The sequence below is a fragment of the Phascolarctos cinereus genome, unplaced genomic scaffold (assembly GCF_003287225.1).
Source record: "Phascolarctos cinereus isolate Bilbo 61053 unplaced genomic scaffold, phaCin_HiC Scaffold_2;HRSCAF=192, whole genome shotgun sequence".
NCBI lineage: Eukaryota > Metazoa > Chordata > Mammalia > Diprotodontia > Phascolarctidae > Phascolarctos > Phascolarctos cinereus.
The window spans coordinates 145,520,981-145,636,586 of NW_027555625.1; the positions used below are offsets into that span (position 1 = coordinate 145,520,981).

The following is a 115,606-nucleotide window of genomic DNA, read 5'->3' on the forward strand; positions in this document are numbered from 1 at the left end:
AAGGATTTTCTTTTCCCTCCTTCCTTCCTCTCCAGCAATTGGGGAGGGAGGTAGACAAGAGAGAAATTAAATGTCCATTGACTGAAAATAAAATAAAAGTTAGAAAAAAAAAGAAAGAACACAGAATTTGAAGAGAAAGGACATGGGCTCATAACTTACTTCTATCGCTTCCACCTACCTGTGGGTCCTTGACCAAGTCACTTAATCTCTTTCAACCTCCTTTTCCTCATCTGTAAAATGAGATGGTTGGATCAGATAGCCTCTAAGTCTCCTTCCAACTCTAAGCTATGATTCTATTACCAAAGGGTCAGTTGCTTCTGACTCCCACTCAGAGTTAAATCTTTCACCTTTCATTATTGAATGATAGCATAACAAAGCCCATGGGGGACCCATTGGTTTTCACTGGGGAAAGCAATTTTGTTTCACATGCATTGCCAGGGTTATTCTTTTTAGGTAATCTTTGTTTGCCCTGGTGTTCTATGGGAGACCCAGCTCCATCTTTGGGTCATGGGTTACATTTGGGCCCTGTGCAATATGGGGGACACCTGAAGAGGAAATAAGCTCTCTGGGTGACTGAGGACAGATTTATTATTCTCCTGGAGGGAACAGCAAGCTTTTTATTGTAACAGTCTGAGAAAGTACCTTGGGGGTGGAGGAAAGAAATAAGCAATTATATAGCACCTATGCTAAGTGCTTTTTAAAAGCATTATCTCATTTGATCCTCAAATAACACTTAGCATTTGATCCTCACAATTAACTCTGCAAGGTAGGTTGCTATTGTTATCCCCATGTCACAGTTGAGGAAACTGAGGCAAACAGTGGTTAGGTGACTTGCCCAGTTTCTCATAGGTAGTAAGTGCCTGAGGCTGGATTCGGACTCAGGCTTCCTGATTCCAGGCCCAGTTCTGTATCTATCCACTGGGCCACCAGGTGCTTCTGGAGAATGTAAGCTTAAAAAATATTGGTAAGCTAGGGCTTTGTCTCTGAATTTAATGGAAAAGCATTTAAGTGTTTACTGTGTGCCAAGGTTATGTTCAAGCACTGGGGTGAAAGAGAAAACTCAGTCAATCCCTGAGGTCACAAATATAATCAGAGGTGCAATGCATAAAGGGGGGTTTATGCTTATGTTTAGTTCAGGGCAGATCGGAAGGCCAAGTACAACTTAGGCAGGCAAAGTTGCAATGCAGATGGGGAGTAATGGCAGGGTAGATGATTGGTTCCCTATCAAGAGGACAGTGTACCAAGGGCTGGAATGGAAGAATGAGAGGAGCCCAGAAAGGACAATGGGCCTTTTATTGTCATTGCACAGGTCTAGTTTTTCCAGGGCAATTTTGGTCCAGAGACTATTGATTTTCTCATGCCTGCGTTTTGTGGTAATCTGCCATCAAGCAAACAGAAGTGCTTTGGTTTTAGCCTTGATCTGAACAACAAGGCTTAGCCCAGGTATGGAAACCTGGGTCAGAGAAGAATATGATTTTTCACTCCGTTATGCTTTTTATTAAAACTATGACTTTAAAAAATTAAAACAGATAAGCATAAACATGAAATAATGTTACATTTAGCATAGCTGGTATATTTAAACAGGATATATCATTTACAGCAAAACTTAAGGAAAAACAAACATTTACAGGTACAATTAAGTACCTAATTCATTAATTTCTAACCATGTCCTCAATTTTAACCTGTTTTTCTTCAGAATTAAGTAGAATTTACTCTGAAACACTCTAACTTAGAGCTATATCCTTCTGAGCTAAATCTTTGCTTTAGCCTCTGTCAGCTTTGAATTGAAAGTCCTTGTAGGAATCTGAACCTGCAGCTCTGTTGCTTTGACCAGGTAGGGGGTGGTATGATTAGCTCGCCAATGTCATAAAAGGACGTTGTCTCTCAGGCTAATTCTCTGTCGGCTAAATCAATGGTTGCCTCTGCTTTAGTTTCTCTCTCTGTGGTATTCCCTTGACCTTGCGAAAGTGTGAAAACTCCCCCCACCCAATTTTGATCTTCAAGCTCTTGTAACATATTCTGCCTAATCCCCTGGGTCCGTCACTTGTGTGATTTTTCAACCTTGAAACAACTTGGCCCATTACTACTCTGTTGATCTCCAGAGCTGGATATTGTGCTGGTATCAGGCTCCGCCATTAACACCACCATGGTGTAATTGACCCCTACCCACCCACTCTGTAGACCGACTAGGGACGTGATAACAGGCTGTTTACAACTCACAAATTATTCATTATCAACAGCTTTTCTTCATCACAGCCACAAATGGTCTATACGCTGCTTGGGCTATTAGCAAATGAGAGGGATGGGCAGCCCAGTAAAGTATAGTGCAGCATCAGGAGACCTGGGCTCAGATTATACCTCTGGTGCCTATTAGCTGTGTGACCATGGGCAAATCACCTAACCTTTCTAATGTCTCACTAATATCCTCAAATGTAAAATGAAGATAGTAATATCACATAGGCTGGGTGACTATGGGCAATGTCACTTAAATCTTAGTAACCTAGGCAACTCTTGAAGACTATAAGCTGCTGAAGAAAAACTGAACAATCTGAATTGATAGAGGAAATTTCCTCACTGGAAGGTCCATCTATTGATGAAATCACAGTTCTGAACAAACAAATAAAAAACTCCCAAAAAACCTTACCTGGTGAGAATCAAATGAGATAATATTATAAAGCTCTTTGTTACATTAAAAGCACTATAAAAATAGTAATTAGGATGTTCTTATTTGCCTTCCTAGCATTCCTGACCAGGTAGGAGTTCTCTTCCATGTTTCTTTGGATTCCCTTCCTCCTGGAGAAAGAGGGGAAAAAAAGTTTCAGTATTTATTTACCCTTCCTTCTGATCCCATATCCCCCAATTTGTCCATGTTGTTGTTCAGTCCTTTCTGACTCTTCTTGGGGTTTTCTTGGCAGAGATACTGGAGTGGTTTGCCATTTCCTTCTCCAGCTCATTTTACAGATGAGGAAACTGAGGGAAGCAGGGTTAAGTGACTTGACTAGGGTCACATAGCTAGTAATTGTCTGATTTGAATTCAGGAAGTTAAGTCTTCCTGTCTCCAGGCCCTGTACTCTATCCACTGCCCCACTTAAGTTGCCCTGTCCATGTTACTATATTCCTGAAGCCCTTATATGCTCTTACCTGCAGGTCTTGAGATTGGCTCTTGCCCTTCCCCTCTCCCTCTCCCCCCTCCCCTCCCCTCCCCGGAAGATTTCCCAAAGGATTTCTGCCCTGGCTCATCAATGGTCTCTCAGTTCCAGGTGCTCCATGCTGCTGGTGTCTTGTGTCTGGTATCAGGAAGACTTTGGCTCTGACCCCACTTCAGACTCTTACTAGCTTTGTGATCCTAGGCAAGTCACTGGACTTTTCTGCACCTTGATTTTTTTATCTGTCAAATTAAGTGATCAAATTTCGTAGTTTCAAAGAACTCTTCCAGCTCTGAATCAATGATTCTATGATTTAAAAGAGGAACTCAACCTTGGGAATGGGCTGCTGGGAAGTGGGGTATAAGCTGATATAGACTGCAGGAGTATGTTGCTACAAGACAAGGCCAGGTCAGGAACAAGGTAGGACAAGATAGTAGATAGAGGGTTGGTCACAGCCAAACTAGTAATTCAGAGTATCTACATCATCTGTCCCTAAACGGACATATAAAAAGGGGGATTGTGGATCATCCACTAAAATCCTACTCTGGTGTCTCCTAATGATGTGGGGCTGTGACCCTGGTTCTCTAAGACCATGCAGATATCATGCAAGCTCTGGTGTATCCAACAAGCTAGAAAGGATTTTGGAATGGGCCTGGGGACAGATTCTATGTCTCTTGCCTGAGGACCAACCTAGCTAAAGTTAGAGAAGATCATTCGTCCCTGGGTTATATTCTGTGTGATGGAATCTCTCTGACTTCTGATACTTTAATTCATCTGGTTATCCTAAAATATTTTCCCCACACATTCTTCTTTGCATTACTTAAAGTTTTGGTTGGCTTTTATATCCTTGTGGTGGTTTAATAATAATAGCTTGCATTTATATAGCACTTTATAAGGTTTGCAAAGCACTGTACAAAATAACTCATTTGATCCTCGCAACAGCCCTATGAAATAGGTGCTATTATTATCCCCATTTTACAGATGAGGAAATTGAGGTTCACGGAAGTTAAGTGACTTGCCCAAGGTCACACAGCTAGTAAGTGTCTAAGGCATGATTTGAACTTAAGGCTTCCTGACTCCAAGTCCAGCACTCTATTCACAGCACCAACCAGGTGGCACAGTAGGCAAATCACATACAGGGTTGTTGTGAGCATCAAAAGAGTTAACATTTATAAGTTACTTTGTAAACTTCATGCTTATGTGTTATAAAAATGCTTGCTATTATTATTATTGTCATTACTGGTAGCATATAGAAGGGGAGTAGAAGGGGCAACTAGGTGGCATAGTGGATAAAGCACCAGCCCTGGAGTCAGGAGGACCTGAATTCAAATCCAGCTTCAGACAGTTACTAGCTATCTAACCCTATTTGCCTGTTTCTTTATCTGTAAAATGGGCTGGAAAAAGGAAATGGAAAACCACTCCAATATCTTGGCCAAGAAAATCCCCAAAATGGGGAAACAGATTTAGACACAGCTGAAAGAGCTCAACAACAACAAATTATTATTGGCTATTTTTCTTTGTTGTTTTTTAAGGGGGTTGGGGGTGGGGTGCCTACCTATTTTCAATTCTCCCATTCTAACACCTTGGTTCAGTCTCCTCACTCTGTGGGATGATGAATTTTTTTGTCCTTTGCAACTATTGGGGATTATTTACTGAGTCTAGAAGGGTTGTGATCTCAGTCTTTGGAGTGAGTAACCACACTAATAAAACCATATATCCTTGAGGGATTGAAATATGGATCCTTGCTGTGTTGGAGATGGGGAGAGTGAGAAGGAGGGGGAATAGCTTCCAGGTGGCCCGATGATGCGGGGAGTGTGAATGTGAATAGCTGAGATGGATTTTTAGAGTGCTGTGTATCTGACATACAATCTTGTCAGAAGGCCTGATTCTACACTTAATGGGAGGACCCCTCCTAAGATAAAGAGCCCAGTATATTTCAGTAGGCCTCTCACAAATCGTTTTCATTTCTAACCAGGGAAATGGGGAAATTCAGTTAGCCAGTCAGCCAACAAGCATTTATTAAATGCTTATGTGCCTGGCATAAAGAAATATAGTCCCTGCCTTCACGGCACTCACAATCCAATGGGGAAGAAAACATGCAAACAATGATGTACATACATTATTTATATTCTCTTGATACATAAGTGAATATATATACATGTATGCATACACAGACACACACATGTATTACCCATATACACATATATACATTCTTATACATGCATGCATGCATGCATACATATAACAGCTAGGTGGAACAATGGATAGAGTGCCAGGTGGGAAGTCAAGAAGACTCATCTTTGTGAGTTGAAAATCTGGCCTCAGACATTTATTAGCTGTGTGACCCTGGGCAAGTCACTTGAAAGAGAGAGAGAGAGAGAGAGAGAGAGAGAGAGAGAGAGAGGGAATCAAGAGGATTTTGTGTATATGTAAATGTACATGTATGTGTATATGGGGTCTATATCTATATTTATCTAGAGAAAGATATTTTATATATTTGTATATCTACATATCAAGAAAGAATGGCCTCCAGAAAAGGATTCAGTGTTTAGCTTGACTGTCTCCCACTCAGGCTGCATTGCCCCAGCATGAGTGCCCTCAGCTTCTCCAGCAAGCACTCTAGGTACTTATATATAAAATATAGAATAGGTTTTATTTAACACCACAGTACAGAAAGGACTCATACTCAAGCCCATACAGAATGAAAAGATGCCCCTCTCCTTTCTGATGGGCATTTGCCACCTCCTCTTCCTCCCTCCACCCCATGGACTTAAATATGCTGAGAGGGTAGTTGTAAGTAGCTAAGATGAATTTTTGTAAAACTGTTTATCTGCTCTTGGTGTTAGAAGGGAAAAAGAACTTGAGGTTTGCTAGAGAGTCAACTGACACTCTTCCCTCAGTTCCAACGGATCTCTGCCTTTCTTCAGGGTCTTATTCAGTCATTCCTGACTTGCGTTGCTCCCCTGGGTTAAAACCTTCTCACATGAGGAAAGAGCAACCTGCCAGATTTACACAACAATCCACACCAGATACTGTATGAGAGAAGGGCAAGGCTGGCTTTGGTATGTCACAATGGCCAGGCCTTTCTATTCGTCCCAAGTTCCCTGCTGAACTAATCTCTTTTCCTCTTGGTGCTCCATTACTTGGCCACCAATCTGGGCTGTATCAGCCTCTCACTCCCTTCAGGGCTCCATCTTTCTGCTGCTGCCTCCATCTGCTTCCCATTGTGTCTCTGTCATCCTTAGGGCAATATTGCCGCTGTCTTACAATCAGATAGCTGGGGCCAACATGTTTCTGAGCTGTTGGGGACATCTGTAGCTCTTTTAAGCAGGACCAGAGTCACTCTGTCTCTAAGCCAGATGAATAGTTTCTGCTTTTTTTTTTTGCTCAAGACTCCTAGCCTTCCTCATATCACAAAAAAGCCCTGTGAGGCATCTTTGTCTTACCTTTCTCAACCAAACATCCCAGGTCCTAACTCTGGTTAGCATGAATTGATTCCATTCATCTTTTCTAAGAGTCTTGGGACTCAGGGAGTGTGGCCCTCATGTGCTCAGCACTTTTTACTGTGTCTTTTGGGGGCTGAGACAAAAATGCTCAGTCCCCTTTGCATTTGCCTTTCTAGAGCCCATCATTCTCCCTAGTGATAGGAGTTAGACCTTGCTAATTACCCTGATGCTTGGAGAAGAAGCCTTGTGGGAAAAGATAGCCCGGTGGGGCAACCCTGCCACATTGACAAAGGTGGATCCCCTTAGACAGAAGAGAAGATCAGGATAGAGAAAATCCAGAATGAACTGATTTGACTGAGAGTAGAAGTATCAGGATGGCCAGAGACTTTAGAAATCATGATATCTGTGCTGCCCAAAATGGACTCTAGGATAAGTGGTTTGTTGGTCCAGGCTTCCTTGAGAGGTTCTAGACTATGGCTGTCTTGGATCTCAGTAGAGAGATGGAGCACTTGCCAACAGAAAGACTGGAACTGGACTGGTGTGGAACACTGGGCCCTGGTATTTAAATAATGAGTGTCACGTCACAGCAGAGTCAGCAGTGGGCTGTGGATGAAGGCCAAGAAGCCCGGTCTAAGCAAGCAGAATGCTTAACAGCAGAGGCTAAGTCTGATAGAGCTGCTTTTTAAAGACTAAGTGCTGATTTGTTTAGCTTTAGGCTCATAGTAGTCAAATAATTATAGGGAGGGACAATTGGGGAATCACAATAAAAACCGTGTCTCTCCCCGAGGTTCTCAAGGGTAGAGCCTCGTACCACAAAGCACTCCTATTATCCTGCAGTGCTTTAAGACACTGGGTTTTATCCATAAACAGTGGGGAACTGAATAATTGGACAGAGCCAGGACCATGGTCAGTGGCATGTAGGGAAAGGGTGGAGATCCAGGAGAGGGAGAGCCAGGAACCTGCTGAAGTCAGGGCTTGGTCTAGGCTAAGTGGTGGGTCAGCTTCCAGGTAGGGAGTCGGGCAGAGTCCAGGAACACCCATAAAGGGCAAATCAGTGAGTCAGGTGCTGGTCAATTTGTTTACACAAAGAGATGAAGTCAGCTGCTGAGGAAGGGTAGGTGAGCTCATCTTTAATCACTGAATTCAGCCTCGGATGTGGGTAAAGCTATGATGCTGCCTCATTCCACTGGGAATTGGCTAGTAGCAAAGCAGGGCAGGACATCAGGATTCGATTTGATTCAATTCAATAAGCATTTTTAAGTACCTACTATGTGTTAGGCAATGTGTAGCTAGGTGGTCCACTGGACAGAATGCGGGCAGGAAGACCTCAGTTCACATCCCACCTCAGACACTTATTAGCTGTGTGATCTTTGCAAGTCACTTAATCTCTGTTTGCCTTAGTTTCTTCAACTGTAAAATGGGGGTAATAATAATAGCATTTACCTCCCAAGGTTGTTATGTGATCAGAGGGAATTTGTTTAGCGCAGAGCCTGGAACATAGTATTGTTCAGTTGTTCTTTAGTTGTGACCAACTCTGTGTGACCCCTTTTGGAGTTTTTTTTTTTTGGCAAAGATACTGGAATGGTTTGCCATTTCCTTCTCCAGCTCATTTTGCAGATGAAGAAACTAAGGCAAACAGGGTTAAGTGACTTGTTCAGGGTCACACAGCTAGTAAGTATCTGAAGCTGGATTTGAACTCATAAAGATGAGTCTTCCAGATTCCAAGCCCAGTGCACTATCCACTGCCCCTAGCTGCCCCTGGAACATAGTAAGCACTTAATAAATGCTTGTTCCCTTCCGTTCCTCCTCCTAAATGCTGAGGATACAACAACAGAAATAAAACAATCCCTGCCCTCAGAGAGTATGCCTTCTTTGGGGAGAAAACGTACACAGGAATATAAATACAAGGTAACATACAAAGTGATTTTCATGGGGATGGCATTAATGCCCAGGTGGGATCAACATGGGCTTCCCATAGGCACTTGAAATGAGTTTTGAAGGAAGTCTGGCATTCTCTGAGACAGAGGTGGGGAGGGAGTTGTTTGTCCATGATTGACTGACCATACACTCTACATTCTAGCCAAACTGGCCTGCCTTCTGTTCACCATTTACAATGCTCCATCTGCTGGGCCTTCGCCCAGGTTTGCATTTGAAGCACATGCAATGTCCCTCCTATCTGCAAAGCTCTGTGCTTTATGCTTAGGACTGTTCTAGGCATTTATTATGAGAATACTGACCTGTGAGATATCACTTCTATCTTCAAACTGCTTACAGTTCAGTTAAGAATACCACATTCTGTCAAAGAAGGTCAGGAAAACAGATGTGAGGAATCAGTGTCAAAGAAACCTGGATTCTGAGACAAGCCATCCAGACACTTTGAACACATTTCTTTTTGAGGCAGAGACCAGAGCAACATTCAAGGAACACATAGGCAAGTGGTTAAACTTGGCTGGAGAGTGTCTGGGTGGAATAGAGAGGCCCAGCCTGGCTTTTTCCTCCATACTGATTGGCAAAAGCCCAAAAAGGGAGGTGGGGGAAAGAGCGGGGCAGGGATGGAGAGGAAAGGAGAAGGGACGAGAAGAGAAAGGAGGGGAGGGATAAGAGGGAAAGAGAGAGAGAAAAAGCAGAGTCATGTGTACATCTTTGTATGGTCATTCTTCTATGATGGTTCATTTCCAATGAGAAGGAAGCAGTTTTGCTCTCACAAAGGAAAAGGACATACCTCCTTCCACCAGGTATTTGTCAGCTGGGTATTTGGTGATCACATACTCTCATCTATATAAACTAGTCTTCTTGGTAGCTTCTCCATCATGCTCTCAGCATCCAGACTTGCATCTAATTTTTAAAGGGGTTGACCTTTCTCTCTAGGATCACAGCATGGTAAAGCTGGAAGCAACCTTTGAGATTATCTTTTATGACTCCTTAATTTTGCAAATGAGGAAAATGAGGCCTAGAGAGGTTGTGACTAGTCACACAGGCAACAAGTAGCAAAACTGGGATTTGAACCTGGGTCCTTTAATGTTCAAGGGCAGGTGAGTGGAGCAGCGGTTAGAGCACTGGGCCTGGAGTCAGGAAGAACTAAATTCAAATCCAGCCAGTCTCAGACACTTACTAGCAATGTGACCCTGGGCAAGTCACTTGACCCTGTTTGCTTCAGTTTCCTCGTCTGTAAGATGAACTGGAGAAGGACATGGCAAACCATTATAGTATCTTTGCCAAAAAAACAAAACCAAACCCAAATGGGGTCATGAAGAGTCAGACATGCTTGAAATGACTGAACAACAACACAGTGATTTATCCATTGATATACATGGCTTAATAAGTGCAGAAGCTACATTCAAACCCGGGTTTCCTAACTTCCAGTATAGCACTAAACCACATTGCTTCCTCTGTAAAGTGATTTCTAATGAAATACCAAGGTAGTGAGGATAAGCTGAAGGAAGATCCATCAGGTCTATCAGTGGACAGAAAAGTGATATCTACGTTTCAAGATGGGCAACTGTAAGGATTTAGGGGAAAATAGCCAAAGCTATACTCTTAAGATGATGGGCCCTAAAGTCTCTGTCATGACGCAGGAAAGGGAAACAGGAGGGAATGTTGACTATTCCCTGAAGTAAAAAACTCAGCATGTTGTTACAGAAAACAAAAAAGGTCACCATCATGAGGGGTAGATATTCATTGATTCATAATACAGGAACTTAAGAGCTTTGAGGGACCCTAAGGATCATTTGGTCCGACTTGCTCACTTTTCAAATAGGCAGCTAGTAGTGCGAACATAACAGAAATGTTGTTCTCTCTTTTGCAACTCAATAGTGTGACTGCACCTGGAATACTGAGTTCTGGTCACTGAACTTAGAGAACCAAACAAACAAATATTTGGGGACGTCCTGTGAAACTTAACATAACATGAGCAATGCCAAGATGGGTCAGAATAATCCATACAGTCCAGCCTTTTGTCTCTGATGATGGCACCAAGAAGATGTTTTGTAGAAGCATTCTCTAGCCGAGTTTGGAATCTCAAGAATGAGAATAAGCCTCACACTCAATTAATTTAACTATAGGGCTTAGAGCATAATAGAGAAACCATGTGGATACACTCTTACAAGATGTTTACAGGAAGACAGGTATATATCAACTTCACTGCCACCTGTTAGATCCCCATCTTTTCCTGGCTCAAGGAGATAAAAGGCTCCTAGGAAGGGGGCTGGCCCTTTGCAGGCAAGTCTGATGCCCAGCTGCCCCACAGATCTTACAGACTTTATACTGAGTTAAGCAAAGGAAAGTGGATTCTCCAACCTAGCAGAAATGCAGTGAAGCCCTCTTTTCCCCATGCAGCATGGTTAGTCATCTTAGTTGCTAATATCCTCACTGTGGACATTATTTTGTATATATCTTGTATTTACTTTGCTATGTACATGGAATGTAAGCTCCCTATGGGCAGGATAGCTTTATTTTTGTCTTTGTATCCTCAGAATTCCAAGAGATCACGTAGAAGCTTTAGGGAGACTGCTTCTGGCTAAGTATGACTCAAGACTTAAAGAGTGGTACTTTGAGATGATGAAGTGTCCTCTAATTGGCTGAGCTAGAAGAGCTGATGATTCAGCTCTACTTCTCTCTTTTTGGCGGCTCTCTTAGCTCTATGGCACTCTCCAGGTGTCATAGTGTGACTGCAGTGAAGGAATGTGAAAGGATGAGTCCTTTCATAGCATGGCATCATGATGACTCCAACAGTGTTTTCCACGTGGAGTGTCTATTGCACCAGGATCTCTGGCTACTTTTGCCTTTTTTATGTTTGTTCTTTTCTGATATTAGGCAAATGACTACCCTGAAACGGACCTGTTCAACCTTGGAAGTGACCTTGTGGGTTGGAAAATTCTGAAGGACTTGGGTCCCAGTGAAGACCTAGCTGGCAATAGGGGAAATTACTGCATTGAGAAGGGGCAGCCACCAGAAAACTGATTGGGTCGTGTGGCCAGTTTTATCAGCAAATAGGTAATGAAGTTATTTGGACAGTGTCCAGCCTAGGTGAAATATAAAATGACTATGCTTTATGTTCTGATGAGGTTTAAATATTAGCTTCTCAGCAGATTTTAAGAGTCACTAGTTGTTTCTGAAGTCTATTTTAATATGGGGGACTTGACCTAATGAGATTGAGAAAAGGGAACCCCTTTTCATTAGAGGCCAGACTCCCCAGGACTGAATGAAGTTCAAACCATGGCTAGGTCCAGGACAGGGAAAGGTCAATACTCCAGCCTCTCTGGCAACCTAGCAGTAGTTCCTCAATGTTAGATAAGCAAATCTCATCCAAAATTTGTCAACTGATTGGATATGGGGCATGAGGGAAAGTAAAGAGTCAGACATGACTCTGAGATTGTAAACCTAGGTGACTAGAAAGAAGGTGGTATCCTTAACAGAATTAGGTAGATTAGGAGGAGGGTTGAGTTTGGAGTAGGGGTCAGTAAACTACAGCTCATGCAGCTGATTCATTTCTGTATGGTCTCTGAGCTATGGATGGTTTTTACATTTTAAAATGAAGTTTTGCTGTGTTGTAAAATGTAAAACAAAATGAAACAAAACAAAACATTCTTAGGTCCCTGGACTAAAAAAAAAATTAGTCTGTGAACCAGTTTTGGCCTTCTGGCCATAATGTGAGGACCCCTGGTTTAGAGGAAAAGGTAAGGTATTTGATTTTGGTTATATTGGGCTTGAGGTGCCTGTAAGGTGTTGAAGTAGAGCTGTCCATTATGCAGTTTGTGATGCAAGACAGGTCCACAAGGGACATGAGGACTTTATTCTTATGTTTGATAATTATCTTCATAGAGATGATAATTGAATTCATAGGGTCTGATGAACTCACTGAGAAAGAGTGTATAGAGAAAGGAGAAGAAGGCCCAGGACAGATCCCTGGGGAAGACCAATGTGTATGTAGTAGGTGGGACATGGCTGATGACCCAGCAAAGGAGTCTGGGAAGGAACAGTCATAAAGAGAAGAGGAAAATCAAAAGAGAGCAGTATCATAAAATCCAAGGAAGAGAAAGTTTCCAGAAATTGGGAAGGAGGGAATTCAACTTCAGGGAGGTCAAAAAAGGATTAGAACGGAGATCCAGTCACTGGATTTAGCAATTAAAGGGTCATGAGTAACCTTCTTTCAAACATTACGCTCTGAAGCAAGGTTTCAGCATTGAAAATCAGGTATCAAGGGATTGAGAAGTGAGTGGAAAGCAAGGAAATGGAGGCAGTAAACGTAAGCGATTCTTCCCAGGATTTTGATAGTGAAAGAAAGCAGAGATATAGGATGATAGTTTCAGAGGATAGCAGTGTCAAGTGAAGGTTCTTCAAGGTTAGGGAAAACCTGAGCATATTTATAGGGAGAAGAAAAGAAATCAGTGACCAGGGAGAGATTAAAGATGAGGTGGCAGAATGATCAATGAGGCAAGTTCCCTGGGGAAACAGAAAGGAATGGATGGGCTTAAGGACACAAGTATTGGGTTAGTATTGGCAAAAATAAGAGACATCTTTTCTTCAGAGATTGGCACAAAGGGAGTGTGTGAAAGAATATTTAAAGGAGTGGACTAAGGAAGATAACGGAAGTAACAACGAATGCCCTTTATATTCTCAGTAAAGCAGGAGGCAAGGTTATCTGTTGTGGAGAGAATGGGTAAGTGGATGGCACTGAAGGCTTGAGGAAAAAGGAGAAATTTTGGACCAACTACTTTGAGGATCCTGATAGTCAATTAGGGAAACATAAAAGGATCACCATGCAGCAGAGGAATGAATTGAGATTAGATAACATGAATTTTTATTGGACCTAGTTGACACAATCGTGGGACTTCCTCCAATGCTTTTCAGCAGCTCAGGACTAGGAGCAGAAGAGGCAGATGGGATGGGAAACCCAGACATGATGGTTGGCAGGATGTGAATGACAGAAGTACAAGGAGACAAGATATTCAAGGTTGGCAGGAAGTGCTTTACAGAATTGGTTAATTATAGGGTCAAAATTGAAGGGAAGAAAATGAGGCCAGAGCAGGAGTGGTAGACAGGGATAACAGGGAGAGAATGAAAGGACTAAAATCATGGTAAAGACAAAGAATAGTTTCATGAGGAATGAAGCAGAAGGAAAGCTGGAAGCACAAAAAATTATGATCACGGAGTTCAAGATCCTAGAATTGATTAATATCATCTTATGGCCACAAGGTCAATCCCTTTCTCTCTGGAGAAGTTTAATACTTGGCTGTCAGGCTTCTTCCCCATCCCAAACCTTGCTTTTATCTGTGAGGACTTGAATGTTCAGCTTTCAGGCAAATAAAATGTTTAATATTTTTCAAACGAAAACTGCTGTCTAGTCGTATCTTTCTTATGCTGTATTTGGCACTGTTGTTGTCTGAGGGATTCAGAGACCCCTCAAGGACCCAAGTACAGGACAGAGTCATCTGGAATAAATCCACAGACTCAAGCATTCTTTAAGTCAAGTTAGCAAAGATGTATTGTTACACTTTTCAGCGGGTAAAAGTTCTTAAGGAACCTGCGACTTTAGAGGGGTTCAGTTAAAGTTTATATAGTAGGGGCAGCTGGGTGGCACAGTGGATAGAGCACTGGTCTTGGAGTCAGGAGGACCTGAGTTTAAATCCAACCTTAGACACTTGACACTTACTAGCTGTGTGACCCTGGGCAAGTAACTTAACCCCATTGTCTAGCCCCCCCCCAAAAAAAAAAGTTTATATAGGGTAAACTATAATAAAAACATGTGCCAAATATGCTAACTAGGTGATTCAAGGTGGGATTAGGGAGTGTCTAAGGAATGGTCAGTTCTTAAAGGAACATATACTTTTTGTATCTATTGCACAGGTGTTTTACTCAGAGTTCACCAGGAAAAGCCCAAGGCGGGGCTATAGAGAGGTGTGATTTTTAGGTCTGATATGTCACTAAGTTAACTAGCGGTCAGGGCCAGCTGAGGGTTGTCCAGTCTGCCACCAATCAAAGTCTTGTTTGACAAGATAGATATAGAAAGTGTACTTGTGTCCTAAGTCTAGGATACACATTCAGATAATGTGGTAGGAGTTGGTATAGATAGTCCAGTGGGTACGAATATCTTTATGAGCCAGTACAAAGCCAGCTCAAACTAATAACTCCTACAGGTGCGATTTGTAACTAAACCAGAGAGAGACATAAGTGCGTTGCTGAGACCCACTCATGAGTAACTGCTAGGCATAGTGTCCTTGGGCTGGGGAGAAGCTGCCAGGGATAGTGTTTCTGAAGCTAGGGAGAAATATGGTCTTGGAATTAGGGTCCCAGTAGAAGCACCCAAGCACCCCCTCAGCACCAGAGCCTCTATCTAGATTAATATCAATTAATTAAGCAACAGTTGTTCAGTCAATCACAAATTCTCCTAATTGTACTATCATTCAGTTAAGTTCAAATCAACAAACATTAAATGCCTACTATGTGCAAGGCATTGTGCCAGACACTGGGAATACAAAGACAAAAGTGAAAGTTTTGAGGGCAACCTCAAGGAGCTTACATTCTATGAATCCCATGATTTTCCATCTTGTTTGTAAGGACAGCATGCCAGCTACAGATCCAGTTCTTATTTTTCTCCTGAGCTCAAGTCTCCAACTGCCTGCTGGACACCTTCAACTCAACATGTCCAAAACAAAACTCATTATCTTTCCCCCTAACAACCTTCCTCTGAACTTCCCTATTTCTGTGGAGGGTACCACTGCTCTTCCAATCAGCCACATTTGAAACCCAGGAGTCATTCTTGACTCTTCATTTTCCCTTTCTTATCTGAGTAGTTGCCAAGTCTTATCAATTCTACCTCCTCAATATCCTTTCTAACTATACCAGGGGCAGGGACCTGCTACCTTGAGGCCACATGTGGCCTTCTAGGTCCTTGAGTGTGGCGGTTTGACTCAGTCTAAGTTTTACAGACCAAATCCTTTCATTAAGGGGATTTGTTCTGTGAAGTTTGGATTCAGTCGAAGGGCCACACCCAAGGACCTAGAGGGCCACATGTGGCCTTGGTTAACCACCCCTGCACTATCTCCTCTCTCTACTTATACTACAACCACTCTATTTCAGCCCTCATCAATTCTCCCTTGGACTATTAGAATAGGACTCCCTGCCTCTGGTATTGCCCTTCTTTAATCCATCTTCCTCATAGTAACCAAATTTGTATTCCCAGAACATAGGTATGACCATGCTAATCCCTTGCTCGAGTAGTTTCATTGGTTCCCCATTGACTTTAGGATAAAATAAAAACTCTTCGGCAATCTGATTCCAATCTATTTTTCCAGTCTATTTACATATTGCCCCACTTCACACCCTCTCTGTTCCTGCCAAATGGGTCCGTTTTCTGTTTCTGGCACATGACATTCCATTTCACTCCTTTTTCCCTTTGCAAAGATTGTTCCCCATGTCTAGAAAGTCCTGTTGCCTCATTCTGCCTCTTAGAACCTTTGGTTTCTTTCAAAGCTCATCTCAAGCATCACTTCTTTCAAGATTCTCTTGGTTGTTAGTGAATCCTGCCCCTCCCCCCATCACTATGCATTTATTTTGTATGTGTCCTATATTTACTTATCTGTGAACATATTATATCTCCTTTCTTTCTTCTTCCTCCCCCAAGGGCTGAGTAGAATGCTTAATACAGTGATAGGCACTCAACAAATGCTTATTAAATTGAATTGAATTTGAGGTAACAACAGGTCCAAGTGGAAATCTCTAGTAATGATCATAAATTTATGAGCACTATTTACATAATGCTTTAAGGTTTACAAAGTACTTTTCCCACCAGAACTTCTGTGAAGTGGTAAATATTATTATCCCCATTTTACAGCTGGGGAAAATGAGGCTGAGTTCACAGATTTGTCCAGGGTCATGGAATGAGTAAACCATACTGGTGGAATTTGAACTCAAATCCTCGAACTCCTGATTCAATATTCTTTCTGTTCCACTGTTCTGGTGCTAAAAGGAGAGGGCAGGACTAGAGATAAAGATCTAGAAGCCAGCAGCCAGAATAGTTAGCTGAAGTTTTGAAGAGGAATCAATTCACCAAGGCAGAGGCCATAGAAAAAAATGGAGCAGAGGGACAATGCTTTGCAGAATAGCTCTCAGCTAAATAGACTGTGGGAGGAAGTAGAGAAGCTCTTCTTGTCTACAAAATACAGTAATGTTTGCATTCATATGGATGCTGTCTATGAGTGTTCATTAATCATAACTTAGGATGCCTACTGTTTCAAACAGCAAAGCAACCAATTGACCTTATACAAAGTATCTAACTTCAGTCACAAAGATCTATTACCAAGTCCTAAGGCATTCTGAGATAAATAAGGGTGATCTGCTCCCTTTTCTTAACCATAAATCAATTCAGCCAAGAGATAGACCATGAGCGATTTATAGGTGGGCATCGTATAGGGAGGGGGTGGTGAGAATATGTGGCATGCTCTCCTTTTTACCTGAGTCCCTTTATAGTGGAGAAATGGCTCAATTGCTCTTTCCTTATTCTCAGCTATAGGCAAAGCATACTCCAATAATAGGGTGTAATAGAAACTGTACTATATTTGAAGTCAGAGGACTTGAGTTCAAATCTCAGCACTGTCACTTTTCTGTATGTCTTTAGGAAAATAATTCAACCTCTCTGTGTCTCAGTTCCCTTATCTATAAAATGAGATGATTGAACTGGATGATATTTAAGTCCCTTCCAGATCTAAATATATGATCGTAAATGCAGGCCTCATTCGAGCCTTTATCTCCCAAACTGAATTCCTGAAGTTGCTTAACAAGGATTATTTCAAGTGCTTGGCATACCTTAATTGGGCAGAATTATTTTTACCAATATGTGACAGAGGTAAAACTTGAACCCAGGTCTTATGATCTCTAAAGCAGCCTCAGACACTTATTAGTTGTGTGACCCTGGGCAAGTCACTTCACTGCTGTCTGCCTCAGTTTCCTCAGCTGTAAAATGTAGATCATAATACTGAAGAGCAAATGAGATAATATCTGAAAGGTGCTTAGCACAGTGCCTGACATACAGTCAGTGCTTAATAAATGCTTGTACCCTTCTCTTATGTGCTTAGCAAATGTTTCCTGAATTGAATTGAATAAGTGACAAAAAGAAAAGTAATATCTATCACCACCACCGTGACCACTATTATCAAATTTTTTTGTTGAGTCATTTTCAGTTGTATCTGACTCTTCATGATTCCACTTGCAGTTTTCTTGGCAGATACTGGAGTGCTTTGCCATGTCCTTCTCCAGCTCATTTTACAGATGAGTAAACTGAGGCAAACAGGGTTAAGTGACTTGCTCAGGGTTACACAGCTAGTTAAGTATCTGAGGCTGGATTTGAATTCAGGTCTTCCTGATTCCAGGTCCAGAGCTCTATGCATCGTCCAATTATTATCATCGAATAGCTTTCATCAAGCATCCATATGAGCTGGTTGCAGTAGACTGGATTGTGACCTATGTTCCCCCCAAAGCACACAGAAACAAGTTTTGTAAAATATCAGACTGTTAATATCATTGTCTACTAAGACAATGAAATTGTCTCTTCCAAGGAAAAGAAATGACATTAATCTTTTGGATTGTTTATAGCAGGAGTGAATAGAGAACTTTTTCTTACAGACTGGCCGGAACTTAATAAAATTTTCCTCTCGCTTTCTTCTGCAGATTTACCCACAAATGCTTAAAAGGAGCTCAGACCTAGCCCCAGGAGTTCAAGCTGGAGTATTCTAATAGGAGATAAGAGTAAATGAGAATGATGCTCCCTCCTGAGTTGGCACATCTGTATTCTAGGCTGCCACTCAGCCACCACTGGGGCTACATTCATGACTTAATGTTTTATTGAACCATTAATACTGAATTTTCTGCCTGAGTTCCTTGCTGCTTGGAGACAAAAGGCACCATAGGGCTCTGAGTCATGGCCCAGGGTTGATGTGGGAATATTCTTATTTGCATTCGATGGTTCCTTGGGCACATGGATTTTCATACACATACTAGAATATTGACACAAATCATGCTGTAATATAAGGAATGCTGGATTTGGAGCTGGGGGTCCTGGGTCCAGATGTGGGCTCTGCTACTTGCTACTTGTGTGACCTTGGACAAGACAACTTTACCTTCCCATTGAATCTTTGGCTTTCTCCTCTGTAAAATGGGGAACTTGATTTGAAGCAGCTCTTTTCATGGTGGCAAAATATTGGAAATTGAGAGGATGACCATCGATTGGGGAATGGCTGAACAAACTGTGGTATATGAATGTAATGGAATACTGCTTATACCCACTATACAGTTCTCCATTGCCCTCTCTGTGTTACTTATGTTTAATTCTTTGGATGCAAGTATTCCATGCTTTGCTACTACTATATAATGATACTGGTAGTATAAAAAAGATGGGCTTTTGATTTTACAAGAATATTGGGGTCAGAAAAGGAGCTTTGCAATTTCCCTAAGGTAATCAAGCCCACTCTGCTTCCCTTGTCAGCTCTGGGTCTCACTTATTGCCCATCTATTCTGTTTATGCCAGTTATTACTACTAGATAAGTTCTACGGTGTGTGCATCGAAATGTATGTTGACATCTTGGTAATATACATTCTTCGTCTACTTGATCTTTCCATTGTGGATGAACAGGTCAGACTCCTTTGAGTGATTATAAATTTCTTCCAGGAGCCTCTGCAATAATCTGGGCTTTGATGCCCACGATGCTGTCAAATAAGAATATTCGGAAGACCTTTTCATAGGGAATCCCTTTTTGACTTGGATGCTGTTCCGGATTTTCTCCATCACAGCGGTAAATGCCTTTGGCAAATATACTTTTCCCTGTTCTATGTCTCACTTGATGTTTGTTATTAGAGGGCTATGAACAGGGTTATTATTTCTGCTATCATGTTTTCCAAGGAACTTCAAATGGTTCTGATATACGATTGGAGACTCTTTGTGGTAAAAGGGTCTGTGAAGTGATTTTTGTTCTTCTGAAACAAATGCTTTTCCGTAATCAGCAATCGATAAACACAGTGGGATCTTATCTTTTCTGAATCTTTCAGTTAATTATGAAATCACAAAAAGAAATGTTCTACTGTTAAATATAGCTTGCAAAAGTCTGCTACCTCCTTTCCAATACCTCATTAAGAATACCCTCAGTTGGTGTATAGATGACTTTCATAAAAAGATTTTGTATTAATGGGAGATTAAGAACATAGGTCAATAGTTATTGATGTTTTTCCTTTTTCATTATGAATAATGTCAGAGATTTTTTTAGATGCGTTTGGTCTCTTCTTCAAATATCTTGTATAATGAGTCTCTCAGTGCCCTCACACTGATATCCTTCCTCTCTAGATGCCTGGTCCAAACATGCTGGTTTTTGCATTTCTGTTTTCTTTAGTGCCATTTCTACCTCCTGCATAAGCACAACTGTGACTGTGATGTTAAGGTCCAAGTGTGGTGGTGCCACTATCCTTGATGGAGAAATGTTTGTTATATTGATTTTTTCAAATCTTTTCCATTTTTTCTATTTCTGGTCCCCTTTTCATTTTCATCCTTGAATGCCCTTGGGATGACTTTGCTGAGTTTATAAAAATCATGCCAAGCTTTCTCTAAATTAGTTTTACCCTCCACTGCTTCTCTCTGCTTTATAATACCACTCATAACTATCCAAATCCTGTAAGATTTTTTGAGTCTTTCCCAGAATTGTCTTTGGTTTTTGCAGCCATTTCTCTCCATCTCTTTGTTTCTTTATCTTTTTCTTTGTCTGTCTGTCTTTCTCTCTCCAGCAAGTAAGTCATATGTTTGCCAACTGAAGTGTTTTCTGGGTACTTTTCTATTGTTGTGGCAATTAATTTACATTGGCTAGATTTCTAGAAAAATTATCATAATTGATATTGATGTCCTTTCTGTTGTCCATTTCCCATTTTTGAGTTTCAATTACTTGTTCAAATAGTTCAAAGTTGAATTGTTTCAATTGTATGCCATATATTTTTTCATTTTTTTTCTTTCTTAAAAAAACCAAACCAATTCCTATATTGGCTCTGACGAATCAATGGTCTGAAGGTACATAGACAGGGCTACTTTTGTTGTTCTTCAGTTATTTGTCATGTCCAACTCTTCATGACCCCGTTTGGGGTTTTCTTGGCAAAGATACTGGAGTGATTTGCCATTTCCTTTTCCAGCTCATTTTATAGATTGAGAAAACTGAGGCAAACAGGATTAAGTGATTTGCCCAGGGTCACACAGCTAGTAAGTGTCTGAGGCCAGATTTGATCTCAGGGATATGAGTCTTCCTGACTACAGGCTCAGCACTCTATCCACTGTGCCACTGAGCTGCCTAATCAGGGCTAATTTAGATCAGTAATAAATATCTGTTTCATTGTTTATGGTTTCATACTCATCCAGGTCAAATACTACCTTTTCTATAAAGTCTTCCCTAAATCTCCCCTCCTTCCAAGACAGAAATGATCTTTCCATTCTTAAACTTCTCGTAGTATTTATTAGCACCTTTCATGAACTTATGTTTTATTGGTTTAGTTTAGTATTTATTAAGGGTATTTATTATACCCTTGTATACATCTATACCAAGGGTATGTTAACTTGCTGTGAACAGCCTCTCCAGGTTGGCACAATCATAATGATGTGACAATTCAGACTAAGAGTGATATCCTGGTTATATAACCCAAGGATATACGGTACACTTAAGATATGAAGAACAGACAATCAAACATCAATACAAATTTGCACATAAGACCAAATACAAACAAAAAGAACAAATAAATTAACTAATTGTGCTTGAATTGATACTTCTGTTCCCAGAGTCCCAGAAAAATTGCTTTGCTTTGTTTATTGACCTTTGTAGATGAAAGAGCCTTATTCTCTTTTTTGAAATTGAGAATTTTTGGAGTGATTACATACTTGTGAAAAGTAAACACATTTAAATGAACTAATTAGCTGTGATCATTATGCTGTATGGATCTGTGCAAGACCAACACTCTCATTGGTTTAGAAATAATTGCTGAATTGACCACTTCATTGTTTAGAGACTATTTACAAAGCAGCCAATGATGACTACAAATTTCCTAGTCCAGTGTATTAGGCAGAACAGGTAGTTAATACATGTTTGTTGAATGAATGAATGAATGAATGAATGAATGAATAGACGGATGAATGAATGCATCCAACCTTGGATGAAGAGAGAAGCCAGCGCCAGTGCTAGAAATGAAGACTTGGAGTTGTGGGGGAAGAGTCCCTAAACTTAAGGAAAATAAGCTAAAATACAGTGAAATAGGCTACCTGAGACTACATCCCTTTGCATAAATTGCTCCAAGAATCTGTCTTACAGCTACCCATAGTTGTGGCACATTTCCCATCTCCCCAACAGAAGTGACCTAGGAGGCTTTATCCTAGACCTTCTATGCTCTTTCCTATATTTATACCCTTTCTCTTGGGCATTTCATCAGCTCCTGTGGATTTGAATTCAAGACTATGCAGATACAGATGATTCCCAAATCTATAAATCCAGCCTTAATCTTCTACCTGAACTCTTGAACTTTCACACACTACTAACTGCTTTTTGAATACCGATAGGGTGCCCAAACTCAGCATTTCCAAAATGGAGCCCATTATCTTTCTCCATTTTTCCCTTCCTCCAAACTTCCTTATTTTGGTTAATGGAACTATCATCCTTTTAATCACACAGGTTTGTCACCCTGAAATCATCAGTTCAATTCAATTCAACTAGCATTTAATAGGCACTTTTGATGAGCCATGCGCTGCAGGATACAGAGACAAGAATGAAAACATTTCCTGTCCTTGAGGACCTTACATTTTTCACTATTTCTTCTTCTTTATCCTTTATTCCAGTCTCATTTTCAAACCTTTGCCTCACCCCCTATGCAAATTGCGAAAAACCTAGCCTAGTGTGTTGGGTGGAACCTTAGAAAAAGCTGACCCAGTGTATGTGGCAGGTTCTTAGGAAATATTGCTCCTGCCACACGTAGGGAAGATTATGAATTTTGTTTTGTGTATGTTGAGTTTGGGTGTTCCTGGAGCATCCACTCTGAAATATCCAATAGGCAGCTGGTGATGGAAGACTAAAGAAGCTCATGGAAGAGACTGATGCTGAATATATGGATCTGTGAGTCATCTACATAGAGATAATTAAGAGCTGATGAAGTCACCGAGAAAGTATAGAGAGGAAAGAAGATAGCCCAGCACACAGCCTTAGGGAACAACCAGATTTAGGGGATGTGTTATGAATGATTAGGCAGCAAAGGAGACTGAGAAGAAGTGGTCAGACAGGAGGAGAACCAGGAAAGAGTTGTCATGAACACCCAGAGATGTGAGGGTGGGCAACAGGGTCAATTACAATAGAAATTCAACAAAGATGAGGAAAAGAAAGGGCATCAGATTTGGCAATTAAGAGAACTCTGGTAACTTTGGAGAAAGCAGTTTCATTTGAGTTAATGGGGACAACAGGGAACCATTGAAGAATTTTGAGCATCACATGGTGAAAGTGAATTACACTATAATTTTGGAAGTCCATTCTTATGGGAAAGGAATTAGGCTCCAATATGTAATAAAAAATCACAGTCAAGAATATTGGCATTCGCTTCAAGGAACATTCTGAATTCATCAGCATGCATGTCTACATGCATTCAATTTTCTCACACAAATAGATAATCAGTGCTTATAATCTTTTGCACAGTTGACTAAAATCACACACACGTATTAAATATACCATGTAGTTTATCTTCATTCCATTTAACATTGTCACTGACTTGGCAGGACTTAAAAATTAAAGGAGTCACATTGGTATGCATTTTTGGTGGGTGGAATGGTCTATACCCAAGAGGTGTTACAATTTAGGAAGGCACACTAGTATATCTTTAGAAAGGAATGCTGTAGGAGGACAGATTAAAAAGAACAAAGATATTTTAGTCTGGAAAGATGAAAGGAAAAACAGAGAGAACATGACTGAATTCTATAAAATCATGAGTGATGTGGGTAAGGTGGACACAGATTTATTCATCAAACCCCAGAATGCTGATATAGTCTGAAAATATGAATAGTTTCAAGGCCTCAATCAATCAACAAGCATTTTTATGTGCTTATCTACTATGAGCCAGGCACTGTGCTAAGTGCTAAGTTAGATCCTGCTCTGGAGAGATTTAACATTCTGAGTAGACAACATGTAAATGTATGTGTGTGTGTGTGTGTGTGTGTGTGTGTGTGTGTATACATATATGTATGTACTGAATAAATACATGCAAAATATACAAAATTAATATTATTAAAGTGCTGAAGGACACTAGCAACTGAAGGGAGGGATCAGTTTCTTAACAACATCTAGAAAGTATTGCTCGAGGTGCATCTTGAAGGAAGTTAGGGAGTTTAGGAGATCAAGGTAAATGAAAGGATGAGAGAGCTGTGAGTAATAAGAAAAACCAGCTGTTTGAGAAATCACCACTAACCTTTGGAGCTTGAGGTCAGGCTTTTTTGTTGCTATTCTCAGAAGCATGGCAATACAGAACAAGAGTCCCAAGCTCTAGGTGTAATTCTTTCATTTCCTAGTGAAATTCATGGCCCAGAACACCAGCTCTGGGTTTACAAAGACTGAAGACTTTTTACAATCCACTTTTTTTGGCTTGCGTCCCCAACCAGGGTCTCTCCAAGAACATCAGAACACAGCTCAGATTTAGAGTTTTCCGGAAAAGATAAAAGAGCCCTCTGCTCCCATGCAAGAACTCAAACTAACACTTCTTTGGATAGAGGACAAATTTTATTATACCCAACAGAAAATGCAAAACACAAAGGATATGCATTAAACCCATAATCCATCAAGACAATTCTTTCCTTCTAAGATTAATTTCTCCTAACACTCTATACCCTGGGAGGCTTCCACACTTAGGTCCCCTAAAAGGGGAAAGCCCTTAAGGTGAGAGTCAACACACCTCTCTCAGACTGCATAGTTCACATAACTCAAAGTAACAGTTGAGGGCAAAGTTCACATTGCTCCTCCACACTTGGTGTCTGGTTACTTGGCTTAATAACTCTTTCTTTCATCTCAGAACTTTTCTCTCCAGGAGGTCGGGGTTACAAATTCTTCTTACTCCATTGATGCCACTGACAGCTGCCATCTCTGGGATCATGCAGATCTTTCCTCTTGGGGTCAAGTGAGTGGTTCCTTCTTTCCTGGGGCCACATGGTTCCTTAGAGAATTCATGTAGGTTTTCCCTAGCCATTTCAGCTCAGTTTCTTTCTGTCCTCTCCCAGCTCTGTGTTTTGTTCTCCTTATTAAAAACCTCACTCCAGAGGTATGACTCAAGTATCTATGCCAGCCATGGCTTACTCAATTATTCCCCAATGCCACTGACTCAGTAGATTGTTCTCAATGTGGTGTCAGTGGGCCAATAGTACCCAGATTAAGGGTTCTTCTTCATACTACTTCAAGACACTACCAAAGCCAGGACAAGTCTCAAATGTGGTAACAATAGGCATGTTTATACTTTTCATAAAGAGATATCTTTTTTTTCCATAATCAGTCAATAAACATTTATTAAAGGCCTACTGTGTATCAGGTGCTCTAGGTGCTAGAAACACAAATGCAAAAATGAAGCAGTCCCTTCATTCTGCCCTTTATACCAGATACTTCTCTGACCAAGAGTATTTCTCATGTACAGATAAAGTGTAATAGGTTCTAAATACTCTAACTTCCTTATTGAAATGGGTAGTACTTAGAAGCCAGGAATTCTGGTCAATGTCTAGCTGTTTATCCACTATCCTCTAAAAGCACTTTTAGGATCACAGAATCTCAGTATAGAAGGGACGTTAGAGCTCATAGGATCCAGAGCTGGAAAGGACTGCAGACATAATTTAGTCAAGACCCTGCTTTTACAGATAAGGAAACGGTGCCTGGCGCATAGTAGGAGCTTCACAAATGTTGGTTGACTTGACTGAAGCCTAGAGAAATTGGGAAATGCCCATTTTTTAAAATATAAATTTATTTATTTTTAGTTTTCAACACTTACTTCCACAAGATTTTGAATTCCAAATTTTCACCTCATCTTCCCCTCCCCTCACCCCAAGACGGCATGCATTCTGAATACTCCTTCCCCTAGTCTTCTCTCCCTTCTATCTCTCCCTGCCTTTCTCTTATCCTTCCCCTTCTATTTTCCTGTAGGGCAGGATAGATTTCTGTACCTCATTTCTTGTATTTCTTATTTCCCAGTTGCACGTGGAAACATTTTTTTAAACATGTGTTTTTAAAACTTTGGGTTCCAAATTTTCTCCCTTCCTCCCACCCCACCCACCCTCATTGAAAAAGCAAGCAAGTCAATACAGGCCATACATGTGCAGTTATGCAAAACACTTCCATAGTAGCCCTGTTGTGAAAAACTATTTTCCCTTAATCCTATCCTGCCCCCCCATTTATTCTATTTTCTCTTTTGACCCTGTCCCTTTTCAAAAGTACTTCCTTCTGATTACTTCTTTCCCAATCTGCCCTTCTCTCTATCATCCCCCTGCTCTCTTGTCCCCTTCCTCCCCTATTTTCCTGTAGGGTAAGACAGATTTCCATACCCAATTGAGTGTGTATGTTATTCCCTCCTTAAGCCAAATCCTATGAGAATAAGATTCCCTCATTTCCTCTCACCTTCCCCTGTTTCCCCTCCACTGTAAGAACCTTTTCTTGTTTGTTTTGTGAGATAATGTACCCCATTCTACCTCTCCCTTTCTCCTTCTCCTAGTATAATCCTCTCTCACCCCTTAATTTTATTCCTCAGATATCACCCCTTCATCTTCAACTCACCTTGTGCCCTCTATCTATCTATCTATCTATCTATCTATCTATCTATCTATCTATTCATACATATATTTTTTCCCCTCCCACTACCCAATACTGACAAAGGGCTCATGAGTTATAAATATCATCTTTCCATGCAGGAATGTAAACAGTTCAGTCTTAATAAGTCTCTTATGATTTCTCTTTCCTGTTTACCTCTTCATGTTCCACTTGAGTCTTGTATTTGAAAGTCAAATTTTCTATTCAGCTCTGGTCTTTTCATCAAGAATGCTTGAAAGTCCTCTATTTCACTGAATGACCATTTTTTCCCCTGAAGGATTATACTCAGTTTTGCTGGGTAGGTGATTCTTGGTTGTAATCCTATCTCCTTTGCCCTCCAGAATATTATATATCCTGTGGTCCCTTAATGTAGAAGCTGCTAAATCTTGTGTTATCCTGATTGTGTTTCCACAATACTTGAATTGTTTCTTTCTGGCTGCTTGTAATATTTTCTCCTTGACCTGGGAACTCTGGAATTTGGCTACAATATTCCTAGGAGTTTTCCTTTGGGGATCTCTTTCAGGGGAGATCGGTGGATTCTTTCAATTTCTATTTTGCCCTCTGGTTCTAAAATATCAGGGCAGTTTTCCTTGATAATTTCTTGAAAGATGATGTCTAGGTCTTTTTTTGATCATGGCTTTCAGATAGTCCAATAATTTTTAAATTCTCTCTCCTGGATCTATTTTCCAGGTCAGTTGTTTTTCCAATGAGATATTTCACATTGTTTTCTAATTTTTCATTCTTTTGGATTTGTTCTACTGTGTCATGATTTCTCATAAAGTCACTATCTTCCAATTGCTCTATTCTAATTTTTAAGGAAGTATTTTCTTCAGTAAGCTTTTGGACTTCCTTTTCCATTTGGCCAATTTTGCTTTTTAGGGCATTCTTCTTCTCATTGGCTTTTTGGACCTCTTTTGCCATTTGGGTTAGGCTATTTTTTAAGGTGTTATTTTTCTTCAGTTTTTTTGGGTCTCCTTTAGCAAGCTGTTGACTTGTTTTTCATGATTTTCTTGCATCACTTTCATTTCTCTTCTCAATTTTTCCTCTACTTCTCTTACTTGCTTCTCAAAATCCCTTTTGAGCTCTTCCAAGGCCTGGAACGGATTCATATTTTTCTTGGAGGCTTCGGATTTGAGAGCTTTGACTTTGTTGTCTTCTTCTGTTTGTATGTTTTGATCTTCTTGGTCACCAAAGTAAGATAATATAGTCTGACTCTTTTTGTGAGGTTTGCTCATGATCCCAGCCAATTACTTGAGTTTTAAACTCTTTGTTAAGGTAAAAGTCTGCTTCCAATGTGGAGCATGTACTGTCCCAAGCTTTAGGGGTTTATATAACTGTTTTCAGAGATACTTCTAGGGACTTATACATTTTCACTTCTTCCAAGGTGGTATGATAAGGGGCGAGGTGTTTACTCTTTTCCTGGCCTGTGCTCTGGTCTTCGAGTGACTGGCCACAAGCAGTCTTTTCTGTCTTGGAATTGTGAGGAGGGTTTTCTCTGCACCGCCACTACAAGCTCTACCGAGTCAGTGCTCCTCCTCACCCCAGGACCGCTACCCAGAACTGTGACCCAGATCCAAGCACTGGCAAAGCAAGAGATTCCTGCCTCAGCACTGGCAAAGAGATCCCTGCAGTCCTCCTCTGATCAGCCACTGGATTCCCCCTCAGTCAGTGGGCCGGAAGCTCAGGATGCAGCCACCACCCAGGCAACCATGCTCTGTGCTCTGTGCTCAGGAACTGGCTCTGACCTAGCTCTTCTCTCACTGAAAAAACAGACTTTTCCCACTGACCTTCTAAGTTGTTTTTGGCGTTTGTGGATTGAGGAGTCTGGAAACCGCCACAGCTGCCTGTGATTCGTTCCTTTAAGGCCTGCTCCAGGTTCACTGCGGCCTGTGCGCCCACGCCTAACTGAACTTATCTCCCCGCCCGGCAAGATATGCCTTTCCAATCAACCATCCAGGCTGTCTTGGGCTGGAAATTATTTTTCCTCTGTCTTTTTGTGGGTTCTGCTGCTTTAGAATTTGTTTAGAGGGGTACTTGGAGGGGTTTGGGGGAGAGCTCAAGCAAGTCACTGCTTTCACTCCACCACCTTGGCTTCACCCCTCCATAAAGAGATATCTTTAGAGCAGAACAAAGTCCTCCTCTTTGTACCTTGTTAATCAAGTTTTTCCTGGTCAAGCCCTCTGTAATGCCCATGTGACCTTAATTAAGTCACTTGATTTCAGTTAAGCTATTTCCTTATCTGTAAAGTATTGGTAATAATATTTATTCTATCTATCTATCTCATGGGATTGTTCTGAGGATAAAATGAGATAATGTGTGTGAAAGTGCTTTATCTCTTGTAAAGTACTTGGCAAATATACATTACTTTCTTCTCCATAGTGTACAGGCTTAGAGCTGTGGTGTCAAAATTAAATAGAAACTAAATCATACAAGTATAGGGCTCCTAAATCATACAAAAAGGATTGTCCAGGTCACTTATTGACTTAGAAAATATTAACATTATTTATGTTCCATTATGTTTTTATTTATTTTGTTAAATATCTCCCAATCGCATTTTAATCTGGTTCAGGCTACATTTCTGGACAGAAGGTTTGACGCTTTTAGTATTAGAACAATGCAAGAGGCTTTGAGAAGTACAGTGATTTGCCATAGTCACACAACTAATACCATATGGGATTTGAATCCAGGACTTTTCTGACCCCAAGTCCAATACTCTTTCCACCATATTTTGCTACCTCTTATTAAGAATGAATAGTATTAGTTATAATAATACATTTTAATATTATACTTTATAGTATTATATTACCTAATATAAGATATTTACTGTTATTATACATTTTCATACTAGAGCTATGATTCCATTGGCATAGGGAACTCCCAGTGAGGAAATCCCTTCTATCAATGCATATTGACAGCTATTCTGCAACTTTATAGTCTTAGAGAGTTACCTGAGGGTAATGAGAATTTATGGGGGCAGCTAGGTAGTACAGTGGATAGAGTGTAGAGTCTAGAGTCAAGAGAACCTGAGTTCAAATCCAGGATCAGACATTTACTACCTGTGTGACTCTGGGAAAATCACTTAACTTCTACTTGCTTCAGTCTCCTCAACTGTAAAATGGGGACCCTAGAGAGGGAAATGGCAAATCATTCCAGTATCTTTGCCAAAAAACCCATAAAAATGGAATCAAGAAGAGCTGGACAGTTGACCCATTGTGACCAATTTTATGTTTTCATGGAGGTTTTCTACCTGTGGGAAAAAAAGTCAAATATTGCTTTCTGGTCATATCCTTGCGATCCTTTTGAGAAAGTGCAACTGCTTTGCTTCTCTAGCACTTAGTGTAGTAGACACTTGTTGCTCCTTCTTTGTGTGTGTGTGTGTGTGTGGCAATTGGGGTTATGTGACTTGCCCAAGGTTGCACAGCTAGTGAGTGTTATGTGTCTGAGGCCAGATTTGAACTCAGATCCTCCTGACTCCAGAGCCAGTGCTCTATCTACTGCACCACCTAGCTGCCCCTCCTCCTTTGTTTTTGAAGAAGACCACTGACATCATGGGGTGATGTCTTGACTTTGAATTGGTGAATTGGATTTAAGTGAGGTAGAGCTGAGAAGTCTCCAGCCTCACTCTCTCCTCCTGAAACTCAGGAGAACTTCAATGAAGTTCAAGTGGCAAGACAAAAGTCAGGACAACTGGGATGCAATGGATGACCTTGATGTCTTCAATGTCTGACCAAGCTCTAAGCTCTCCACAGTGCCTGCTTTAGCAGCTCTCAAGGCTGTGTTCATCTGTCCATTCTGCCAGGGGAAGTCTTCACATGCTTGGGGTAGACATCCCCTTACCTCACTGACAGGTTTGAGGCCCGTCAGTTATCCTCAACCTAGTTTAGCTCATCTGACAAATGGGTTTACTGGGGTATGGCCTTCCATGATACAGCTTGAGTTGAATTGGGTGAAAGTGGGCACCAAAGGTGTATGAGCAGCCCTAAAAAGGGTTCAGTAAGCTCTCATATCAGAAGTGCTAGTCCTTCCTGAACACAGTGGATATTGCGTGGATAGTGGATAGTAGCCACTTAATAAATGTTTGTTAGCTGATTTCTGGTGATTATTAAAAATAATGACTAGCATTCTAAGCTAGCTTAAAATTAATAGCTAGCACTTTAAAGTTTGCAAAACATTTTACCAATATGATTTCATTTCATCCTCAAAACAATCCTAAGAAGTAGGTGCTATTATTATACCATTTTCAGATAAGTAAACTGAGGCAGATAGCAGTTAAATGACTTGTTTAAAGTCCTATAGCTAATAAACTTATTTTTTTAATTCGTGGAATAAAACAAGCATTTCAATGATACAGTATAACAAAAATGATGATTGTAGCTAATCACAAGGCCACATTTGAACTCAGATCTTCTTGGCTTCAGGTCCAGTGCGCTGTCTACTATTCTACCTAGATGCCTCTGAACTGGAGAGGACCTTGGAGACTGGTATTACTACTACATTTTATGAATAAGGACACCGGCCCAGAGAATTTAAGGAACTTGCCTAAGATCACCCAGGGAGTGGTGGGGCTGGGACTAGATCCCAGATCATTTTGTTCCTAGCATAATGTTCTTTTCACTATACCACCATTCATCAGAAGATGAGTGCTTTCATCAGTGTGGATACTTCTTTTACTGGCTCAGATCACAGTGTCCGACATGCTTCTATGGATCATCTTAATTAGTTTTCATCAGGTCAATATAATTTGGGCTTTAGTGACCAACACTAGGGCAATTAGCCTCTTGGAACACTGTGAAGCTAGTTTGCTGTAATAGGACCTAGGTTCAGATCCAGTCTCTGCCTCTTCCTAACTTGTATGACCCTTCACCTCTCAGCACCTCGGTCTGCTCAGTTAAAACAAGGAGTTGTACTAAATGACTTCCAGGGTCTCTTCAAGCTTTATTCAAATTAATAATCCGGTAACAGTTGGTGTGATCCTAGTCTGTACATGATGTCTTTCCATTAGGGCAGGACTCGTAATAGCTTGTGCTCCCAGGACACAGCCTATAAAAACCAAGAGTCACCTCTATACTGTATTGACATAGGATATGGTGTAGCAGAAGGAGAGCTTGACATCCCCCCAGGTGAAAAAGGCAGGCTTTCCCCTCATTTTTGGGTTGCTATACTCCCACCCCACAGTAAAGCTCCAGAGAAAATATCTTAGCCAGTTAGTCAATAAGCAGGCAGTCAATAAACATTTATTATTAACTATTTATTAACCAAAGCTCAAGTATGGCATATATCTAAATCAAAGCTTAAATATGTTTTTCTCTAAAATCAATTAACAGGGTCACTTCTATAAAAGATACTCAACATATAGAGTAGATATTAGGTACAGGACAGCTATTTATTTCCTACCCTACAAAAGAAACATTTACACCCAAAAGATTTAACAAATAATTAAAACATAAAACAACAATCCAGGTAAAGAGAGGTAAAGGCAACTTTGTAGGATTGATGAACATATATTTTAGCATTCACTTAGGATCTATACCTTCCAAGCAACTCACAAGATCCAGGTCTTCTAGCCAGTCAGGGTATGCCTTGGGCTTTCTTTGTCAACTTTCTTGTAGTAGTCATTACCTCTTCTGAGCATTCCTGCTGGGCAGCTGGCACAAATTTAGTGCCTCATGAACTCATGAGGGGAATTGTCCATTTCTAGGGTTGCAGTTTGGTGACCTGGACTCAGAGAGAGAAAAAGACACAAAATAGACGAAGCAACCAGGGGATTGAGGTCCAGTCTCAGGCTCACCTAGCCAGATATATGTTCTTGTGGCCATGTCCTTGAGTTATGGCCACCATTGCTGGCGAAGAGGTGGAAGAGGAGAGAAATCTCCTGTCCATTCTTGTTGGATGTCCAAAGGAGAGGCCACCTAGGTCCCAAGAGACAGGATTAAAAGAAGGGGAAATAGAGAGGCAGAACCTTTCTCTTCTCATAGCCTATTGAGTGAGCAGCATTTCCAAGTTTAGTTGCAAAATATCTTTGATAAACAATCAATAAGCATTTATTTACATTTTGGTAGGCAATCAGGGTTAAGTGACTTGGCCCAGGGTCACACAGCTAGTAAGTGTTGCGTGTTTTGTGTCTGAGATCAAATTTGAACTTGGGTCCTCTTGACTAAGGTTGGAGCTCTATCCACTGCGCCACCTAGCTGCCTCTTCAACAAGCATTTATTAAGGGCTTATTATATGCCAGGTACCATCCTAAAAGCTGAGGATAAAAAGAAAAAGTGAAAACAGTTCCTATACTCATTCTACAGAACTCCTCATTTAGGGACTCTGTGAAGGATTGCTTGGTCACCCCAGAGTTTAAGTCTTTCAGTAATGAGTCAGAGCACACACCTGTCCCTGGGAACTAGCGTGCATGTCCAGACCCTTGGGAGATGCTCCAGTTGAGTAAGTCAAGGGAGCTTTCCTGATTGCTTCTGCTACACTCAGATTTGTGATTTCTCACAGGGCAGTAATATTCCATTGCATTAACTTACCGCAATTGCTTAGCCATTCCCCAAATGGAGGATTCCCCAAATGGCCTTCTACTTTATTTCTAGTTCTTTGCTACCACAAAAGCACTGCTATATGAATATTTTGGTGCATTTTCAATGTCTTCCCCCACAGATTCTTATTGAATAATCCCAGCTGTGCTACCTACTATTTCTGTGACATTAGGCAAGTCATTTAACTTCTGTGGCCCTCAATTTCCTCATCTGTAAAATGAAGGGATTGGACAAGATGTTTTCAATGATTCCTTCCATCTCTGCAGCTATGATCCTATGAATACCTCATCAAAGACACCAAAAACTCCAAAACGTTCCAATCCATGGCATTTTCAAATGAAGAATTTAATTTAAAAAAAAAACCCAACCCACAACAGCCAATCTTTGCCCTCAAGGGGCTTTTGTTCTTGTGGAAGTGGGGAACAAAATATAAGCAGATGAAGTATGAGGAGTACCAATGCAGAGAACAGAAAAAAAAAAGAGGTGGAAGCCTACAAGCTAAGATTTTAAGACAACTGTCTGCAAGTACTTAAAAGGGTTGTTTACAAGGAAGAGGGATCAGGCTTGTTACAGAGAGGCAGATTTTTGGCTTCATGTAACGAAAAACTTCCTAATATTGAAGCTATCCGAAAGTGGAATGCTTTGTCTTGTGAAACAACGGGCTCTCCTCTATTTGATGCCTTCAAGTCCTTTTGGGCTGGTATGTTATACGAGGGAATCTTTTCAAGGACTGACTGGACTAGATGGCTTTTGAGGTTCTTTCTAATCCTGTGATTCTCTGATAATATTGCGGAGAAGTCAGCACAGCTGTAGCAGGCTTGCTGCATCCCGGGGATGGAACACCCACGCAGCAACCTCAGGGCCCAGGTGAACAAGCTGGTACCCAAGCTCCACCCCTTTCAAAACTCTGTGGCTCGGGGGCTTCTACAGGAGATGCATCAGGCCGAGAAGGCCAACGGAGAGGCGTCGATTGGTGGACGAGGGCCAGGGGAAGGGTGCGGATTGGTTAGTAGGAGCCAATGGAGAGGGGCAGATTTGGCGGGTGAAGGCCAATAGCAAAGGCTACCGAGGCTTTAGGCCACGTGGTACCGGAGGCGGAGAGCGGAGAAGAGGCACTCATTTACCCCACCGGAAGTAGAGGCATTGTGGGGCGGAGGGCAGCCAGGTGCGTGGCAAGGGGTGAGCCCGGCTGGCGAAGACCTGACTCAGGATGGCCAAGGCCCAGGGCAGGAAGGGGCGAGTGGACCGGAGGGTGGGAGGGCAAAGCCGGGGGCGACGGGGCTGGTTTTAGGGAAAGTGTAGGAACCGGGCCAGGGACCCGGAAGGCCTTCTGAGGGCATGGGCTGCAGGGTTGGGAAGGGAGGAGAGAAAGGGAAGATGTGGAAAGAGATCCCTCTCTCATATTTCACAAATTCAAGCGATTTAGAACTAGAAGGGATCCTAGAGTTTATCCAGTCCAACTGCCTCATTTTACATCTAAGCAAACCGAGGCTCAGACAGTGTAAATGACTTGTCCAAGGTCACACAAGTAGTAGCAGAACTGGGATTCCAGTGGAAGTTCTCAGACCACAAATCCAGTGCTCTTTCTAGCACACCAAAAGTCATATATTTAAGCTGGAAAAGTTATGGTTGTTCTATCATGTATTTTATTGAATCTGTTTTTGTGAAATCTATTTTATACATCCTATCTAATTATACAATGTGTTGGTATTGGTAAGAGTGTTGGAGTTAGAGTCAGGAAGACCCGACCTTAAATCTCACCTTGAGATTTCGTGGTCCAGTGACTTGGCCTCTAGGTGCCTTATGAATTTCCAGGGACTTACTCACTAAGTCATAGATGACCCAATTGAAGTTGGAGAGAATCCCCATACTAGAAATTCCCTTCCAGTGAAATCATACTTTTTTCCCCAATGCAGTCTCAAATATCTATCTGTCTATCAACTACCTACCCTCCCCTATGCTCCATGTCTGTCTGTCTATCTATCTAATCACCTATCTACCTGTCTCCCTTTTTGAGGTTATAAAGTGATTCCCTGAAAACAACCCTATGAAGTACATGGTGATTCAGGTGAAGAAAACCGAGGCTTAGCGATTGTGATTCACCCAGTGTCACGCAGCTAGTGTCAGAGTTGGGGCTCAAAGCCAGCTCTGCTGACTCAAAGACCAGTGTGCTCTTTACCTTATAGTGTTCTTTCTAAGTGCTGTGCTGTAAAAATGTGGGTGGTTGAACTGCTGGAGAGATGATCTCTAATGTCTTTTCCAGCTCTGATAATCGAATCATACTTTCTATTTCACCAGTTCTCAGTGTGGTTGGAGGACCTCTGGGGCTTCAGGGAGTCTATGAGGTCGAAACTATAATACTAAGATGTTTTAACTCTGAATAAAGTAAATATTGATAAATGTAACCCCATAAACAAAAGCTTTTGGGGGGGAGGGGCTCAATAATTTTTAAGGGGATAAAAGGATCTGTCTTTGAGACCAAAAATTTTGAGAACTGCTGTTCTACGTTGACAGTGAGGATTTGGTTTAATAAGGTTTTAAACCCAAGTTAATAAGCTTCTGTTTTTAAGCAATTATTGCTTCTTTCATCAGTTGGAATAGTTGTAGTACGTTGGCTTTAAGTTAGGGACACCAGCCTTAGGCTATTGAAAACAAATGAGAATTCTCCTTGGAGAACAATGTTATAAATGGGACTACCAAGCATTCATTGGGTTATAAAGCTTTTTCCAAGTGTAGCAAGTGGGATCATAGAAAAGAAAAACCTGGAATTGCTGCTGATAATGAAGTGGTACTGCATTTGGCGTTTCTGTAGAATTTAATTGCATCCTACCTGCTACCTTAATGCTTAATCCCCTTCTCAAAACTCTTTGTGGTTTATCTTTGGCATTAGATTGACATTATATATTTGGTGGGGGAGGTAGCTGAAAATAATAAATGAATAAATTTTGCAGATGATCTGTTGGTTTTCATTCTCACTCTGTATTTTAATAGGTGAATAAGAAATAGCCATATAGTAAAATACTTTAAGAATCTGTGATTTCATTGCTGTGAGTACTCCCTCCATTATCTTCAAAACCTCTCTATGATTATCTGCTTTTTGAGAATTTCTGTGGACAAAATATTTGTTATCCTTAGGCCATATTTGGGCAACTAGGTGGCAAAGTGGATAGATTGCTTGGGCCTCAGGTCAGGAAGACTCATCTTTGTGAGTTAAATCTGGCCTCTTGACACTTACTTGCTGTGTGACCCCGGGCAAGTCATTTAACCATTTTCTTTAGTTCTTCATCAGTAAAATGAGCTACAGAAGGCAATGGCCAACCACTCCAGTATCTCTGCCAAGGATACCCTAAATGGGGTCATGGAGAGTCAGACACAATTGGAAAAATGGCTTAACAACAGACCATATCTAGTGAATCTGCTTAGATTAAGATTTTGAGAAATGGTTATACTAGTGAATAATTTTAGGGCTTTTGTCCAATTTTATCTAAACTATTCCTCCTTTTCTCTTGTATTGTTGAATATCCTCTTTAGTCAAAGAAACGTTTGAGCACATATTGTTACCATTAAATTACAGAGTATGGAAGAAAACTAAGGTCTTTCAATGACCAGTAGATGGACATAACTAATTCCTTAGCGCCATTGCTGGGTCTGGAGTTATCCTTACTACCTGATCCCTTGGGCTCCCCCACTGAGCTGCAGGTGAATAGCATCATAAGTACTTGGGTTTAGAGCTGGAAGGGACTTTAGAGGTCATCTAGGGCAGGCCAAACTGCTCATTCTTTAGATAAAAAAGCTGAGGCTCAGAATTTAAGAAACTGATCTAGGATCATGCTGCGAGTGTCAGAACCAGGACTAGAATCGCATCTTCATGCTCCGAGTGTAGTACTGTGTGGGTAATGAAAATCCAGAATGCAGTATACAGAATGTGTGATGGAAGGAAGAGCGCAGGGTATCAAGAAGCAAGGCTCCTGCCAGGCTCGAGGGGAGTGGGGTAGGACCGGGAACCCAGGCTTTGGGGGGAGGGCTTGCTTTTGTTGTTGTAGCTCCTAGACTGAGAGAAGAAACGGGAATGAGTTGTTAGGATGACCCTTATAGGAAAGATGTGGGTATTTAAAAGGCACAGCAATAGGAGGAGTGAGAAGTTCAAATGAGAGAGGAAAAGGACGCTTAGTAACAGAATAGATTGGGGTCCAGAAAACTAGTGGGAGGGGTTAGTTTTCTATAAGACATTAATTCTTAAACTTCTGAGGTAGACAGGCAGAAATAGTATATGTTAATAATAATACTTTATACTTATCTAGTGCTTTGTTTTTCCTTTTTTTTTTTTTTTTGGTTGAGGCAATTGGGGTTAAATGACTTGCCCAAGGCCACACAGCTAGTAAGTGTCAAGGGTCTGAAACCAGATTTGAACTCGGGTTCTCCTGACTCCAAAGCTGAAACTTTCTCCACTGTGCCTCCTAGCTGCCCACATTTATATAGTACTTTTAAGGTTTACACTGCTGTTTCCTCACAATGGCCCTGTGAGGTAGGTGATTCCAATATCATCACCCCCATTTTACAGATAAGGAAACTGAAGTTCAGAGATTTAAGTGATTTGCCTCAGGTGACTTAGCTGAATTCATACCCAGGTCTCCTGACTCTAGGCCCAATGCTACTTATGCTGTAATGAGGGTAGTGGTGGTGCTGATGCTGGGGGGACAATAGCACTCCTGACAGAAGTTTTCAATCTTACTAAAGGCTTCAGTTGTGAGAGTTTATAAGATTAGGTATAAAGAGACCAAATTTAGTTCTGGCTTTGATTCTTAATGAACTTTGTGACTTCGGACAAATCATTTCCAACTCTCATTCTTGAAAACTCCTTTTGACTCTAACAACATTCTGTAATTCCTTTGAATTCAGAAAGCTCTGAATCTTGGGTGCCATGGGATTTTCCCCATTTCTCTCCACATCTTCTATGATTGTGGTTGGGAACTTCTGGGATAAAATAGCACTGTGAAGATGAGTAATAAATTGTTATTTTGTAAATAGTGATCAGCATTTTTTGGGGGTAGACTTTAGGGAGAACCCTTTTCTAACTACTTTTCCTTGATTAGTGGTTAATAAGGGAATTATAATAGCACTTATCTCACAGGGTTCCTATAAGAATCGAATGAGATAACATGTAAAGTGCTATATAAATACTAGCTATTCTTACTGCCTTTTTTTTTAATATGGCAGCATTCAGTCCCATTTCACAGAGAGTATTGGGCTTTTTAGGGTTTGTGCTGGCACTTTCCAAATTCTGATTTTTCTGGCAGTAGTACCACCTGAGAAAGCCAGTCTTTGACATAACAACTTTCTATAATTAAACAAAACAAAAAATAAAACCCCAAGCCCAAAACATTTAGTTGTTTTCTGGGGAACTCAGCAGCGTTTCCAAAATTATTCTGGTAGACTGTGTGATGGAAATTGGGGTTTTATGGGAGAATTTTCATCTGTATTAAAGATATTTTCTCCCTGTGAAGTGTTAAATGTGAAATTACGTATCTCAAAAATACTGATCTTTGGCAGTTTTTCATCACAAAAGGAGTTATGATGTCTTCCATTTTCTACAAAAATTTCTTTTATCACAAAGTTATTTCATTTCTCTTAATATCCTGGATGCCCAGACCAGCATTTATGATTTTATCAATGTTTCAAGCTTAGAAATGTTCCTTGGCTAAATTAGTTTGAGGAAAACAGTTTTAATGATATTTCATTGGTTCTTGTAACATGGTAAGTACACATGAAATATTTGTTATTTGTAAGAACCTTTTCTACCAAAGAATTGGGGCACAGTTATTCGTTCTAGAAATTTGTATCAAGTATCAGCTTTATGTAATGAACTGTATTGGGCCTTGTGTGGGGTTCAAAGAAGAACAAAACATAGACCCTACCCTCAAAGAGCTTACGTTCTTATGTACCTATCTTTGGAATGCTGTACTATGCACAGGCCACACTCCAGTAAAACTGTCTTGGCAGATATGCTAAACCAGGCTGGGGGTAACTGATGGACCTCAAACCTGTCAGTGAGTTAGGGGGATGTTTACCCCAAGTATGTGAAGACTCTCCCCCTGCCCCTTCCTGAATGAATGGGTGAGAACAATTTGTTTCAATGGCTGCGAAGGTGACTGAAGCAGTCATTGTGGAGTGCTTAGAGCGTGGTCAGACATTGAAGATGCCAAAGTCATTCACTGAATTCCAAGTCATTGCCACTTGTCTTGACTTTTGTCTCGCCACTGGACTTTAGTGACTTCGGAAGAGAGTGAGGCTGACGAGTTTGTGCAACTCTGCCTCACTTAAATCCAATTCATGCACCAGTCAAGACATTGCCCTGTGATGTCATTGGTCCTCTTTGAAAAACAAAGGACAAACAACACCCTAGCCCAGCCCAGAGTTTCAAGAAGCAGTCAGTTGCTGCTGCCATAAGTGGTAGTGATGCTGGCATGTCTTGAACTTGGTTTAAGGTTTACCTCTAAAGGAAGGAAAACAAGATAAGAGCCAGCACTAGCAAAATTAAACCTTCAGGGAAATCGTATAGTCAATCCAAATTCTCCCAGGATGCCAGAGGTTGTGTTAAGTCATCATATTAGTAATAATAGTCAATAGCTAGCATTTATGTAGCTCTTTCAGATTTGCAAAGTCCTTTACAAAATATCTCTTGAACCTCACAATAATCCTGGGAGATAGGTGCTGTTATCTCCTTTTTACTGATGAGGAAACTGAGGCAAACAGATTAGGTCTGGGTCACACAGCTAGGAAGTGTCTGAGATGGGATTTGAACTTGGGCCCAGTGCTTTATCCATTTGTGCCTCTGCAACTTTTGAGCCAGCTTTTTTTGTCCTGTATCCTCAGTGCCTAGTGTAACACCTTGAATTTAGTGGGCCCTTAGTAAATGTTGAATGCAAGTCAGGACGTTATAGTATGAAGAAGAGTACTAACTCAGAGTCAGGAGAGACCCAAATTCAAATTCAGCCTTCAGCTTATTAACTATGTGAACTTGGGTAAGTCATTATTATTGAACTGAATCATCCTTAGAAGACTATAAATGTATGTTATAAATGCAATGGCTGATATGCCAAATAAGGGCCAGGACCCTGCCAGGACCCCTGGCTAAAATCCAAGGCCTATCTCTTCTGGAGCCAGCTCTTTATACTAACTTGCCTGGCCTTGTTTTCCTCTGCCTCTTGCCAAAGGATCTAGAAACTAGAGGACTAAGATCAGTAAATTATAGGTACAAAGAAAGAGAGAAGGCTGTAGGGAGAACCATGGGGGAATCTGTATCTCTCTTCTTCTCTCTTAAGCCCTACTTGGAAACTAGATTTTTTTTTGTGATCTTAGAACCAAAGCATGGTTCATGTAGCAAAGTTTCTCTAATACCCGATTCCCTATTTCTAATGGGGCTCCATCTTTTGAGGAGAAAGGCCCGACAAAGTCAATGGAGCAACTCCACTAGAGTTTCTGGGACTTCATTCGGTAAGTATTTGTGGAGCATTTGCTACGGGACCACATAATAAAGTGGAAAGGGTAGGTAGGATTTAGAGTTGGAGATCTGAGTTTAGTACCAGAGGTGTGATCTTAGGCAAGTCACTTAACCTGAGCCTCATTTATTCCTGTCTAAAATGAAGGGATTTGATGTTCACTAAGGTCCCTTCTAGTTCTTAGTCTATGATCCTCTCTGCCACATTGTGTCAGGTACCATAACAGACACTTCTCCTCCTCCCTCCCCTGCCCCACCAAAATAAAGATTTAGGCTTGTAGAATCTTAGGATTGGAAGGGATCTCAGAGGTCATGTAGCCTATCTGTACCTGAATAGGATTCTCTTGTGTGGTCTCCATGACAAATGGTTAGATCTACTTGAAGGCCTCTAGTGATGGGGAACTCATTACCAGTCTAAGGTACCCTTTTCTACTTTTAAATGGACCCAGGTATTATGAAGGCCACGAGGCGATGCAGTAGATGGAGCATCTGACTTGGAGTCAAGGAGACCTGAGTTCAAATCTAGCCTCAAACACTTATTAATAACTGTGTGACTGTGGGCAAATCACTTAACCCTGTTTGCCTTAGTTTCCTCATCTATAAATGAGTTAGAGAAGGAGATGGCAAAATACTCCAGTATTTTTGCCAAGAAACCCCCAAAAGGGTTCATGAAGAGTCGGACACACCTGAAACAAGTGAACAACAAGGTGTTATGAAGTTCTTTCTTTAACTTGAGCTGAAATCTACCTCTGTACACTTGACCTATTCATCTTAGTTTGGCTGAGGAAAACAAGTCAAGTCAAAATGGCTTCTTTTATATAGAATCATGGAGGTGGGAAGGGGGAGGGGCAAAATATATAAGCATTTATACTATGTGCCAGGCACTATGCTATCTCATTCTTCACCACTGTGGGAAGTAGTTGTTACTATTTATCCCCATTTTACCGTTGAGGAAACTGAGACAAGCAGAGGTTAAGCGACTTGCCCAGGGTCACACAGCTAGTGAGTGCCTGAGGCTGGTTTTGAACTTGGGTCTTCCTGACTCCAGATTAAGTGCTGTGTCCACTGTACTACCAAGCTAAATCATAAGATTGAGAGCTGGAAGGGCATTAGATGTCATCAGGTCCAACCATTTTATAGATGAAAAAACTGAGAACTCTTCACATGTTTGAAAACTCTGTGGTGTCTCCTCCGATCTTTTCTCTAGGTTAAACATCACCAATTCTTTGAACTGTTATTCACATGGCATGATTTTGATGTTCTTAATCACCTTCTGGAAGCACACCAACTTGTTGATATTTTTCCTAAAGTTTAGTAATGATTATCAAGTGTCTGTGGAATGTGAGGGGGAAAGTGACCTTGATTTGGGCTCAGAGGATCTGAGTTCAAATCCAGGATTTGCTACTTACTACCTGCGCCACTTCGACTCAGCTCTCAGAATTAGAGTGGGAGTGGATGACTTCTAAGGTCCTTTCCAGGTCTAGATTCATAATCCCCACTCTGTAGAATGAGCGTGTTGTACTCTATGACCTCTGAGGTTACTTCCAGCTTTAAGTCTATGAAACTATTTTGTATAAACTTCAAGTACTTGTTGTGTAGGGTTGTTAAGGGCGTTCAGGGAGGACTAGCACCTCTGGTGTGAGGCCTTGCCAAGCCCTTTTCAGTGCAGGTCATCCACCTTTGGTGTCCATTTTCACCTGTGGCTCCAAGAAGCGATAGAATGAGCAGCAGCTGCATCCTGCTGTGCTGAACCAGATTAAGGGTAACCAGTAGGCCTCAAATCTGTTGGTGAGCCACGGGATCTCCATCCCAAGCATATGAAGGCTTCATGAGGTAGAATGAGTGGATGAGAACAATTTGTTCCAAAGGCTGTGAAGAGAGGCTAAAATAGTCAGAGCTCCCCTGACTGTATCCAGGGGAAGGTATGATGCTGGACCTTGAAAGAGATGACGTATTTGGATAGACAGTGGAGAAGCACATCCAGGAGCAGCATGTGGAGCATGGATGGCATTGAGCAAACATTGCATGTTTGTGGTGCAGAAGGTTGGCCTGTATTATTGGATGCTAGAAAGTAGGGTTGGCTAGGTTGATGGACAGCCTTGAAAGCCAGATGGAGGAGTTAAGATTTGATCAAACCAACAATTAAGGAGCCTTGATAGACCCTTGAGTAGGTGAGTGATGAGATGGAAGTGAAAGTTTTCTACTACAAAGCAAAGTTCTCTGCTACCTCCAAAGAACAAACGTCAAAGGGGCAGAAGAAGGATCACTAAGAGGTCCAGGAGATGAACCACTGTGCCCCTGCTGTAGTCACAGGAACCAGGACTGTGTTGTAAGTTAACCAGAGTGGATGCTCAGCCTTGGCTAGCTCAATGGCTGGGTTTATAGGTGTCTGCTTGATCACCTCTCCTACTCTTCCCTGTGTCATAACAACTGTGTCATACTCCTAGTCAAACAAGTCTGTAAATTCAGAATTGTCTTTGACTCTTCCCTTACCTTTCACATGCAGTCAGTTACCATGACCTGTCGTCCATCCCTTTCTTTTCATTCCCACTAAAACCACCGCTAGTACAGGCCCTCACCTTTTTTTTAAACTACTGTAATAGAATCTTAATTGGTCTTTCTACCCTAACCCTTCACTCTGATCACATCACTGTTCTACTTTAAAAAAATCTTAAATGATTTCCAGTTGCCTATAGAATAAAATATAGACTCCTGATCCTGGCATTCAGGGTCATTCACAATGTGTGTCCAGTCTATCTTTAAAGCCACAATATGTGTCCGATATATCTTTAAAGACCTTTCATTTATATTTACTTTTTTTTGTTCACCTGTTTCAGTTGTGCCTGACTCTTCTTGACCTCATTTAGAGTTTTCTTGACAAAGGTAGTGGAGTGGTTTGCCATTTCCTTCTCCAGCTCATTTTATAAATGAGGAAACTGAGGCAAACAGGGTTAAGTGACTTGGCCAGGGTCACACAGCTAGTAAGTGTCTGAGACTGAATTTGAAATCGGGTTTTCCTGACTAGAGGCTAGCTCTCTATCCACTGTGCCACCTTGTTGCGCCTTCTTCAAAGCCATATCCTCTTCATTTCTTCTACTTCCTAAGCAAACTTTATTATCATCGGTCCTCTCTTCTCATCCTCCCTCGTCTTATCTCTGTGGCTTGGCTCATGCCTGTAGTGGATTCCTCCTTCATTTTTGTTTGTTGAAGTCTCTCTCTTCGAGACCCAATATGCATTCTACTTTTTTGATCTCTCCCTCCCTTCCCCTATTGGAAAATGATTTCTTCCTCTTCAAATTTCTGACAGGATTTTGCGTAGACCTCTCCTTTATATACATTACATACGGTCTTGTAGATACTTGTTTTTGTACTCTTTGGCACCTCCCAATTGGATTGTAGGTTCCTTGGGAGCAAGGTTTGTATCATATTTATCTTTTTATCCCCAGGACTTAGTATGTAGGATGTGCTTTAAAAATGTTTGTTGAATTGGCTTGCTATCATCTTTCTATAAGGAAACATTACATTATTTCTCGTTTAGTTTCCAGTCCCTGAGGGGGATGTGCACATCTAAGGCAGCCTCTCTGCTACTGTCTGTGTTTAAGGCTGGCAATTTAATAACTTTTTTGAAAAATATTGAGTAACAACTTTTTGTCTCATTTTCTCTATCAGTTTACTGGAGTAATGTTTTTTTTTTTAAAAGGCTCATTCTTGTTCTCTAACACCTACAGGCTTGCTAATCTATTTTCTTCTTAACCACAGAAACTCACAGTACAGGAAGGAGTTTGCTTCCATCTGTGCCTAACACTGTCAATCTTTAATGCCCTTTTTGTTGATGTGGACAACAATTTACAATGCAGAAGCCTCCTCAGCTCTCTTTTCAGAGCAGGTTATCTTCGCCTGTCCTCCGGTGCCAGAGAGTCTCGGGAATACAATAGAACCAACAAGAAGGATTGGAAGCATCATTACTGGAGACCCAGGAACAAAAACACCCCTTGCTTTTTACTGATCCTGTCTCTACAGTAACTAAATCTTTAATTCCACATAGTATCCAAGTAGGGAGTAGCTGCAAGAGTGATCCAAAAAGGGCATTCAGATCCCATTCTCCTCTTACCTGCATACTTAACTCATGTGATTTGAACATAAAATAAAACCTGTTTTGTAGTTCACATCACAATTACCCTGGGATGTCGTTATTCTAAGTAGGGTATGGATTTTTAGAACTTCTTATCTTATTTAACCTCTGTAAACTGTACCACAGCTTCTTGGTATCTCTCTTATGAACCACTCAACACTAAGCACAGTATTCCAGATGTAGTCTGAATAGCATAAGATGTGGTGGACATAGTTTAAACATTGCACGTCTGGACATTATGCAGAGTAAGACTGTGTTAGCTTTTTTTTTTTCAAAGCAGCTGATGCATTGTTGGCTTATATTTGGCTTTTGATCCATGTAGAATCTTGATTTTCATGTTCTGTTGCCAACACAAGTATTGCCTATCTTCTGTTTCATCACAGAAACATAAAATTGGAGGGATCTTAGGGCGCCTAAGTCGAAGTGAGAGAAGTCTAATTCCATATTACAGTTTCTTTTGGAAACTCAGTTGTAGTACTTTGTATCTTTTTCCTATTTCATCTCATAGGTTTTAGCCTTGCATTCCAGCTTGCCATGATAGTTTTGAATCTTGATTTTATTATCTGTGGGATTAATTGTGTCAACTTTTTGTTATGTCTGCATTTGACCATTTATGTCTTAATTCCAGTCATTGGTAAAAATATTGAACCAATTAAGGCTAATGAGAAAATCCTCAGGCATTTCTACCAGGCTGATATGGAAACATTAATCACCATCAATGGAGCATAGTTGTTTTTTTAGCTGTGAATTCACCTAACCAAGCTGATACCTAGCCTACGTTTTGACATTTAATCACAAGGGTATTGTGGGAGACAATGTCTATGACATTCTCTTACCCTATCATCTTAATAACCGTACCAAAAAGAAATGAGACTTATTTGGCATGACTTTTAATGAACTCACACTATTACTATATTCTCTTTTAAATGCTTGACAACTCATCAGTTAAATATTCTATTTTAGAATTTTTCCTATTTTGGAAGGAGCACCTAAAACCCCTCAAAACAGGATGACAACATGCCAGAGCTGAATATAAACCCTTGAATTCCAAATGCCCAAAACAAGGAACAAAATTCTTCAATTCTCTCTTGCCTACTTATATAGAATCATTGGTGTGATCTTGTCTACAACACTTTTCATATCCTTTGGCTATGCCAATCAGTCAGCAAGTATTATTTTCCTATAATGTGCTAGACAGTAGGTGCTGAATGTACAAACACAGAAGTGAGACCTTTCTTTCCTTCAAGTAGCTTGCATTCTACAAAGAGGATACAAGCTCATAAATAAATACATTACCACTGAGTCTGCACAAAAGTCAATGAACGATACCTCACAAATTGTCCCCTATTCACTTGTGAAAATCCTTAGAACATAGTTTTCTCCACCAAGCCTGTGTGTGTGTGTGTGTATAATATATGTATGTATGTGTGTACATACATACATACATATATTATACACACACACACACAAATGGGAGTGGAGATGGGGAAGAAGACGTAGAAACAGTCCTTTGAAGACAACAAGCTAAAATTTCAACATTTTCTTTTATGATCCTCTAGAAAATTGGGGCATATGCTCCATCCTGCATTTCAGAGAAATAACCTTATTTTTTTAAATAATATTTTATTTTCCCCCCAATTGTATGTAAAAAGAAATTTTAACATTTAGGTTTTTTTTTTTTAATTTTGAAGTCCAAATTCTTTCCCTTCTCCCCTCTCCTCCCCTCCCCCTTACCTGAAACAGTAAGCAATCCAATATAGGTTATATATATATATATGCTATCGTGTAAGACATATTTCCATAGTAGTCATTTTGTGGAAGAAAAGTCCAAAAAAAAAAAAGTAAAAAATAATTTGCTTGATATGCATTCAGACTGTCAGCTCTTTCTCTGGAGGTGGATAGCATTTTTCATTATGAGTCCTTTGGAATTATCTTGGATCATTGTATTGCTGAGAATAGCTAAGTCATCCATAGCTGATCATCATACAATTTTGCTCTTACAGTGTGACAGTGTTCTTCTGGTTCTGCTCATTTCACTCTACAACAGTTTATGTAAGTATTTCCAGGTTGAGAAATAACCTTATGATAAATTAAAAATTAAGTTTTCCTGAGCAGGACTGGATGGGGTGTAGGGACTGATTACGTTTAGATGTGAAAGTTTTACTTTTTTTGTCCCAGTTGAGCTGTAACTGGAAATATTGATGTCTTCAGGTCTCTTAAAATTCTTAGGATTTCTTTTTTGGCCTTGTCTTGGATACTCCGTACTTAGTAAATACCTGATTGTACTGTTTGCTTAACGTCATCACATCTTTTTGTATTATTCATTAGAATGTTACTGAATTTGGGTCCTGAACTCAATATTGACAAACCTAACATCTTGGCTCGACAGCTAGACTTCACAAGGAGCACTTTAGATATCATTCAGATAAAAATCTTTCAACTTCGTCTGTGTAGAATATACAAGCAGTCAGTATCATGTTTCTTCATATTCTGCATCTAATAACAACTACTACTACTACTACTACTACTACTACTACTACTACTACTACTACTACTACTACTACTACTACTACTACTAATACTAATGTTATTTTGCTTATGTGGAGGAAACCCAATGATGCTCATACTGAGAACATTTTTCTTGTTTGTTTATTTTTAGTTTTCAGCATTCACTTCCACAAGATTTTGAGTTCCAAATTTTCTCCCATCTCTCCACTCCCTACTGGGAACATTTTTAGGTTTATCATTCTCAGGCAAATTTTAGTATCTTGCTCAGATCCAACAGATATCTCTTTGGGAAGATATTTTAGAGATTCTAACCACCGATGCTTCACTGGTAATTTTGTGACCTCATTTGGAGAGTACTTTGTCTATACCTATACCCAATAAAGGCTATCCTTTCTGCCTTCCTAATTTTCCAATCTGAAGATAGTGAAAAAGTATGCTAGTTTAAGTGGATAATCAAGTTGCTATGTTTAATGTTTAAGAAAAAGAAAACAAGAAGAACTGGTCCATGTCTATTGGCAGAGAATGCCTTAAGATCTAGGAAAAAAAAACTCTTAGTGGATTGCAGAATGTGGACGTATGTGGTTAATTTATTGGGTAGGGGAAGGACACCCTCAAATAGGAAGACTATAATCTAGTAAGAACTTCTCGGCATACCTCTTAAGTTTTTCTTTTTCCCAATATTTCTATTTCTCCTACTCCATCTTCCCCTCTGCCTTCAGGCATTCAAAGTTCTTACTTAGCTAGAGGGGGAAAAAAAATCACATCTTTGTTGGTGTTTACTTTTCTGGTAACCATCCTATTTCCCTTCCTCCTCAAAATTCTAGAACAAATGTTAGATATCTCTTCATTCCTCCATACCTGTTTTCTCCTCAAGTGCCTGAAATCTGGTTTTATATCTTAATAACTCCAGTGAAATTTTTCTCATCTGAACCCTTATCACCTCATGCCTAGATTGTTATAGCAGTCTGAACTGATTTCCCTGCTTCCAGGCTCCTTTCTTATCTATTTTGTACATTGCTGCCAGAATAATCTTTCTGTTAAAAACAAAACACTTCCATCAAGGCTTTCCAATGAGTTCCTGTTGTGTATAGGATAAAGTACAGACTCTGCCTCATGTCCAAAGCCCTCTATAGTCTTATGCCACCTTCTTCTTAGCTTGCATCCCCCAGTTCTTCTGTTTCAGGCAGCTGTTTTCACATTCTGTCCCTGAACATAATGTTTCTGAGTTTTAGGTAATGCTGTTTTCCCAGCTTGGAATGTGTACCTGCTATAGTTCCTCCCCTCCCCCCACCCCCATCTAGACATTACCCATCTGTCCTTCAAGGCCCAGCTTAAGTTGTATATCTTTCCTTGAATCCCTTTTTCAGTTGTTCATAGACACACTGGTTCCTCATTTCTCTGAGCTCCTATGACACTTAATTGATGTGTTGAATTGTCAGATCTCCCCCCAGCACTCTTATGGCTGAGAATGCTCTTTGGCACTATTGCCTTCGTGAATCTTTTGGATTCCCAGTATGAAAAAAGAACTTTTAGAGGTATTCTTACATAAGTGCTACACAGATCTTAATGAAGTCCAAGAGGAAGCCATACTCGGGACTTGGGAAGGGACAGGATTGTAAAATGGAAAGAGAACTGGACTTGGTGTTAGGAGAGCTGAGTTCAAGTCCTGGATCAGGCACTTAAATCTCTCTAAATCTCACTTTCCACATCTGTAAAATAGGGATAATAATATTTGTACTTTTCACCCCACATAGTGTTTCATAGGTTTGGAAGAGAGCTTAAGAAAACTACTCACAGGATTTAAGGTTGAAAAGAACTTTAAAGATTATTGAGTCCAATCCTATCATTTTACAGAGGCAGTTAAGTGGCAGTGGATGGAGCACTGGGTTTGAAATCAGGAAGACTCATTCTTCCTGGCTACAGTATAAAATATGAATTAGGAGAATGGGAGAGAGAAGGCTGGAGCCATAATGTGGAACAGCATGAATGGCAGGCCAAGAAGTGTGAACTTTATTTAGTAGACCTTGGGGAAGCCACGGAAAGTTTTTGAGCAAGAGAATTGATATGGCTGAAACTCTACTTTAAAAAGTATCTAAAAGTATCTAAATAATTATATTGCAAGGTATAATATGATATGGCCTCAGACACTTACTAGCTGAGTGAGCCTAGGCAAGTCGCTTAACCCTGTTTGCCTCAGTTCTCTCATCTGTACAATGAGCTGGAGAAGGAAATGGCAAACCACTCCAGTATCTTTGCCAAGAAACCCCTAATGGGTCACAAAGAGTCAGACACAATTGAAATGACTGAACAACAATAAATCATTTTACTGGTTAGGAATCTGAGGCCCAGAGAGATGAAATGATTTGCCAGTCCTCTCATTTTGCAGGTGAGGAAATGGAAGCCTAGAGAGAGATTAAGTGATCTGCCCAGTTGCACGGAGTCAAGTAGTAAATAGAGCTGAGATTCAAACTGAGGTTTTCTGACTTCAAATCCAACCTTCTTTCCATGTCCACATCATTTGCATAATATGCCTTGTCTTCCTAAGATTATAGGCTCTTTGATCTCAGCATTTATTGAGTGCCTATTATGTTCCAGATACTTTAGGGACTGTGGAGTACTCCAAATGCTGAGTGAGACACAGCCTTTGCTTTTGAGAATTTAATAATCGAGGAAAGTATCTAAATAATTATATTGCAAGGTGTAATGAGATATGGCATTAGAGAAATATCAGTGAAATGATTTAGTGGCTCAGAGAAGGGGGAGATAATATCTGTGTGTATGGAGGAAGGCTTCCTGAAGGAGATGACATTTGAACTGGATGGTGTTGGATAGGTAGGAATCTGATAGAGATGGGAGAGGAGGTAGGGAAGCAGTCTAGGCAGAGTAAAAGGTACAGGAAGGAACAGGTTGTGTTCAGAAACACTCGAGTGCTTCTTCCTGGCTCCAGTATAAAATATGAATTAGGAGAATGGGAGAGAGAAGGCTGGAGCCATAATGTGGAACAGCATGAATGGCAGGCCAAGAAGTGTGAACTTTATTTAGTAGACCTTGGGGAAGCCACGAAAGTTTTTGAGCAAGAGAATTGATATGGCTGGAACTCTGCTTTGAGCAGATTAACTTGATATGTTTTGCATGATTGCACATATCTGTATCAATTTATATCCATTTATCAGTCTATATCAAATTGTTTACCATCTCAGGGAGGGGGAAGGGAGGGAGGGAGAGAATTTGGAACTCAAAATTTAAAAAATGAATGTTAAAAATTATTTTTATATGCAATTGGAAAAATAAAATATTATTTTAAAAAATTAGCTTGGCACTATATGGATTGCAGAGGAATCTGGCTACTGTAATATTCCAGGCAAGAGAATGAGAGCTTAAACTAAGTGGGGAGTAGTAGGAATGTAAAGAACAGGATGGATTTAGACATGATAGAATCAATATTACCTAACATGGATTAGATGTGTGGAGGAGTCAAAAGTGATTATAAGATTTTTGAGTCAGGGTGAAATGATGGTGCCATTAACAAACATAGAAAAGTCAGGAGTGGGATGTTTTCAACAGGCTGGGAGATTAGTGGGAAATCTAGTAATAATAATAGCATTTTATGTAGCTCTTTAAGGTTTGCAAAGCATTTTACATATATCATTTGATCCTCACAACAGCCCTGGCAGGTAGATGCTATTAATATCCTCTTTTTACAGATGAAGAAGGCTGAGAAAGGTTGATGATTTGCCCAAGGTTACAGAGCTAATGTCTGAGGCAGGATTCAAACTTAGATTTTCCTCCAGCTCTGTCTGCTATGCCACTTAAGTTGTCTCTAGGTGGAGATGTCTAGTAGGCAATTAAAATGGAGGATTGGAACTTGGGAGAGAGGTTGGGACTGGAGGTTTGGGAATCATCTGCATATAGATGAAAGTTGAAGCTGCAGTAGCGGATGAGATAGCCAAGCAGGACGAATGAAGGAGGCCTGAAGCTGAACCTTTCTTACACAATTGCTTTATTCCCTGTAGTACTCAACACTGTGCTGGGCATTAATGGATGCTTAAGAAGTACTTGAATGAGAAAGAGCCACTGAGATAGGCTTCAAGTCTTCTCTTATATGCCAGCCAGTATTGTTACGTTGATTAATTAGAGGAATCACTCTTACATCTTGATGTGTTCAAGACATAGCCTATAAATAGGTTATCTGGAAAGCCTGCAGTTCATATGCTTCTTAATTAGATGCCACATTCCCTCTTGCCTTCTCCTTTGGGGAACCTATTGGGGAAGCAGTCAGTGACCAGAAGCCTCTTTTCTCAGCTTGCTTAAATATTGGTTTTTGTATTGTGTCATTTTGTCATCAAGGATCTTTCTAGTGACTTTTAAATAAATACAGCGCTTGGAGAATATATATTCATTAATAAAGACCTTATTCAACAAACCAATGGCACAGTGGATAGAGTGGCAGCTCTGGAGTCAGGAAGACTCATCTTCCCAAGTTCAGATCCAGTCTTAGACTCTTACTAGCTGTGTGACCCGGGGCAAGTGACTTAATTCTGTTTGCCTCAGTTTCCTCTTCTGTGAAATGAGTTGGAGAAGGAAATGGCAAGCCATTCCAGTATCTTTGCCCAGAAAACCCCAAGTGAGGTCACAAAGAGTCGGACATGACTAAAATGACTTAACAACAGGAACAGGCTACAGGCAAGATTATACTATAGGGAAAAGGAGACAGGGATGTCAAGTAACATACAATATTGTTGCTGGATTTTAAGCCTTTATGAGCCGCCCAATTGAGAGCATGCTCCTAGGCCTTCAGTTTCAGAGTCAGACTTAGAGATCATCAAGGCCAATTCCCTTATTTTACAGATAAGGAAGCAGACCCAGAGAGGATAAGTGACTTGTTTGTCGGAGTCAATGGTTAGTGACATTTAGTTGTTCTTTCTTCTACCTCTCTGCTGTTATTAAAATGCTAGGGAGACTAGCATAGTGTAGATCACAGTGAACACAGAATTTGAAAAGGAGATTGTGATACAGACAGTCCTGCAGTAATACTTGTTCTTAAAACCTGAATTTGTTCCAACTTGATTGACATATTTGAGCACAACCGGAATTTTGAGTTTGCTTATGAGTGATTTTGTCATTCAGAGACAATAAGATGATAATGAGCCATACCTATCCATTTCTGGGGTTGCAATTTTTCATCTGAATTCAGATGATTCTCCTTCCGTTTTGCAATAACTCACAGGCTACAACACACCCTTCCATAAGCAAACTTCTGGTCTTTTTCAAGGTAAAGTGTATATTTTCTGATGCATTAGGAGCTATGGGCATAGGAATGCTCTACTCCTCTCCCCTCACCTTGTGCCTTGGCTGAAGCTGTCCTCTCACCCATAGCAGTTAACTTTATTGTAGTATTTATGTATTTCTTAAGCATTTAACCTATATAAAACTGTGCCACTGTTTTTATTAGGTTCTTATTTTTTTGTCTCACTAATGAAGTTTTATAGTTTTGTGCTCCTAACCCCATTTGCCCCAATAGAAACCTAATAATTTTTATTACATGATTTTGCACATTGGGGTAATTTTTAAGAATGTATAAGTCACTGTACAGCAGAACTGGTTGTACTTAGGGATTTTTTTGAGTAATAATAACAATAATAGCTAGTATTTATGTCGTGCTTTAAGGTTTGCAAAGCCCATTACAGATGTTATCTTATTTGATCCCCACAACAGCCCTGGGAGGTAAGAGCTATTATCATCCCCATTTTACAGATGAGGAAACCAAGGCTGAGAGAGGTTAAGTGACTTGCCCAAGGTCAGTCAATTGGCCAATAAACATTTATTAAGCCAGGTTAAAGAGGACTTTATAAGCCAAAAAAAGGATTTATATTTGATGTTAGAGTTAGTATACAGATTTTAGTGAGTCAAGGAGTATTTATTAAGTATTGATGATGTGCCAGGCATTGTATTAAGTGCTGGGGAATATGAAGAAAGTAAATAACATGGCTGTCGCCTTCAAGGATCTCATGTTCTAATCACATTCTAACACACAAGCAATCATGTATGTACAAGATAAATCTTGTAGAAGGCATTAGTGATGCCTGGCATCAGAACTTATCTAGTCCAACTTGTACCTGAATAGAAATTCACCGAGCACTACTGAGAAGTTGTGATGCGATCTGCTTGAAGGCTTATAGTGATGCTGAACCACCCATCTCCTAAGGTAGCCTGTTCCATTTTTAGATAGTTCTATTTGTCAGGACCCAAAAAGCCCCTAGCAAAGAGTGAGCTCTGAGCTGAGTAGTAAAAAAATCCATGAGGCAGAGGTGACAAGGGAAAGCATTTCAAGTATGGGGGACAGCTAGCAAACAGGGATGGGGATGAGAGATGGAATGTCATCATGTATGAGGAAGAACAAAAAGACCAATGTTGCTGGATCACTGAATATGTAGAAGGAGTAAAATGTAAGAAGACTGGAAAAGAAAGAAGGGGCCAGGTTGGGAAGCACTTTGAAACTAAGCAGGGATTTTATATTTTGATCCTAGAGGTAAAAGGGAGCCACTGGGGTTTATTGAGTAAGAGAGTAACATGGTCAGACCTATGCTGAATTGAGTAAGAGAATGACATGCTCAGGCCCGTGCTGAATGGACACCCATGCAGCCTATCATGCGTCTAGAAGTGTCAGACTTACAGCCTATAAAACTCTGGAGTGCACAGGGACGAAATTAAAGTGTAATTGGGAAATGTGTAATAAAATAAGTAAAAATACAATAAAACATATAATATCAATTTGTGTTTTTCTAAGGCAGTATGTGGCCTGCGGGGATGTGTTTCTATTTGAATTTGAAACCACTGGTTTAGGAAATGAATCTAAATAATAGAGGGATAAGCAGGGGCACTGGAACCTTTGGAGAATGGGGTCAGATTGAGAACTGAGATGGGCATAAGAAGAAGTAGAAAGAGGCAATAACATGAAGATATGCAAAGAGGTGGGAGATATGGAGACATTGAGGAAGGCATGTCGTAGAAAATAGAATGTGCCTTCTCTAGAACTGTGGATCCCAAACAACGTAGCTTTGACTTAAGATGCTTCATTCACCACAGTGCTGTTATTATTTATCATTAATATATCTTGGTGCAGACACAACCCCCTGGAATTAAATTAATAAATGTGAGATAGGAAAACTTTATCTTCTTGACTCTTGAGTCTATTATAAACTCAGTGACTAGGGAATTATTTTAAAATTATGTTTAACCCTTAGATTGAATATTAGTTATTAGTTTGGTTTGATATTTTAACATTTAGAACTTGCATTTTGTTATTAACTACATTTAGACATTACTTAATATTAGTACCTCCATAAGTGCTTCAAAAATCACAACATATCTCCTTTGATGTGTTATACCTTCAGGAATGATGGGATAAGTATTCGTGTATTATAGCTGAGGAGGGAAAAATATTATGGAATGGAAAACCTTTTTTGGTCAAAGTTTTTTTGTGCTGAGATGACTTTTCTCTTGTTTTATTTGTTTCTTAATTTCTCTTTGTTCCATTCTCCAAAGGAGTGAACATTTCTTATGTAAACATACCCTTAGAGAGGAGTGAAAGATGAGCTTTTTTTCCTAGGGATCTACATCCATTGTCCCAATTGCCAGACTAGTGGATGTGGGTATGACTATCTGCTCTTCTTTGGAACCAGAAGTAGGAACCTGGCATTGTTGTTCTACCACAGATAAGGAGGGACGTGTTGAGATCCCTCAAATAGGGTTTAAAAGGAGAAGCATCTATGGCCAGTGTAAACTTGACCATATTTCAATTCAGTTCAATGCCCTTAATTTCTTATTCATGTTTATTTTTTTAATCCTATTGTGGCTCTGTTGAATTGAGGGAAGAAGGGTTTTCATCTACATGTAGAACAAGAGACCTTTGGGGAATCTGAGTAGCCTAGATACTAGGGAGGGAATGATGGTAGCCAAGAATTCGATGGGGACGGCTGCTGCCCATGCAGATCAGGGCTATGGGCTTATTAGAGAGTAAGCAAAACTGCAGAGAATGACCTGGGGTTCAGTTGTCTGCCTGGGGTATTTACATTATTCATTTATTAAACAACTTTATATGTCTTTTCTTCTTTATTGCAGGGTTATTTAAAAATTAGGTATACTTTTCAGAGATTTCTGTTGCTTCTCCCCTGGAGCCTAGAAGTGAGCCATGACTACAGACGCCAAGTATACCATCCTGCAGGAAGTGGGCCGTGGCAGCTATGGGGTAGTGTATGAAGCAGTTGTCAATCAGACTGGAAAAAAGGTTGCAGTGAAACGAATGCATTGTAACGGACCTGAAAATGTGGAATTGGCTCTGCAAGAGTTCTGGGCTCTTCAGAGCATTCAAAGCCAACATGAAAATGTGATCTGGTTGAAAGAGTGTATCTTGCAAAGTGGCCAGGTTTTCCAGCCAATGAGCCACCACTCCAATAAGTCAGATGATCAGTTGCTGCTCATAGAGACCTGTCTCAAAGGGCGTAGATGTATGGATCCCAAGTCAGCCTGTTACCTGTGGTTTGTGATGGAGTTTTGTGACAGCGGCAACATGAATGAGTTCTTGCTGTCCCGAAGTCCAGATGCCCAGCTGAACAAGAGTTTCATGCAGCAAATGAGCCAGGCAGTGGCTTTCCTGCATAGAAATCAGATTGTGCACAGAGACCTGAAGCCAGATAACATTCTGATCTCAAATAGCTCTGGAGGGCCTGTATTAAAGGTAAAAAATGAGGAACTCTTCATCTTCTCTTGGCCTGATAGGCAACATTATGAAATGCCTACTTCAGTTCAACAAGTGTTTACAACCCATATACCATGTATTTTGCACTGTATTGAGTGTTGAGGAAGGTATAGAAGAAATACTAAATCTAATACCTGTCCTCAAGGAGCTTACTATCTAGTTGGGGAGATAAAGCCATTAAATTTAGGACACAAGTAAGAATGTAAGATAGCATGTACAAAAAAGAGTTACACAAACAATATAAGTATTATAGGGGTTCAGAGAAGGGGCATCATTGAGGGATGGAGTGGTCGGGGAAGTTTTTGAGGAGGTGGCACAAGGAATACAAGTAAGAGTGAAGAAGGGCTAAGAAATAGATAAGGAGAGAGGATTAGATATAGCATTCAGATGGGAATGTATGAACAAAATCACCAAGGGGGTGATTGCCATGGCATGTTCAAGGGACAGTGAAAAGAACAGTGGGAGGTAAAGTTGAGTAGATAAGGTAGGGCCAGATTATAGACTATCTTGAAAGCCAATCTGCCAGGGCCTATCAGCCTTTCAGAATTGGTGTGGGAATGAAAGTAGAAAGAGATGACAGATATCCTTTGTGATCTGTAGTTTGAGGCAGTGTGATAAAGGGAGATTTGATAGGAATGGTCCCCTAATCCTTGGTCATTGGGCATGGGGGTAAATGAATGGCTGGAATGTATAGCACTCTCTGTAACCTCAACCACTGTTCAAGGCCAGCATATGAGCTAGTGGCTTGTGCCCAAACATTGATCTCCCTATCATCTCTCATTTCACCATCACACTTTATTCATTTGTACCTCAAGGTTTGCCTTTAAAAATATAACTAATTTAGGAAGGCAGATTATACGTCAAGTAGTTATCTTCACTCCCCCATACTTTGCCAAACTGCAATCCTCGATTACTTCCACTGTCCCCCTTCTCTGGTTTTACTCATGTGCTGCTGAATGTTGCTGTAGGAAGTCATCCAACTGTGTTGCCTGGATCTGCTACAAATTTATGTTATTGAAATTCAGCTGGGCTTTCACTATAGCAAGAACATTCTTTTACTCCTCTTTAATGATTCCCAACCATATTCCCCACACTGACAATTCCAGACCTCTCTTCTCCTCAAGTCTTCCACAACACTCCCTCATCCTATCCCCTCAGCACAAGAGTCTGCCTCAGATTTTACTAAGAAAATACAGTTTGATTGTGTGAGTCCTCTCCCTTCCTCTGTTCTACATCCCCGAAGCCCTTGACCTCATTCCCTGTTCTCTTTTCTTTTTACTTAGAAACTAGTTTCTGATGAAGAGGTGATTCTTCTTGTCAAGGCTACTTGGACCCTTGATCCCATTTTTCCCATCCCCTAAAACAGATTGTTCCGATAATCATCTCTTCTCTCTCACTCTAACCTTCAGTTTCTCCCTATTTACTTGGCTGATTCCTTGCTGCCTGAAGACATGCTCATGTCTACCCCATTCTTAAAGAACCCTTGCTTGACTGTACCATCCCTCCAAACTATTGTTTCATGTCTGTCCTCTCTTTCATAGCCAAACTTGTAGGAAGTTTTTTGCTTCCACTTCTTTCTCTTTCATTTTTTAGTCCCTTGAAATCAGTCTTCTGACCTTGTCACTCAATTGAAACTACTCTGCAAAGTTACCAGTAATATTTTACCAGACCAGGCCTTTTCTCAGTCCTCATGCTTCTTGGCCTCTTTGTAGCATTTGGCGTTTGACTACCCATTCCTCCTGGATACCCTCTTCTCTTGGGGTTTTTGTGATTCTGCTCTCTCTTGGTTTTCCTTCTTTCTGTTGGACTTCTCCTAAGTCTCCTTTGCTGGATCTTCATCCAAATATACCTTAACTATGAGTGTATGCATGCTCCTTACCATATGTCTGTCTGTCTGTCTATCTGTCTATGTGTATATGTGTATATATGTAGATATATATGTGTGTGTGTGTGTGTGTGTGTGTGTATATATATATATATATTCTCTCTCTCTCTCTCTCTCTCTCTCTCTCTCTCTCTCTCTCTCTCTCTCTCTCTTTCTCTTCCTTCCTCCATCAACTCTCATTCTTTCAAATGTTGTCTTCTCACAGATGACTCTCAGCTCTATGTGTCCAGCCTCTATTTTTCTTCTGAACTCTAACTTAACTGGCTTTTGGACATTTTGAATTGAACATGTCACAAATCTCTCAAACTTAACATGTCCAAAACCAGAACTCGTCATCTTTCCCTCCAAACCCACCTTTCTTCCAGACTTTTCTGTCTTATCAAGGAAGTGTCATCCTTCCAGTTACCACATTAACAAGATGAATATCATCTCTAATTCTTCACTCTCCCTCACTCCATCCGTTGCCAAGCCTCGTTTATTCTACCTCCACATCTCTCAGATATGTTGCCTTCTCTCCATTTACATGGCCGCCACCTTGGTTTGGGCCCTCGTCATCTTTTACTTGGTCTGTCACAGTAGCCTACTAATTTATGTCTTTGTTTCAAGTCTCTCTCCTCTCATCCATCTTCCCCATAGCTATCAAAGTGATATTTCTAAAGTGCAGGTATGATCATGTCCCCCTCCTGCTCGATAATCAGTCAACCAACCAACAAGAATTTATGCACCAGACACTATCTATGCTCATAATAAGTCCTAGTGATTTTCTGTTACCTCTAAGATCAAATTCAAACTTCTGTTTTTGTCTTGTAAGGCCTTTACAACCTGGTTCCAACCAACCTTTCAAGCCTTCTTATTACATCCCTATCCTCATATTCTTTGGTCTTGTTGTTTCTCAAATACAATATTCCATTTCTTATCTTGATGTCTTTGCCCAAGCTGCCTTCTATGCTTGTAAGGTCCTCTCTCCTCTTCTTTTTGAATTCCTACATTCCTTCAAAGCTCAGGCCAGATGCCATCTTCTCTAAGAGATCTGTCTAGATGTGTCCCAGGTAGAGTCCTCCCTTCCCTTTATCTTGTATTTATGTTGTGTATGCTTACTTGTGTACGTCACCCTTGATAGAAATGAGGCAGAGAGTGTTTCAATTTTGTCTTGTTAACTCCAGTGCTTACCGTAGTACCAGGCACATAGTAGAACTTTAATAAATGCTTGTTGCTTGATTAGCTCTTTGTAGTAATATTTGAGATTAAACACTCACCAGTTTATAAGATCACAGATTTAGAGCTTGCGAGGCTCTTAGAAGCCATCTAATTCCACCCCTTCATTTTACAGGTGAGGATGCTGAAACCTAGAAAGTTGGAACTATCTCCTTTCAAGGTCACACAAGTAGTAAGTGAAGGAGCCAGGATTTGAAGCCAGATCTTCTGTTATTGAATCCAGCATGCTTTTCATAACACCAAACTATTGACCCACCCCTGCCTTCTCAAAGGGTGCTTTTCTCTTGGCATCTGTGACATTGCTTTATTCTGGTTCTCTTCCTACTTCTCTGACTGATCCTTCTAGATCTCCTTTGTTTGTTGTTCCTCTTCCTGTCACACCCAAATGTGGTCATTCCTCATGGCTCTTTTTGCCCATCATTTTTTCTTTAGCTAAACTCTTTTCCTTGGAAATGGGCATAATAATAGCATGTACCTCACAGAATTGTTGTGAGGATCAAACGAGATAATATGCAAAGCACTTTGCAAATGTTGAAATGCTCTATAAATGTTAGCTATTACTATTTGAGATGTGAAAAAGAGGGAAGAATAAAAAATGATTATGAAGTTTGAAATGAGGAGAATCACAAAACCATAGGCTATTATATCTAGAAGGGATCTGGTGGTTGCATATCCTAAATGTGGTCATGTGGCCTCTGCTTGAAGACCTCTCATGAGGAGGGAGAAACCAACCACTTTCCAAGGAAGTCCATTCCACTTTTGGGCAGCTCTGATTGTTAAGATGTTTTCCCTTATATTAAGCCTAAATTTATCTCTTTGCAACTTTTATCTATTTCTTTGTTTCTGCCCACTAGGGCCAAACAAAACACATAAATGATGACTCCACGAATACTTTTATCAGCCATCGTGTCAGCCCTGAGTTTTTTCTTCTGTAGTCTGGTTTCTTCAAAGAATCTTCATAGGATGTGGACTTGATTCCCTTCTCAACCTTGTTAATTGTCTTCTGAACACTCTCTAGCTTATCAGTATCCTTCCCTAACTATGGTGCCCAGAACTGAACATACCACTCCAGATATAACTGTTACTTCTTATTTCTGGAGGTTAGGCCTCTTTTAATGAAGTCCAAGATCATATTATCTTTTTTGAGCTGCCACATCACACTGTTGACTCATACTTAGTTTGCAGTCCAATAAACCTCCCAGATAAATTGCTATCTAATCATGTCTCCTCCATTTTATACTTATGAAATTGATTTATTTGAACTCAAAGGTAAGGCTTTATATTTATGCCTACTGAATTTTATCTTATTAGATTTGGCTCAGTGTTCTAGCCTGTCAAAATCTTTTTGGATCTGGACTGTCTCATCCAATATGTTAACTATCTCTCCCAGCTTTGTGTCATTGGTCAATTTAATAAGCATGCCATCTATGCTTTTCTCCAAGTCATCAAAAAAATGTAAGATAGTACAGGGCCAAGTATAGATTTTTGGGGCATTCCATTGGAGACCTTTTGCCAAGTTGACACCAAAGAATTAATGACAACTTTTTGGATCTGGACATTGAGCCAGTATGTAATCCAGCTAGTTACAGCATCACCCATCCATACCACATATCTCTATCTCTTATACAAAATGGTGTGAAATACTTGATCATATGCTTTCCTAAAGTCTAGGTAAACTGTTGATGACATTTCCCGTTTAGTAATCCTGTCAAAAAGGAATGATTATAGGATCATAGATCTAGAGCTGGGAGGAAATCAGAAGCCATTTAGTACCATCTTCTCATTTTACAGATGACAGAACTGAGGCCCAGAAAGCTTAAGTGACTTGCTCAACTGTCAGAGGTGGGATTTCAACCCAGGTCTCCTGACTCCTGAGCAAGTGCTCTTTCCATTGTACTGTGTTGCTCTTTGAATGATGGTGCCATTGCTAGTAGTCCCTGGCATAGAGGTGATAGCTGAAATCATGAGAATAAATGAGCTTTTAAAAAAATTTTTTATTTTAATTTTTAAAATTTTTTTATAAATGAGCTTTCTAAAACAGAGTATTAAAAGAGAGATCTGAGGTCTGAAGAGTATCCACAGTTAGGGCCAGGTAGGGAAGGAGAAGGGAACAAGCATTTACTATGTGACAGACACTGTGTCACGTGCCTTACAAATATCACGTTTGAGGAGAAAGAAGAGAGCCAGAATAGTGTAATACTAAAGAAGCCAAGGATGGTGAGAGTTTCAAGGAAAGGAGTTGGTTATTAGGGGAAAATGTCTAAGACATGGCGTATGGAACCTGAGAAAAGGACTTGAAATTTCTCAAGGGAAGTTAATGGTGATTGGAGGTAGCGTGGTGCAGTAAAAAGAGTACTGACTGGGAGGTAGAGGATCTGGGTTGAAATGCTCTAAGACTGGACTAGTTCAGAGATGCCAAAACACACGGTCTATGGGCTACATGTATCACATAATCCTCCAAAGGATTGTTCAAAGCAGACTAAAATGTAAGTGGGAAATATTTAACAGAAAAAAAAATACAATAAAAACATAGATCATATCAGATGTTAAAATCAAGTTAATATGCAGCCCGAAGAGATTAGTGATCTCCATTTCTCTTTGAGTTTGATGCCACTGGACAAGGTGACCTCTGAGGGTCCTTCCAGCTCTACATCTATGATTCTAAGAAGAGAGTAGTATCAGTGGGTGCAGTAGCCAAATTTCAGAAGGTTCAGGGAGAAGGACAATGCAGAACTGGAGGCAGTAAGTACAGAATATTTGTTTTATGAAGTGTGGCAATACAGGAAATGGCAAATCACTCCAGTATCTTTGCCAAGAGAACTCTGTAGACAGTGTTGGCATGCTATGGTCCATGGGGTCACAGAGAGTTGGACATGACTGAACAACAAAATATAGGAAGTGGAGAAATAACATAGTACTGTAACCGGCTGGAGTTATAGGGTCAAGTTGAAGATTCTTCATTCAAAAGAGGTGAGGCTTTAGTGTGTTAAATGGCAGAGGGGAAGGACCCAATGGGTAGAAGACAGTAGATGTTGAGTGGGAGGGCATGATCACGGAGATCACTTCTCTTAAGAATAAGGAAGGGTTGGGATCAAGGGATAGAGAGAGATTTTTCTGAGAGAGGAAGTAGGAACATGAAGCAATTGGATTAGATGATTTGAGGTCCCTTCCAAAACTAAATTCCATGAACGAATGGGTCTTTTAATCCTTTTCAGACTGCAGTAAAAAAAAAATGAAGATGGGTAGCCAGAGGAGTTAGTCACTCTTGTAATTCTGCTTCATAAATTTTCATACCCCTGTTCTTAATGGTGGCTTTCTAGTTTCTTATTTCTTCTAATAAATTGTGAGATTCCTTAGGTTCGTGGACCATGTTTTATACAATTATATCCCATGTAATGCCTAGAACAATGTCTTTGACTTCTTGGATACTCCAGTAAATGTATGTAGAATGAATCAGTTCAGTATACAGCAAGTCCCTACTTATGTGCAAGGTACTATTCTAGACCTGGAGATACAGAGAAGAAAAAAAAAAACCTAATAGTCCCTGTTCTCTGGAAGTTGTTGGCATTTTACCTAGGGGTTGGGGTGGTGGTGGTATATGAATGAAGCTTTTGAACATTATTAAAAGTTCCTCAGCCCTTATCAATTTGCTGTTGTATGCTTTGTAGTTTACAATGCATTTCCCTCATATTAACTCTGTAAAGGAGTACATTGTTATCCTTTTCACTAACTGGAAATCAAGGTCCCTAGAATTGCAGCTTGTCTCTTGTCACATAGGTACTAAAAAATGAAGCTAGGACTTAAACCTAGGTTTTCTAGCCACACTTCTACTACATCAGGTTGCTTTTTCTAGAGTCAGTTACCTTTTTTTTCTACAAATATGAGGAAATTAGAGACCCAGAGAGGTTGTCTAGCTCATAAGAGCTATAATGTGAGCATCACTTGAATGTTGGCATACTGGTTCTATTCTATAATCTTATTGTAGGTGTTAGTGCTGTCAGTGAATATTCATCATGGCTCATCAGTGGCACTGGCTTCAGAAGCAGGATGTGGCATCTGTGGTGGTAATGAGTTTTGTAGTTGAATTTCTTTTTATGCCAGAATTAAGGTTGAATTGCTTTGTAGACCTTCGTTTTGAGACCATCCTTTGCCAAATCTCTAAAGGACACATTGCCCTCTAGCCACTGCACCACCTAGCTGCCCTTTAAGCAGCCAATAAGTGGTTGAATTTGGACTTGAACCAAGATTTTGTAATTCCAGGTCTATTTCACTTTTTCTGTTATACCATATTATTTCCCTGGTACCACTGGGATCATTTTTTATCCCTGACTTGTCCACATTCACACACACACACACACACACAACCACATATGGTGCACCATACACATTTATTGATGTATATTTTGTATTGTCTATAAACAGTGGTAAGAGTGCTGGGCCTAGAGTCAGGAAGACTCATCTTCCTGAGTTCAAATCTGGCCTCAGGCACTTAACTAGCTATGCGACCCTGGGCAAGTCATTTAACCCTGTTTGCCTCAGTTCTTCATCTGTAAAATGAACTGGAGGAAAAAAATGGCAAATCATTCTAGTATCTTTGTCAAGAAAACCCTAAATGGGATCATGAAGAATTGGGCACAACTGAAACAACTGAACAACAACAACAAGAAAACTGGTTTAGTTTGTCCTGTAACTCTTTTCAATAGCCAAAGAAATTGGTAGAATACCCCCTTGGTTTTGGGTTTGAGTATCAGAGTGATTTGGTACTTCCTTACTGTTTCTCCTATGGGCCTATCTCTTGCAAGGTTGCAACCCTCACTAATTCTCATCAGGTTTTTATCTCAAGTGATTGGATTAATGAGATTGTGCCTATGTGGTCTTTGTGTTAGTTTCTTCATAATTAGCTCTCAGTGGAAGTTGTTATAGTCATGATCATTCTCAGTAGGAAGAAATCTGGGTAGAGCTCTAGAAATTAAGCTTTTGAGAGCCACATGAAGCAAGAGATTTGAAGTGGAGCCTGACTCTAATTCCTACAGGAGAAGGTTGCAGTGACTGTGAACAATAACATAATAAAAGTTTTGTTTGGCAAGTTGGGAAAGCTTGGGTTGGGACTGGGGGTGTGAGGGGGGGTTGGATAGAAGGGAATGTCAATTAATTTAAAATTCTGATCAAATCAAATCAGCAAACACTGATTGAGTACCTACTATGTAAAAGGCACTTAGAATTGTTTTAGAGGAGTGGAATGCCATAGCACATCATGGGAAAGTTTGAAAGTGCTCTTGAGAGCAATTAAGCTTTGATCCAAAGGAAAGTCCTCCATATGCTTTCAATCCATCCTTCACACTGGTTTTCCTAAAAGATCAATTTCATAATGCACCCAAATGTTAGCCCTATAGTGGTTTCCTGTTACTCATTCGTTTATTCATTCACATTTGTTCATTCATGTGTTCTTTGCATTAAGGAGTCCTTACAGCCATTGAGACATATACTCAGTTGATTAATGGGTTCCTTCTTATGAGGTGTTTTCAAACAAAGGCGGGATGGAGTTGTAGAAGGGATTCTCATTTTGGTGTAGCTTGGACTGGTCTTTCCTTCTGACTGAGAATCTGTGATTGACTCAACAGACATTTAATGTTGACTTTGTGGTTGATGATCTATCTAGTCATTAGACTGAACGTTTGTATGAGAATGTTCTCAGATATGGCCACTTTATTCCTGTTGGTGAAGTGCAGGATAACACTGCTTTTACTGTGTTTTTTTAAGAACTGCTTAATTGGGAGATCAGTCAACATAATTTTGCATACCTGAAAGAGTTCCAGGTCAGAAAGAATAATGCCTTAGACCTCTTACAGTTTCACTATAAGGCTCCTAGAGGTGAAAGCAACTGAGGCCAAGTTTACTGGGTAGGCCCTTCTATTTCATGGGAGAAAGAGAAATTTATTGCAAGTGCTTTCCAAATATTACTAGTTTCTTCTGGAGCCAGAGTTCATTTTGCTTCTCCTCAGTGTACAGGAACTTATAGATAGATTTACATAATTTTTTTTTTCGGCCAGGCAGTTGGGGTTAAGTGACTTGCCAAGAGTCACACAGCTAGTAAGTAAGTGTCAAGTGTTTGGTCTGAGGCCAGATTTGAACTTCAGGGCCAGTGCTATATCCACTTTGCCACCTAGCTGCCCCATTTACCTAATTTTTTTTGAAAAGTCTTAATATAATTTTAGGTCAGATAAATTTTAGATCTGCCAAAGAGGACTGGATTTCAAATCCTAAGCTTTTCCATTTGCTCCCTGTATAACATTGTTATACAGTGGGTTGTTATGCATTAAAACCTCTTTGGATTTCACTTTCCTCATTTGTAAAATGAAAGGGTTAGGACCAGATAGTCTCTGAGCTCCCTTCTAGCTCTACATAAGTAACTCAATGATATTCCTGTATTCCTGGTGGATCTTGGGTTCTATCTTCATTGATCTTCCTTGGGGACAAAATGCGGGAGGACTGTTTCCTTCCCCTGCTCCACTGTATCCTGGATCCTGATATTTCCCTACTTTCTTCTTCTTGAGTAGTGACCTACTCACCTACTCTGCTAGCTGCAGTCTAGCCCAGTTCAAATGGAGGGAATCCCAAGTCTGTTTCCGCATCTATGAAACAAAGATTAAGGGTGTCACCATTCTTTTAGTTACCCAGGGACACAATCTTCAATTCTTCGTTCTCCCAAATCCCTCATGGTCAACCTGAGGCCAAGTCTTGTTGATTCTGTTACCACATTTCTTGCATCTGTTCTCTTTGCTCTACTTGCACAGCCACTACCTTTTGCTTGAAGTTTTGTGATAGCCTTTAAATTGATGTCCCTGCCTTGGTTTCTTTCATCTAACATAGACTCTAGCCTATCTTTTCAAGCTTGTTACTCAGTTTTTGTGCCATGCACTGTTCTGCTGCTGTGGATACAGTGACAAAAGGAAATAGCTCTTGCCCTCGGGGAGCTAACATTCTATCAGGGGAATTGACAGACTCACAGATAACTAAATGCAAAACATGTACAAAGCAAGTGGAAAATCAGAAGCTAAGGAAAGGGCACTTTTCTCCTTCAAACATTCTGCAGCTCATCAAATTGAACTTGTTATTCCTCATACACAGTCATCCCGCTCCTGTCTTTGTGCCTCTGCACAGGCAGGCAGTCCCCTTACCACCCCTCCTCCCATGTTCTCCTTTCTTCCCTCTGCTTCCTAGAATCCTTAACTTCTTCAGAGTTCAGTTCAAGCCACCTCCTACATGAGGCTCCTAATTTTACATTAACTTTGAACATATTTTGTGTTTAATTTTAATGTATTTTGTATTTACTTATCTCTGTGGTTGTTGTTTCCTGATAGAATATTAGCTTCCTGAAGGCAAGGGCCATTTCATTTTTGTCACTGTATCCACAGCACAAGGAACAAAAATTGAGGCCATTCACTAAGCTCCCCTTTTCCCCTTCCTCCTTATGTCTTTCAGATGTCTTTGCCCATTATGTCTGCCTTCATCCCTGTTTCACATGAAGAGGTGGTCTTTCTTGCCATGGCAAACCTCTCTATATTGTGTCCTGATCTGGTTCCATTCTATCCTCTCTAAGTAGATCACCCCTGAATTATCTCTACTCTCTTACTGATTTTCAGTGTCTTCCTGTCTGCTGCCTAGGTAAGCTGCCTGCCTGCGACCCACAAACATGCCCATGTCTCCCTCACCCTTAAAAAAAACTTGTCCTTTGATCTGACCACCCCTACTAGTTATCATCCTGAATTCCCCCGGCCCCCGACTTTCATGGCTTAACTCCTTGAGAAAGCCATCTACAATTGGTGTCTCTGCTTCCTCTCCATTCATGCTCTTCTAAGCTTCTGTAGTCTGGCTTCTGACCTCATCATTTCAATTGAAACTATTGCCTCCAAAGTTACTAATGATTTCTTAATTGTCAAATGTAATGATTTTATCTCTATACTCATGATTCTTGATTTCTCCAAAGCCTTTGACCCATTGATTGTTCTGTTCTGGATACTTTCTCCTGGCTTGGTTTTTGTAATGTCACTCTCCTGATTTTTCTCCTGCCTTGATTATTGTTTCTCAGTCTGCTTTGCTGAATCTTCATCCAAGTCATGCCCATTAACTTTGGGTGGCCTCCCAGAATCTGTCCTTGGCCTTCTCCTTTTTTGCCTTTATGTCAGTGGTTCTCAAACTTTTTGGTCTCAGTACCTTTTTATATTCTTAAAAATTATTGAAGACCTCCCTCCCCCAAGAGCCTTTGTTCACGTGGGTTATATCAATTGGTAATTACTATATTAGAAATTAAAATGTCTTAGGGTTATGATAAAAATAGTTTTGATCCCGTGGATCCACAGGGGTCCCTGGATCACACTTCAAGAACCTCTGCTATATACTAAATCACTTGGTCAGTTCCCATATATTTGATTTAATTGAATTGAAACAAATCTCCTTAATAAAAGGATTTGTTCTGTAAAAGTTGGACTCAGTCAAAAAGCTGCACCCAAGGACCAAGAAGGCCACATGTAGGAGGCCATAGGTTCCCTACCCCTGAATTAGAATCTCCATAGAGATGATCCTTAGATCTGTTTTTCCTGACCTCCAGTTTTATATCACTAACTACCTTTTGGACATCTAGAATTAGACATCTACAAAAAACAGAACTTGTTTCACTCTTGACCCTCTCCTCCCCCAGCTGCCATGTTACTGTTAAGGGCATCACTGTCCTCCCAGTCACCCAGGCTTTCAACCTAAGTATCATCCTCGATCTTTTTTTCACCTTATTTCATCTGCTCACTTCAGTATCCAAGCTGTTGCCAAGACTTGTCATTTCTCCCTTCACACCATCTCTCCTATACATCCCCTCGTCTCTCACACAACCACTACCCTTATTCAGGGCCTCATCTATTACGATATCTTCTGTGTCTCTCCACTTTGCATTTCATCTTCCACTCAGCAGCCACAATGATCTTCCTAAAACACAGATCTTACCACGTCATCCCACCTGCTCAATATGCTCCAGTGGTTCTCTGTTACCTCCAGGATCAAATACTCTTTTTGGCTTTTAAAACCCTTCACACCTTTCCAGTCTAAGGACATTTTATTCTTTTCTCCATTCTCTAAGTTCCAGTGACACTTGACCTTTTTAACTGTTCTTTGCATCCATCCTTAATAGGAAAAAAGGTTCTTTTATTGGTTGTGTTCTCAGGGGAGCTTTGGGGTTTCAGCACTATACCAATCAAGTGGGATATTGTGATGATTTGGCTGAGATTGATGGGGCTTAAGGCCCCTGTCTAACCTGCTCCTCGTTAGTGCTGAGCAGTCCATAGTACTGTTGCTATTCAAAAGCAAGTTTAAAAGATGTTCTTGAAGAACAGTAACATTCTTCCCATAACTTCAAGAAATAGGTGATAAATTTATGCTGCTGATAAATTTCTACCTGTCAGCAGATAGGTGGAGCAGTAAGAGTGCCAGGCTTGAAGTCTAGAAGACTCCTCTTCTGAGTTCAATTCTGGCCTCAGACACTTTCTAGCTATGTGAGCCTGGACAAGTCACTTAACCCTATTTGCTTCAGTTTCCTTATCTGTAAAATGAACTAGAGAAAGGAGTGGCAAACCACTCCAGTATCTTTGCCAAGGACACCCCTAAAGGGGTCACAAAGAGTTGGACACAACTAAAAAAAAAAGACTAACAACAAATTTCTACATCAGAAACATTTCCACGTTTAATTATTAATAACAGCATCCACTTTGTCCTGGGGCTACATAATGAAGGAAGAAGGCAGTTTTAATCAAGTGTACAATTTTAATCAAAGAGAGAAGAGAGATGAGGGTATTGAGACAGCAAAATTCCCAAGTAGATCATAGGAGACACCACTTTTGTCCACACTCCTCTTTTCCTTAAGAATCTAGGCCAATTGTGGAAAAGGGGGCATAATGGAGAGAGGGGCATCTTTCTTGGACATCTGTCTGGTAAGATGTCATGATCAGTTACGTAATTCCCAATTAATTTGCTAGGAATCCAAGTCCAAGTCATTAAGGTCTTTACTATTCACTTGGTAGCCAAGAAGGTCTATCTCAATGGAACTGGACATTTTCATATTTGATCTAATTAGCTACCCTTACCCTTTGTTTTTTAGGTAACAGATTTTGGCCTGAGTAAAGTATGCCAAGGGAGAGTGAATATTAATCAGCACCGGTTTTCCTCTGCCTGTGGTTCAGATTTCTATATGGCTCCTGAAGTGTGGGAAGGCAGCTACACCGCCAAAGCAGACATCTTTGCCCTTGGGATAATTTTCTGGGCCATGATAGAGAGGATTACTTTCAGGGAAGCAGATTCTGAGAAGGAGTTGCTTGGTGAGTTGCCTTTCAGACATGACTCTGATACTGTTCTTTTAACATAGCCTAAAATTGCATTAGCTTTTTTGGACTGCTATATGTCACTGCTGACTCCTATTGATCTTGCAATCCACTAAAATCCCTCCTGAGGAAGCCTCTCTTGACAGCTTCAGTCTACAGTGATGGCTTCCTCTTTGAAATACACAATACTTATCACTATCTTTGTCATTCACTTGACACTCAAAATGGACAATTCTAGGCACTGTATCTTTTTTATGGGGCAGCTAGGTGGTGCGGTAGATAGAGCTCTGGGCCTGGAGCCAGGAAGATTGATCTTCCTGAGTTCAAATCTGGCCTCAGACACTTACTAGCAGTGTGACCCTGGGCAAGTCACTTAACCCTGTTTGCCTCAGTTCCTCTTCTGTAAAATGAGCTGGAGGAAAAAAATGGCAAATCATTCTAGTATCTGCCAAGAAAACCCCAAATAGGGTCACGAAGAGTAGGAAACAACTGAACAACAACAATCTTTTTATATTTTAATTTTTTTCAACGAGTAGATTGTAAACTCAGTGAGTATAAGGATTGTCCTGCCCTAGATTGTACTAGTCTGAATTTAATAACTTACCTTCCCCCAGTCTGTCTTGCATAAAACCCAAGAGTGGCCTACTATTTGCATTATTTTTCCGAGTGTATCTTTTTTTTTTTTTCAAAGAGATACTGTTTGAGGAATACAACAGAGAACTTAGGGTCATCTCCATGCCTTGATGAACTAGCAAAGTGAGACTTTAATGGGAGGATAATAGCTGATACTTATAATTTATAATCAAATAAAAAAGACTGTTTGAACTTAACACTATTTAAAAAATAAATACAATGTTTACCAATTACATTTTTAAAGGAGAAAATGAGAACATCTCAGGGAAAAAGCCCAAGAGGAAGGTGTTGAAGATAAAACCTAAGTGTTTTAATTTAAGTTTATCTTGGTTCAAGAATCAGAGTAATGGAATTTGAACTGTTTACTTTAAAAGGTATTATTATAAACTGAATAACATTCAACAAAAACAATCAAATAAACATATAAAATTCTACATAAATCCATTAGCATTTAACAGAGTAGAACCAATTAATAACAAATGACAAATGGGCAAATATATACTTTTGTTTTATGTCCCCTTCCAGGTTTGTCAGAACTATTAACATTGCCTTTAAAGTCACTTTTTTTTTTTTTGAGAGGATGGTTGTGGGGAACACTTAGCTCAATTTTGGCATCAAAAGGAGGTCCAGATCAGTCTTAACAAAGAAGCTTGTGTTGTAACTAGCACTCATGTATGTTGATTTGTTTTAAGAATCATATGATTTAAGTTAATAAAATTAATTAAGTAGCTATTGTATGCCCAGCACTATAGTAGGAGTTGGGGGAAGCTGTGAGAAGAAGCACAATCCCTGCCTTCAGTGAGTTTACGTCTAGCTGTAAAGCAGTTTGGCTGAACAGGCTATTGTCTCTCAAATGGAGGTAGGTACTAACTACTCCATCTTTCCCAGCAAGCTGATGAATTTTGATCTGGGCCTGTGATTTAATCAGCATAGGGAACTCCTCTTTGAACAAACTCCTCCTCTACCAATGCATACTGGAAACTACTGTGCATTTTCTGATCTTAGAAAATTGTCCGAGTTGGTGGGAGTTTGACTTGCCTTGGCTCACATAGCTAGGGTGTTTCAAAAGTAGGACTTGAACCTAGCTCATTCTGACTCTTCCTCTTTATCCACTTACTTACCTCTCATCCCCATGTGCTTCTAGTGAATACATTAAAACATTATGGGAACAAAGATATCTTTGCATCTTTCATGTTTTTCTGAAGAAAAGTTGCTCAGTGAATTGAAGAATGTATTGCTTTTATTTTTATTAAAAAAGGTGTCTGATACTTCTTGAATTGTGACTAGCTCCATTTTACACATACAGTTTACCTGGGTCATGTATGACTTTGTGGATATAAAAATTCATTCTTAACCAATTTTGCAACATTTAAAAATCAGGCATCCTTGTAAGAGACTTGCCTGGCGTTGTTGGTATTGGGGGAACATTTTCTTTATTTTCTTTATTTTTTTAAATTTTTTTTTCCCATATGCTTTTGAGTTGAAAATTTTTTCTCCCTTTTTCTCCCCCCCTCACCCCAAGACGGCACACAATATGACATAGGCTTTACATTTACATACCCGTTAAACATATTTTCACATTAGTGAAGTTGTAAGTAATAATTAAAACCAATAGGAGGAACCATCAGAAAGATGAAACAAAATTCAACTTAAGGTAAAATTAAGTGAGAGTGATTCGACTTCCATAGTTCTTTCTTTGGATGTGGACAGCATTTTCCATCCTGAGGCCTCTGGAGATGTCTTAGATCCTCGTAATGCTGAGAAGGGTTCAGTTTAACATTCTTAGTCATTGTATAACGTGGCTGCTATTGTATACAAAGTCCTCTGGGTTCTGCTCACTTCACTCAGCATCAGACCATATAAGTCTTCCCAGGTTTTTCTGAAGTCAGCCTGTTCATCATTCCTTATAGAACAATAGCATTCCATTACATTCATATACCACAACTTGCTCAGCCATTCCCCAATTGATGGGCATCCTCTCAATTTCCAATTCTTTGCCACCACAAAAAGAGCTGCTATGAATATTTTTGTACATGTGGGTCCTTTTCCCATTTGTTTGATCTCTTTGGGATATAGCCCTAGAAGTGCTATTGCTGGATCAAAGGGTATGCACATTTTTGTAGCCCTTTGGGCATAGTTCCAAATTGTTCTCCAAAATGGTTGGATCATTTCACAACTTGGGGGAACATTTTCTAAGCTGTTCTTTCTATTTTCATATATCTTTGTGGCTTTTGATATAGTGAGAGAAGCTTGTGAAATCCTCAATGTCCTAATCTGGATTTTGAGTCTCTATCCTATGTCTTAGTTAAATTACCTATTAACTTGTATTTAATGGTGTATTAAAGGCACTTTATTTCAAAAATGTAACAATCTCTAATATACTTTTGGAGATCTGTTTTTGGTGTACTCTTGACTGTATTTAGTGGTGTATTAAAGGCACTTTATCTCAAGAATGTAACAATCCCTAATATACTTTGGAGATCTGTTTTTGGTATACTCTTGACTGACTTTGGCCGTTTGGTCAGATTAGGAAGATGCACTACTTAAGTCTTGTCTTCATTTGATTGTCTTTTAATCTCCAGTGCAATTCAGTTCCTCTTCATCTGGTCTTAGACTCTGTTGTAACCTTTGAGACTGAGTTTTATATATTGCCATTTATATTTTTCTGTTGAGTGTAGGATTTTTGAATTGTTTAGAAACAGATCACTTTTTTTCTTTCCTGCTCCTCATCTTGTTCTCAGGAACTTACATATGCCAAGGGAAGGACATAATCCCGATTGGGGAGGCAATGCTAGAAAACCCAAGCATGGAGCTGCATATTCCCTTGAAAAAAAAGAGATCCATTCCAAATGATCTCTGTAAACTTCTCCATGACATGTTGGCTTTTAACTCCAAGGACCGACTAAATGCCTTCCAGCTTGAAAGTCGTATCAAGCAGACTACCTATGGGGAAAAGACCCAATGTTCCAGTTCTTCAAAGTAAAGTATATTCAGGTCAGTATATTTTAAGTTCTTATAAGTGTTGGTTATTATGGGAAGAGGGTTAGGGAAGTATAGCACAAAATACACTGGATTTGTAGTTAAAAATCTGGGTTTGAATCATGGCTTTGGTGCTTACTGTGCAACCTCGGGTAAGTCAGTTAACCTCTTGACCCCAATTTCCTCATCTGTAACGCAAGTGAGATAGACAGTGTGATTTCCAAGGTCCCTTCCAATTCCAAATTCAGTGATTACAGCTTCTGGGATATAGTTCTCCCATTAATAGGCTGGGTTCTATTGGAAGATCTCCGAGTGTTATTTGCTGTCTGCTAAACATAGAGATGATAATTGGACCTGTGGGAACTGATGAACTCAGCAAGAGAAGGGATACAGGGACTGGTTTTTATATTATCTTTCTGTCTCTATATATGGACACGTAGTAGGCTTCCAATAAATGCTTATTGAATTGAATTGATTTCCAAGTCAGTTTCTGTTGACAAATTTCCCTACCCACTCTGAGGTCTGTCAAGATTCTCAGCATTTCTAGAGGTGCTGTTGGTAGCCCTGCTTTCCCTGGGGGCTTTATTATTTTGAATCCTTTCACTGGCCATAGTCACCTTAAGTCTTTAGAGAAATTAAAAGCAACTCTTCCTTCCAAAAAGGCTGGGAACCATTGCCCCTAAGCATGAGTAGGTACAATTAGGTATACAGCTTTACTTGTATCATTAACTATTAGATACAGGGATCCTTCTTATTTTATCTTGGGCCAATTACTGTGCTTTATACATTTACTAAATGTGTTTTGTTGTTGTTTATTTTGTTGAGTGAAGTTTTCCCAGTGACAGCTAAGTGGCATAGTGGATAGAACATCAGGCCTGAGTTCAAATCCAGTCTCAGACCCTTAGTAACTGTGTGATCATGGGCAAGTCACTTAACACTGTTTGCTTCAGTTTCCTCATCTGTAAAATGATCTGGGGAAGAGAATGGCAAACCACTCCAGTATCTTTGCCAAGAAAACCCCAAATGGGGTCATGAAGAGTCAGACACAACTGAAAAAATGACTGGACAATAACAATAGATGTGTCCAGTGACAGGTGGTATTTTTGTCATCCAAGAATCTGTCTGGCTAAGTTAAAAAAAGGCTCTTCACCAGGATGATAAATTTTTTGACCATAGAAATCTCCGAGTTCTTCTACTAAGTCATAGATGGTTGTCCTGTATGGAAGGGAGTACCTATGTCAACAAAATCATAGTTCCTAGAAGTAATAAAGGATCTATGTCTTTATAAAACATCAAAGTCAGCCCCATGTATAACCTGTTTGTGTAGTACATTTATGCTTATTTTATAGGAGAAAACCTTACTATTTTAAGTCATTATAGAGTTTACAGTTGCATCTTTGCTTTTAGAACCCTTAGGTCATAACTAACATTTATTGATAATGAGTGCTCAGTGAGTCACCAGGCATTTATTAAGTGCTTCCTACGTGCTAAGTACTATGTCAAGTGATAAGAATATAAATATAAGCAGAAAGAAAGACAGTCCCTGCCCTGAAGGAACTTATATTCTGAAGTGGGAAGACAACACATAAAAGAGAGCTGAAAAGGGGCAGTGGAGGTAGAGACGTGGGTACCACGTGATGGGACATGGCAGAGGAAAGCCTATGGAGATGAGTCAGCTGTGCAGCTTGGAGAAGAATGAAGATGTGGCTGGCCTGGGTCTTCTCGGAGGAACCAGCCAATCAGAAGGAGAGGCAGTAGGGGCTGCGGGTACTTCCAATGTGATAAGTAATAATAATAGCAACATTTTCTATAGTGCTGACTGTGTGCCAGGCACTGTGTTAAATGCTTTACAATTATGATCTCATTTGAGCCCCACAACAATGTTGGCAGATAGGGGCCATGATTATCCCCATTTTACAGAGGCATGGGAACTGAGGCAGACAGGGGTTAAATGATTTGCTCAGGGTCACACATCTAGTAAGTGCCTGAGGCTGGATTTGAACTCCTGTCTTCTTGACTCTAGGCCTGACATTCGGCAGTGCACTAGGTAGTAGTCCAAAGGTAGAATGAACTTCTAACTTTGAAGAGGTTTTTATGGCATGGTAGAGAGAGTCTTGTGAGGATGAGGCAGCAGCATACCCTGGAGAGGAATAAGGACACAAAGAAGCGTAGTTCCCAATCTTAACATTGTTCCTATGGTGGTGATGAGGAAGCAGTCTGCTTAAAATGATAAGCTTTGTGATACAGTTTCCAGAAATCAATTGTGATGAAAATTGTGATCTTCTAGATTAAAAATTCACCTCTCTCTAAATTCCCCTACTATATCTCCTTTCATCCCCTCTACTAGTTACAACTTCAGTCTCCCTAAGAGTCTAAGATAAGGGCCTGAGAACTTCACAACCTGGTATGTATGTTGGATGAATTCTTTCAGTGCCTCACAGCTTTCTCTTGGTGAGGGGCAGAGGCAAGAGAAAGGATGTGAAGTGGTTGAGTTTGCAAAGAGGGAGCCCCAAGAGATTAAGTGAATCGTCCAGGGTCAGACAACCAATATGTAGAAGAGGTGTGATTTGGACCTAGTCTGCTTTACTATATTATACCATGCTACTTCTCAACAAGTCTCCTACCCCTGTTAAAAGAGCAATAAGTTTAATCTAATATGCCATATTCTTTTAAAATTTTTTCCTTTTAGTTATGAACTCAACACATACCATCAAACACAAACATTTCATACATAGAAAAAAAGATAGCATATGAAATTATGAATACTCAGAAATATATATTAAATTTAACAAGGTGTTAACAAAATTGCCCTATTTGTTTCCTGTTCTGAATTTTTTTGTCTTTTGTGCATTTTTAAATGTCTTATTGATCCTCTTTGAAAATTTTTTCACATCTCTATCCCTATCAACTAACTTATTCCTTCCACTGAAGGCCTCCCTTGTAATAAATAAACACGGTCAAACAAAACAAATCAACACAGTGCTTATCTGAAAATAAATGCCTCATCCTGCACCACTTGGCTATCACTTCTCTGCCAAAGAGTCAGGAGGTGTGCTTCATTATCAGTGAGACTTGTTCCTATGGGAGCCAAGCTACCTGTTAGTGAACACAGATTTCCTTCATATATGTTCACAAACCATCCCTTTAAAAACATAGCACAAGAGGCAGCTAGGTGGTGCAGTGGATAGAGCTCCAGCCTTGGAGTCAGGAAGACCTGAGTTCAAATCGGGCCTCAGACACATGATACTTACTAGCTGTGTGACCCTGGGCAAGTCCCTTCACCCCAATTGCCTCACCAAAAAGGCAAAAAAACCCCAAAACCCAAAACACCACAGTACAGAATATTACCAGGAATTGAAATTAAGCTCACCAGCTTATTTAAGGACTCCAACTCCATTTTTGGAAAACTGGGGAAATATTTGCTTGTCTGCAGTCTTTAAGTACTTTCCCAGGTTTTCCTGATTTTTCAAAGATTACTGACAGTGGCTTAGTAATCATGTCCACAGATTCTTTCAGTATCCTAGGATGTAGCTTTTCTAGGTCTGATAACTAGAACCCATTGAGACCAATTCACTTATTTTGAGTTTCAAATTCCAGTCAACCATCTTTTGTTTTGTCTTTTCTAGTTGAAAAATTATTCTCCTTGATAGAGAAAACAGAAGTAAAATAAGAGCTGAGTAATCTTGACTTCTCCCCATTACCCATTGTCATCAAACCAAACCATTCTAAGTGATATTACTGAATATAGAGTCATCCGCAACTCAGATTCTTTAGAGACAGTGCTGTTCCCAGATTTACAGCCATACTGAATAGAGAACATTTGTGTTGAAGAGACAAATCTTTGCTCTGGAAGCAATTTGGGATTGCTAAAAAGCACTGGGCAGTATCCTAAATGTAATCTAGCCTGTTCTCTTTTGTTCATTCAATTCTGTACCCAATTTACTGTCCATTAGCATGTTGTATCTGCCCCAGATATATGTATGGATATACTGGTTTGATGAGCTGGCCATTCAATGGCATATCATAGTAGGAACCATTGGCATGTTGTATCAATTTAGTTATTCCTGTATGTATTGTTGATTTCTTTTGAGTAATCGTGGATCCCATTGTAATGTTCTTGTACTTGATGTACTCATCACAGTAACCACCTACAAGCAGGAACCTCTGGGGCATCTTACTATCTGTAGAGAATTTATCTTCCATGTAGACTTTGTGCAAGATTCCATCTGTGAGCAAGTGAACATTTTTGGTGAGCATTTACCTCTCTGCCTCACTTGAAATTATTAATTAGAGGGTCATTGAAGAGCATTACCTTTGTGATTGCATTTATCAACAAGCATAGTGTTATCTTAACATATGCCTCAAAAACTCCTCACTGGCAGAAAATCTCTCAAGCTGCATTTTGCTTTACCAATTCATGTATGTTTTGCAATAAAAAACAAACACAGAAGTAATTTCAACCAGTTGTGTGACCCTAATGTTGTAGTTTGCCATAAAGAATCATTTCAAAAGACTCCCAGTTCCCTCTCGTATTTTCATCAAGGATACCCTCAATGTTGCATGTCTATTATTTCAGAAAGATTTTTATAAAGATAAGAAAGTAAGCAAATATGAGCTGTTAGTTATTGATGAACTTTCAGTTGACTTTTTTGGGTATTAGTATAATCTGAGATTCCTCCTTTCCTTTCTCCCCCATTCTTTTGCCATCTTCTCCTCGTTGAGAGTTCATCCAGGTGATTCCTCAATGCTTTCAAGATTGTATTGCCTCTAGCACAGATCTTAGTGTTTAGGGCTGAGGAGCAGCTGGACCAGCTATTCTTCCTAAGTGCCACTTCTGTTTCATCCTAAGTGCCATAATACATTAGGGACTGAGGAATTATGGCCCAAATGCAGTTCCTCTGTCAGTGGTAATGAAAATAGATATTCATAGAAGTGTCTACAAATTTGTTCCTTTTTATTCTGTTTGTTGTTCTCTAGCTAGTTTCATTTAAAAATGTTTTTAAGGTGAAGTGGTTCATTTGTGTTTCATGCTGATCTTTCTATAGACTTATTTTTGCTTCTTCGTGAGGCCTTGCTGTGGGTAGTCGGGTACCCTCCTTCCTAGTGTTTTAAAAATGAATTTATTTTCTAAACCAGTGTTTCCCATGGCTACCACATCTCTTCTTAGCAAGGAGATTAAGTCTTTGCTAGCTACACTGGGTTCTGGGCTCTTTGGGCTGCTTTGTTGCAATGATTATTTTATGTAAGTTAAACTTTTCAGGAAATGATGATAATCAAGGTCAGTATCTTTGCTCATTTCCGTTTCCTCATTTGAGCATCTATGGCTTATTTGAATAGTTCAGGTTGAAGCTACTACAGTTGTTAACACTGTCTTCTCAGTTTTCTGATTTGGTGTTTATTTTAGCCTATGTTCTATTCTAACTCGTCAATGGGTTGACTGCACATCGACAGGTAAATCTGATATCATTTCCACAACAGTGACCAGTAATTTTCCCTCTATTAAGATAGTGTCCATTTCATTTTTTTTTTGGTGGTGGTGTTTGGTGCTTGCCATGGCTAGAGCTTTCCAAATTTCTTCTGAAAGAAAGTAATTGATAATATATAGGCGTGAGACTTTTGAGTAATTGACAAGTTTTTTTTCATTTCTCAAACTTAGCCTGTATTTTCCAACTTTTTTTTTCATCATCCATTTCTGTACTCACCTTTGCATTGAAGTCACTGGAGAGCCAAAGGTCCTTTGATCTGCTTTGGAGGACCTATTCCAGTTCTTTACAGAATTGCTCTAACTCTTCTTCCTCTGTGGTATGTTGGCTCATAATCTGCAGGCATCTTCAAGGAGGTCTTTTTGTTTGCGCTCATCATGAACATCATAAGATATTATGACCAAGTATTTCATTACATTTATTGCCCTTGAGTGTGTGATGAAATCAACTCTGTCAAATTCTTTTTTTTTTTTTTTGCTTTTTTGGTGAGGCAGTTGGGGTGAAGTGACTTGCCCAGAGTCACACAGCTAGTTAAGTGTCAAGTATCTGAGGCTGGGCTTGAACTCAGGTTCTCCTGACTCCAGGGCCAGAGCTCTATCCACTGCGCCACCTAGCTGCCCCAACTCTGTCAAATTCTTTACTTCATAGAGAACTTGGGAGCCATCTTTCTATTCGACTGCAGCTTGTTCTGTCTTCTGGGTTTATTGTGTGACTATCAACATAGATGTGGTTCAGTCCTTTGAATGGCATTTGAATTTGTTGGTCGTTGATAGAAAAAAATCTCACATTTAGGTTACTAAAGTTAATGTTGACAGATGGTCTAAAACCTGAAAATCTTAGCATCTTCTGTTCCCTTTTCTGCCAGTCCATTACTGTTGCTTTGTAGGTAGGAGGGGGGTGCATGGGGCCGAGCCACTTATGCATTTTCTTTGTTTCATGGCTTGTTGTGGGCAAAAAATTCATTGCCTAGTTGCCAACCTAACTGGTGATGAATCTCTCTTCTAAGCCAGCTGATTTAGTCTTTTTTGGGGATTACCCTCAGAGCTTTTTGAATAGAGTAGAGCCTGTCTGAACTCTTGCTTTGTTACTGTAGTCTTCAAGAATTCAAGTTTGTCTCCATACCACATCAGATGGAATTCTGAAGAGTCTTTCTAATAGTATGTGTTTAATGAATGCTTTTATTTTGAAATAGTAGCAATAACCTTCCTGATGGGAAAATTTTGGTAGCATTTTCAGAATAGCATGGTATATCTACCATTGACCCTTTCTTTTATCCTCAGTTTGTACCTACACTAAGAACATAGGAATTTCTGAAATGACTGAGCATCCCCTGATTCTAGACTGGAAGCTCCTGAAACTTATTGCTGCCTTTCTTTGTGGTTTAGTAGAAAGGACTCCAGACACTTTAAGCCAGAAAACAAGGGTTCTAGTTTTGGCTCTGACAATTTTTTGTTTAATGATGTTTGCAAGTAGTTGCTTTCTTGGGGTCTCAGTTTTCTTCTTTGCAAAATGAGAGTATTACTTGCTTGTTTAGGTCAAATGAATATCAAGTGAGATATTAAAGATATTATGGAAAATATTCTAAAAACTATGAAATTCTATTCTTCCATTCTATGAATGGAAGGTAGCATTGTTTTATCTGGAACTGGGTTACGTCGTTACATTTTTTAGAGAGTAGTGTCTAAAACACTGAACCAAAAATTCTTTAAGATTGAAACTCACATTAGGTAAAACAAATTAATTTGCCACTTTGTAAATTATATGAAATGATATTCTGTATTTGCAAGGGCTTACCTGGTTCCTGTTTAGTGTTGAGAGAAAGCAGGCAATTGCTGTTGTCTGGAATATATTTCTCTTTTTTTGTATGCTGATTTCATTGTAACTTCTGAATTGTTACATTTTAGTCCCACTGGATATTTCTCTGAACTGATGTGCTAATTAAAACACTAATTAAAATTAGCTGCTCTTGAGGGGAGATTAGTTCCAGGTCTTGAAGGGTCATTTTTCCATCTTCTAAGGCAGATTGGTCTGATCTAACTTGACTGAGCATGTCTCTGTTTGGGTGAGTCTATCCTGCCTCTTAACTGAGGTTTGACTATGAGTTCTGACTTCCCAAGGGCATCTTTTTAAAGAAAATTCCTGCATGCAGCACTTTACAGTTTACAAAGGGTTTAACATCCATTCATTTGATCTTCACATCAACCTGGTGAGATGGGAGGGGCAAAGAGTTTCATCATCCGTTTTACAGCTGAGTAAAATTAGATTCAGAGAGGTTAAGTGCTTTACCCACAGTCAAGTCTTATTGGCTGAGGTGTGGAACTAGACCTTGCTTATTTCACCATCCCACATCAACTTAGGTATTCCTTGGCTACGCATTTGAAATATTAAATCAGATTTTGAGTTTTGCCAAACTGTTGGTATTACTACTTAGATCAGCTGTTCTTGGCTCTTTTGAGAAAAAGACTCTGGTACCCCCACCTATCCATATTCATTTATATATACACTTATGTAATTTGGTATATTTTTGTGTGTTATTCTCAAGTGTGTATTTTTAAAAAGTTTTTACCCTGGAACCTTATGCCAGGTTTATATTTCTGGATCCTTTTGCAAAATCAATTACTTATTAATTTATTAATATCATCCCATTTTCTTTCTCTCCTCATTCTTGCCTATTGTCACACTGGGTAAATATTGCTCAGCTCTGGTGCATCTAAACAATAGGTTGAGTATTCCACCTGGACAGATTTTGTGATCAGTTTCTGGATGTTCCCAAGTAGAGTTCAGCCTACTCTACAGGAATTTGAGAATTTAGGATTATTCTCAAAGTTTTATGTTTGTAAAATGAATATATAATCTTTTCAATCAAAGTGAATGACTTAGTTTTCCTTTAATGCATTGGTTTAACTGTGTAAGCATTGTATTTGAATTGCAAAAACTGGATGAGAGTAGAGGTCATCTTTATCTGCTATATATAAGGTTATTTTACTTCATTGAATATTCATTATTTCTGTGATCTCTTTAATAGTGTTGTTGTACAGTCATTTTCAGTCATGTCCAACTCTTCATGACCCCTTTTGGGGCTTTCTTGGCAAAGATGCTGGAGTGGTTTTCCATTTCCTTTTCCAGCTCATTTTACAGATGAGGAAACTGAGGCAAATAGGATTAAGTGACTTGCCCAAGGTCACACAGTAAGTGTATGAGGCCAGATTTGAACTCAGGAAGATGAGTCTTTCTGATTCCAAGCCTGGTATTGTACCCACTCCACTACCTAGCTGCCCTCTTTAATATTACAGTACCAGGAATATTAGTTCTTTATATCAGAAGTGGGACTTGAGGAAAATGAAAGACCATAGGCTCAAATAACCTGAAGGCTGTACCGACGTACCGATTCTCTTCAGGCTCTTTGCATAATGGTGTGACTCATGATTTTGGCCAAATGAGACTGGTTATATTAAAGAAGATTCTGTCAAAATAAAATTCTGTTTTGTTTAGAAGGAGGAAAAATGTTTCAGCTAGCACTAAACCTCTGTGATCCTGAATCAGTTAATTCTAGGCCCTTAAAAGAAGTAACTCAACAAACAGCAAAGTTCCCTACAGTAATCAACAACTGTTCCCAAAGCATCGCTCCTTGCTTTGATAATGAAATGGTGTTTTATTTCTGTTAGTGTGACTGAGTCTCAAGGGAATCTAGCTGCAGTCTCTGGCCTGTTTAGTATTTACAATGCATGGGTAGATTCATTACAGGCAAGGGAAAAATTGAAAAATCTGTTTCTCATTCTGTACACCCATTTTTTGCACACAGTTCATGTCATTTTACTTGGCTATATAAGCCATGCTTTCTTGGAAGTGTTACTATAAAATGAAATAAATGTAAAATAAATTGACATTTTAGGTCTTTGTTTCTTGCCTAACATTTCTCTCTAGTAACCTATCTGTTATTTTAAATGATGGAAACAAAGCAATTCTACTTTGGTTATTATACAAAGCTAGGGACCTGGTGCTATGGCTAAAGGAGTCTCCAGTTAACTGAGAGGTAAGCTGTTTAGTCCATGGAACTTCTGTAAGTGAGGAGATCCACACTAGAATACGGCAAAGAGTAGTGGAAAGAGCCTTGGATTTTCAATCAAAGAATCTAAATTTAAGTCCCAATTCTGCTATGTTATTATCTCTGTCCAAGGTTGTATGACTTAGACAAGTCATTTGACTTCTCTAAGTCTCAGTTTCCTCATTTGTAAAATGAAGGAGTTGGGTTAGATAATCTCTAAAGAAGCCACCTCTACCTTTAAATGTATATATATGTATATATATATATATATGTATATGTGTGTATATATATATGTATGTATGTCTATACACCCATATACATATATGCTTGTATATATGTATATATACATATATGTATGTGTGTATATGTATACACACATATATACCTGCATATACACATGTATACTCCCCATATATTTTTATATTTATATGTGTATGTATATGTGTACATATATGTATATATATACACACACATATATATATGAATTTTGTACTCTGAGCCCTTCACCTCTTTATTAGGAGGTGGGTGTTTTTTTCTTCATTAGTCCTCTGGAGTCGTGTTCATTATGTTGATCAGAGTTCCTAATTCTTTCAAAATTGTTTGCCTTTACCATATTGTTGTCTTTGAATAAATTTTTTTCCTGGTTCTATTTATTTCACTCTGAATCAGTTCATACAGGTCTTCTCAGGTTTCTCCAAAACCATCCCCTTCATCATTTCTTACAGCATAACAGTATTCCATGCCATTTACATACTATAACTTGTTCAGTCATTCTCCAGTTGATGGACACTACCTCAACTTCCCATCCTTTGCTACCTCAAAAAAAGAATGTAAATATTTTCATGTATCCTTAAAGTTTATTTTGCTTAGGGCTAATCCTTCACTTAACCTACTCTTCACCTAACCTCTTCCTTTCTCACTCTTCTCCATTCCCTTCTGTTTCCCTGTTGAGTGAATTTTGTTTTTGTACCCATATCTACGAGTGTACTTTCCTCCTTTGACCAATCCAGTGTCTCAAGTGTCAGTCACTCTCCCCCAACTCCTCTCCAGTGTTTGTATAGATATCTATTTGCACACTGTGATAATGTGTGATAATTTTCCTTAACCTTCCTTCTCTTCTCCCTCCCCCAGTGTATTCTTCTTCCCCTCCTTTTCTAATCTTCTTTTAAGATCAAGATATAACAGAACCACTCCCAGAGCTTCTGTCTAATTTGACTCCCTCTACAACAACTGATTATGATAGAGTTCACAGGTTACACATGTGTCAACTCCCCATATTCAAATGCAAATAGTTTATCCTTGCTTTAGTTCTTTATATCATTATTCATTTATTTTTATCTTTTTATGTTTCTTTTAACACCTGTGTTTGAACTTCAAAGTTTATAAATAGTTCTGGTCTTTTCATCAGAAATGCTTGGAAGCCCTCTATCTCATTAAAGATCAATTTCCCTCGTAGGATTATATTCAGTTTTACTGGGTAAGTAATTCTTAGCTATGATCCTATATAATTTACCTTTCAAAACATGGCATTACAAGCTGTCCTCTCCTTTAAGCTGGAAGCTAATACATTATGTGTGATCCTGGCTGTGGCTCCTCTGTACTTGAATTATTTCTTTCTATCTGCTTTGAGTATTTTTCTTTGACCTGGAAACTCTGGATTTTGGCTTAGTAAATGTTTATTGATTGACTGAGATATTGTGGAGAAGTAGACAGTTTGTATAAGCAATGACCGATAAGACTGGAAAGGTCAGATTGTTGAGAACTCAGAATGCCAGACCAAGCAGATTGTATTTTTTCCTGTAGGCATTGGGGAACCATTTTTGAGTATGGAAATGACATAATCAGAATGATACATTAGAAAGATTACAGTAGTAAGAGGGTGTTTTGGGTGAGAGTGGAGGTGGAGAGACTGTTTGGAAAGCTGCTGCAATAGATGCAAAGAAATGAATGTTGGTGTTAAAAATATGGGCATTTGTGTCAGCAAGCAATTTGGGACCATTGAAAGGACTCATCATTTCCCCAAATGTGATTTTGCTTGATTTCTGCATCCTACTCAATTCTGGGTATAGTTTTGTCCATATATAGTACCTGTAAAGAACATACTTATCAATAAAATAATCATTTGGGACCATTGAAAGGACTCATCATTTCCTCAAATGTGATTTTGGTTGATTTCTGCATCCTACTCAATTCTGGGTATAGTTTTGTCCATATATAGTATCTGTAAAGAACATACTTATCAATAAAACAATCTAACTTGGGGGCTACCTGTCTAGCTTGCATGTCTGGGAAATATACATTATTCATCTACTTTGTTTTTCAGGTGTAAATGGTAAGCCCTATCCTTTGCATTGCTGTGGATTGTATTGAAGAGGCTTTATAGCTTTGGGTCAGGAGAGAGAGGCTCAATGCAATTAATAAATAATCATCCTTGAAAAGGAAAATTTCTAGAATTTCACCATGAGCAGAGAATCCTTTTGTTTGGATTTTGTGTTATATCTTCCATGACACTAACTATCACCTTAGATATCTCTATTTTTTTTTCTACATTGCTTAATGTCAGTTCTGAAGATCACTGTGTTCAGTTATTTCCATAGTGGTACCTGTCATTGTTGTAGTTCAGTCGTTTCAGTTGCGTCTGACTCTTTGTGACCCCATTTGGGGTTTTCTTGGCAAAGGTGCTAGAGTGATTTGCCATTTCCTTCTCCAGGTATGTCCTGTATAATTGTAACACATGTGAGTGACATCTATGTATATGCTATGTATGATTCTTCAAGGCTGCATTTTGTTTTACTCAGTCACATGCTTTTTTCCTTTAAAAAAAATCTTTTTTTTTTCCACCTACGCATTTATCTTCTTTCCTTCCCATATTATCCCCTACCTATTCCCTGCCTCCAGGGGAAAAAAGGCAAAACCCTTATCACAATTATTCAGAGTCAAGCAAAACAAATTCCTGCATTGGTCATGTCAAAAAATTAAGTCACGTGCATTCTAAAAATTGACAAATGGTAGACACTACAGGATCTTAGAATTCTCTGTTCTTCCCATTCAGTTGTGACCAAAAGATTTGTTCTGCTATAGAAAATGGTTTACAAAAACCTGCTTTATTAACCTACATTTTCATTGAAGATATTCATAGACCATCCTCATGAAGATTTTTGTAATTTTGAGGAAGGCATATGAGTCAATAATTACTCATGTGCCTTTTTTTTTTGAAAAGTGTTGTGATATTTTTCATTCAGTCAGAATATTTTTCTTTTGTAAAACTTTGAAAACTAATCCCATTAAACTTCTAGCAGCTCCTTATATTTTTTGGTCAGGAACAGCTGGTCTTCTTGATTACATCTTAAGTGTCATTGCTACTTCCTCGCATTGTATGTGGGGTGCTGAGGTGGTAGAGTCCAAATATAGCTTGGGATGGCCTGCCAGACTTTTGCTCTACTGAGCACGTGTAAAGGGTAGGAAACAAGCTTTTATTAAGGCCTATTATGTGCTGGGTCCTATGCTAAGTGCTTTGCCTGTATTATCTTATTTGATCCTCACAAAAAACTTTGCAAGGTGGGTGCTGTTATTATCCTCATTTTACAAATGAGGAAACTGAGGCAAACAGGATTAAGCGACTTGCCCAGGGTCACACAGCTAGTATATATCTAAGCCCGGATTTGAATTCAGGTCTCCCTGACTCTATCCAAGTCCAGTGTTTTATCCACTGAGCAACCTAGCTGCCTCTGGGCAAAATATTTGCTGATGAGAAAGATCATTCTATCCATTTCCTCCTTTCAGTTCTATATGAAGATGCTTCTGGGATGATGTCCTTAGCTGGGAAGCCAAGCCTTCTGCAGGCTTATTTTTCCCTCAGCTGACTCTCACCAATTCTAGACCCTGGGCAGGTCACTTAAACTCATTACCCCAGCAGTTCCAGGACTAAGTTACAAAGGAGTTGCTGATCTGCATCAGATATGGGGGTAGTTTCCATGTCAGAAATTCTTTACATAGATTGAATTATAGGTCTGGACCAAGAGAAAAAAATCTGCTTGCTTGGGACAGTTAGGAACAAGACATTGAAATGATTCCTTATTCATGGAAAGAAACATGTTGGACTTGGAAGGAACCTGAGAGATCAGTGAGGGCATGAACTTTCTGTCTCCCCTGACATCTGTTATACAGTAAGTAGCTGTGTGATCCTGGACAAGTCTATTAATCCTGTTTGCCTCAGTTTCCTAATCTGTAAAATAAGCTGGAGAAGGAAATGGCAGATCACTCCAGTATCTATGCCAAGAAAACCCTAATTGGGGTCATGAAGAGTAGGACACAATTGAAAACAATTGAGCAAAAGTACTTAATAAAGTTGAATGGTTCTCCTGGAATACAAGAAGGACCAAGAAAAGATTTCTATATGTCTATGTGGAGGCAATGGGGTATAGTTCAAAGAACAATGGATTTCAGAAGTCCTAGGGTGGGTCCTTTCACCTGTTTGAGTCTTAGGTTTTTTTATCTTTCAAAGAACAATGGATTTCAGAAGTCCTAGGGTGGGTCCTTTCACCTGTTTGAGTCTTAGGTTTTTTTATCTTCAAAATGGGACCAATAGTGCCATTTGCTTACCTCACAGAATCCTTGTGAAGATCAAATTAAAATATTTGTAAAGTACCTTGTAAGTATAACAGACACTATAAATGTCAACTAATAGTAGTAGGAGTAGTAAGAGTAGGAGGAGGAGGAGGAGGAGGAGGAGTAGCAGCAGCAGCAATTATACTTGTACTAAAGTCCAGTGTCTCATTGTATTGTGGAATTGACCCTAGACCCTTGAAAGCTGTGCCAGTAGAGCACAAGGTTTGGTAGGTTATATCAAACTAGAGAGACTTTGAGCATGGGTCTGCAACACTGAAGATCGGTTGTCTGAATACCAGCCTAGAGAATCTTAGAGAGGTTCATCACCATCGAATAGCAACTACTCTGTTTAGCATTTTAAGCTTTTTGTAATGTGTGTGTGTGTGTGTGTGTGTGTGTGTGTGTTAGGGGACTGTCTAAATATATAAGTGCATAGCTCCATTGTAACATGGATAGATATGAGTTAATGTCTGGCTCACCTTTGTGGAAATTAAAAGGATTGTGCCTAAACTACCCATAAAGGAGAAAGAGGCAGCAAGACTTTAGGTCTGCTGAGGCTGGGCAGTATCTCCTGTCTCCAAGAGGGTTATTGGGCTAGAATTTCAAATATATATATGATGAATTTCATATACATACACATATGAAATATATGATATATATCACATATGTGTGTGTATATGTATAAATGTGTATTCTACTCGCACAATTATTTCTAGTCTGAGGGGATGATCTTTGGGGGTTCAGAAGGAAAACTTCTTCACTCTTAAGGATCACTGTTTTGGAGGAGGTTAGCCCTTAGCTTTCAATTGCCAATTTAGCCCCTTCCCAAAAACCTCTGGTTATACAGATATCATCACAAATAATGACTAGTGAGTAAACCCATTTATTCAAGCAAAACAGCAAACAGAAATCTGAGAAGTTCTACATATTAGAATATACTAAAGAATATACAGGTGTAAATGTCTAGGAGTGAGATAAAAATCTCAGCTCATAGCAGGAGAGAATGGTATCACCCAGGGGAGGTTCCTGTCATTCTGGTCTTCTTATACATCATTCTTCTCCACAAATTCTGTGGCCCAGCCATGCTAGCTTTGTTTGCTTTTGCTCACACATGATACTTTAATTTATGTCTTTGTGCCTTTATGATGGCTGACATCCAGACCTGGAATGCTGTTCCTCCTCATCTCTGCTACATAGCATCTTTGGCTTCCTTTAAGACTCAGATAAATACTATATTCTGCAGGAGGCATTTCCTGATTTCCCCCCTCCCCTCCCCAGCTGTTAGAGCTTTCTGCATTAAGGTGAACTTCTATCTACTCTGTATGTATCTTGTGTGGGACAGCTAGGTGGTGCAGTGGATAGAACGCCAGGCCAGGTACCAAGAAGACTCACCTTCATGAGTTCAAATCTGATCTCAGACTTAATAGGTGTTGTGACCTTGGGAAAGTTACTTAACTCTGTTTGCCCCAGTTCCTCATGTGTAAAATGAGCTGAAGAAAGAAATGGCAAACTATTCCTTTATCTTTGCCAAGAAAACCTCAAGTGGGGTCATGAAGAGTCAGACATGACTGAAAAACAACTGAACAACAACAAATGTACCTTGTGTATACCTATTTATTTGCATGTTGTCTCTCCCATTTGAATAGGAACTCCTTATTAATTACCCAGATGATACTGAATTTTTTGGCCGCAGCAGCTCTCTCAGATTGTGTGCTGATTCATGCAGGGATAGCTATCTGTATTGGTGGAAGATGTGATAGAATCACAGATCCTTGATGTATTGAACTATTAGTGGTAATGATAATAAAGACTAATCACAAACTTTTGTGCAGCTTTCATGGTATTTAAGAAAAAAGCTGGTTCTTTTTCTTTCTGAACCCTTTAAAGGTAATTTGTTTCAAATGGCTTTTAACCAGATTTCAAATCCAATAGAACAGTTTCCTGAGAGAAGGTGAAATGTCAAGGGCTTTATCATTATTATTATTATTATTATTATATTATTATTATTATATTATTATTATTATTATTATTATTATTATTTTGCTTATCACCAGAGGCAGATTGAGCCTCTGCACAGCATAGATTTATTCTCTTGCTGATCCAATTTCCTTTTGTTCTTTTTCAACCTGGTTAGTGGCCAGAGAAGCAGGGCATTTATCAGTAGCACCCAGTTTCAGATGAACAATGAGTTGTGGAAAAGGTTATTGTTGATTTCACTGTGGCCTGAAGCATTAGTATGGGAACAGAAACATATAAACTGAGACCAAATTGATCCTGGATATCTTGTCCTGTTCTTTTTACATGGAAATGTTCATTTTTATTGGTGTCTTTCAAATTCAGCATAACAAAAAATTGTTTTAAAATACCCAACACAAACACACACACACACACACAAGAAAGAAAGAGAACACCCAACAAATTGTTCCTGGATAGAACTCAAAAAGGGCAGGTACCACACAGGTCAGGATACATTCTTGGTGATTTAATACTTTAGAGAATTAAATTTTTTTTCCCTCATGTGTCACCATCATCATTTTCTCTTTAAGGAAGAAGGTCTGATAAGGCAACATCTAAATGAACAATTAAATAACTGGAGCAAAAATAAACTGAGAAATAGCCCTCTTCCTCCTGGATAATGGGACGAGTGGCAATGAGACAAACCTGGAGAGCAGAGGCAAGATGCAATGGTTGGAAGTATGTTGGACTTTCAGTCAGAAGACCTGGGTTCTCTTCATGGTTTTGCCACTTATTTTGTGATCATGGGCAGATTGTTTTAATTTTTCTGAGCCTTCATTTCCTCGTTTATATAAAGGAGATATTACTACTTCTGCTACTTCTCTTCACAGCCTGGTCATGAGGAAGAACCTTTTGTAGAGTTAGGTACTATAGCAATGTGATCTTCATTTTGTGATAGCCATCACAAAATATAGTCAGTCAATAAGTGTTAAACACCTACTATGTGTCAAGCAGTGTGCTAGGGCTATGGATGCCAATCGATTATATAAAAAGATCACAATGGTAGGTAGGTATTAAATTTACTAAAACTGAATATAACTAGGAAGTCACTCAGAGTCACTTCTGTAGTTAATTTCTGCTGGTTTTCTTGAATTCTTCTCTTTTTCCCTTTTTATATTTGGTTCTTTATACTGGTGTTCTTTCCTTATACTGATTTATTTCTTACCCTACCCTATCTCACTACTTTTAGGTAAGCACTGTGGTGGATGTGAAAAGACACAAGATATGGTTCCTTATTTAAAGAACTCACGCTGTAGTAAGAGAGATGAGGCATGGGTAGAAAAAAATGTTATTATCTTATATTGTTAAGAAACAAATGAGTGGCAAAAGATTTTAGAGGTCACTGTGGGATGAAGATGTCAGGAAAGGTTTTGTGGGAGAAGTAAGGTTTTGAAAGATGGATAGGATTTGTATTGTGGAAAGAGTAGAAGGAAAAGATGGGAAGATGTAGCTGATAGAGAGGGAAAATGTAAGGTGTGCTCAGTAAGCAAAGGGCTGGATCAGTCTGGCTTTGTTGTTGTTCAGTCATGTCTGACACTTTGTGACCCCATTTGGGATTTTCTTGGCACAGATACTGGAGTGGTTTGCGGGAGCCATTAGAGTTTACTGAAAGTGTGTATTTGGGGGGCAGGAAGGCAAAGTTAACATGGTCAGACCTGTGCATTAGGAAGATCACTTCAGTAGCTGAATTGAGGATGGAGGGGAGTGGGGATAGACTTGTGGCATGAGGATCAACCAAGCAGGCTATTACAGTAGTTTAGGCATGAAGTGATAAAAGCCTGAATTAGGGTAGAGGCAGTGTCATAGGAGAGGAGTGGGTGTATGTGAGAGATGTTGTGAAGGTATCATCTACAGGACTTGGTAATTTTGAACTGGCAAAAAGATTGAATGTGAAGGGTGAGAGAGCTTGAGGAGTGGTGAATATTCTGTAGGTATCTCAAACTCAACATTTCCAAACAGAATTCTTTTTTTTTTCCATGCTAAGAGTTATTTTATTTCCATGTCAAGAAGATAATTTGATAATCATTGCCTAAACTATCTATCTATAAACTTTTAGGACAAAACCTCTTCTTATTTACCTTAACTTTTGTTTCTTGACTTCAAAAATGTTCTTCTTCCCCATAATTTTTATGCACAAGGTCATGAGACATTTTTGTATTCCAACCCACCTGACAAAGAAATACATAAATAAATGAAAGTTCTCTGATGGAGGATACGGAGTTGGAATTCTATAAGCTTTGTTTCCCTCTCAACATTCCTGCCCCAGCCCCCCAAGAAGGGCTGGCAGGGATTTGCAGGACTTTAATCTTTAATCTTTTTAAGGACCCAGATTCCTGAGACCAAAAGATAAGTCAAAGGATAATGCATTCCATAAGACAACCCTGTTCTGACAGGGTCTGTGGCCCTGTGACTGACTGTCACTGAGGTCAGTTCTAGGCACACAAAACTGTATCAAACTCAACAATCCCAGTATTGGTCAGGTGAAAACAAAAATGCAGATTATCTGTTCTGTGACTCCAAGCAATTCCAACACCTATCATTTTATAAATGGGGAAACTGAGGCACAGAGCAATTAAATGACTTGCCCAGGATCAAACAGCTTGTAAGCACCTGAAATGGGATATAAATCAGATCTTGCTGATTCTAAGTTCAATGCCCTAACCACTACACCACTGCCTCTGATTAGTCTTCCCCCCAACTTCCCTCATGAAGTGAACAATGAAGTGGGAACATGCAAAAATACTTTCAGGTTTTCCCTCCATGACCACAACTGTGTTTTAAAAACTGATGTAGGTTAATAGTAATATTTTTTAAGCAAAACTTTTCTAGGAGCACCAATGAAGGGGATCCTTCCTATAGTATCTTCTATTTTCACTGTAGACATTTTTCTAGAGGAATTTTAAACATCTAGAAATGTAACCCATCAACTTGGATTTCTCTGTAGTGAGTGTAAAATGGATTACAATAATTACACATCAAAGTCTTTCTACCTTATTGTTACTGTCATTATACACCTATGGTAGATGAGTTACCATGGTACCTAAGCCCACATCAATCATTATTAGGAACGGACTATAGTCTTCATCAGGAACAGAGCCCAAATTGTACTTGTTCCATTATTATAACCACGTTGGGGAAGGCTTTGAGCAGAAGAGCTGATGGATAGAGGTCAATACTAATCATTAGTCAAATGGGATACTTGGCTTCTGGCAGAGGATCTTAACCCTGTGTGTGTGTGTGTGTGTGTGTGTGTGTGTGTGTGTGTGTTGTGGAGCTGTTTGGCCATCTGGTGAAAACTATGGACCCCTTCTCACAATAGTGGGTTGTTGTTGTTTGATATTAGAAAGAAACATTAAATTTCAATTAGAGGTTAGTTTAAATGAAGATGAAATTGTTTTTCCATCCACGTTCATAGAAGTCCTTTACGCAGGATGTTTCCTTCCTTATCTTTTTTTGATAAGATCTATTTTTGCTTTTGCTTTGTCTGAGATCAGGATTGTGACCCCTCCTTTTTTTACTTCAGCTGAAGCATAACATATTCTACACTAGCCTTTTACCTTTACCCTGTGTGTGTCCCTCTGTTTCTAATGTGTTTCCTGTAAACAACATATTGTAGGATTATGGTTTTTAATCCATTCTGCTATCCGCTTCCATTTTATGGGAGAGTTCATCCCATTCACATTCATAGTTATGATTACTATCTGTCTTTCTCTCCATCCTATTTCCCCCTTGTTTATGTTTTTTTTCTCCCTTTCCCTCCTCACTAGTGTTTTGCTTTTGACCGCTGCCTCCCTTAGTCCTGACTCCCTTCCATTAGCCCCCTTTTCTTCCCCTTTACCCTTATTACTTCTTCCCTCCCTTCTATCCCCCCTCCCTTTTCTTTCCTCTTTTCCCTCCTACTGCCTATAGGTCAAATTATATTTCTATATCTAAGTGATCATGTTATTCCCTCCTCCAGCCAAATCTGATGAGAGTAAGGTTTAAACAATGCTCATCTCCCTCCCATCTTTCCCTCTACTGTAATAGGTTTTTGTGCCTTTTCCTGTAAAGTGATTTACCATTGTCTGCCTCCTCCTTTCTTTTTCTCCCAGTACATTCACTTAGATCAGATTAATCCACTTACTTTGATCCATTTTAACCCATTTGATTAGATTTTTTTTTATCATTACATCGAAGTCAACTTATACTCACCCCCTCTATGTATACCCCTTTAAAATGGTATAATAACAATATGGTTCTGTTACAGGCGTCATCTTCTCTTGTAGGGATGTAAACAGTTTGCCCTTATTAATAACATGTTGGGTTTTTTCTATCCACTTTACCTTTTTATGTCTCTCTTGAGTCTGGTATTTGAAGATCAAAGTTTCTGTTGAGCTCTGGTCTTTTTATCAGGAAGGTTTGGAAGTCTCCTATTTCATTGAATGTCTATCTCTTCCCCTGAAAGATTATGCTCATTTTCACTAGATAGTTGATCCTTGCTTGTAATGCAAACTCCTTTGCCTTATGGAATATCGTATTTCACACCCTATGATCTTTTAATGTAGAAGCTGCAAGGTCCTGTGTAATCCTGACTGTGGTTCATGATATTTAATTTGTTTCTTTCTGGCTGCTTGCAGTATTTTCTCTTTGACCTGGTAATTTTGGAATTTGGCTACTATATTCCTTGGTGTTTTCAATTTTGAATCTCTTTCAGGAGGTGATCAGTGGATTCTTTCTATGGCTATTTTACCCTCTGCTTCTGGGACCTCAGGGCAGTTTTCCTTGATGATTTCCTGAAAGATGCTATCTAGGCTCTTTTTTCCATCGTGATTTTCAGGTAGACTAATAATTTAAAAATTATCTCTCCTGGATCTATTTTCCAGGTTAGTTGTTTTACCAATGAGGTATTTTATGTTTTCATCTACTTTTTCATTCTTTTGTTTCTGTTCAACTGATTCTTGCTCTCTCATAGAGTCATTAGCTTCCATTTGCCCAATTCTAATTTTAAATAAATTGTTTTCTTCTGTTAGATTTTGTACCTCCTTTTCCCTTTTGCCCATTTTATTTTTTAAGGAATTCTTCTCCTCAGTGAGTTTTTGTGTCACCTTTTCTCTTTGGCCAATTCTGCTTTTTAAGGAGTTGTTTTCTTCAGTTAATTTTTGTCCTTCCTTTCCAAGCTATTGACTCTGTCTTGCATACCTCTCATTTCTTTTCCCAATTTTTCTTCTGTCTCTCTTATTTGACTTTTAAAATTATTCTTGAGCTCTTCCAAGAAGGCTTTTTGGATTACAGACTAGTTCATATTCCCTTTTGAGGTTTCAGATGTGGGTTTGTTGACAATGCTGTCCTTTTCAGAATCTCTGCCTTGATCTTCACTGTTCCCATAATAAGAATCTATAGTATGTTTCTTTTTGCTCATGGTGTTTGCTTATTTCTTGGCTTTTAAAAAGATTGAGCTCTCCTGCTGGGGAGCAGGGGCCACTGACCCAAGCTTCTTCTGCTGGGAGCTCGGGGCCTGCTCACTGACATTGTGTGATGGGGCCTCCGATGCTGGCAGTTGGAGACTGTAGGGTTCTGGCAGCTTACCTGGTGTTGGGCTGGAATCAGGAACACTGGAACTCTAGGGGTAGGATTTGTTAGTCTGGCCCCTAGAGGTTGCCTGCTCACCTGGGCCTTTCCTTTGGCTTTCTTTGGCTCCTTTCAGATGGATGTTTCCACTGCTTCAGGATGTTTCATCCCCTGGGGCTTTTCCCTGTGCTTCCCAGAGTTTTGCTGAGGCACTGGGAGACTCGGCTGCCATAGAACACTGTGGCACGTGGTGGTTTTCCGAGCCAGTTTCCACTGGTTCTGCTGCCTGTACTGAAGCTCGGGGGTCCTGGTATTGGTGCTTGCCTGCTCCACCACCTGCAGTTCAAGATCTCCCTCTGGTATGCTGAAGTGGGGCTTTCCACTAGCTTGCTGGGATGCCTCCTGTTCTGCACTGCTCTCCCTCCCCAAGGGCAAGAGGGGCCTTTCCTATTAATCCCTCAAGCTTCCGGGGCTACTGGACTGCTACACTCCTTTCTTCTGGTTTAGCTGTTCCAGAGTTTTTCCTGGGGTGATATTTTCTGGGCTTTCAGAGGTTAATAAGGGATAGTGAGAGTGACCTACTTGTTACTCCACCATCTTGGCTCCCCCAGAATTCTTTCTCTTTCTTCTAAAACCCTTTTCCAAATTTTCCTAAGTCTGTCTAGGGTACTATCATCCTTTCAATCATTCAGGTTCTGTAATGTTGTAGTCATCCTTGATTCCAAGTTCTCCCTTATCCCAAATATCCAATAAGTTGCCAAGTCTTATGGATTCTACCTCCATAGCATCTCCTCTCTAGATCCACTGTAGATCTGGCCCTAACAACTTCTTGCTTGGACTATTGCAATAGCCTCATCTCTCCCCTTTCCAACTTATCCTCCATACTACTGCCAAAGTGATCTTACTAAAGCACATCTCTGATCATGTCACTGTCTTGCTTAATAAACTCCACTGGCTATTTATTGCCTTCAAATCAAATACAAACTCTTCCATTTGCTTTTCTGTCTCTGATTTATCTTTCTAGGCTTATTATACACCTTCACACACTCTGTGGTCCAGTCAAACTCTATAGTGTTACTGTTTTTAACTTCACATTCCATCTCTTATCTCTGTGCCTTTGTATTGGTTATACCTCATAACAGGAAAATACTCCCTCTTTACCTCTGCCTCTTAGAATCCGTAGTTACCTTCTAAGTTCAATTCATATGCCACCTTCTATAGGAGGCCTTTCCTTCTCCTGCCTGTCATTACCTGCTATTTATTTTGTATTTACTTACATGTTGTCTCCTCTTATAGAATGTAAGCTCCTTGAGGGCTGGGATTTTTGTCTTTGTATCCTTATCATCTAGCACAGTGCTGGCACATGTTGTTGTTGTTGAGTCATTTCAGTCACGTCTGACTCTTCGTGACCTCATTTGGGATATTTTTTTGGCAAAGATTCTGGAGTAGTTTGTCGTTTTCTCATCCAGCTCATTTTTACAGAGGAGGAGACTGAGGCAAATGGGGCTTAGTGGCTTGCCCAGGATCATACAACTAGTAAGTGTCTGAGGCCAGATTTGAACTCACGAAGATGGGTCTTTATTTTTTGATTCTTGTTTTTTTTTTTCTTAATAGTATTTTATTTTTTCCTAATTACATGTAAAGATAGTTTTTTTTTATTTTTGTAATTATTCATTTTTGTAAAATTTTGAGTTCCAAAATTTTCTCCCTTGCTCCCTTCCTTCTCTACTCCCTCCCCAAGACAACAAGCAATCTGATAGAGGTTATACATGTACAGTTGATGAGTCTTGTTGATCCCAGATCCAGCACTCTATCCACTGTGGCATCTAGCTGCTCATGCTGGCATATAACAGGTACTTAATAAATGTTAATTGATTGATTAATTCTATATCATTATTGCTCTTGGCCTCTTTAACTCTGTTCTTGGGAAGATGATCATGTTGCTGGCTGTGGTATCTGGGATATTTTAACTTTTCCATTATGGTGACTGTTTTATGTTGGTTAAAATGCTCTACAAAATGGTGCTAATCAGAGTCCATATCTTAACTTTTATCTGTTTCTAATTTTTCCAGAATCAGCATTTTTTTTAAATAAGTCAGGATATGTTTTAATTGTATGCAATTTTCATCTTTTATCCTGTATTCTAAATTGGTGTTACTTTTGAGGTTTGCTCTGACTGGTTTATAATCTGCACCCTATCAGCTGATTCATTAAATGACTACATAGGAATGAGGATCATATTTATTTTGTGGTACTTCATGGGTTTGCCAAATCTTTTGCCAAAGATTTCATAGTATCTTGTGGTCAGTTACTTAATAAGAGCCTCTTTGCTTTTATGGACAGCAAGATGGTCTGTTGTGCCTATACTCAAAACCCTTCTAGCTTGCACTTTCCAGGTGTAGTATTCGAGAACTGAGTCATTTTCATACCTTAATAATACAATAGAGTTGCACTTTTTAATGAATAATGTTTGTCTATGAAGGAGTTTGAATTTTATTCTATAGAAACTATAGATGTAGTGAAGATTTTTGAGCAGGAAATGGTGTTTTGAGAAGATTGATCTGTTGAAATGAAAGTGTTCTCCAGTGTTATAAAGGATGTCCTGTGGAAAGTTGAAATTTAAAAAAAAACCCCACAACCTACTTATAAGCTCTGCAATGTTTCTATTTGTTGAGGACATTGTGCTTTGTGACCCCTAGAGCACTTTAGGGCCTCCTTAATTTGGTCCACACTGGAAAGAGAAATAGGCTTAGCGATCTGCACTGGAAGAACTAAGTAAATGATGAATGCATAGGAGGAGATCACATGTGGGCAATTAGGTTAGTTCTTTCAGTAACAAGTTGCTTCTTATCACGAGATCCAATTTTTAGAAAAGCCAATTCTTTTACTGATGCTATATTGTTTCACATTATGGAATACCATAATTTAAAAGAATCAAAATAGCAGGTAGAATAAAAAAGTCCAATGGAAAAATGCACAGAGGCATTAGGAGGACTGCGAAATACCAACAATAATGAATTGCATGTTGGAAATGGCATAAAAGTCATTAAAGACCTGTATGGCTCAGAAAAGAAGTGGAAATGGTTTTCTTTTAAAAGCCAAATCAAGTCTACAAGCATTTATTAAGCACCTACTATATGCTAGGCGTTGTACTAAGTACCAGAGATACAAAGGCAAAAAATAGTTCTTGCTTCCAAGGAGTTCATAATCTAGAACAGAAGTTCCCAAACTTATTTGGCCTACTACCCCTTTAAAAAAAATTACTTAGTGCCACCTGCCTGGAAATCTATATTTAACCCTTTAATAGTTATTTTGAAATTTGCATCATTTCAAAAAATATAATTTTTTATAAAAATGACACATCTTAAATTTAATAATTTGTTGTAAATTTGTGGTTTTTTTCCCCACTGCATTGAAATTTTGATGATGCAATATTGTGTCATGTAATTGTATGGTATCATATTCCTGCCAATGCATGCTGGACTTCCCAACAATGCATGACACATGCTTGCCTGCCAACATTTGCTTTTAAAGCCTGTCAGTGGACTTAACCACTGATCAATTATAACTTGCATTTTGTGTGTTTATTTGGAAAATATTGTAATCAATATGACCTTAACTCTGTTAATACAATAGATGAAACATGTACAAATAGTTTTTCAAAATTCTCTTCTCTTTTTTCCTTATGTTTCCACTGCCCCCTTATTTTTATTCAATGCTTCCCAATTGTACCCAAGGCTACTACTGTGCCTTCTCCCCCCTCATCATTCCAGCACCCCCCAGGGGGTGGTATCACCCACTTTGGGAACCTCTGAGGGGGACACAATGTGCAAACAGCTATGCACGAACAAGATATGTACAGGATAACTTAGAAATGATCAGCAGAGGAAAAGCATTAGCCTGAAAAGGGGGATTGGAAAAGACTTTTATAGAAGGTAGGATTTTAGGTAGGAGTTGAAGGAATACAGGGAAATCAGATGATGAAGATAAAGGGGGAAAACATTTCAGCCACAGAGGACAGCCAGTGAAAATGCCTGGAGCATCAAGGAATGGCAAGGAGAGCAGTATCGCTGGATCATAGAGTGAATACATGGTTGGGGGAGAGGAAAAGGAGGTATAAGAAGCCTGGAAACATAGAAGGGTAGCCGCGCTATGAGAATGGGTTTGAATGTTAAGCAGAGAATTTTCTATTTGATCCTGGAGGCAATAGGGAGCCACTGGAGTTTATTGAATGGAGGTGGAGTGTTAGTGACATGGTCAGACCTGTGCTTTAGGAAACTCGATTTGACAGCAGTTTTAATTGAGTCCTGGTGGCAGAATCCAGATTTCAGGACATAATGGGGGGGAATAGGTGATGTGGAAGAGGAGGGGGCTTTTGCTTCCATGAGTTTGGTCATATTGCTAGGTCAGAATACTAAGGACTCAAATGCAAGGAGATAGAGGCCACATAGGCATATGTGAGAGATGAGATGAAGGCCAGTGGAGTGAGGAAGAGAGAATTAAAGGTTCAAAGTCCATTTTTAGTCACAGTGGAAGGAGCCGTCATATGTAAAATGGAAGATGAAGTTATCGAATTAGATCATTTCTTCACTTCTCTAGCTAACTCTTCCCACCCCCCCACCCCCCATTTAGATATAGCTAAAATTCAGCCTCCAGTGTTGTAAGGTATGCTGACCATAACCAGACCATAGACAAGCTAAGTCTGAAACAGCTAGGTTGTATAGAGTGCTGGGCCTGGAGTCAGGAAGACCAGAGTTCAAATTCAGCCTCGGACACTTATTAGCTGTGTGACCCTAGACAAATCACTTAACCTCTGTTTGCCTCAGTTTCCTTAATTGTAAAATGAAGAAAATAACAGTACTTGCCTCACAGGGTTGTTGTAAAGCTCAAATGAGATAATCCTTATCAAATGCCTGGTACATAGTAGGCACTATACAAATACTTATTCACCTCCTTTTCCCCTAGGAGGGGTCTTTTTACGTTATCAGGTATTACAACTGCAGTGGTGTTTTTTACAAGCCTGTTCCCCTGTGCTCCGTCTTCTTGTTGCAGACTGTAGGTTAGAGCTCCTGCTAATGCCTCTCTTTCTCATTCCAGGAGCTATCACAGTTCAGTGGCGGGTGAGACCATTGTCATGTCAAACTTCAGAAGGCCCTGTAGAAGTTCTAAACAAAAACTTGTGGAATCCTACAGAACCAGAGTGGAGCTCATGGGAATCTGGAAACAGCAAGAATGGGCTTTAGCAGTTCTATACTTAGAAATTTCCATGTCTTTTTCTTCTTCTTCCCTTCTCACAAGAGATTCATAATTGTTAAGTACTGAAATAAAACTGGTTTTTAGAAGCTTATCGAAAGATTTACTGACACTTTGAAAAATGACTGTTTTTACATTTGGAGACACTGCTATCACATCCACCTCATGGTAGAGTGTGCACATGTACCTACACAGATTTAACAGTGTACGTGCTGCAGCAGGAAGATGCTAGTTTATGCTTTCTCACCTTGGGGCTGCTAGGAAGACTGAGACAGCATGTTGAGAGCTATGTCACAGGAAAAAAAAACTAGACAATGAGTACAAGAGGCCATGGGTCATAAATACGGTCTAAAAAGTACCATTTGGACTGAAGTGGAGAGTTTCTGAGAGGGCTGATGAGAAGATGAGGCCAGAAAAGTAACCCAGGGCCAGGCTGTGAAGGGCCCTGAATGTCAGGCTCCTTAAATACAAGTTGCTCAGATTTTCTTCTGTAGAAAAGAGGTAGATGATTTCAAGGCTTCTTGCTCCATTTGTAGCCAAAACCATTAGCTCTACTTCTCTACCCGTTTGTCACTAACACCATCTCTGCTGAGGAGATACATGTGGGTAGCATGCTTAGGGAACCCATCTGTAGCCAGCACAAGTGCTAGAAAGACATAGATGGAAGGGAGAAAAAGGTTTGACCTTGAGTATGGGAAAACTCCAGACGGTTCTATTGCACTACAAATGATATTTTCTCTTAGCCATTCAACCAGTTCTGTTTGGCCTGAGTTAAAACACAATTGACTGCTCATTTCAACTGCTAACTTTCTTTTTTTTATTTAGTATTTTATTTTTCCCCAGTTACATGTAAAAACAAATTTTAACATTCGTTTTTAAAACTTTGAGTTCCAAATTCGCTCCTTTCCTCCCTCCCCACCTCCCTTCCCTCATTGAGAAGGCAGGCAATTTGATATAGGTTATACATGTGTAGTCATGAATTTCCATAATAGTCATGTTGTGAAAGAAAACATGGACCAACAAAAACACTCAAGAAAAATAAAATACAAAAGTATACTTCAATCTGTATTCAGATACCATCAGTTCTTTGAATGGAGATGGATAGTATTTTTCATCATAAGTCCTTCAGAGTTGTCCTGGATCATTGCATTGCTGAGAATAGCTAAGTCATTCACATCACCTGCTAGCTTTCAATTGAAAGGGACCATCTTCCTCTAGGTTTTTTGCATTATGGTATACTTGGGCTTCCAGTTACATTGTAGAATGAGTCTACATTCATCCTTCTGGTCTCCTGAAAAGCAAAATGCCTTCCCAGTGTGGCTTTCTTTCTTTTTTTGTCAGAGCATCATAGAACCATTGTGAAACTAGCTTGTTAATGAATTAATGAAAAAGCATTTATTAGGCACTTATTCTATGTGCATACTCTTCAGGGAGCTTACATTCTAACAGGGGAGACAACACACAATGAGGAGTGATGGTCAGAGAAGGGTATTTTGGTTTGGTAAGTTATAGTGATAATGATTGGGGCCACGGGGGAGTAGATTGATACCGCACATCCAGGCACAATGGCAGAGTTGATTTAATTTTGGTAGAACTGGAGAGCACCTAAGCAAGGCTAGGACCTCAATGATATAATGATTCAGGAGAGCATTCAGGACCGTGGGACAGCAGCTTGTAATCTGCAGGAAACAGTTTCTGGTGTGGGCAGCAAGTTGGTTGTTGATCGTGAATGGACAGTTTTTAGCATGGAAAGAAATCTTTGGCAGGATTTCCTACTCAAGCGTGAGTTGAGTAGATGACCTACCCACTTGAGATTGTACAGTTTTATATAGGACTTTTCTGGAGTAAGTTGGTAGATTAGCACAGTCACCATCAGGCTGCCTGTAATTTAATAAATTAATTTCTAAATTACAACCTCTAGGACTCTGGATGGCACTCCTGGTCTGATTTTTATTTTTTCTACTTTGATAATGTTTTATTTTTTTCCAATTACATGAAAAGATAGTTTTCAGCATTTCTTTTTTTGTAAGATTTTGAGTTCCAAATTTGTCCTCTCTCTCTCCCCTCCCCTCTCCCCAAGACAGCAAGCGATCTGATATAGGTTATACTTGTTCAATCTTGTCAAACATATTTCCACATTAGTCATGTTGTGAAAGAAGAAACAGAACAAAAGGGAAAAACCACACAAAAAAAGTGAAAATAGTATGCTTTGATCTGCATTCATACTCTATAGTTCTTTCTCTAGATATGGATAGCATTTTCCATCATGACTCTTTTAGAATTGTCTTGGATCATTGTATTGCCAAGAAGAGCTAAATCTATCATGGTTGATCATCTCACAATGTTGCTATTATTGTGTACAATGTTCTCCTGGTTCTGATCACTTCTGAGGTGGAATATTTTAGCAATTGTCCAAAAACACATTTTGACACCTAGAAATTTAGCTTCTTTGTTACAGCCTCAAGCCTAGATCATGGATCATACAGGCATATCATTATAATTCACTTAATTGTTTTTTAATAGCCAGTTTTTGGATTAGGTTTTACAAAGTGTTGTACAGATATTCATTTGTTCAACAAACATATGCATACTATATACAGAGTATTGTGCTCTAGGGGAGGTACAGAATTTAAATGAGATATAGGTCTTACTTTCATGGAGTTTACAATCTAATAAGGGAATCAGACATAAACAGATGTCTATTATGAGATATATATCAAGTAGCAGTACAGAAGTGCTATGTGAAATCTGATAAAGTAGATTGTTATAATTCTTGATGATGGGGATCAGTGTTGAGCTTTAGAAGATGGTAGAAAGAGAGGACATTCTACCTATAAGGTTGTGAGCAAAGGCATGAAGTTGGGAAAATGAATGGATGCCATATTTGGGCTTTTTAAAAATTTTTTTAAAATTTATTTTGATATATCAACAATCACTTCCATAAGCTTTTGAGTTTTAAATTTTTCTCCCCCTTCCTCCCCCTTTCCCTCCCCAAGATGGCATGCAATCTGATATAGACTTTACATATACATTCCTATTAAACATATTTTCACATTAGTCTTGTTTTAAGGAAGAATTAGACTCAATAGGAGGAACCACAAGAAAGAGGAAACAAAACAAAACAGAAGAAAAAAATAGCAAATAGTATGCTTTGATCTGCATTCAAACTCCATAATTCTTTCTTTGGATGTGTATAGCATTTCCATCATGAGACTTTTGGAGATGTCTTAGACCCTTGCATTGCTGAGAAGGGCTAAGTCTATCAATGTTAGTCATTGCACAACGTCACTATTACTGTGTACAACATTCTCATGGTTCTGCTCACTTCACTCAGCATCAGTCCATACAAGTCTTTCCAGGTTTTTCTGAAGTCCACCTGCTCATCATTTCTTATAGCACAATAGTATTCCATTACATTCATATACCACAACTTGTTCAGCCATTCCCCAGTTGATGGGCATAATGGATGCCATATTTGGAACAGCTAGTCTAGTCTGACTAATCCATAGAGTATGTGGAGAAGAATGAAATGAGATAAAGCTGGAAAAGAAAGGACTACATCAGATTATAGAGAGGATTAATTTAAAAAAAATATATATATATATATGTGTGTGTAAGTATGTATTTGATATGAATCTATACTTTCATAGGGTTCCCAATATGGAAGCTGTCCAACAGTGTATCTGTGGCTTATATACTCAGAGGGTTGCCTGCAATACTCAGAAGTTATACAACGTGTCTTTACTCATCTAACTGGTATCCTCAGAGGTGGAATGTGACTCACAGTTTCTCAGTAAGCCGCACTGCTTCTTGTCAGAAAAAAAAAATTAAAAGTTTGAGGTCAATAGGAAGGCACTAAAGCTTTTTGAGCAGAGGAATAAGATGACAGATCTATATGTAATGGAGATGAATCTAGTAGCAGCATGAAGGACAAATTGCATGAGGAAAGGTCTGGCAGGAAGATTGGTTGACCTGCTACTGCAATAGCCTGGTAGTAATGAAAGCCTTTTATCTTTGTTGGAGTCCATGGGAGTAGAGCAGAGAATAAGCATCAGATGTATGCAATGTACACATATGCATATACGGGTTTAACAACCGAAACTATAGAAGCAGTAAGGGGATGCTCATCTATGTACCCTGCCCACTTAGGGGCTGCTATGAAGACTCCTGAGATAATGAGATAATTTATTATTGATAGTGAGGGAAGAATTCAGTGATAACTCCCAAAAGGATTGGGTCATGGGGATTCAGCAGTGATGGGAGAAGTGTCCATTCTTTTAGACCTTGGGTGCTGGTAGCAGTAGAGCAGGAAGCCGGTGGATGACATGTGGTGTTATGTCTTGGTATATTTAATAGCCCCTGGGGTGCATGGCCATTAAACATAAAATGAAAGTTTTGAAGAAAAAAATAACCCCCACGTCTGAAACATGGGAGACAGGGTCAAGATAGGAGAAAGGGAAAAACTAATAAGCTATTTTAGACAAGGTGAGTTTGAGATAGCAGTGGAATTGTTCTGTAGGCAGCTAGAGATGGGGGTGTAGAGCTCAAAAGAAGTCAGGGCTGGAGATAAGGATTTGGGAGTCAGCTCCATGGAGATAGTATTTGAAGCTATTAGAGTGAGTGAGATTGCCAGGGGGATAATGTAGAATACAACCTTGCAAAACACCTATTTTCCAGAGCTCAACAAATGAACAAGTCAAGGAGACCGAGGGGTGGTTAGAGAGGTGGGAGAAGCAGGAGAGTGCGATGTTTCTGAAGCTTAGGAATATGACAGTGTCCAGAAGGAGGGACTGGTCAAACTGCATAATGCTACTGAAAATTCAAGGATAAAGATGGAAAAAGACTGTTGGATTTCATGGTGAGATTTCTGCTGACCAGGTCAAGTCAGGAAGTATTTATTAAGCTCTAACTGTGGGCTAGACACTTGGGCTAAGCTTTGGGAACACAAATACAAGACAGTCTCTGCCGTCAGGGAGCTTACATCCTAATGGATTAAGACAGTACTTAAAAGGAAGATGAAAAGTGTGTATGTGAGGGGGCGGGGTGAGGAGAGAAGGTACTGATGGGGGTATGATAGAGAAAGTCTAGAAAGTAGGAGTGTGGCCTGGAGAAGAATGAAGGTGTGGCAGGCCGGCCAATCAGAGGAAGGGTACTCTGGGGCAGAGTACCCTATCATTAAGAGAATAATTTTAGTGTGTATTGTTTGTCCTTCATTTTTAAAGAGGACCAATGATATCACAGGGTGATGTCTTGGAAAGTCATAGATTGCAAGGTGTGGAAGAGACAATGTTTGGTGAAGAAGGTGGTAGACAATTTTTTTTCCCCCAAAAGCATAGCAATTAAGAGTTGAAGGAAGATATGGGGTAGAAGGGTCAAGGGAAGTCATGGGGAGAGGGGTGTGGATTTTGGAGCCCCAAGCATGTTTGTAGAAGGAGGTGAGAGAACAAGTGAAAACTGAAGATGCTGTGATAGAAGATGACTGGGGCAACTAGGTGGCACACCAGCCCTGGAGTCAGGAGAACCTAAGTTCAAATCTAGCCTCAGATCCTGTGTGATCCTGGGCAAGTCATTTAACCTAGATTGCCTCCAAAAAAAAAAGAAAAGAAAGAAAAGAAAAGAAGAGGGCAGCTAGGTGGTGCAGTGGATAGAGCACCAGCCTTGTAGTCAGGAGGACCTGAGTTCAAATGCTGCCTCAGACGTAACACTTAAGAGCTATGTGACCCTGGGCAAGTCGCTTAACCCCAACGGCCTCACCTCAAAAAAAAAAAATGACTGCTGGGACAAGAGGGTGGGATCAAAAGTACAAGAAAGAGACGGACATTACTGAAGACTAGGATACCTCTTCTGTGATCGATCAAAAAGCATTCATTAAATGCTTACTATGTGCTAGGTACTAGAGGTTCAGAGATAACAGTGAAAGTTTCTGCCATCAGGCAGACCACAGATACACATATACACGTACACGAAATCAGTACAAGGTAATTTTTGGCAGGGAGGCCTTAGCAGCACCATGTAGAAGGTAGTATTTAAACTGTCCTTGGAAGGAAATAGGGATTTTTAAAAGGGGGAGGTAAGAAGGGAATATATTCCATGTATGGGGCACAGATACAGAAGATAAAGTGTCATCTGTGAGGAACAGACAAGCTTTTATTAAGTGTTTCCTATGTGCCAGGCAGGTTACTATTCGGTCAGCTAGGTGGTGCAGTAGATAGAAAACCAGGCCTAGAATCAACAAGATCTGAATTCAAATCCAGCCTCAGACACTAGCTGTGTGACCCTGGGCGAGTCACTTAACCTGTATTTGCCTCAGTTCCTCATATGTAAAATGGGAACACACTGGAGGAGGAAATGGCAACTACTCCAGTATCTTTGCCAAGAAAATCCCATGGACAAGTCCATAGGGTTACAAAGAGTCAGGCATGACTGACTGAACAACAACAAATGTGCCAGGCATTGTGTTAAGTGCTAGAGATATAAGTATAAATAAAGGCAAAAATAATGCAATTTGGCTGGATCACAGAGTGCATGATGGAGGGCTATGTATAATATCTGGAAAGGCCGATCCTGGAAGGGTTTAAATGCCAAGCAGAGGAATTTTGTATTTGATCCTTGAGATGATAAGAAGCCAGTGGTTTAATAGGTAGAGAGTAGAGTGCCTTGCTCAGACTAGTGCTTTAGTAACATCACTTTGGCAGTGGGGATGAAACCTGAGGCATGGAGACCCAATAGGAGGCTATTACGATAAATCTAAGTGAGACATGATTAGGGTTTGAACTCGGGTGAAAGCTTCATGAGAAAGGACAAGATGGCAGAGTGAGGGAGGTAGAATCAACAAGACTTAGCAATCAGTTAGTCATGTGGCATGGAGAGTGAGCAGACAAGATGACGAACCTGGATGACTGGTAGGATTATGGTGCCCTTGACAGAAATAAGAGCAATTGAGAAGGTGGGATGAGTTTAGAGGACAAGAACAGGGAGTAAAAGAGTATTGGGTGAGGAGCAGTGAGAGCTGAGTGAGCCTCGAGGCCTCGATCATCAGTGAACCAGACAACTAAGTTTTCTACCATAAAAGTAGGTCGGTGTGAAGTCATTGACTGATTATTTGACTAGGGGTTTGGGGAGAGATAAAGGCGGAAAATGTGTGGAATAATTGCTATGGGGAATGAGATAAAGAGTTAGTCGTGTGTTAAGATTGTAGAGTAAGGGTCCCACTGTCATTTGTCATACACTAGTGATGAGTAAAATCATATTGATTTAAAGATTTTTCTCCAGGGAACTTAGGAGCAGGAACAGAGAAATCTGCTGTTGGAGTCTAAACAGGGATGAAGATGAGCGAATCAGAAGCATTATATAATTTGTTTCTCCTCACAACCCTATGGAGGATAGATAGTGCACATATTATTCTCTTCATTCACTAAGGCCAAGAAAGATGAAGAGTGATTTATATAATAAGGTCTCAGGGTGATATGGGGCTTTTTCAAGGCTCACACCCAAATCTGACACCAAGCCCAGTGCTCTTTTTATGTATTGTACAATTGAGGCAAATATGCCTTTTTTTAAAAATTTTAAATGTTTTTCTCAGTCATCTTCATTAGGAAGTTAAGTGTGTTTGGGAGAAAAGTGACCCTAAGATATAGTTAAGATCACACTGAAATTTACAGATCACCTTTAAAAATGTCATTTAGAATAAAAATGTTTTCCTGATTTAAAAAAAAAACTGAAAATAAGTCACAAAATATAAAAGCAGAGTAGGAAATGTGATTTTTACATTTGGCGTGACCACAGTTTAACGTGACAACCACTTTAAGTGAACATAGCCCGCATAATATAACAAATTCCTCTTCTGTCAACCCTGCTCTGTGATATTCCACAGCAGGAGATCTTGCCCATGATCTTTGCTTGCCCGGATTCTGTTTCTTAGCCCAGGTTTTTAGAAACAAAACAGGCTGATGGGGGGCAAAAGGAAGGGATGTAAGGACACAGCAGAGTAAGAATTCAAAATGTTGGAACAAATGGAAACAACATACTTTGTGACTGATAGTAAAAGGAATATTGTGGAGATATGCAGTTATGTGAAATATCTTTTCATAAAGCACACTGATTTTCTATATGTGGGATTTTGTTGTTGTTGTTTAACAGTTTCAATCACATCTGACTCTTTGTAACCCCATTTGGGATTTTCTTAGAAGGGATACTAGGGTAGTTTGTCATTTCCTTCTCCAAGAACTGAGGCAAACAAGGTTAAGTGACTTGCCCAGGGTCACACAGCTAATAACTGTCTGAGGCCATATTTGAACTCAGGAAGAGGAGTCTTTCTGACTCCAGGCCTCGTGCTCTGCCCACTGCATTACCTAGCTGCCCATATATGGGATATAGTTTTAGGCTACATAAAAGTGGACCTATTATGCCACCTGGAACCAGTCCTTCGGTGGGAAAGCACTCATTCCCTCTGCTACAAACCATCATCAACTCACTGTGGGCCTGGAATGCTTTCCCTTCTTATCTCTGCCTCCTGCCTTCCCTAGCTTTCTCAGTTTCAGCTCAAGTCCTACCATCTGCATTTTCCAGGCCTTAATCTTAGTGCTTTCCCTCTGAGAATAATCCGAGTTTATCCTGTATATCTCTTGTTTGCATGTTGTCCCCCCCATTGGACTGTAAGCTTCTTGAGAGTAGGAATGGGTTTTTTAAAATGTTTCTTTTTATCCCCAGTACTTAGCACAATGCCTAAGTAAATATTAGTTGACTTCATTTGACTTCACAGACTCAAACCTTCTTAGTAAATTCTGTGGTGTATGATTGTGGTGTTTAATCTCATGAGGAAGGAGAATCTGAAGTGGGTTCTGTACTGTTTCTCTCTCTGGGGAGCAGCAAGATGATGGCAATTGGTATATTGCTGTGGTTGGTTTAAGGCTGGAGGGCCATTCTGATTGTGTACCTCTTGTCACGACCTCTCCATGAGCTGGTAAAGGACTTAGGCAGGCTCCTGCTCTCATTGGAGAGCAGCCATACTCTGATGGCCAAAGGTCTGCTTTCTCACATTTTCTTTTCTTTTTAAATAAGTTTTTATTGACATCTTATTTCTTTTTTTTAATTTCACTTTTATTTGCATTCTAATGTCATATTTACTCCTGTGCCATAAGCTTTTGTTTCTTCAGTTTCTTCTGAGATATCTTTTTCTTTTGAGTAACCTCCTCTTCTGGTTTAGGAACAATTTGTTCCTTTTCAGTAAGTAGCATCCCAGTATGGCAAGGAGAACTCTTGTATGGGTTGATCCAACCATGAGCTCTGTAAGTACGCTGTCGCATTTTGGGAGCCTTGTTAACCTGGGTATGGTCAATGACAAGAGAATCCACATCCAATGCCTTCTGTTCTGCGTTATTCTCTGCATTTTTAAGTATATGCGGCAAGAATTCAGCACTCTTTTTGGGCCAATGACCCTGTGTCCAACCCCACTGCTTAGCACACCTGCCAACTCCACCATTATATCGCCTGAAGGGAACACATTGTTTCTTCAATGTGACATCTTCCAAATACTTGGTTGCTTTTTGGATATGCATGCCCTTGATAGCTTGGGCTGTTTCATGGGTGTTATTGAAATGGACCCAGAGATTTGAACCCTTTGACTTGCATGATTTTGTGGGGTTCTCTGGATCAAGAGAGTACTTTAGCATTTTAAATGATTACCTAGGATGGGTCAAGGGAAGACCTGTTTCTTACATCATTGTTATTATGTCAAGTGTCCCTCTGTTTCTTCTTCCCAGAGAACTATCCCATATAACAGAAAATTTTTTTTAGAGGAGAAAAAAAAATCAATATATTAAGAAATCTGAAAAAATTGTAATACCTGCAGACCTCTCACCTCCATGAAGGGTAGATTGAAGGGGTATCCTTGCATAGCTCTTCAATCAAGTCCTACTTGATCTTTATAGTTGCTACATTTACTTTTGATTTTTTGGTACGTAAGTTATTCTTTCCATTTACATTATTGTAGTTACTATGTATGTTGTTTTCTTGGCTCTGCTTACTTTACTCTGCATCAATTCCTATGGATCTTTCCATACTTCTCTGTATTCATCACATGTATCATTTCTTATACCACAGTAAGTATTCCATTACATTCACGTACTACAATTTGTTTAGCCATTCCTCAGCTAATGGGCACCCATTTTGCTTCCAGTTCTTAGCTATCACAAAAAAATATTGCTATACATTTTGGAGAATATGGAGACTTTCTTTTATTGATGGCTTACTTGGGGTGTAAGTCCAATAATGGAGTCTCTGGTTTAAAAGGAATGGATATTTTGATAACTTTATTTGCATACTTACAAATCTCTTTCCAAAATAGTTTACCATTTCACGGCCCTACCATCAATGTACTACTGTGCCTGTCTTTCCACAACCACTCCAGCATTGACTGTTGCCTTTTTTGGGTCATTTTTTCCAATTTGCAGGGCATGATATGAAAGCTCCGGGTTGTTTTTGATGTGCATTTCTCTTATTATTAGTGATTTAGAGCATTCTTTCATGTGATTGTGAACACTTTGCAGTTTTTCTTTTGAGAACTCTATGTCTTTTGACCACTTATCTGTTGGAGAATGGCTATTAATTATATATAGCTTAGATACCAAACCTTTATCAGAGAAATTTAATACAAAGATTCCCCTCTCCTTTTGACCAACTTCCCTTCTTATCCTAGGTGCATTAATTTTATTTGTACAGAAGTTTTTAGATATCTTTTATAATTGCCTCTTTCTCTTGTGTGGTTAAGAATACAACTTCAGTACAACTAGAAGAATACAATTGAGAGCTATATGATCTGTTTCTCTTCTAATTTTTTTACAGTATGATCTTTAATATTAAGGTCATATGTCCATTTAGGATGTATCATGGAATATAGTATAAAATGTTGGCTTAAGCCTAATTTCTACCAGACTGCTTTTTAGTTCTTCCAGTACTTTTGATCAAATATGAAATTTTTCCTAGGTAATTTATATCTTCCACTTTATCAAACATTGGGTTATCTAGTTCTCTTGTTTCTGATTCTCCCTTGTCTAGTTTGTTCCATCGATCTATCTCTACTTTATAACCAATACCAGATGGTTTTGATGAATGCTGTTTTATAATAATTCATCCCTACTTCTTTTCATCATTTCTCTTGATGTTCTCGATCAGGGGTTGGGAACCAAACCAAAAGTCTGGATTCAGTTGAAGGGCTGCACTTGAAGACCTAGAGGGTCACATGTGGCCTCGTTGCTGCAGTTCCCCACCCCGTTCTTGTTCTTTTATTTTTCCAACTGAATTGTGTTATTATTTTATCATATTCTATAAAGTATCCCTTTGGTAATTTGATTGGCATAGCATTAAAAGTATAAATTAATTTCAGTAATATTGTCATTTTTATTATATTGGGATAGCCTAGTCATGAGCATTGAATATTCTTCCAGCTATTTATGTTGTTCTTTATTTCTTTAATGAGTTTTTTGTATTTGAATCTGCACAAGTCTTTTATGTGCTTTGATATATTGATCCCCAGATATCTTATGCATTTTGTAGATTTGGAATGGGATTTCACTTTCTATTACTGCTTCTTGTCTTTTGTTGTTATTGTTTAGAAATGTTGTTAATTGTTGGGAATTTATTTTGTAACCTCTTAGTTGTTTCAGTTAGTATCTTTTCTGATTCCCTGGGATTTTCCAAGTGAACTATCATATCAGCAAGTAGGGATAGTTTTAGCTCTTACATTTAGGTCTTTAATTTCTCTCTTGTCTTATTGCTGTTGCTGGCATTTCCAGAACTACATCAAATAACAGTGGGGAGAGCGGGTGTTCTTGCTTCACGCTCATATTTAGTGGAAAAGGTTTTAGTGTATCCCCATTACACATGATGCTTGCTTTTGGTTTTAGATAGATGCTTTCTATAATATTAGAAAAGATCCCTCCATGCCTATATTTTGTAGTCGTGTGTGTTTGTGTGTGTTTTAGCATGAAAGAGTGTTGTATTTTATCAAAGACTTTTTCTGTGACTGTTGAGATGATTATGTGGTTTGGAATGTCTTGGTTTTTAATATGAGTGATTGTGTTGATTATTTTCCTAATATTGACACATCCTAGCATCCTCGGTATAAATCTCACTTAGTCATAATGAAAAGTTTCTTGGATAAATCTCTGTAGTCTATTTGATAGAATTTTGTTTAAAATTTTTGAGTCAATGAACATTAATGATATTGACTTAATAGGTTTTTTTTTCTGTGTTTTATCTTTCCCTGGTTTAGTTATTAGGACAATATTTGTCTCATAAAAGGATTTTGGTAGGATTGTTTTTTTAAATCAGTTTTTGAGAATAATTTGTGAAGAATGAGTACTAACTGTCTTTTAAAAGTTTTTAGAATTTTCCTGAATCCACATAGGACTAGGAGTTTTTATCTTTGGGAGTTCCTTTTTAGCTGGATCTATTTCCTTTTATGAGATTGGATTATTTAAGATTTCTATCTGACTTTCTGATAATATAGGCATTTTATAGTTTTGAAGGTACTCCTCTTTTATGTTTCCCCAGTTTTGTTAGCATATAACTGTGAGTAATATCTTTTGATTGTTCTTTTTATTTCTTCTGGCTTTGCTTCTGATTTTACCTTGCTCATCTGCTATTTTATTGATTTGATTTTCAGCTCTGTTCTTTTCAATCCCATTAGCTGAGTGTCTATCAATTTTATTAGTCTTTCCGGTGAACCAGTTTTTAGCTTTATTTATCATTGCTATGGGGTTTTTTGTTTCCAATTTCTCTATCTCCGCTCTAGTGTTTAATATGCCCTGTGTTTTGTACTTGTTTTAGGTTTGTCTGCTTTCTCATTTTTCAAAATGCACATTCAGTTCATTAATCCTCTCTTTTTCTATTTTGTTAATATATGTGTATAGAGATATGAATTTTCCTTTGAAGATTGTTTTAGGTGCATCCCAGAAATTTTGGTGTGTTGCTTCATTATTATTATTTTCTTTTACATAGGTGTTCATTGTTTCTGTGATTTGTTCTTTGACCCACTTTAGGATTTAAGATTTCATTATTAAGTTTCTACTTGGGTCTGTATATTTTCTTTCTGATCCCTAAACCAATGACTATTTTTATAGTGTTATGGTCTATAAAGAATGTATTATCTTTTTCTGCCTTTTTATATTTGTTTGCAATATCTTTGTGCTGTAGGACATGGCTAGTTTTTTTAAAAGTTCCATGTGGTGATGAGAAATATGTATATTCTTTTGCTGTCCCTTTTAGAAGATGCCACAATTTTTTAAACTCTAGTTTCTCTAGCAATTTATTCAGTTAAATATTTTCCCTTTTGTTTATTTTTCTGCTAGACTTATCCAAAACTAGCAGAAGTATATTGAACTTTCCTGTCGCTGTTGTGTTACTGCCTGTGTCTTCCTGTAGCTCAGATAATGTTTCCTTTATTAATTTGGATGTTAAGGCATGTGGAGTGTATACATTTATTACTGATATTGGTTTGCTGTTTATGATTTCTTTCAGCATAATATAGTTTTCTTGTTTATCCCTCTATATTTTTTTAATGTTTGTTTTAGCTTTGTTAGTATGATTGCAACTCCTGCTTTTTTTGGATTCACTTGATGTGTAGTAAATCGTTTTCCATCCCCTCACAAAGTTTTATTTACTTATGTCTTTTTTTTTTAAAAAAAAAGTGTTTCTTACAGGCAAGAGATCTAAACTGTCACTTTTTCCTTTTATTGGATTTTTTAATCCATTGACATTTAAAATTGTGAGAGTTAGGTTTATGTTTTCATCCATATGTCCCTAATATTTTTCAAGTCATAATCCCCATCTTCTACTGTAAACACAGTACCATGTTGCTTCAATTGCTTTAATATTTTTTAAGATGGCTCTCTTTCCCTCACCTCTCATCCTCTCCTCTTGTTTGCAACTGCTTTCCCTTTGCGGTTTTGCTTATTCTTTTTTTTCTCCTGCATTTATCTAGTTATATAATTCTTCTCTCTTCTTTTTTCCTTTCAGTCATTTATATTTTCCCTTCTCCTCTTCTTCAACTGGTCCTGTTCATTAGCTTTTAAAGTTTAATTATTTTTGCTCTCCTTTCCAAAAAGGATTTCTTTCACTCTCACATTAGATATTTCTCTATCTACTCTATAACCCCATTCTCTGATTCACGACCCCTACAATTATCTACTTTTTTTTTCTTCTCTGTATTCCACATGCAATAAAAACTTCTAAGGTGTCCATCTTAGGCTCTCCACTCCAGGCAATTTCTGCCACTGCCTTGTAGAGCTTGCCCTGTCAATTCCTCTTTTCCATTGTGCCTCACTGCTATAACAATGCCAGTTATTGCAGATGTCAGAGAGGACATTGCTCCATGGTAGGGCCCTTCCTTCATCACATCCCTGATTATGCAGCTCAGTGCTGATCTATACCTTACCTTGGTTACCTTTCTTCACCATTTGCCTCAAAATCTCCTCGTTGGGTACGTGTTCTCCCCCTCCCCACTTGCCCCTAGGAGGTCTAATTTCCCCCCACCCTCCACACACACCCAAGGTAAGACAGTAGACTTTTCAAGCACCAAATCCCCCAGGCAACACTGAGTGCAAGGTCCCTATCTCCCTTCACAGACTGTCTTTACTAGTGGGAGCATTCATCAGTGGAACCTCCTCTCACCACTGAAGCAAGGCATTCTTTCTTTCCTTGCCTTTGCAGACCTTCCTGCCTCCTCCTCACCTACTCCTCCTCTGTAGGCTTTCTTTCTGAGACCACAGGGATCACCTTCCCTTCATTTCTAGTCCTTGATTTAATCCCAATACATCACATATGCCTCTCTATCCCCTTGCTACCCTCCCTCCCCTTTCATGTATTCTCCCATGTTGTAATATAGGTTTCCCCCCTTCCCCCCTCAAAAAACCCCAATTGATTCCTCTGTAGGCACAGTGTCACCAGGTTCCGGCCATACCTGCCTCTTTACTCTTCCCTCCATCAGACTTCCCTTTTACTCCTATCTCCTTGTGTATATTTAGAAAGAATTTTCTTATTGGTCTTTCTGATGTCACTCTGTTGCTGCTGACTGCTACATTTATTCACTTGTCTTGCATTTCTCTTGTTTGGGGTATTCAAGAAGCAAATGATCTCTTCTGGTTTTCTTTCTAAAAATGTTTTTAAAATTTTATTATTGCATGTTCATCTTTTTCATGTTTGGTTAAACTCACATTTGCAGGATAGCTCACCCTGGGATGCAGCCTGAGCTTTATCACTCTTTAAAAAAAAAAAGAAGTCAGTACCCACAGTTTAAGAAGCACTGAAGGGGTTGAGAATGGAAGAAGTTTAAGAAACCCTGCAAAGAATATATTCTATTTTCTTATGTTTTCCAGTGGGTGCTAATTGCCTTGCGTTATTTGAATTTACTTTCTCTTGTTTTTTAAAATCTCTCTCCTGATTACTTGCGGAATTTATTTTTGAATTGAATTGCTAAATTTAATGACTATGTGTCTTGGAGTTTGTTCTTGGGTTTTTTTTTTCTGAACACAATCTGTGAATTCTTTCAATTGGTGTTTCATTTTCTATTTTCAAAGTTCTGGGCAGTTCTTTTCTGTTATTTCCTGCATTATGGATGGTGTTAAGGTTTTTTGTCCTGTCATATTCTTCTGGGAGACCTATGATCCTTAGATTGTCTCTGCACTTCCTATCTTCCAGATCAGTATGTTTTGCTTACTGAGTGAGCGCATTTTAAAAAATGT

General features: G+C 39.4%; 1 protein-coding gene across 1 annotated transcript; it reads left to right on the plus strand.

Moving 5' to 3' along the window:
- The first annotated feature begins 34,029 nt into the window (after nucleotides 1–34,029).
- Nucleotides 34,030–99,897, plus strand: LOC110207448 (serine/threonine-protein kinase 35-like). The gene is made up of 5 exons (XM_020985125.2): nucleotides 34,030–34,110; nucleotides 55,205–55,820; nucleotides 69,083–69,299; nucleotides 72,677–72,929; nucleotides 99,711–99,897. The coding sequence occupies exons 2-4, from the start codon at nucleotides 55,275–55,277 to the stop codon at nucleotides 72,916–72,918; spliced, it is 1,005 nt and encodes a 334-aa protein (XP_020840784.1). The 5' UTR covers nucleotides 34,030–34,110; nucleotides 55,205–55,274; the 3' UTR covers nucleotides 72,919–72,929; nucleotides 99,711–99,897.
- The last annotated feature ends 15,709 nt before the right edge of the window (nucleotides 99,898–115,606 follow it).

What these genes read in the sequence shown, in the direction of transcription:
- LOC110207448 (XM_020985125.2), top strand. Translation starts at nt 55,275, where the DNA reads ATGACTACAGACGCCAAGTATACCATCCTGCAGGAAGTGGGCCGTGGC. An exon ending in CTGGAGGGCCTGTATTAAAG is followed by an intron (nt 55,821 to 69,082) that starts GTAAAAAATGAG and finishes TTTGTTTTTTAG; the next exon opens with GTAACAGATTTTGGCCTGAG. An exon ending in TTCTGAGAAGGAGTTGCTTG is followed by an intron (nt 69,300 to 72,676) that starts GTGAGTTGCCTT and finishes TCTTGTTCTCAG; the next exon opens with GAACTTACATATGCCAAGGG.